General features: G+C 41.0%; 2 protein-coding genes and 1 long non-coding RNA gene across 4 annotated transcripts; 1 reads left to right on the forward strand and 2 right to left on the reverse strand.

Moving 5' to 3' along the window:
* Positions 1 to 18,774: 18,774 nt before the first annotated feature.
* Positions 18,775 to 68,571, reverse strand: jag2b (jagged canonical Notch ligand 2b). 2 transcript variants are annotated; one of them, XM_020639931.3, is made up of 26 exons: positions 67,905 to 68,571; positions 66,827 to 67,147; positions 49,332 to 49,386; positions 42,820 to 43,077; positions 41,511 to 41,571; positions 38,814 to 38,944; positions 37,745 to 37,864; positions 36,202 to 36,315; positions 35,983 to 36,096; positions 34,052 to 34,165; positions 33,567 to 33,616; positions 32,299 to 32,472; positions 28,678 to 28,840; positions 28,420 to 28,581; positions 28,208 to 28,321; positions 27,932 to 28,045; positions 27,643 to 27,756; positions 26,672 to 26,788; positions 25,563 to 25,590; positions 24,921 to 25,006; positions 23,897 to 24,010; positions 23,569 to 23,684; positions 22,789 to 23,046; positions 22,549 to 22,680; positions 22,005 to 22,155; positions 18,775 to 21,871 (listed from the first exon to the last, which is right to left on the reverse strand). In XM_020639931.3, the coding sequence occupies exons 1-26, from the start codon at positions 67,971 to 67,973 to the stop codon at positions 21,336 to 21,338; spliced, it is 3,786 nt and encodes a 1,261-aa protein (XP_020495587.3). In that variant the 5' UTR covers positions 67,974 to 68,571; the 3' UTR covers positions 18,775 to 21,335. The 2 variants fall into 2 exon arrangements, with proteins under 2 accessions (XP_020495587.3, XP_065819894.1); XM_065963822.1 differs by lacking the exon at positions 34,052 to 34,165 and having other exon boundaries at positions 67,905 to 68,565.
* A 17,975-nt stretch (positions 68,572 to 86,546) lies between these two features.
* On the reverse strand, positions 86,547 to 113,244 carry nudt14 (nudix (nucleoside diphosphate linked moiety X)-type motif 14). Its single transcript, XM_020639925.3, has 5 exons — positions 113,081 to 113,244; positions 98,808 to 98,851; positions 91,872 to 91,936; positions 89,794 to 90,100; positions 86,547 to 87,174 (listed from the first exon to the last, which is right to left on the reverse strand). Exons 1-5 carry the CDS (start codon positions 113,159 to 113,161, stop codon positions 86,925 to 86,927), a joined length of 747 nt encoding a protein of 248 aa, XP_020495581.2. The 5' UTR covers positions 113,162 to 113,244; the 3' UTR covers positions 86,547 to 86,924.
* Positions 112,349 to 118,011, forward strand: LOC136182708 (uncharacterized). Its single transcript, XR_010668753.1, has 3 exons — positions 112,349 to 112,952; positions 113,164 to 113,280; positions 116,513 to 118,011. It is a non-coding gene; the product is annotated as an uncharacterized lncRNA (long non-coding RNA).
* Positions 118,012 to 119,746: the final 1,735 nt, after the last annotated feature.

Here is a 119,746-nt window from a genome sequence, read left to right on the forward strand (position 1 = left end):
CCTCCCTCCTGACACACAAACAGTCTGTGTTACATGCGCACACACTCACACTTCCATCAGTACCATGGCTGTACGTTAACATGGCACTCTTTAAATCAGTGCTCTGTCGACACAGCAGTCTCTTCCTCTGTGAGGTGAGAAGCAGGAGCAGCAGGAGTATTACAAACACTTCAAACCCTCATCTGCCTCACGCTGGACAAAGAAGGCCTGTGTGATAGTGAGCAGTAAATCAAAACAAGCTGAGTGAGACATTATGGTTTAAGAGGCTCTTTGCATGGCTTGTTAGCGACTAGAGAATCCCTGAGCGGGCATGCATCTAAACATTTTATTTACTCTGAGTACTCAGTGTGCAAGTCCGCTTTAGACAGATATGCTTAAACCACCCACCCTTTGATCCTCTTCCCTCTCAAGACACATAATTTAAGCATAAAGAGAAACTATAATATCATTTTGTTTGCCGAATCAGCCATTACTGTTGCTGTTAAACAATCTGCATGACCATCATGTTGGCAGATATCATCGCAGCGACTGAACAAAGATTGCCATACTGTCGTCCTCTCTCTCTCCATCTGCGATCTTACAGCGAATACAAACATCAAAACCTGTTACTTTATTTACAGACTTTTACAAATACTGCATTGAATGAAAAAGGAACACACTAATTCTCTCATGAAAACTAGAAACTATGATGCAGACTTTCATCCCAAAGTAATTGTACACAAGATGTCTCCTACTTCACTACACAGTTGATGGACTGATTAACTGAGGTTTTGTGTTTCAGTTACACTTAAAAGTTTAAGTTGCATATTGAGCCGTGTGTGGACTTCAAACTAGCTATGATGTCAAAACTGTTATTATCTGAAACTTTAATCCAATGTGTAATTTCTTTACGCTAAGCATGTACTGTAGCTGTCCTTATAAAGTTTGTACATTGAATGCAGGAATGACGACACTCTGCTCTAACACAACAGAATGGCGGCCTTTCACAAGTCTTCTGCTGCCAAAACCATAGACTGTATAAAACATGGACGTAGCCTCTGTGACATCAAGTGAAGCAGAGTTTTGAAGCGCAAGGATGGCGGTCGCCATATTGGAAATGCTGTCTCGTCCTGATTTCTGGTCAGTCAAGCGCCTAGGCTAAGAGGTGGAGCCGAGGGTCCTGACAAACAGCTTTAATGCATCTGCTTGTCAATCAGATCAGCAACGCCTCTAATTAGCTTAACTCTTAGCCTTAAAATAATCAAGACGAATAAGTAATGATAAAATTAAACCCCCTTACAGTATGAACCCGTAAAGAAATAAGCTCTTTGGACCACTTTGTAAACCTGTTAATTTATGTTGTAAACATGGCCAAACTTGCCTTGTCGGTATTGCAGTTATGGAAATTTTGGGGGTTTCCCAGACAGCCTCAAGTGGATACTTGAAATACTGCAGTTTTTTTTTTTTGCGACAGTGGTTGCCACTTGTCTAAAATATGACTAACACAAGAAAACCTTATAACTCACAGCTGGGGTTGCTTGCCTTAAAAAAAGGTAACATCCTCTCTTTTTAAGAGACATTTCAATATACAGGTCACATAAGCCAGAGTACAAGGGTTTAATTTTCTTCCCAACAAGATCTGTTGACTCTTAAGATAAACATTTTTCCTTAGTGAAAACCTGCACACCTACTTCCTGATTATTTTTACTGGTTTTATTCTAACTTTGGTCTTTTCATCCTCCACAGGTCTTTCCCTTGAAACTGTGATCTATCTTTATCTAGTCTTTCCTTTAGTCCTTTGTGTGTGCCTGTTGTGTTTCATTGGCTTATTGTATTGTTGCTTTAGCAGGCTTAAAATGCCCGAGGCTTTATTAAAGATTACTTTTTCTCTTTGGCCTTGCATGGTTATTTTTCCTTTCAATGCAAGCAACCAGCCAATTATGGTTGAGCAATTTTACCACAGTTACCAACATTTAAAAGTCAAGATAATTATTAAATTTTGAAAAGAATCATATCAAAGGAAACTCCAAGCTCTCTTGATAAGCTCTGATTATTCCTCTGTTGCATTTCCAAATCGTAGATATTATTATATTTTAAAATGTTATTCCAGGCCATTGTGTTTAAAAATAAACCAGCGCCCCCCTGAGAGACAAACCTTGCTTCCTACCCTCCTCTTCTCTTCATTTTCTTCTCAGTGTGTGTGTAGTAGAAATCCTTCCCTCCCTCGTTTGGCTGTAAACTTCCTGACCCTCTTTGCTGCAGCGGTAGTGCTCATCTCTGCATTGACTCCTTCTGAGGAGAAAAATCAATAAGCAAGGGTCAAAACAGCCACTGAAGGAAGGAGCATTGGTAACACTATAAAACCATCAGCACTGGATTTATTGAGGATGCAACCATGGACACAGAGTGGTGTGATTTTTAATTTTTTTTCAGTTTGAAGTACACTTTGACATTCCTTTTTATCAAGTTAACGTGTTAGCTTTAATCTTTATTTAAATGAGTAAAATGTTAAAAAAGGAGGCTGCAAAGGGAGATAAATTTACTTTTTGTTGAAGTTAATTTGGATACACACTCTTACAGATTGACACACACACAGGGAACCTCTGATAGGCCTAATGTGAAGACATCAGCCTCCCCCCCCCCAGTCCCCGTCCACACATGCCTCTCACCTCTCAGCACTCTCAGCCCTCATCATGAATAGTATCTTTGGCTCTGAGCCTGCTGGTGTCCGTGCCACACTCAAGCTCTTTATCAGGTGTCAGACGTGGCTTTGGTGTCACTGAGGCCAAGTCCGTATCCCTCCACACCCAGTTCTTTGAGCTTTTTATACATGGACTGAATAAAACAAACGCATGAACATCAACTGAGCCCAGAGTCGGTGCAAAATGTAGCTTTGTTTTTGTCACCTGTTTATTTTTGTTTCATCATATTTTAATCGTTGAGTATTGTCTTTCATTGGTGCTTTTAACCTCTTCTTTTATGCTGTTGTTAATGCACGCTTATAAAAAGCACGAGGAGTAGGGCTGGGAATCTTTGGTTGTCTCACGATTCGATTTCGATTCTTGGGGTCATGATTCAGTTCAGAATTTTTTTCAATTCAAAATGATTCTGGATTCATAGATCCATGGATTCAAAGACTATGTTTTTTAATTAGTATACTTCAGGATCTACTCAAGTCATCTGTGAGACTGGCTGAATTTCTTGCTGCTCCTTTTTCATTCTACAGAGTTTAAGTGCTAGCCTTAGCAATTAGCAGGAAGTGACTAGCCTAGCCTAGACTAGTGATTAGCCAAAAAAAAACATCGATTTCTGGAAGTTATGAATCTATTTAAAATCTAAGAAAATAAGAATCTAGATTTTAACCAAAATCATATTTTTTCCACCCCTAATGAGGAGAAAAGCTAAGTTGATTGGTTGGCTGGGATTTTTCTCCTAAGATGATTTATGATGAAACTGAACCAATGATTTGATAGAAGGGAAGGATTTTAATCTGTTGGGAAGAACAGTAAGTTTAGAGTATAATCAGAAAGACGTTTAAAAGTCTTGCAGTTATCAGACAAGAGAAACAGAGTTGCCTCAAGTGACTGCGATACATCAGATTTGTTCAGAAAAGTTTCCGTCAGGTATATAGACAGTTTAGAAAGAGGCGGTTTAGCTGAACTGAACCAGATCTTTGTCACTGAACTTCAACAATGTGATTATTTTCAGGCTGTGCTTGTGAGAGCAATGCTAACGTGACTTTAGCCAAGAATGTCTCATTACAAACTGTCAGCACAATTTGGAAAGTCCCAAAGCAAGCCGTGGGAATTTGTAACATGAAAGCTTGTGTCTGAACACCAGGATAAGTGAATGAAGAGTTCCGATGGTATGTTGTCTCCTCAAAGTTGTACTGGCAGTTAGCTGCTGATAACTGGGCAGGAAAGGCAGAGTGTGTGAATGTCATCAAAGAGCTTAGAGCTAATGTTGTGACACGCTAACAGCAGCAAATTCAAGAGGAAGTTAAAGAGCAGGAGTCATGAAAGTGTAATGAAACAAAATCTCTGACATGTTGAACTAAAAATCAACAACTTTACATCATCATACCCTATGTTATATAGCTAAGGATGAAAGAACACAAATACTTCCAAACTGATCCCAGTTTTTCTTTTCAATTTTTACATTTTTCCAATCAAGTCTGTATCTACAAGATTTGAAATGTGAGGCCAAATGAAAGAATATCCTGGCATAACCTCTTAATTCTATAACAAGGGTTTGAGAGCAAAATGCCTCTGCTGAACATTTCAACTACAAAAACCTTTTGACAGTTTTGACATATTAAAAGATTGCTAGGCGAGGTACTAGCAAGTTACAACAGCCGATGAGCAGGCGTTTTTAGATCAGTTTAAAACAAAGATATTTGATGAGACATGATTTACTGGCAGATATTACAGACTATTTCTATTTACATGACCTTCAGTCTAGTTAATTGAAGGCGGATTCAGAATGTTTCATCTCAGCAGCAGTCGCAATCTTGGTCGTTTACAAAAAAGCCTCAATGGTGCTCCTCTGTGCTGCCAAATGATTAGATAAATGGTTATGATTGGCCCTGATAAGGCCTGGTTGGCTGGAAATATGTCTGAATGTGAGGGGGACCAGTTATCTAAGGAAATGGCATTAAAAAAGAAACTCTCAGGTTTGACTGATCCCCAGGACTGAAATACATCAGTTATTCCTGAAAACCACAAATGCTATGGGACACCACATTCTGTAATCATCAATGTTTTCATCTGTTACATTACTGTAAATGATAAAAACATTGAATCAGAAGCAAAGATTAAAAAAAAAGGTTACAGCATTACTGTAAATAAGAGTAGATGATGGATTTTTGACAGATTTTTAAAATTGAACAACTAGCTAAAACAGAAGAGTATCCAGAAGAGCATCTGTGATTAAACTGATAAATCTCAATGCATTAATCATATCTCAGACATATGTGGGTTTCCATAAACAGCCAGGATTTTCCAAATGTCACGGTCAATCATCTCTGCTATCTACAACTTCAAAAGTGTCTCTGCATGGATTCATCATGGGATAGACAATCACAATCACAAATGAAACATACAGTACAGTATGTAGTCACCTGCCTGTGTAAAACAAAGGAGTCCATATTGGCTCAGAGGCATCTTTTGACAAATGTATAAAAACATCAGATATGGTATGGTAGAGTAGAGTATGGTATGGTATGGTATGGTATGGTATGGTATGATATTGCATTGCATTGCATTGCATTGCATTGCATTGCATTGGTATGGTATGGTATAGTATGGTATGGTATGGTATTGCATTGCATTGCATTGCATTGGTATGGTATGGTATTGCATTGCATTGCACATGTATGGTATGGTATGGTATGGTATTGCATTGGTATGGTATGGCATGGCATGGCATGGCATGGCATGGTATCATATCCTATCTTATCCAAACAAGAAATAAAACAATAAATAAATAAAATAGAATTTCAGTAAAGCAAAATAATCTCAACTCTGTTCTTTAACACAGTACCCAAAGAAAAGTACAAAGTAAAGTCCAACCACTGACAATAAGGAATAAGGATGTAAATTGGACCAGATTATTTAAAAAGAATATGAGACATTTCCAGGTATTGTCTGGATTAAAATGGTGTGAAGGTTGAGGTTTGAGATCAGGTTTGTTCCAAAACATTCCTAGATCAAAACCCTCAACCCCAGTTAACACATACACTTCAGTCAGGTTGGGAATCTTGGTCATCCGTTGGAATTTTCTCCCTCTCTCTGATGTTTCTCCAAGCGGGACTATTTATACAGCCACCACTTGTTGTCTGGAAAGTTCGAGCCACTGCTGCTCCGTAGATCCCCTCTGTACACAAGCACATAAACATGGCCAGGCCTCACAACGCTGCCCTCCTTATCGACAGGAACCCAAAGTTCCTCCAGTGGAAATGTCTTTGTTCCCCCTTGGCCGCCACACAATGAGCGCGACTCTCTGGAGTCGGCTGAAGGCACTGCAAGCGAAGGCCTTCACTCATTCCACACATAGCACAGCGACGGCTCTGACCTTGGAAAGAAGCTATTAAAATTGTTCTCTACCAAACAAGCATTTGTACAGTCACCTTGGTACACAAAAACATGTTTTTACGCAACAAACATGGATCAGTGATAGATTCTGGTTTTTAAAAAATAACAAAGGGATTTGGGTTGAAGGACACATTTTCCAAAAGGGACCAGAGGTACAATTTTATTTTCCCAAAGCGTTCATCTATATAGAGCCTGTATCTTTTTGTTGATAATATTGTATCTTAGCAACCATCGACCCTTGAATGTTTGAATCACATCTATCAATCTAGCTTATCTAGTTACCTTCCAAATTTTTTTACTTTCTTTCAATCATATAGCTGTAGACCCATCAGGAATTAGAAAGCCAATATCAGAATCATGCAGGACTGCCAAAATATACAGATCCAATCTCTACAAGATATGAAGCCAAAAGGACACTTAACTGATACCTGTTTTTGTAGGCTGAAATAGATGTTTCAAGAACAAGTTACTGCTTCGACATAATAGTTAGCTCCCTGCCGAACCATCAAATCACATTAATGCAAAATTTGTATCGACCAAGCATTTTGGTTCCTGTTTGTTTCCTGAGTTGTATTGACCAATCCGGTGTGACTGAGCATGGAAGGTATGAAGGAAACAGAAGGAGACTGTCTTGAAAGTACAAGAGGTGCCCAAATACAATCCAGGGACCAATCTGTCCAGACTTTTGGCAGACAGTTTCTTTTAGCAATCTTCGTGACCAAATATCTGGATATGACTGCAGAAGACATTTAAGTCATTACTCAACTCCATCCTCCAAAACCTCAAGTGGTCAGACTGACAAATAATAATCATTAGACAGAAGGAAGGCATGAGATAGAGATCCGTCGTCCACTTTCTTGATTTCAGCTGGCTAAACCAGGGGATCAGAAAAATTGGTCGTTGCCAACAGGAGCTAAACTGTTGAGAGAATGGCTGACAACGTGTCTGTAAATGGCTCCAAACCTGCTTGGGCATTTCTTTACCATGATTTCCGATACCAACATGACCACACTAAGCAAATTGTCTGAAGTATTTTGTACAGTACAGAGTATTTTGAGAAAAATGTTTAAAGAATTTCAACAAATCTATCCATTGACTATATAGTATCTGTGGATTAATTTGTCATTTATCAACTTTATTGTATCATAAATGTATGAAAATATAGTTAATTGTCTTATATACCTATCTTCCTATCTATAATCTTAACTCCCTCCAGCTTCCCCTGCAGCACAGCATTAATAAAACCTTAGTACAGACTTGTATAACCCTCTGCCCGGTACACCATGGCTTTACTGCCCAACACACTCACCAATGTCCTGCATACAGTATCGTTAAGCAGACAGACAAACACACACACGACACCGCCCTGGATGTTCCCTAATGACTCGCCTCACGGCAGCAGTCAGCTGGAGCTCCACAGAGGACAAAATCCTGTTACCGCTGGCTTTTCATGATGCCTTTAACCACATTAAACTCCCCTCTCAAGTCAAGATCCAATTTCCTCATCAAAAAGGTAGCACACAGGAACACTGTGGTAAGGCTGCTTGCCTTTAATGTTGTAAAAACAAGTATGTTTTTCTTCTCTCAGCATCTCCAGTGGCTGATCTTTCTGTGTGGATGGGAACAGGAACTCAGTCAGACACTTGGGGGAGGAAAGGGGGGGAGCAGTGGATGAGGGGATAACTCACTTCACTCTGGTGGATGTTTGTGTAGTCATCACAATAATAAAAAGAGACAAAATGCTATTGAGTAAGAACATTTTGTCCTTGCCTGTCTAATTAGCTTTAAGAGAAGCATTTGAGCTACGGTTAGAAAACGCTGTTAAACTGCAGGGTGCTGTTGCTGTACTCAATAGGCACATTTAGCGCTACATACAAAACACTTAACATAAGGGCCTGAAGGCCTATCCCAGCAGCCCCTGTACTTTCTCTCTAGTATCTCAAACAATATCCAAAAATAAAATTAGCATCTTCCACAACAGCTTTATTTCTTTCAGATTGTCTTCCAGATCACCAGTTTTCACAATTAGAGAAAAATATTTTCCGCAAAAAAATTAATCTTGTCCAAAAACCCTATTACTTGGGTCTGTTCCTTTCCTTAACTTGCAGATGTCCCAATATCAGCCCTCTCTTTGTCTTCCTCCTCATGCTTTCCATCTCAACCCGTCTCTTTGAGGCAGTCTGCTTTCCAGGCTGAAGACACACTAAGGCTGAGCTAACATAGGCTAATGTTGTACACTACTGTATATGATCTAAGGGAGCTCTAGAGAGGAAAGGCACTTTACACATAAATGTCTCATCTGATGGATTTTTCCAACTGTCCTGCATCCTTAAAGAAAGATGAGGGAATTTTTTTTCAAAGTTATACCCTCCTTTAACACATTGGGAATACATACATAAGTGTATGGACACAGTACCTTTACCTACAGAGGCGCAAACTGTGAAGTTTATGAGTCACTTTAAGAAAGGGGCCAACATTTCACCAAATGACTACATGATGACTCTTTATGCATTTGCACAAGTTTAGTGGGCGTAAAAGCTGCGCAATCCTCTTTTGAATCACCTCCTAAATGATTTAGCCTCCACATCGTCCATGTTTAAATTCAAATTGTAAAGTTTATGGATATAAGTTGTAGATTTTGGCCTGCAGAAAAGTATGATTTAAATTAACGAAGCATACAGCGTTGTTAAAAAAATGCATGCACGTGTCAGCCCAGGTTTATTTATTTTATTATTATCAGCATTATTACCTAATGTATAAGTAGCCTAAGTAAATTCTACAAATAATGGTTAAATTTACTCCCACTCATAGATTGCTCATAGACGAAGCCTGAGTGACGTCACCCATATGTAACGGCAGGAAGCCCATCGATAGCGGTCGCCATGCTGATAATGCTGTCTCAACCTAAATTTCAGTCAACCTAACGACAGGCTAAGAGCTGAAGTTGAGCTGGTTATAAGCCTCCTGACAAACAGCTACAACGCGCCCTCCCATCACCCTGGTCAGACCCGCGCCTTATTGTGAATAACGATCCTTCATAAAATCAAAACCGATCAAAACGTTCAACCCCTGTACAGTTGGGGTCCAATGAGCTAATCCAGACCCATTTGTTTTTTTTGTACCAGGCTGTAAATTAATTTCTGATGTAAAAACTTACTTTTTTTGGATGGGTGTGTATGTGGCTTCTGTTGCTTTTACAGCCAGCCTCAATCAAACACTTGACAATCTGCAGGATTTTGCACTTCCACATTGGCTTCATTTTTTCAGCATCAGAGGTTGCCGCTTGCTTCCACTACCTCTCCAAGCACAATATTCATTCAACTCTAATAATAAACCAATTAACCAATAATTTGGTTGCAAAGTAAAGATGGGTCCACACCAGGTAACATCCCCCTACAGTCCCTGCAGCAGAGAAAACCCTTCGGCCTGTCGGCCACATGTTCGTCTGCAGGATAAAAGGCCATCCTAATGAAGTCAGCTGTCACATCGGGCACCCTGCCAAGTGACACAACCATCCTCCCGCTATTCCCAGCTGTGCCTTAATCACTAAATGCCAACGCCGAGTCCTAGCATGACCTCACACAACCTCGATTTACAGACTTTCTTTAGAATCATGATTCCTACTGACACAAGTACTTCAAATCTATTCTTATCAGTTTGTAGAACAGTCTTGTTATTGAGCGTCCATGTTTGAATGGATGAAAGGGATCATTTGCCTTAAAAACTCTTTACTCGTTACTTTCAATAATCCATAAATTTTGGGCATTGTAATTGATTTGATTGAGTTCAGATGGAGTTGACCTCCGATCAGCTATCTAATGTCAAGTCTGCCAAGTGTCAAATAGAGAGAATTGATTGTAGTATTGGATTGGTTTCTCATGCATTGATTTTTGTTGCACATTGGAGTGTCATGTTCACCACTTATCATCAACACAAAAAAGGAGTCACATTTTAACATCAATTGGTCTTCCACAGCCGATAGCTTTGTTCTGGTTTGAGTTCATTTTCGTTTGTAAAATCTATCCCCAGATTTTTTGTTTGATTGAATTTTGTCATATCGTTTGAGCTGCTTTCATTCTATAGTTTACAGTTTGAATTGAAACAAAGTTTGTCTGCTTTTATGTAACATAAGTCTATTTTAACAATTATGATTTGACTTTTCCATAAGTATATAATAAGTCACCTGATGATCAAAACTCAACTGAACTGAGTCATGTACCTAGTTAATTGGATAACAATTAATTGGCCTTGCATAAATTGATGATATTAGCATAACATTTCCTCATTTAATCTTTTGCAATGATATGATTTATGGGCTTATTTCTATTTTTGATTCATCAACTGACTGTATTCCCAATTTATTGCTTCACTGTCAATAAGTTGTCGCAAATTTGTTCAAATGGCTTGTTTAGTCTGATCATCAGTCTCACAACATAGACTGTATAAAATATGGACGTAGTCTCACTTGTCAGTTACATTGATGCAAAACTCTGAATCAATTTAATTGAATCAAAAACTTGTTTCACAAATTTCATCCCCAATGCAGTTATGAAGAATAAAAAGTAAGTATATGGGATCGGATGGAGATTCCTTGGCTTCATGGCAAGCCTCAAGTGGACACTCAAGGAACTGCAGTGTTTTGAACTTCAGCATTGGCTTCATTTTCAACACCAGAGGTTGCCAGTTTTCTGACTTTACTATCAACTACAACGCAGAAAAAGCTTCCATTCCCTTATGTCTAAGAAGCTGTGAACAGCCAATGTGTTGCTGTTAAAAATATATCAAAGCAATACAATGATTATAGCTACTGAGCTCTTGAGAGCTGAGGTAAGAAAAATAAAAAGCCAGGTGAGAACAGATTTACAAACTTCTTTTCATTTTCTCTAAAGTGATTCTTCCGGGGCTAAGTAATTATTAATATGACTTATTGTTTAAGCTCTAGACAGGGTCTCCCCAAATTGCATAAACATGCTACCTAGCGACCTTAGCCATAAGGTATGCTGACACAGATACCTCCTTCATGACATTGAGGAAATGGGTCAAAAGCAAAGACCATCACACATTGGACAGATTTTTCAGAAAGGTTATGTTCAGAAAAAGAACGCTAACATTCATAGCTTCACTGAATCATTTAATTTCCAGTCAATCAGATCGAATGAATGATAATTAAAATAACCTTTTATGCGTAAGCTCTTTTACACAGTGACGCTGTTGAAAGGGAATGTGAGAAGTATTGCCTCGTCAGAGAAAAAGCCCTTGAGCAAGGCATCAAGCTCCTACATGCTGTAGCTGAGCTGATTGTTAATAATGCTGACTGTTTAAACATGAAGAAAAACCTTGCCTTTGATTTTCTTTAATTCTGTGTAATCAAAGTTCTGTGGCAGTAAATGTTTTAGACGTGAATCAGAGCAAAACTGAAGAGTTTCAAAACTTTAATTTGCTCAATCACTTTCACACCAGCAGTATTTCTCAAACACACTGACTCGCTCTTTACTTGACATGGCTCAAGGCTACATATTTCTATGACAAGCCCAAACCAACCAAAGAATGTGTGACATTACAAAACCACTGGTTTATTATTTCCTTTCATATTATGGATCAAATGAGTCAAGGCTGAATGAGTCATGCAGCAAGGTGTGTCAATAAAAACATGAATGCTAAATGAATTCAACAAAATATTTGTGCTTTTACATAAGCACAACCTAATCCACACTTTTGGAAAATCATCTTTATGTAATTTTCTTATAGGCTACTTGTTCTTCCTCAGTAGAGGCAGTTTGCAATGTTATGTAGCCTGTTGGTTAAAAAGTTGAGGTTCAAAGACCTAGTTGAGAAAACAATCTCACCACAAGAATTTGGATTTTTCTGGAGCTCTTTATCACATCACATTAACTTGAGTTTCAACTCAATCTTTAAAACATGATTTAATTATTTTGATCCTCTTCACTTTTATGACCATTTAGGAGATTCCATCGGCTGATGACGATCATGCTATAGGCCTATGGCTAAAAGCTCACATAGGGCCTAAAGCTTGTAAAAAATGCAAACTGAGTTTGCTCAAGTTTTCGCAAGTTTGTATTTCATACCATAATTTGTAGTTAAAGATAGAGTCCGTCACTTTTTCCTAAAAAAAAAAAAAAAAAAAGAAGACAATTACAAAAGTTATGTCGAACAGAGTTTGGGCCAAGTTACAATCATAATTTCCAGATAGGCCAACATCAATTAGGAATAATTCAAATCAAACCTACACATGTACATTTGATTTGCTCCAGCACTTTACATAGTCACAAGCACATCAATTCTCCAAAGCAATTTTACTGCTCAAAATGCTGCCCAGTAGCCTAAACATGTTTAAAACATGTGAATCTACAACATTAATGCTAAACAACTCACCTTTGAATCCAGTGAATAAGTATATATTCAGCCCATAGAAGATGTGTTTTAATCAAGTTATGCAAATGCTATTTCTGTCCACAAACAACAAAATAAGCAGCCAGGAAACAGCACCCTGCTACAAAAACCAGCATGGACCAGCATGATTTCTATGCTGGTCCATGCTGGTTTTTGTAGCAGGGCAGCTGCATTGTTAGCTTACAGAAGTTTCCTCGTTCATTAACCCATTAAAGACAACTAAAGAGAACAAAATGTTCATTTCCAATATGAAAGTTGGTTGAAATGGCATGTACTTACCCTTGGATTGAAGCTGTGAAGCAAGTAGGCCTAAATCCCTGAAGACCTCACAGCAACATGAAACAGAAGGAGTAAATAGCTACTAGCTAGAAAACTTAGCTAGTAAAAAGTGTGGCATAAACACAAATCATTTTCTCAACACAGCTGCCATGGCGCAACATAATTAGACTGTTGCCTGGGTAACTTAACTTTAAACATTACATTTATACACCAGTGCCAAAGGTAGCAGAAGTTGTTTACAACAGCAGCTAGCTAGTAATTATGTAGCATGATGAGTGGGCAGTGTTGTGTGGTTAAATAAAGTAAATTAAAGTAAATCTTAATCTTAATCTTAATCCTAAAGTTGTGACAGCTATATGAAGGTAGCCCATGCTTTCATTTTTCAATACTATCTACCTGTCCAGGGAGGTGGACGACGAATATGTCTGTGACTGATGAATAATGTTGTATTATTTGAGACATTGATAAATTGTTTCTAAAATATCAACCACATATATTTTACTGTTATGACAAAATTGAGCTATTATTTAGAGTTTCTTCTTTGCAGGGAAAGAGTATGAGGGGCCTTGAGATGATAAATCAATCCCCAGTCTCTAGCACACAGTATATTTCAGAGTCCTGAGCTGAACCCCTGTTCTAAAGCTCAGCTATCTGTGCAAGGACACCTTGTTGTTTAGTCTGAAAGGCCTTTTACAAGTCACAGAAGTGAAATAAATATGTAAAAATGGACAAAAGATGGGGTGCTAATGGCCTAGTGGTTAGGTGCATGCAGAGGTTATAATCCTCCAAGCGGGCGGCTCTGGTGTGACTTGTGGCTTCTTTCCAACATCTTATGCCCCACTCTCTCTCTCTCCCTGATCTCCTACTCTATCCACTGTCCTATCTAAATAAAGAAACACACAAAAAGGACAAAATTATGTGCTCAAGACAGCACTTTTAGTCTTTACACAGAATCTTATTTGTACTTTGGATAATGCTCTATTTGGTCATGGACACTGCACACTTTTACCAAAAACGCACAGGTTTACTTCCAGTACTGTTTCTAAGATATTTAATCAGAAACTTGCTGAAAACACAGAGAACATCAGTATACATTTCCTCCAATCTTCACATATTTGGTGGAACATCTTTATCTCCTTGTGACATGTACTCCGAGGCTTTTTTAAGAGCAGCTCCTGAGGTTATTTTACACTCCCTAATGTCACTCAGGTTGTGTGAGGTGCAAATTGACCTTGCATATCACTGTACATGGTGTTATGTTGCACTGCTGTCACTTTAGCGTGTACAAGCAGACATGCATGGGTTATGTTGAGGCACACATAAGAAGGGAAGACTGCATGATGAAATCTTTTTTTAAAAGCACACCACAGAGCACACTATCTTCCAATCTGTCTGTTTATGTTAACAAAGGCTATATGTGTGTGTGAGTTGCATATATTCAGGATTTATAAACCCTTTTTTTTTGGTTCATCCCACCAGCTGCTAAAGGCCAGATTCTCTCCAGAGATTTCCAAATGAGTAATAAGTACACAATCGCACACTTAGTGCTGCAGGAATATGTGTTATAAAATGGACGTATATGCTTGGACAAGAGCTCCCAGCTGAAAGGGAAGCCAATGCAAATTCACAGTTTGTTTTGCCTCCTCTGACCTTTGGCTTTTCTGCCCGGCAAAATCCAACATGTGTGTTTCGAGTGACTTCTATGGCTGTGAAAAGCCTGAGGTATGTCATAAATTTGCATTTGTAGCATTTTCACAACATGTCAGATTGTTTGTGCTCTTTTAGGCATAAACCATAGCTGAAGAAATGTAGTCAACAGCAGTGGTTTTATGGGAATATATAATTTAACTTTTAAAAAAAGAGTAGATTTTTATATGGGGCCCCACAGAGGTTGAATACAAGCAGGATAAACAGTCAAGTTAATCACAGATGTTTTTTATGGATACAAAATGTTCTAGTTGTAGCACCTTAACTGTAAATATTTTGTCTTTGATTTTTCTTTTCTCATGAGAGAAAAGTTGAATAATTTGGTTCTCATTTCAAATTGTATTAATCATAATGGTTACACATGATAGAATCTAATTTTTTTTTACTTTATTTTCATTCCAACTCCAATGTATTAACTGTATCCTTTGACCTTTTTTCATTTAACTTCAGATTTTACACACACACACACACACACACACACTGAGCCTTTATGGGGCCCCACCTCCTGGTGCAGAGCGTAACAGTGTGTGTTACTGCAGAGGCAAATCAGACCTGCAGTGCCCACCATCACACACACACACACACACACACACACACACACACACACACACACACACACACACACACACACACACACACACACAGTCAGTTCACTGTGGTTTGTTTCCCTCAGTGCCAGCTGCAGCCCGCTGTCCACCAGCACGTGCCAGCTTGATGTCCCATAAGGAACATGTTTGGTTTGTGACAGTGTGTGTGTTTGTGCGTATGTGTGTGCGCGACGGAGGGCTTAGCCTAAAATCCCGTCACCCAGCTGCCTCCACTGTCAGATGGTCCCAAAGACCCACATCAACAGATGTACAGAGCAGCGATGGAGCAGGAGCACAAAATACCATCTCACAGCCAGTCCGTCTCCTGCAGCCTGTCTTTCCGTCTGTACCAAAGAAACCTCAAACCCCTCTGCTTTAAGACAGAAATATTAAGCAGTCATGTCCTCTTCATTCATTTTCATCCTCAGCTTGTGAATGCTTTCGGCCATTTTGCTCTCAGTGTAGTACTCTGTGTTTACAAATGCAGCACAACAAGTTGTCCTTGGCTGTTGTGAAGAGCTACTTTTGGAACCTGGTGTCGGTTTACTGATGCAGTCTGGGATCAGAGGAGGTGGGCACCTAATGGTGACAGACATAAAGGAAACTTGGCATCACATCACATATTTGCTTTGTTCTAAGCATTGGCAATAAATAACGTGGTTCATGCTAAATGATTGGGCAGTGAAACAAACATTTTTAGTTGATTGGTAAAATCAGTTAGTGTATCGCTTGCTGCATGTTTTCAAAGCCCATTGATGCAATTTATAATATGAGCCAAAATAAATAAACTATCTTAACTCAACTACAAGACATTAAAATCCAAATTTACCCAATTGTATGTTTTTTTCGATTGTGCTAGGTAACCAGAGCAGCCACTGGAAGCCAATGTTAATGCAAGGGGAATGTAAAGCTCCATATAGCTTTAATATTCACATAAAAATCAGTTTTCTTTTGTAGATTTAAAGAGTTCTTAACACTCTGTGATCACTTCTGAAAGTGTCTTCTTAGAAGGTCATGCATTACCTGAAGTCAATACCAGTTACTGTTACTCTGATAGACCAGTACAATATAAGGCCAAAAACTGACCATGCAGTCATGATGTGAAATCTCATGTCATAACCATTGGCACATATTGCTGCTCTCTCAGCCTCCACCCCTCTGGTTCGAGGCTTTACACCAGATTTTGGAGCCTGGCTGCAGGGATTTGTTCCCATTCTGCTACAAGAGCATTAGTGAGGCTTGTCGCTAACATTGGCTGAGAAGAGCTGCATCACAGGTTGTGTGAAGTCATTCAGTACCTTTTAGTAGCTCAAAGAGTACATGCATGAATCTGATACTGCCTCATATGATGTCACCTAAGTCATTGTTGGTTTTGGCTGGAATTAGGGGGGGTTACATAAAAAAAAGTGAGCTGATTGTATCTCCTTAACCATATTTCAGCTTAAGGCCATCTTGAGATGACAAGATGAATTAACCTGTTATGATTGGATAAGCAGCTTTGTTATGTCGAGATAAAAAAAAAACTTTTCCTGTGATCTTGGTATCACAGGAAAAGGTAAATAAAAGGAGTACCGTTAATAAAAAGTTAGGCCTTCCATATTTTTCTGCGACATGCCAAGCTAAACTTTTGCTGGGGTTGCATTGTGGGAAATGTTGGCAGCAGGTTTTGATAAGAGCAGGAGAATGTGCAGGTAACAAACAGATCCTCATCTCTCTCCATTACTGTCCAACTTGACTTGAAATGTCAAATCAGTGGATCAGGGACCAGCTTACATCATGACAGCTCCAGACAAAAGGTATGAAAATGACCTACATTACCACGAAGCTAAAAGCTAAAAGTAAAGGAATAGTTCTCCATTCTATGAGTTGCAACTTTTATGATTTGTAGGGGCAAGAAAAGAAACTGGTTTCATGCGGACATAAACTAATATAACTTCCACAATATATTCCCAAAGCACAAACTGATACTTGGAGTAGAGGACCAAGCCATACTTCTGATGAAATTAAAGACATCCATACTGTTTATAAAATATCCGTAATCACTATCAGCCCCGCTCTCCTCTCCTGCCTGTAACTCCACTGCTTCCACAAAGCTGTGTAAGTCGATCCGGCCTTTCCGACAAGGGAAGGTACTATTAGCGCCAGCCGGAGGCACCCATGGGAGTGAGGAGGAGAAATGTCCCACCCCACCACCAGCACTCCACCAGGCATCATAACATTACTCATGAAACATTCACATCCTTACGTGGCCAGGAGGATCACGCCAGCCTCCCATTGGCCGAGACTGGATCGGCCCAGAACAGGAGAGAAGGTTCTATTGGAGCGTTGGGGCCGATGTGTGATGGCAGGACGGAGGGGAGGCTGGTGAGGTTATTGGTCGGATCGATCCAGACCATCCTCAGCCCCACACAGACGAGGGCAAGGGCACGGACTGCAGAGTTTCAGAGTTGCTATTCTTTGAAACAGTGAAGAGGATGGAAGTTACATTCAGTTTTCTCGGTGAACTGTCCATGCATTTAAAGTAAGACAGATTTGGTCATATTTTAAAATGGTTGAAATAACTGGAGAAATGTTCTTGTTAGTGTAATTGTAACAAACTACGTTAAATTTGAAAAACTCAGTGGTAGTATCCCAATTTGTTGGATTTAAAAAAAAAAAAAAAAACACATTGTGAACTTATTTCACTGGACCAACTTTGTACTGCAAAATATTTGCATGAACTAAAAACCAATGTTTTTTGAGGATTAGGGTCAGGATCCCGAATCTTATTTATCATCAAAAATCTGTTAAATCAACATGACTGGAGATATTCAGCATGGTCCCCACTCAACATTTTTGGGGACCACACACTCTAAATCAACTGCATTAGGATGTGTGATCCAAACTAGGTGAAACAGTTTAATATGCATTCACTTCCAGTAAGTATTTGACTATCCTTGTGTTACCAAGTTGTTGCTAACGTTCACACCCAGCAGAAACAGGAACATAAGCAGAGGATGTTTTTCTGGCCCTCTGAAGAACGTCACTCCAATACTCACTTATTTGAGCTCGGTTTTTGGTCTCCACCAACAACTGCAGGATACTTATTTCGCTTAGGATGCTTAATGATGCTTAGATGCTTATTTAGTTTTGTGTCTAAGTTGTCACACTGCTACTAACAGTAAGTTTAAAATACATTTAATCCAAAAATTGTGTTACTTTGTTTTTCTTTTTTTTTTAACTTTTTGCAGAATTAAGTAACGGTGCTGCATGGAAACCCTTCAGCAGTCATTTCTGATTTTTGCTGCATAATATAATGGTATAATTCTTACCAGATAAGGAGGTTTTTAATGTTTCATTTAATTTGACTAGAATTTGATTTTCTTTACCTTATTGAAGATTTGAACATAAAATGAATGGACTTGTAAATGATTCCATTTGAGCCAGCAGCTTCCGTTCTTCAAACAAGGATGAATGATGGAAAAGTTTAAACACCTACAGAACAAAGTTAACCAGACAAACTTCTCCTTCTGATTGTGTGATATAAAGTCCACCACGGTGTGATATGTTTCAAAGAAAGTGAAAATGAGCAGATCTGTAGTCAGGGTTTGTGAACTGCTCTGATTCTTAAACACGTTTTTACATATGGATGTCCAGCAGACCAGCCTCCAGTGGTGAGATGATTACTCGGCAGAGCTTTTCCAATGTTGTGTACTGTAAACCAAATATTACAGGCGCGATGAAGATGTGTCAAAACTGCTTTAATAAATAACTGGGATGATTATTTGGAACAATGAAACATCCACTAAAAGAATGGAAACCTTTGCACTTTGTATAAAATGAACTCAATGTCCCTTGTAGAATAAAATGTATACAATATGCATTTCAGCTTTAAACACCTGCAGTGATGCATCTTTAATTCTTTATTTTGCGATGTCCCATTTACAGAAAAATCCGATGGCGATTTGAGACAATGACATGATATGAAAAGGGGTAACTTTGAACTGAGTTGGTAACTTTAAAAAAAAAACAAAAAAAACATCTGCATGGTAGCAAAACATTTGCAAATATTGTTCCCTTCATTAAAGCCTTAAAGCCAAACATGATTTGACCTACCGACATCCACATTCATGACACTCCCAATAGCCATGGTTGTTGTTATTTCTTTTCAAGCCTCCATTGAGTGTTTTATTCCAGAAATCTCCGAGATAGTAAAGTGAGACGAGGAGAGCTCTTTACTCAGGCGAATAAAACACGCCACTCTACACCACACACACTTTTAAAGAGTTACTTTCCTTAATAGTGAAAACAAACCGACAACATAAAAAAGATGACCGTTGATTACACAAAGTATGCATTACATTAAGGCACCTGAAACAAAAGGGCTTTGTGACGGGTTTAGAAATGGTTTCAGAACTACTTAAGGCTATAATGTTGATAGTTTGGCGTCATTTACTGCCAAAAAGGTACGCTTTCATTTGTTATTTTTGAACATAATCCAGAATAAATAACAAAAAGTTTTAATAGAAAGCATGTTTAATTTAACTAAAGAATCCAAAGGTTAGCAACTACCGGTTTAAATATTAAAGAATAAGATGGCTGTTTTTTTTTTTTAAATTATTGGCAGAAAATTAACAGTACATTTACATTATGGCCACGTCCCTATTTGTGATGTCACAGTGGGCATTTTCTTTAGCTATCAGGCAAATCAATACTGTGACATCACTGAAGCGTTTTTTTTATTTCCTGGATTTTTTAATTATTATTATTATTTTATTTTATTTTTTTACAAAGTTTTGACTTCCACTGTCAAAATCACCAGGTTAAAAATACTTCTCTTCAATATGGCGACGCCGTTCTGAAAGACCAAGAAAACGTTTTAGACATTGTTTTCTGTACAGATATTTTACCTTCAAGAGAGGAAATGAAGTGCAAAGGAACTGGGATTTATTTGTGGTGAAAAAACATCCAGGTCAAAGATTTTAGCAGTAAAACTTATTTTGGATTGTATCAAAAAAATAAAACATACAGTAGTGTTGCATAGTGCAGAGTTAGGAAAAAATTAAAATGGAAAAAGCAAAGTTTGTTGATCTGCCCGGGGACAGTTATTTGAAAATCTTTAAGTAAAAAAATTAAGATAAGATAATTAAGAAAGATCATTATTTTGTTTTGAGTAACAAAAATCTAGTGTAAAAAAATATAAATGCATCCTTGCTGACAAACCATTTATAAACCCTTCAAAAATTCCTTCACAGGTGGTACCTCGCTGTGTTATAAAACATGCCTACTTTGACTGGCATAAATAAAAGGAATGGCATTGTAAAAAAAATAAAAATAATATTAATCATAATAATAATAATAATAACAATAATAATAATAATAAAAATGTGTGACTTGTCTTTAAGTTACTTATCTCAAATATACACAGCGACTCCTTTAGTATTTACACATATGTACAGAGCATTCATTTCTGTTTGGAACAAATACCTTGAATGGCGTTGCTGTGAAATTGAACTCTCTAAATGTACACTTATATCCCTTTTGAGATTTGAGAACAAGGAGGTCAAACTGGGCAGCGCGACTTGAAGCCTCGACACGGCTCTTAGAAAGGCACTTGCTACCAACTCAAATACTGCAAAAAATCCTCAAACAGAGCTTTCAGCCAAGACAACTGAGAGACAGGAGAAAACAAAATGGAAGGCCACATAGTAGGCACTGGGGTTTCTGTCCCCTCTCCCCTCCAGGCCAAATGTTTTGGTAAGGCTGGCGCATGACGGCCACAGGTGGAAGAGACAGAGCAAAGGCAGGGTTTCCTCTGTTACTGTGGCTGCAACAGTCCTTTTCTTTCAATACCGTCTCTTTTGTGTGTCGACCCCCCTCACAGACACTGAACAGGAGCCTGCTGATAATTGAACAAAATCATAATCATCTGTAAACCAAAAAAAATCTTTTTACAGGTTGTTCTCTTCTCCGTGGAAAAATTCCATAAACAAAAAAAAAAATCGCAGAAAGCTTCTTTTGCCTCCTGAAAATCTTTTTAATTTCTGCTTTCTCTGTACACATGAAAAAAATGAACAGAAGCAAAAAAAAAAAAGGATGCTCACTGTGCTCTGGCTTCCTAGATTCAAAATCATTTCAGGTGACAGTGATGAAAAAAATATGAAAACAAAGCAAAGAATGGCTTATTAAAACACAAAGCCAGTTTTTCTTCCAAAAGTAGTTCAGAAATTAGAATAGTCGCTGCCTGGCAGCTTCTTTTGCTTCTCTCGCTTCCACATTGGGAGTCCTTTGTTTAAATTTCTTATACACAATGGTCTCTGAGGTCTTTTTGACCTGTCAAGGCTGCACGGACATTTTTCCAGCGGTTGTCTTTGGGACTATAGCCTTGGGTCCGGTGGGGCGCTTTGAGGGATGAACTGGAGCTGTGCAGGGTACAGATCACTCCCTCACTGGACTTCACTGCAGTCTCAGAGTACTTATAAACTTGCTGCTTTCCAGCCTCTGCTCCACTACACTCCTCCTCGAGCTCAAGCTCACCTTCTGTCTCCTCCTCCTCCTCCTCCTCCTCCTCTCCATCATCACACGTCCGACAGGAGGGGCCCATGAGCTTTTTGCGTTCCTGCTCAGCCTCCCTGTTGCTCTCTTTCAGCTGCTGCTGCTGCTCACGTCCCACAATGAGCCGAAGTGGCTCCCACTGGTTGTTCACGTTGTTGTCCGCAGCTGATCTTACATTCCTCTCGCGCTCTTTTCTCCGTTTGCGTGTCCACCAAACACATACAATGATGCAGAAGAGGCAGAGCAAGCAGAAGAGCACACATAGTAGAGGCACCAGGTAATCTGTTGACATCACGAGAAGCATAAAGGATACAGAAATCAGTTTAAGTAGTAAAAGGTCACTAATCAGGAACTGCATGGGGCCCATAACAAAGCCTTGTGGGACACCTTAAGTTAAGAGTTAATTATTACTCACCCACTGAAGGGGACATGATTTGTGTCTCCACTTTGACCTCAATGACCGCTAGCATGATGGTACTGTTGTGCCGCTTGGACAAGGTGCCCACTATGGCGTTGGCTGCCTGCTGGATCAGACTGTGGTCTGGTAGATCCTCTGGCTGGAAAGACTGAAAACCAAACCAAAAATGGAAAAATGATGGAAAAACAGGAATGACCTTCATTCCTACTGCTTCTTAGTAAAAATGAGGTAGTCTGCTATATGCAATATGCAGTACGTTGTTTTCATTAGTGTGTCCCTTTTTGTTTGCATGTGGATTGTTGTTTGCTTTTATTGTTTGTTTTTTATTATTACTATTCTGGAGGCAGCTAAACATGTGCAGCTCTTGGAGATAACCTAAATGGAACAATAAAGGGTATCATATCGTATAGTATCATAGTGTTTGGAAAGGTGTGAGAAACAATGTAAAAGTAGAAAAGGATAAAAGTAAAAAGTAAAAAGATAAGACTAGCAAAAAGTGCAAACTGCTAATTAATAACCGTAGCCTGGATCATCTACTTACTATAGCCACCTCTACGGCGTCCTGATTGGAGTGAGAGAGGTCACAGAGCAGGAGGAGGCTGTGTTTTTTTGCCAAGCTTCTGGTATCAGGAAGATACCTCAGCTCATAACAGATGTTCTCCACTGTTGTGCCCTGTGTTTACACATAAAAACAATGATCAGCAACAATACAAAATACCCGACTTGAGATTGCCTTAATGAAAGCTCCACTTCACCAAGAAAGAACACAGAAGTGACTTACTGTTGGTACTTTGTCTCTGTTGAAAACAAGTGTTAGCCGGCCGCAGCTGTTGTCCAAATGCCCGTTGTTTGGCTGGCACATTGTGGTCGCTTGTTGAAGTGAGCGTCCAGACATGGAACAAACCCCCCACTCATGGCATGGCGGAGAGAAGCAGGTGAGGTAGCTGTGCTCCACACACTGCCTTCCAGCCGGGCAGGTCTGATGTCTTGGATCCTCGCCTGATGATTTGATCCGGCAGGGTCGACGACCACACAGCACCTGGTTTCACAGGGTCACATTATTCACTTTAATTATCGGGTACACTGTATTTTATACATTTAGCCTTTTATGACAATCAGCGAATGTTTGCCATCATCTTCTTTAGGGCTTAAAATGATTATCAGGGGTCCCCAGCTTTTTTTCCAAAGAGCCCCCTCCCCCACCCACTTGGATCTAAGGAGAGCTGAGCTCCCAAAGGACCCACACAAAAGTGATATCTCTGTAAAAAAAATGTACATCAATTTAGCATTGATGTACACAGAGAGTGTGTTATCATGATTTGAGTTCATATGTGCAAATGTCCATGACATTTTCCCCCAAAGCCAAATCTTCATGTTTTGTTTTATACAATCTCTGGTATATGATAGTTTGTCTGAATAATTCAATTTATTTTGTTTAAATTGTCAGATTATTGAGCATATTTCTCTATGGTAGTAGTGACTGGTTATGGGTGACTGTATTTCCTTTTTCAGACTGTTTATTTATAAGTGAGGATCAGCAGATACTTGTTGGAAATGTTACCTTTGTGCACTCCACTTTGCCATTGATGCAATGGCAGCTGTTGCACTCTTCCTCCCAGCGGCTGCTGTGGGGAAACTGCAGCCCGGCATAGTGACAAGCCTTCCCGATACCAATGACTGCAACCAGACAGAGAGAAGAGGACATGTTGAACCTTAGAAACATGAGTTTGTGCAGATTTCCTGTATTTATAGATGACCAATTTAAATCAAAAGTCCTGTATCAACAACACAAAGTATACATTTGACAACATAAACCACATATTGCTTTTATTTAAAGACTTAAAGTAGAGGATAGAGGTAAGGAGGAAAGGGAAAAGAGGTGCATTTACATTCTTGGCATCGAGCTCCTGTTCGACCCAGCGGACAGATGCATCGGAAACCGTTGATCTCGTCCACGCAGGTGGCACCGTAGGCACAGGGTGAACTCTGGCACTCATTGATGTCTGCAAAGGGAAAGAGAGCATCACATTTAAAATTGGACACCAGACTGTGGACCACAACGTTTATTTAAAGTAAAGGCCTGTCACCAGAAAGACACAAATTGTCTTCTGTAATGCTAGCCAGATGCAACATGCCAGCACCAGTTAGTCAAAACATCTCTGGTAATCCATTGATTACTGTGCTGTGTTGTTTTGAAAACTAAATCTATAGTTGGCCTTTTATTTTAGTTGGTAATAGGAAAACAGGTTTGACTGTATATCCTCACAGAAGAGGTTGAAAATCCAACTTTCTTTCCTTTAGAGTTCAGCACTTGTCAAATGAAAATTTCCCAATGTTCTTTTGTTAAAAGACTCCAGCGATAACAAGACTGAACTCTCGCTAAACATTTATTTATCTCATACATGTGTAAACTGGGCATCATTTAAGTAACTTGCACAGTTGTTTTTTTGGAGCAGCTGTGACACATATCGGTTGTACCATTCACTTTAAATCCACGGGAATCTTGACCATTGTCGTCCAGATTCCACATGAACACAATCTGGATGAGAGTTCTCAAACCTAAGCCTGACAGAAAAAGGTGAACGCTATCCGGCTCGAACAAAGGAACGGAGGAGAAGAATTTCGGGGTCACTGGGTAATTTGTCTTCAGTGTGTTTGTGTGACTGTGTGAGTGTGGAGGAGGGACCACCTCTGACCTCTGGGGCATTAAAGGACCAAGAAAAAAGGGGAGAGGGCGGAGACCCGGTCTTACATTGAAAGTGTCCATCTCTGTCTTGTACCCATTTTTCTTCTAGTGATTTTCCTCGCTCCATCCATACATCTTCTTAATGATTCTGTGATTTATCTTATGGCCTTTGTGTGTCTGAAAGCGTGTGTAAGTAAAAAAAAAAGTACTATATATCAAATACTTACTGATTCTGCAGTCAGGTCCGGCAAAACCTGGAGCGCACTCACACCGAAACCAGTTGATTCCGTCCACACAGATCCCGCCGTTGTAACTGAGGAAAGAAAGAAATAAAATAAAAAATGAAATGAGGCAATATAAGAGCCACATCCTCTCCAGCTGCAACAAAACACATCCTTTGTGTGTGTATGTGGTTAAAGAGGGGGAGTCAGCAGTACAAGCCTCCACCTTTCAGATGCTAATAGCAGTGTCCAGTCCCTCCCCTCCCTGCCTCTCATCGTGCCTCTCCTCAAAGCCCAGCTCCCTCCCCCACCCACCAGGTCACATGGGAAGAGTGGACAATAATGCCCCCACTCCGCAATCTCCATCACCTCTCCATCCCCCACCTGAATTTACCATGGGGTAGGTGGGACCCCAAAAAAAAAAAAAAAAAAAAAAAATCCTACATCCCAATCTTCCTCTGTTCTTTTCAATATGTAAGCACCCTCCTGTGAAAGATGCCACTTTGAGGACAGCTTCCACACGGCTCTCAGCAGCCCTTCAAGCCTCACACCAAGGTCTGTGTGAAGTGTCCAGACGAGGGATAACAGAGGGGGGGGAGGAAGGTTTGGGTATGTCACCGAGTGTGTGAGGGAGACACCAGGACTTACCATGGATGAGGGTTGCAGTCGTTTATATCTGTTGAAGAAGAAGGACAAAAGAAGAGATGTTTAGTGTTGAGGTTTCTTTTTTTTTTTTTTGTACTGATGCTAAACATCGGTATCGGCCAATATCTGCTGATTCAGATATAGGTTTGTCAATGGGCAGAGGAAGTCACCTGTTAGATAACTCAGATTGGTTTTCATGGTCAAAAGTGAAAGAAAAATGTTGGCATTGTGGGAGTCTTAGGGCGCACTCACATTAGGCCCATTTGCCCCATACTGTGCCAAAGCACATTGTCTCGTAGCCCCAGGCCCCTTCTGGCCTGCACTCGCATTCCTTCAGGCCCTGAGTTACTTCTTGGACATATATCATCACGTCGTACTACTAGATAGTCAGAGAAGACCTCTGAGTTCTTGTGAGTTTTATCCAGCCGACTTTATATATTTGCGTCTGCAACATTTTTTGAGTAAACACTTGACCTCTGCATCGGACCATCGTGAACCCTTTGATTGAAAAGAGGAATGAAAGGATTTAATGGGCTATACATCATGTCCATGTTCTGCACCATGCTTGTGCTCCAAGCCTCCGTCCTTCAGCTGTCTATAAACCAGGGCCAAGGAAACGTACTAGTCAATCAAAATGGACTTTGGGGGTCAAACATGATTGGGGATGGCACAGTTTGCTTAGTGTGAGTGCTCCCTAAGACATGTTCCAGTGACATTTCAACTACTAACAATAATTTAGATTTTCAAATCTCATTTGAAACGCAGACACAAAACATTACTAATTAAAGAAACATCACTATCAGCCATTGGCTAAATCATTTAAAAAAAAAAAAAAAAAAATTCTTAAGTTTTTGATATTTCATGCCTTTCAAGACATAACATTCATAGAACCTCAGAGCTAGCAGGTCCTTGTACTTTGTTACACTGGTAGTTTGACACTAACTGTAGTGAATGTGTATAAAGATAGTTCAGTTTCAGTTTAACAAAGCCATTATTAAAACACTGTTTTAAAAGGGTACAAAAAGTTACAAATGAAGGGTACAACATGTATCTCATGTCTGGATGTGTAATTCTATTTTTCATATGAAGTCATACTGTATAGAGAAACTAACTTTGGCCGCAGGTGGGACCCTCCCAGCCCTCTTTGCAGATGCAGGTGAAGGTGTCTCCTCCGCCCACACAGGTTCCACTGTTAGAACACGGACTGGAGGCACATGTGCTGTTCTTAGCTGCGGGAGGAGAGAAAAAGTATCAGTCAAGGATTAGAAATACTGTGCAGCATATTTACACAATAAATCAAATATGACAAGGGTTTTTGTTGCAGCACTACATAGAGCTACAACTCTTCTTCCTGAGAGCTGACATTTTCCACTAAAACTCTGCAAAGGCCTTTTATGAATAATCTGTGTGTTGTAGTAATATTGTGACAATGCAAAACTTAAATAACCTTCAATAATTTACAAAACCAAAATAAGCCATTTTCCCAAACAAAACATAAACGCCATCACAACATCGGACTGACCAAATTAATGAAAGCCATTCTTAAGATATTTAATGGATTTTTCTAAATAGACAAAGGCTGCACAATAAATCTGTTTTTTACTAAATGAGCACTTACAATAAAGACATCACAAATCTGTGAATGTATTGTCATTAGTAAAACAATTATTTGATGTAAACAAGCAATGCTTTCTCACATTTAAATAGAGAGCAGGTGTAATGCTTTCACAACGTTTTAATGCCGTCAGATGAAGATCAAGCTATCAGCTACCCGTTTCCAGTTGCGGCTTTTTTTGTTCATTGCACTGCACAATGTTATTCCAATGTTGAACTAAATACCTGCACATTGCATCTCTTATCATGTTATACCCCATGTGGTCTAAATGAAACATCTGTGCTGTGCTTTGGTCAAAATATAACATGAATCAAGCATCAGAGGAGGTTTGTGACCCTGTATAAACCAGCTCTCTCAGAACGCTCCGTTTTGGTGTGTGTGTCTCTTTAAATGCAACGAAAAACAGAATAACATACACACTTCAGGTGACATCATCACAACGTCTTAAAGAGCTGCTCCAGGCCTCACCTGTGTTGCATGTGTTCCCTCCCCAGCCAGGTGGGCAGGCACAGCGGAAGACATCCCCGTGGTCGAAGCAGGTGCCTCCGTTACTGCAGGTGGTCGGATCGCACGGTCTCTCACCTGGACAAGGACGGCACAGAAACACGGGTGTCAAACCCTCACACTTCTTGGTACGAAGCATCAGTAGGACTGGAGGGTCCTAGCTGTCTAAATACACAGACATAGACGTGGAGCTGGGGCCACAGTAAGCTCTGAACATAAACACGCGCGTTGACACAGAGCAGACATAACTCACGGGAATGGCAGGTCTTGCCCTTCCACTTGTCGGCACACTCGCAGTAGAAGTCGTTCACCAGGTCGACGCAGCGTCCGCCGTTCTTACACGGGTTGTGTCTGCACTCATTGACATCTGGGGGAAAAAAAAGGTACATGATTCAGTCTTTTTTTTTTTTTTTTTTCAAACTGTTGTCCATCTAGGTACAGAGACATGAATGTGTACTCTAACCACGACTTTTCTGTTTACAATGTTTCAAAGAGAGACCGACAAGACGAGTAAATATGAGGAGCTCACTGAGGTCGCAGAGCCGACCCTCCCAGCCGTCCGGACAGAAACACTGGAAGGAATTTATCCCGTCGATACACGTCCCGCCGTTTCCACACGGGTTGTTGATGCAGTCGTTAATATCTGGAAAAAAGTTCAGGGGAAAGGTTTAAAATAGTTCACGCTTTGAGCAAAACTTCAAAGAAATAATGAGTCTTCGGGGGGGGGGGGTCTGTACTCACTCTCATGGCAGTACATGCCGCTGAACCCCGGGTCACACGCGCAGGTGAAGTTTCCTGCTGGTTGGCTGATGCAGCGTCCTCGTGGGCCGCAGACATTCGAGGAGATGTGCCGCACTCCTGCCGAGTCGTTGGTTGCTATAGCAACAGTGCAGCTGTCAATCACTGCAAGAGAAAGGGGGGGGGGGGGGGGGGGGAGGTTAAAATTTGTTGCACTTCTTCCCCACAATAGATGAGTAAATACTGTGTCATCGTGGTCACCTTGACACGGCCTGCTCTGGCAGTCCTCTTTGAGCCGCTCGCACGTCTTTCCCTCGTAGCCTTCGGGACAGGCGCAGTAGAAGTCCTGATCCATGCTGTGACACTTGGCATCGTTCTCACAGGGGTTTGGATCACAAGCATCAGAAGGAAACCAGCTGGAGATCTATAAAAAAAAAAAAAAAAAGAGAGAGATTATCACATTTACAACTCAGACAATATCAAGAAAAGAAATCTAAAACACAAAAATGGAAATTCAGCTTAAATCAGGTTTCCCCCATGTAACATATGATAACCTCCTTAGCTCTGCAGGGCGTCTTATAAAGAGTGTTTGGGCGGTTTTTTTTGTCTCTGGATGGCAATTTTACAGTTGTGACTCACTCACACTCCTCCAAGCATCGACCATTGGACAAACATTTAAAGAAAACAACTTCCAGTTTAGCACCAAACAGCAGACAAGTTAAACATCAGCAATTAAGAAATAGCAGTTGAACAAAGTGGAATATTCAACTGCTAAAGAAAGGAAGGAAAAAAAATGCATTTAGGAGCAAAACAGAGCTGAAGATTTACCAGCTCTAAATGAATGAAAAGGTAACATCACATCTTGTGTTTAAACTGTTAAAATGAGTGTCAAATTTTTTCATGATAACTTAATTTGCAGAAAACGTGTCAATGTCATGTTTACAGCACAGATTTGTTGCCCTGAATCATCCAAGTAAAAACTGAGTACTTCACATTTTACGTTTATTTCTCCCAGGTAAGAAGTTGAATCTTCGACAAACCGTCTTTCTGCGACCTCTGAGGAGCTCCTCTGGGTCAGACAGCGGCTAAGTGTCTTGCCAAAAAGAGCTCTTGAAGCAGTGCAGGAAGGTGACAGGAAATCAGGAAACACGAGCTGACCATTGGCTACAGGCCAACTTCAGTAACTTTCAAACACTGCTGAATTTATCAGACATCAATGGTTTCACATTATTGTGATGAGAAAAAACGATTCAAGACGCAAGTGGAGCCACATGGGGAACAGACTTGAGCTCATACCTCCCCATTAACACACTGAAGTGGTGAATTGTGACCCGTTCACACACAACAAAGCAGTGGGAGCAACTTGTGGTTAAATGTCTTGCACAAGGACACATCATGTAGCTGCAGGAGCTCGGGATTGAACCCGCAACATTCCAGTGAAGCAGCAATCGACTCTCCCACTGAGCCACAGCCGCCCCACATGAAAGTCTGTGTAGGTGAACGCCTTAGCTTTGCTCATGCTGCTGCACAGAACACAGTGAAGGTAAGAGGACGAGCCTCAGAATCTTTTCCCTAAGCTCGTCTTGGGAATCCTCACTTCTGCTTTTACATCTTAGTCAATTCAGAGCGAACACTCTGAGACAGAGGTCTGATCTGACAAGAGAGAGAAAGAAGATGATAATGACAACAAATACGGACTAAAGCAGAGCCACAGTGGGGCAAAAAAAAACATCTGTCATTCCACTGTGAAACAGAAAGAACCCTTCTAGAGATCGTAGTGACAACGTTTTCCATTTCTTCATGGAGTACAAAAATCTCTCCGTTTATGTCAACAGTAGGCTACTGTGCGTAAACTTTGAGTTGCACCCGTTTGCCATTTAAGGTGCTGAACCCGGCCGTTCGTTGTCAGAGACGAGTGTGAGTGAAGTCTGCGGGTCACACGGTTTATTTTACCCCGAGTGTCAGGGCCACATACATTTCTTTTCTTTACTATTTGTACGTGTGTGGTCAGAGGAGCGTGTCTGAGGGGAAGAGAGTCCCATAAATCTTGGGGTGCATTAGTCTCACCGTGTGCAGCGCTCACAGAGCAGGAGACGTGTTTCAGTGTGGTAAACAAGTCGGGGAATATATTTGAAGAAGAGGGAACCCACAAGATTCACTCGTGGTCAACTATGAACACATCTGTAGATAAATATCGTTTTTTTTTTTTTAAAGATAGCTGCTCTCAAAGTGTATTACGAGCAGAATTTTCAAGTTTAAACTACGTCTAGAAATGCCACAATTTTAAACATTAAAATGTATGCATGAGCTTCTTCTTATTTTTCGTTTCTTTGAGAGGGGAAGGTCATTCATTCATCAACGTCAATGCAGCTCAGTCCATCCAGCTAACTGTGGATGGTTTTGTTATTTCTGAGACGACCACAACAACGACCCTCTTCCCTACGTCCACATCCACCGTGCCGCTCAGAGGACGAACGGGCCCACGCACCACATAAATCACACCGTGTAAAAACGACTCTACAGTGCTCCTAGTGGTTGCATTCTGCATAGCGTTAATTTTCTGAGAAAGTGCACAACCAACGCTCCAAACCACCGCAGGATACGCGAGGCTGATGTCAGGCGTTCGCGTAGTTAAAAGCAAATATACTCAGCTTTATATTCTCTCAGAGAAAGTTTAGTGACATGCTTGACAGGATTTATTGCAGTAACATTTGATGCATCAAATTAAATACATCATGTGACCAAGCTTAATCCAAAAACAGACCCAAAGAATTACAAAGAATGATGCATGAATTGTAATTCTCGGTCCTGGCTTTCACAATCACTACCTCTCTAACTGTGACTTATGAGAATGGAATAAGTTAGCAGGTATTTTTTTCCACTTGAATTCAATGAATCAGAAACCTTTTCCAAGCTGAATACATCACCACATCTTTGCTCATTCACTCAAAAATGACAAAAAGCCAACCTGCTGTGTCACTAGAGGAGAAGCTGGAGGATGATCCAGGTCACTGCGATCCGTCATATTGAGGTCAAAAAGTTTGATGGTAATCCATCCAATAGCTGTCCTAATATTTCTGTTTTCGGACCAAAAGCTTTGGACCTATTAAAAGCAGTAAATGTGGCATTTCTGCAGGGATTCAAGCTGTCCTTATTTCTTCTAAAAAAAAAAATCATTCAGCGCTCATCACCAATACACACTCTGACTCCACGGACCGGAGAAGGAGACACTAATCATTGAAATATGAAGTCGCGGGCGTTGTAGCTTTGGCACAGCGGGGCAGGAATGTACACCGTGCCATAGCAGGCTTTTAGAGCCGTGTAGTATGCTGGCAGAAATCCAGCGTCACCTCATTCAGAGAGGCTCGTATTTATAGTAGAGATGCTAAAAACAGGACTGGCTCCTGACCAGCAATGTCCTCCATTCAGGACCCAGGAGATGCAGGGGAGTGTCGGCTTCCTCACGGCTAACCTACATCAGCTCCAAACACACACTTCAAATAGAAAAGCCTGCAGCAAGGACACGCATGTGTGGTGTGTGTGTGTTTGTACGCTTATTGATAACAAGAGAAGTTTGCAGTCAAAGCTGAGCTATGGGCTTGTTGGGCGTAGAGCATACTTTATACTTTACAAGATGATAGGAACAAACGGCAATCAGCTTTAAGTGTGTTCACTTGCAGATCTTAAATAAATACTTTGTGTTCAATTTCAAAAACACAAATTGTCAAATAAGAACTCATGTCGTCAGCATATCACCACAGCATACATGTTGTTGTTGGGTTCTTCTTGGAGTCTAATCATGACATGACAACTGACACCACCATCAGAATAACGATCGCCTCAATAATCCAGAGCTGAGATCAGTTCAAACAGCAGACTCACCTCACACTGCTGTCCAGCGAACTCTGGCGGGCACTGGCACACAAAACTGTCCAACACCGCGTGACACTGTCCTCCGTTCTGGCACGGTTTGCTCTCACACTGGTTCCTCTGGATCTCACAGTGGGTGCCCACGAAGCCTGGAGGACACTGGCAGTGGTAGCGCCCCAAGCCCTGCTGGTAGGAAAAAAAATACAAAAGAGACAAATGATGAGTTCAAGGGCAGAGACATGCGGCCTTCAAGGACACCTGCTGGTTTGGTCCAAGTACATGGAAAAACAGATTAAAGTCCCGATTGGATGGCTAACAAAAGGATTCTAGATTTCATATATTTACACTTTTACTGTCAAACCAGCCAATTCATACTCTTTTTATATTGATTGGCATTTGCAGCAGCCAATAGCACTGATGGTGGAGATGCTAACCAACGAGCTAGTTTTTAGAGCCTGCACTTTGCTTAGTAGCTCACAGGAGTTATCGTAATGACACAAAACACAAGCTAAGGAATCGTTTCATTGGATGGGAAATAATCTATAAACGCTGAGTGTTGGACAAGTCATCGAAAGATGTTGTCTAGCATGTGTATGACAATAAATATAAGACATATGTACCGAAGCTCTAATGTGACCTGCATCCATACATTTTATTTCCTCAGTTTTCCTCAGATATCAAGTAATATCAGTTTGTTTTATCGAGACCTGACCTCATGGCACGTCGTGGTCTGGCCTATCACAGTGACCAAACATTTTGTTTTCAAATTCTCCAGAAAATTGTTCCCATTATCAGGAGAAAACAAGATGTGTTATCCCGGGAAAAAATAAGATAAGATTTAGAGAAAAGAAACAGAAACTGGATTTCAATCTTTTACTGGATTAAAATCATGAGGACTGGTTATGGTGGGTCATTGTGACCAGGAGAGTTAAATAAATCTTCAAATGTTAAGTTTAAAGACGTTTGTTGTTTGTCGCTGGTCTGACCTGCACACACTGGGCCGTCAGACGTAATGAGTGAAAAAAACATGTTATTCTAAGATTAGAAAACAAATAGTTGAGGTTAAACTCGATGAGAATGTGGATCGATGAGCGCAAAAAAAACAACAACAAAACTTTGGACTGTCAGTCGACTAACGGCAAAAATCTAACCAATCAGGCTGGACGATGTAAATCCTTAGAGTCGGGGAAGCATGTCTGCTTCAAGCTTCCGTACACACAGTATGTGATAAAAACAAACTTGAACAGTGTTGTCATGGTAACTACAAAGTTAAAACATACCTTGCTACATGTTGCTCCATTCTTGCACTGACCGTGGCAGCCTTTTATGTCTGAAGAGGAAGAAGACGTTAAATAAATCATGAAAACTTTCCATGTAGATGGTAATGTATGATTGTATTCGTCATCAGACGAGCATTCAGGATGTGCTCAGATTAAGATAAAGCTCGGAAAAGAAACTAGTAAAGTGAAGAGAGTGGCAGAAAGAGCTTTTGTAGATGGTAACCTGCATGCATTGGATCCAGATGAAGGAACAGGGCATGCAAGTTCAGTCATGATGAACAGAGTGGGAGCTTCAATTTGCCAACCCCAGAAAGAAACGGGTTACCACATGTGGGGAAAGTGAGTGAAACTACGTCTATGTTCAGTGTCCAGGAAGTGAGAGGAGGCATTTAAAAAAAATAAAAATGAAGCCAGAAGGAGAGGGACACCAGCAGAAGGACAGAGGCTTTTTTTTTTTTTAAAATTTAGAAGGGAGAAATACTGACTGATGTCACAGTTTTGTCCGGACCATCCCAGAAAACAGGCGCAGTAATAACCGCCAATCAAATTTTTGCAAGAGTGAGCGTTCACACAGGGCTTCCCTGCACACTCATTTGCATCTGTAAAGGTAGGATGAAGAAGGAAACCAAGTCCAACATTTAAAAATCAACCAAGAAGAGAACACAGGCAGAAAAGAGACCAGAATCAAACCTTAGAATGCCGAGCCAACACAAACATTCAATAAACTAAAACCATCAAATACATTAAAGGTTGAGACTAGAGCTGTTGAATTATTATAAATTTTAATCGCTGTTAATCGCTGAAGTTCGATAGAGAATCACAATTAATCACATTTTAACATGTTTGAAATTCCATTATTTCGCATTTAAAAATACAAATTGTTTTGTACCCTCTTAAGTTAACAGTAACTCACTTGCTGTTTAAAAAAAAAGGAACGACCTCCTGGTAGATCGAATGTCACAACATTAATTTAACCACTGAGGAAGGAATGTTTAAAAAAAAAAAAACTAAAGTAAAACAGCTGTGAGGAACATTAAAAATGTGAAATTCAAGGTGGATATTAGAAAGTGAAAATGAGACATTCAAAGATGCAGCAGTGTCGATCTATTCTCCATCACTGTGACTACAGGGGGAGACACTGAGGAGGCTTATCCAAGGTGCATCAAAGGGTCTATAGCGTCAGACAGCGGTTCTATTTACATTATTGGCTATTTCTGCCTCGTTCTTTTTAAGGCATGTCTTTCCTCAGGAGACCCCCGGCACCACCACACCGCCCAACACAGACAGTCTCCCGCTGTGAGGTGCATGTGTGAACAACCAGATCAGGAGGATTTCAGGGGCAGTCCTGCTGAAATGTTCTGGCTACATGCGCGTTCAAAACAAAAACAGCTAAATAAATTAAAAAAAACACTGATTTGTCTACAGGGGGCGCCAAAATCAACACAGCCAAAAGATCCACACAGGAGCTTTAAATCCCCATCATGTCACACAACGTGGACATGGATGGAACAACATTCAAAGTAACTGCAAAGTGTCACCACCAAATGCCAAAAAAGGGAAGGGGGGGCGGGGGACGGGGGGCAGTCTGCAGGGAGTCCTGCTGTGTTCACTCACACACACACCTGTCCTTTTCTCTGAAACCTTACACTCCACACACACACACACACACACACACACACACACGTACACAATCGCCAGGTAAGACAGGAGGCCAGTGGCTGCCTGTAAGCTGAGCTCTGAGCTGGCAAGATGAAACTGAACCCCTGGGATCTCTTCTCTACCTTCAGCCGTTCCAACACACACACACAATCGCACGCACACAACAACCCAACTTTGTTTACTGCTCCTAATACATTTCCTGGCTTCATGTTGGTCACGTCCGCTTGTCGGCACGGTAGCAATATGGAAACGAATGCCACAGCCAGCGACAAACAAACAGCCGGATATAGACACACTAGTGGCTCATAAAGCCATTGAGGAGGAAAAAAAAAAAAGGCAGCTGTGCAGCTGCCAGCTCGTCCAGGATATTGACAGCTTGTAGTCTGGCCATGGGGCTCAGGTTGCTCGTTGCAAATTTGAATCCCAAAAATATGATCAACTTTCTACTGAATAGACCGTCTGTGACAAGTCCATCTTTCAAGCTGCACTTTTCCCTGTTTGGTTGTGTACTTGTACGTCTCATCATAATATGAGATGCAGAACATGAATCTGGAAATCATCAGATGAATCCTCAATGGACCCATGAATAAAACTTCCACAAAACTTGAGACCCGTTTCAGTAGTTTGTTATTGACATGAATGCTGGGTTGTTGTTTGTCCACTTATTTGGGCATATCAAAGTTTTCCTCTGTTTTCTAAAACATGTCTTTGAATAAAGTGTTAAAAAAAATAAATGAAATGAAGTTGTGAGTCTCACCTATCTGGCAGGTCTTCCCCTCCCACTCTGGAGGACACACACACTCGAAGCCGTCCTCCAGGTCGACGCAGGTTCCTCCCCGAGCACAGGGACTCGAGGCGCACTCGTCCACGTCTGAGAAAACACACAGACCAACTCTCACACCGCTCATGTCTTTCTTTGTTTATCTGAAGATAAATGATTTGAACATCTCATGTGGACGTGAAGGATGTGACTCACTGTTAGCACAGGTGGGACCCTCCCAGCCCGCTGGACACTGGCACTCGAACCCGGTGGGGACTTCGTGGCATGTACCGCCGTTGGCACACGGGTCGGAAACACAGGCGTGCGTGGCTGGTGGAGGAGGATGTGTTCAAAGACTTAACGGTTTGTTCATACAGAGTACTCCAGCATTACAAAGCTGGTACGTTTTCATATCGATCATGTTTCAAAAATCTTAAAATTCAATGTTTGATTCAACAAACCCCACAACAAGTTCCACAGATATTCAGTTCATAATCATACAGTACAATAAGAAGTGGCCAAGATTTGCATATTAGCAGGGGCACTGTTAGTGGATAGCCTAGCGGTTATGTTGTGCGCCCCATGTACCGAGGCTATAGTCCTTGTCTCAGCAACCAAGGGTTCAAATCCGACATCGGCCCTTTGCTGCACGTCATCTCTCCTCTCTCACCTCCCGACATTTCCTGTCTCTCTTCAGCTGTCTTTAGCTGGTAAGGCCAAATGGCTCAAAATGTCTTGACATTTTTTATGTTTTTTTTTTAATACTAGATTATTCAAAATGTCTAAAAACGTCACACATCCATTTCATAAAACCGGAGCGTGTAAAACAGAGCAATGTGTCCATCAAAAACTTCATGCTGAACTCCCGCAACACTGTCTAACTTGCTAACAAACATTTATTGGCCACGTTTCGGTGCGAGACCTCCATCCTGCAAAAAGTTTTACTTTATTTACGTGACTTTTTTTTTTTGCCCAGGAATACAGAGAAGCGTTCTTATGTTGGGACGCTTTCTGATTCATTTTCATGGTCAAATGTGAAAGAAAATGTCGGCAGTGTGAGAGTCGTACACCGTCTCTGGCAACATGCGGTTTCTAAGACATGATCCAGAGGTAGTTTAAAAGGAGGGACTTCTTACAACAATTTAAAAACAGCAAATGTCACAGCTCAAAGAAAAAACAGACGTCGAGAATAACTAACAAGAAATGAAAAAAACATCAGTATCAGAATCTGCAATCGGCTGAATTCTTATTTTAAAAATCAGCATTGATCCTGATTTCCACGAGCGGTGCATCTCTAGCTGAAGTGTGTGGCCTTGGTTTACATGTTTCAGTGGAAACCTTCCTCCTTACCTGACTACTCTGCTGTCTCTGAACATTTCAAGCCATTCAACCAGATCTGAAAACTGGATCACTTTGAAAATACTGAGGTTTAGGACTGAATGGGGAGGGATGACTGCTTTCAGAGCTGCTGCTTCCATTATGTGGAATAATGTTTCAAAAGATTATTTCAGACTGCGTTTTTCAAGAGCTAGTGTCCCAACTACTGAGGGAAGGAACTTACGACTGTTTTAGGATGTGAAATCACTGAAATGGTTTGCAGGTGTCATTCTTTTTTTTAAACTGTAAATATTTGTTTTGTTTGTATCTGTATTGCTGCAGGGCAGAGACCTCGGTCTCAGTGGGTGGTAAAATAAAGGACAAATACAAAATACTCATCCCTCTACAAATAAACATGAACAAGACAATGATGTACTCTTACCTATCTGACAGTTCTCTCCGGAGTATCCCTGTGGACAGACGCAGGCGTACTCGTCCGGCTCCGTGTTCAGGCAGGTTCCTCCGTTGACACAAGGCTGGTGACGGCCGCAGTAATTCAGATCTGGACGTTTAGAGACGCAAAAAACATTCATTAAGATCAGAGCAATGTGAGAAATCACATTTTCCAAATCAGATCAGAGAAACAGCGAATCATGACTTCACCCATCCTGCCTGCATTCTCTGCATGATCTACAATCATGCAATCTTCAGTTTGCCTCTACAGCCCCCTCTCCATCATGCACCATGAAGCTAAACATGAAGATATTCTGCTTCTTGACTCTATGCAACTGGAATCAGCTAAAACCACTAATATTGATGTATTCATTGCAGAAAACGTTAAGATGATTTAGATTTGCAGTTATGTAAAAAAAAAGACTCCATGTGATGTAGAATTTCTCCAGTCTTCTCCCCAAAATAAAGACTTTTCTTAAGTTTTTGTCCCCAACATTATAACCTCTAATAGACCCGTGTGATCCCGGCACACACACACACACACGTCCTCAGGCCAAAGGCCAGCTCGGCCCACGGGCTGGTTAATAAAAGAGCAGGGATCTGTCTCCACCTGGGATCTTAGGACTCGTTCTCATCCCCTGAAGAGCCCGCGGTGACGAAGAGACGAGGGGAGATCGAGTGTCTCTGCAGCCGCTCAGATCTCACAGGCAGTAAAGCTATCCAAGCTGCTGTTCTCCACTCGCAGAGAGCCGAGGGGGGGGAAAAGAGAACCCCGGACCTCATTTGATGGTTAACGCTTGTTTTAACTGTATATTAAACGATTTAAACAAACACTAAAGTGACAGATGTGCCGCACGTCATCCGATGTTCAAACGTGGTGCGAGTTGCAAAAAAGGCCCTTCTTCAGAAAGTCGTTCCTTTTGCATCTCTGCCTCACTCGTTCCTCGTCAGACTCAGCTGTAGCTTGTGGGGGCGCGCAAGAGATGAGATCAGAGACTCTCGCCAGCGTCATGTGTGGGAGCTGATGAAATGACACAGAAAAAAAAAGAAAACCTTACCTTTATCACACAGCAGACCTCCCCAGTTCCTCTCACAGCTACACTGCCACGGGATGTTGCAGGTCCCGTGGACACAGCCCGGGTACAGCAAACACTCATCACAGAATTGGCCCTTCCAGCCGTAGTTACACCTGTCAAGAGTCAGACACGGACGCCAGAACATGACATGAATTATTACACTCGACTGAAACCCTCTACCTGCTCTCTCAAGAATCCCTCATTTTCACTTTATTGTCTGGCATTCACTGCCCTCTTCCCCTCCAGATTATTCTCTGAAACTAAATTATACATCAATGTTCCAGAGTTAAAAAAAAAAAAACAGATCTGTACAGTAACAGACTGCTGTTTTAGTGTCTTGAACATCTGTTATGAATTGGGCCGGTCTTCTTTCAGATGTGACCTGTCTGCCAGTGGAAACACACCTCACACTGTATCATGCGTCAACCTTCCACACAAGGCCTCCTGCCAACTAATCTTAGCGGGGCGGCGGGGGAGACATTCCAGGGCAGGAAGGGTTAAGAATACTTTGAGCGGCTCCCCGAGACTCGGGGTGAGGGGGGGGACTACGAGGGTGGTGGCACAGTGGTTCTGGAGACGGCTCTGTGTGTGCATACACAGCGAGTGTACGCGATATGGCGCTCGGCTATTCCAAGGCTGCCGGTACCGTCGCGTACCAGCTGTCTTGTCAATTGGCGGCTATTTTTGAGTGTCCTGCAGACGGCACCGCTGTCTCTGTGAGAGACTGAAGCGCGGGGGTGGGGGAGAATGCATTGGGGAATACTTGTCATGTTTCTTTCACTGTATACGATTAGCTCCGGAGGGTCTGACAGCAATGTAGCAATAACACCAAGAGGACTTTGGCGAGAGACTTGATAACTGCTTTTTTTTAAGCTTGTAGGTATTAAAAGATGTATTCAGCAGGTTACTTCTTGGTCGCGCTGACATCGTAATCACTCATCTTCCGCTTACAGGTGCAGGCGGGTAACTCTTTGCAGTTTTAGTAGGAAATCTCGGGGCTTTGAAAAACGCTTCAGAGTGGTGGAAAGTGCCTTTAAGCGAAGTGATTCTTGGGACAGGAAAAGCCTTTAAAGGAATTTGTCAGAACAAGCCTAATGTCTACTAATAAAAAAGCGCCTCAATCAGCAGCTTAACAACAGGCATGCAGCAGCTTTTGTGATTCTTACAAAGCCGGCGGCGGACAGGGGCACGGCCCATAAATCCGTGATGAAATAAAAGGGAATTAAAAAAAAAAAAGGAGAGATGGCAAGGGATTAAACGCCAGGTTTCGTGACCCGAGGCGTCTTTTGATTCATGCCACTGCAGGATGATCTTCTTCTTCTTCTGCTGCTGCTGCTGCTCTTCTATTCATGTCACTCTTCCTGTTGACTGGGGCTTGATGTTTCGATGGAATAAGTTGCTTCATGCTGTTGTCTGTCTGCTGAGGAATGAGGATGCAGCCTACTTCACCCACGCAGATAAAAAAAAAAAAAAAAAAAAAAAAAAAAAAGTGAGGCAGTTTCCTAAAAGTGGTCATCCCCCGTTTTTTTCCTCGGCACCGAGCCAAAAATGTTCTGCCTCACAGCGGGAGGATGCGTCTCTCTATCCATCTGGCAAATGGGAGACTGGGGGGGGGTTAAAAATGACGACAGGAACTTCTTCAACATCCTGTAAATGTGGACCGATGGGGCCAGTCGACGTCACCTTATCTATTTCCACTTGTAATGTACATAACACAGGGAGATATTCATTTCCTTTTCCTTGCCCCCTGCCCTTCAAGGGAGGACTGCAATGCGGATGAGGAGGGGAAATGACCATTCCCAGCACGTTTACGGTGGTCAAATCCACACACCAACGACTCCCCCCCCCCCCCCTCAGCCCGAGCTACACAGATTGTTTGGTATTCTGCAGAGGTTTTTCAGGTGTCTAAAAATACAAGAGAGCAGGCGCGGCGTTGCTCTTTCTTTTTTTCCCTCCTTCAGAGCCGAGGTGGAGATGCCCACGAGGGAAGAGAACAAGGCTGAGATGAAAAACACAACAGGCCACGACAAGTGAGGGACGTCTCCCGCTTGGCAACAAAATTCAATCCCGTCTCACGTCTTTCACACGTTGAACTTGTGGTTCTTCTGCAGAGAGGTTGCTGCCTGAACACATCAGCTTTTGCAGCAGAGACCATCTGATTTATCGAAGAACATCTTTTTTGGTCATACTGATCAACTTTCGACGATGAAGAAAACCCCTCTTTCGTCAACATTACCAACTTTTGTTGTCATGGAGACCACCTTTTTGGGGCAGAAACTCCCTTTTTTGTACCTCAGGCTATCTCTACCTGCAAGACCATTGTGTTCATGATGCGTTTTGTGCATCACCTCAAATTCTGCTAAACCTGCCCATGCACATCCATCCCTTTTAAGTTGCCTTGTCACTGATCTCTTCTTTGCTTTGTAGGTTATAACGGCTCATTTAATTCTGTTAGTTCAAAATTCTGTTCTGTTTCACCTTAGTACAGTGACACAAGTTATTTTCTGATGTTTTGATTCTGATTTTCGAAGGTATCAAACCTAAACAAATCTAATTGCATGTACAACACACGTTGGATCTGAACACAAGGCAGCAGGAAATCTCTATTAGCAGTACAAACCCTGTTAAAAAAAACAAAACCTGAATATGACAGAGACAATATATTCCTGCTCGTCTTACGTGCATTCCCCTGGGACCGCGCAGCCGCCATGTAACAGGTTGCAGCCTTGCTTGCAGATCGCTGAGAAAGAAAAAGAGACAAAGAGAAACCTTATCAGAGGCGATTCCATTGGGAGACGTCGTGTATCATTACATTTCTTATAAAGCGCTTCAAACTGGGCCAGAAAACAGGAGGGGACATAAGAAGGGGAGGTAATGAATCAGAGAGGTGGGAGGAGAAGCAGCTCGTTTGTTTGTAATCTGTCTAACAAGTGCAACAAGACGTGAGAATTCATGGCATGGGGGGGGGGGGGGGTAGGTTTAGAACGGGACGACTTTATAGCCTGCATGCTCTTAAAAACCAGCCAGCCCCTCTCCTCTCCTCTCCCCCCTTCTCGTTTCACCCTTCGTCTTGTAAGGTCAGTTTGGGTGATTTATTGAGGGCCCACCACTCTCTCTGCCACCACCCACAAGCACGACCCCGGCACATTGCTACATGTTAGCATGAGCATTAGCATGTCACACATTCTCACGTTACCTTTAAGTTGTTTAGTGGTTATTCTTAAATCATGTGCACTATTTGTGTCTGGATATGATGCTCATGTATGTGAGTGTGTATACCTGAATGTTCTGTATATATGGATGTGTGCATGTATGTTTCTGTACAGGTTTGTATCAATGTAATGCTGTCCACATTTATTTTGCACTTTGTAACGTGCTAAATAAACATACAGTATATTGTTTTTAATTCTACTGATGCAATTCACAAAGTCAGATTTATAAACCTGCAACAACTCAGGGCAAACCAAAAAAACCCCCAAAAGGCTCAAAAGTTTCAGCTCGACAGTCAAGACCAGTGGTTCTCAACAGATGGGTTGGGACCCAAAAGTGGGTCGTGGATCTGTTTTCAATGGGTCACGAATGTGTGCCTGGAAGTGTCTTTGAAGGGCTTTTAAAACATGTGGGTTTTTTTTCCTGTCTCTTTGTTCTGTTACATGTTTTGTGTTGTTGAGGTCAAAACTGCATTTTTTTCTCAGTGAATTCATCTCATTTGAGAAATATAAGAAATGTGAGTTGCTATTTCTTATCAAGGTTGAGAACAACTTGTCAATGCTTGAACTTGTTTGGATTGCATTTCTATGAATAGCCTGACCGTTGATCAATATAATGTGAAAAAAGAAAGAACATTTTATAAAATACTATTTTTAACATTACACATTGATCTTTTCTTTTTGTACCAACAGTCCAAAGCTTAGTTTTAGCTTAGGATTCTTTTCCTGTTACTATGGATACCAAGTCTAGGACATCTGCGGAGACGTTTGCCGCTCACCTGTCCTGCAGTCTGTGTCCATCCAGCCGTCCAGGCACACCCGGGCCCCTGAAGCCTCACAGCGATAGTGGCCGAAGTAGTCGTCGCGAGGGACACACAGCTTATTGCACTTGCTGCTGTAGTAGTTTACGTCACACCGGACTCTTACTCGATAGATGAGGCGAGCCACCGGCCCGTCGTGCAGGATGGTCTGCCAGGGGTCCCCGGGGTTGATCATACCGGTGTGAGTGCCGCGCTCGATCAGCAGCTCCTGCTCATCTAGGAAATGACAGATGAAGGCCGATTAGTCAAAACAAAAGCTTTAAATATATCGATACATAGAGAATAGTGAAAAAACTTCACAGAGCTTCAGCCAACTGAAGCTCATTTATTGTATGGGCATGACTTTATTGGTACGGTTCATTCTCGCTACACTCATAGCATCGTTTTCAGAAGAATATTTCCAAACAATGAGCTCTTTAAAAAAACAAAAAACTGACTGCTCAGCACCAGAAAGCCAAAGGATGGAGGATGGAGACCCAAACTAATCAGTATACCGAGTTCTCTTAAACTGCTGGATGCCTAAACAAACAAGTTAACCATTTCAAGTTAAAAGGTGATTATATGAACAAAGTGTGTGTCTACAGTGGAGCTGTACTGGTAGTGATGGTAGTAGTGAAAATAACTCAGATAAAGTGGGATTTTGACCAATCTGACCCCCTTGAAAATGTATCTTGTCAATTCTTCTTAGCCGTTTTCAAACATTTGCCAACTCAGCATGTTGCACTGTGCTGAAACCCGAGACGATCCAGATCTTTGCTGCTAACATGGATGTATTGTGGCTGCCACAAGCAACGTCTGTATTAGAGCTGCATGAATGATTTCAGGTCATTTGTTGATGATCGAAAACTGTGACAGTGGTATGTTAGCGGAGATTAAAGTAAGTCTAAATGTGAATAATTAAGTGTTAGAATAAAGAGTGTTTCATCAATGCTCTGGCAGACAGAACCCGTTCAGAGGGGCTGTACGTATTTGGCCATGTTTAAGGCTTTTACCAGGCCGTACACTGCAACTAGCAATCTATCAGATCCACACTGGGTTAGTGGTAGGGTCGTCACCATACCAGATTTTTAAACTTAGATATGATACTAGTAAACATCAAACAATATATACCACACCTGATTCTACACCACAGCAACATAGATATAAGCCCCTAGGTACCCAATATTGGATAAAGTCTTAGAATGAAGTACCAAAACATGTAGGCAAACAACTACACTTTCTAAATTGCACAAAGAACCAGAGTGGCATTTTCTGGTACAGCTTGACAAACTAGCAAGGTGCACGAAGAGTGAAAGGCTTGGAGAGGTCAAAAAGCTCCAGCAACACTTGTAGTATGAAGATCAACTTTATTAAATAGAATTAGACCTCATCAATTCTACAATTCACTTAGCAGACGCTTTTATCCAAAGCGACGTACATCAAAGAGTAAGTACAACACAAGCAAGGATCTAGAAAAAAGGGAACAATGTCAGTAAGAGCAAACGATCAGCTTTGAGTCTGATTGGACACACAGGTGCTGACAGGAAGTGACCAGAGGCAAAGCACAACATTGAGGGCAGTTCTTGAGAGCTCTAATCAGTATAGAAACCATCTTATAAGTCATCGTTATCAAACAAAAACCATCGTCATTACCATCATCATCATCAATAATATGGAGACCATCATCATTAAGTTAGTAGGTATTCATGAAAGAGCTGGGTCTTTAGCTTTTTCTTAAAGGTGCAGAGGGACTCTGCAGATCCAATGGAGTTTGGAAGTTCATTCATCAAGCTGAAAGGCATCGGTTCAGAGTTCAGAGAGTTGATCTTCATACTACAAGCTGCTGGAGCTTTATGACCTCTCAAAATTGCACAAGGACGTCGGCAAGGTTTCGGTACAGGAACACACTCAAGGTATTTGTGCGCTTAAGACAGTGCTCACGCTCGAGCCATCAGAAATTCAATGGACATTGCATGGCTTTAAAACATGTGGTATCAAAAGGTATCAAAGTATACCAAATTTTGTCAACCCACGTATATAACATTGCTCTTGTACTTCTGCTCTGTCAGAATACGTCTTGGAAAATTTCACCAATTTAGGCATCAAATTTAGAAAGGTAGAAAGTCTCCCAACATCTCTTGTTAAAGTCAGCGAAGTGTTACTTGACCTTGGGTTGTCAGTCTCTTTAACCATTCATAAAAGATGAGATAAATCAGAAATCTGGGTTTACTAGCATTCTGACTAAAGACTTTCAAGATGAAAAAGAAATTTATGTTAGAGAACACAGCTCTGCAAGTTAACATTTAGCTTCATGTCTCTTCTCAGAAGCCACTGCATTTGATAAGAGTTTAATATTTACTTATATGGAACATTGACATTGGACAAAAGTCACTCCATAAGAAGAAAAAGCAGTTCATTCATATTCAGCAGACGGACGCTTTGATACCAAACTGTGAGTGTGTGCAAAGTACCGTCAGAATTTTAAGTATGCAATTGATATTCATTGCTTGCAAATTGATCCATTTTCTGGAGATAGCACACATCAGCAGTGCCTCTCGGAGCTCTCTGTATGTGCACCGTCATGTCGAGGAGGTTGCTACCATTTAGCCTCCGGCACGCCAACACTGTCATTAAACAGTGTTCTTCCTCCGTGGGGCTCGCAGCAGCGCCAGCCTCCAGAAAGAAAGCAATCTTTATCACAGTGGGATCGAAGCTGGCAAACAATCTCTGTGGAAATAGGGGGTCTGTGATTTCCTTTGCTCCATGGCTTTGGGCTGTAATGCACTATGGACATGTTGAAGTGAGCAAGCAGGACACACACACACACACACACATCTTCCTCTGCTGGGGACTGACACAATGTCTGACAGAATTAAGCAACAATAACAGAAATAACCCCCGGCCGTTGCCAGATAGAGAACAATGGGCTCCGGGCCCGAGTCGGGGCTCTGCTACATCGGTGTCTAAACAGTGAGCCGGGCCGCCCAGTCCACTCCACTTCCTGCTCGATAAACACAAGGAAAACAGCCGGCCGCCTTTCCTGAGGACACAGGGGGAAGGGACGAGAGGCTCACTGGAGGACGTGACGCTGGAGGAGAGACATCTCACTGACAGACTCACTCACTGGAGGGCTCTTACGTAGGACCAGACAAGAGGCTGCTGCTGCTGAGTCAGGCCAAAGAACAAGATACACTGTCTGACAGGGTTTGCTGTGTCAATTTACAGTATATACACAAGAGTTCCAAGGGCCCCACAAGAGAATAATATCACTCTTTTATTCTTGCTAAGTAACCAAGAATACCATACAACCTGTACTCAGCCAGAGAGATAACCAGGAATGATGGGAAAAATCGAATATGTTACCAAAATGTTTGTCTTTGGGTTTTTTCACTACTGTGCGTTACATTCACCCATTCATACCACATACACACACACTGATGACAGAGGACACTATGTAAAGGGATCTTAAGTAGCAGTGGCTTGGACACCATGTTCTGTCAACTCTGAGTTTCAAAGAAAGGGAATTTATCATAATTTAATTGTTTCTTTGCTCCCAAAGAGAAGTAAAGCCAACCAATGGTGACAATGTCCTCATGTTGTAGAAAGAAATGGGGATTGATGATTAAAGCCATTGTAATGCAACTTCCCTACAAGCCTCAGTTCTGTGAAACCCACACACTCAAACACACACACACACACACACACACACACACACACTGATGATGCAAAGTAATTAAAGGTTCAATACATTTCCAAGGACACTTTGACATATCCAAGGGCTTTGTCCTTTGTAACAGCAAGAGCTGCGATCAAACCGCCAACCCTCCAATTGAAACACGACCAGCTCTACCACTGAGCTACAATCGCCTCCAACCGACTATTGAATTCAATTTACAAAATTAATAGCAGAGGCACGATAACACAGTTCGCATCTAGAAAAGCGCTGCCCGAAAAGTTAAGAAACAACCTGATGCAAACCTTACGTCTGCCTGGAACGTCGATCTAGCAGTTTTTAAAAGTGGTTATGAGAGCAAAGTGTGCGGCCCTACAGAAAAAAACTGTCAAAAGCTTTTAAAAGTCTAAGACCAGACTCAGAAACACATGTATGTTTTTGACAAAGACCTCAATGTTCAAAGCACCAGGATGCGACAGGATCTGAGCATGCAGATTCCTGTTTTGTCTCGAGTTTGACCAGAGGAAGTTGTTGGTTGAGTGTCGTCACTGCTACTGGATAACCACTTAAAAAGTTCAGTGAGCGCTATGGCTGAAGATAATATGGATGAAGAAAAGCGGCAAGTAATAATTATGCACATTTTTTTGTTCCTAATTCCAAGCCCGTCTTCTTTTCTGAGCTAAAAAAAAAAAGCAATGACAATGACAAGTCAGTCGTTATTATGCACAAAGCAAAGATTATCCAAACTGTTATATGCAAGTTTAATTTTTGCAACATCACAACTTTAATCTGTGAATCCATATGCCATTAAACACATCCAAATTTTTTAAACAGGTAAAGCCAAGCAGAAGTAAAAGTAGCATTCAAATGCATGTGTCCAATTTGACCATTTCAATACATCTGGTACTTGAGAATGTCAATACAAATCCTGCGTAGCTTCTGAAACTAGATCCATCTTAAACTAAAAACCTTGTTAACTCATGAGACTGAATGTTTGCTTGACAAGACCAGCAACAAAGTGCATTTGCATTACATTTACAGTATATATTTGACATTCTTTTTGCATCACAAAATTTAAAACTGAAGAACTGATTTCAACATGTTTATGGATCGATGCATCTGTCACATGTAACATTACTCTTGAACACAACTTAATGCATCGTCTGCCCATCTTCTCCAAAAGTCTACACTCTGTGCTTTATTCCCCTCACTGGATCCTCAAAGAGGCTTCACACTACGAGCAGACTCCCCTTGTGATCTCCCACACGAGGCTGAAAGGAGAATTTGTTCCTAACGTTTGGGTTTTCTTGAACACATGACATTGAAGTTCGAGTCAGATGATGTGTGTTACCTTACGGCAGACTCTGCGCCCTTTGAACAAAAAAAGAATCTAACCTGCATGAGTTCCTCTTATCTGGAATGTCATGAAATTCCTTCTACACTACAGGATGTGTTTGGCTGCTTTTAAACAAGTTGGCTGAGACTTTAGTGCTACAACGTGGCAGAAAATCAATTAAGACAGATTCTCCAGCAGCTCTCAGGCCTTCCAACCATCAGAGAGCTCTGATCTAATCACTATAAATGTACACAACGTGCAGAAACAGAGGCTTCACAGGGTATGCAACAGTCTAATCAAAGAGCCGTGATGTCAAAATCTATTTCTTCCCCATTGTCTGCATTCAGAAGTGGAAGTGCGTTTGATGTTATGGACAAAACAGGATGTAATGACCTCATATAAATGAAGAACAAGCTTGGACTGGACAGGCTAAAGTGGACCAGCATATACATGCCTTCATGTACATGTTTGAATGCACAGAGAGGTATTGTATAGACTCGTGAAATATGCCTCCGCCGCCTCCGCAGATCAAAGCTCCGTCCACACTTTCAGACATTACAGACCTGAAAGGGTCCTCTTCCGCCCAGACTGAGCTACTGCTCAGACGGGAAAGAGGGGTTGTACAGGAGTCCAACAGCGGACATAAGCAAGGAAAACAGGAAACAGCTGGTCACAACTGGCCGCCACAGCCAGCATAGCTAAGGAGACCCAAAGCTTATGTTCTATATGAAGCATCTTTACAGGGCAGCATGCTTTCAACCATCTACCTGTACATGTAGTGTGTAAGCAGAGATGTAACCCAGTTCACAGTTCTGACGTAAAAATGATGAAGGAGAGTCTGAGTTAATGTATTGAACTAATGACCTATAGAGTTGTAGCTAACAGCTAAGATCGTTAGCAAATAATGTTTGGGCAAAATGTCAAAAAGAAATGGCAATCAGAACGTGAAATCAAAATAAATATAGTCCCCCCTTCCATTTAACTAAAAAGCCAGCTTATTTTTACATTTCAGAAGCAGCCGTCAGACATTTTTGGATTTCTTAGCAAAAAATGACAACGATTGATAATTGTTCCTCATTTTAATCTTTCTATGGATGTAATCAATTAATCGCCTCATCAATCTGCGTGTCAAAATGAAGCTCTGTCTTATACAAAAGACTGACAATGAAATTACTTATCAGCAAAGGTCCTCTATTTATTTATGCCTTGGCAAACCTTAAACAGTCGTACTGCCAACCAAGGCGTTTGGATTTAGCTCAAATTCTTTGTCCAAGGCTTTAGCCCTCAACGTTGTGGTCCCGGGTCTGATTTCCACCCTCAAACATTTACCGCATGTCATCCCCATTTCAGACTCTATCCACTGTTCTGTCCTTGATATTAAGACACAAAAAGCACCCAAAACTGCCAACTACATCCCAACTTTATGCTACTGCTTTGTCTTCTTAACTGGGGTTAAAAGGTGTGTTAAAATGTAAGACTTACTGTTTTTTGTGCCGTTGTCCCAGTCGAAGGCGTCTACGATCACTGTGTACGTCCGCTGGAGGGAAGAGGGAAACAGAATTAAGTCAAGTTCAGTTTGGAGTAAACACAATCTATTTTATCTGGTCTCTCTCAAATGTGTTTCCTCAAGACAAGGTGCAAGAGTTTGCAGAACGTTTGACACGAGCCCAGTACCATGGGTTCATTTGAATCATTAAGTATGCAGCTTCAGTGACCCCTAATCCATAGATGACACAGGACAAACAGCTGTGTCCTGTGAAAACGCTTTCACTTCGCTTTCCAAGAGCAAACTTCTCCCTCAAAGACTAAGGGGAGCACAACTCCTGAAAATGCCCCAAAATCATAAGGGTGAGCTGCATCTTTCATCCCAACTTTATTCAGAATTCTTCTTGCCAGTTCCTCATAGAATTTCAGAATTCAGGACAATTTACCGCAAATGAGTGAGCAGAGGTGATGACATTTAAAATCAACCTTTGTGCATATAATGAAGCTGCTGCAAACTATTTTCTGATCACCTGCAGGTTCCTTTAACGCGATCAATGTGAATACATACTGGCTGTACAGACAGTTTCTAGACATTTTTAGGAGAGCATCCGTGATAAGAGCTCTACATACCAGCCTTTCCACTTCAAACAATAAGGACATTACAATGCAAAAGAAACTCAATATGTACTGTATTTAATTGACATATTTCACTGAACCAAATGTGAAATAATATATACACCTATGACAAGCCATAAGCAACCAAAGACGGTTAAAGTTTGTTTTTAGTTCACGTTTTCTTCTTTTAAATGTTTTTTTAATAAATTCTAAATCATCGTTCCTAAGAGCAAAAGATGATGTCAACTCTGAGTTACAAAGAAAGGGAACTTAACACAAAGTCATTGTTTCTTTGTTCCCAAAGAGAAGTAAAGGCAACCAATGGTGACAATGTCCTCATATTGTTAAGAAATGGGGATGATGATTAATGCCATTGTAATGCAACTCTCCTACAAGCCTCAGTTCTATGAAGCCCACACACTCAAACACACCAACACACCAACACACCAACACACAAACACACACTCTGATGATGTAAAAATCGATTTCTTTGCTACTGCAGAGTCTCGCACGAAACGTGGCCTGGTTACTGGCAGGTGAGCTTGAGTTACGCTGCCAGTGAAACCCAATGATTCAGAGACGAGGAGAGCCAGATACGGTAAAGTACAACTATGGGAAGAAGCCAAGAGGGGATGTGGAGAGAGAGAGGCAAGAGGACAGCAAACAGCCTGAGCTGTACCAAACTCTCCTCTAAAACATCTACATATCCTGAGGCAAGCTAATGTTGGTGATCTGGCTAGATGGACTGTTGCTTTGGCATGTGTGTGTTATCAGAAATATTAATAGGATTTCGATAACAGCAGCATAACAATTCCATTCAGTCTTAGAGCTACGGGAACTTCTACAGGGGTTTATCTTAAAATTATAGAAAAATCTAAATTATTTGCAATGATAGCAAATATCTGAGCATTTAGCTCAGCTGATATTAGTTAAGGTTAACAAACTCCCACACACACAGATGCAAACTAACCATGCTAACCAGCAGCACTAGAGTAATCTAGCTGGTGTGCTGCAGGGCACACTGCTAGGCAACCAGCTGACCTAAATAGCACACATTACGTCACTACTAGTGACAGTTGTAGTAGCCACAATGTGACTGCTTTGACCTCTACTGTAATGTCATTGACAGCACGTTTACAATGTGGGGGGTCCAAAAAAGAAATGGCATAAGGCAAGTATCTGGAGGGACTTCGGTTGATTCAATGACACGGAAAAGAGAAGTCACAGGGAGGGGGATTGGAAAATGTGTGTGTGTGTGTGTGTGTGTGTGTGTGACAGTCTGTGTTGTTGATCTGGGGGACCAACAAGCTGGTAGGCTGGTTGATGCTGGGCTGTGGGATTAAGTAAGCTTGTCTGGCTGTGGGTGGCGGTGGGAGGAAGGGGAGGGGAGTGTTATTGTGGAAGACCACGGATGACAAGAGAAGGGGATGGAAGATGACGGGACAGGGGTGAGCTAAAGGGCTTGGATCACATTTTGAACATGGGGGGTACAGCTGTTTGAGACTGTAGCTGCTGGTTAGACATCAGAGGCTTGGCTGGGGCTGAACAAGGAAAAAGGGATAGGAAGGGGAAAAAGGAGTGAGTCTAGGGTGTTTCTGGAGAAGGGTAATGCTCGTGCTGCTGTTGCCGGAAGCTTGACCAACCCCGTCCAACCGCAGACGCACAACAGATGCAGACTCGAGGATGGATTATTTGACATGAACGTGGATCATCCCATGACATGTCGCTCGGCTTCTGACCTTTACACCCATTGCCCCTCCCCCCCCCCCCCCCCACCACAAAAGGGTGGGCTATCTGCCCCAGTCTGAGCATGTGGGTGGGTGTATGCATATGCCAATGCATACAAGAGGAACCGTGAGTGGTAGTGAATGCATTAGTTGCAGGAGTTAGTGTTGCTGTGGTTCCTCTTGTATTGTGAGAGTGACAAGTGTTGCAGGAAAACCGTTTAGTAAGTATCATCAGCGAAAGAACAGGTGGCCATATTGTGACCTTCACCTTTTGGGTTCACCTAATATACAGGGGCTTGCTTGCATGCCAGCATGTTGTAAACATTTGGCTAAATAGATCCCTGAGTCAGTCTATGTTGGGGTCAAGCAAAGCCATGGACTAGTCTGGTTTCCCACAGACCATCCCAGTCTGTGATTAGCTGGATTAAGTGACAGCTGCCCAAATGGTTGGAACAAGATAGATGGATGGGCAGGGGGATAAAGGGGAGGAGTGGGGGGAGGGAAGGGGGGATGGCTACTGAACAAAGACCCTTGTCCCAACACCATAATTCAACCCCATCCCAATCAAAACCATTGTCAGTGAAGAGACACAGTCAGCACGAGAACAATTAGTGTCAGCATGTGTTCCACTGAGCCTGGCCAGGACAGTAGCATGGGCAAAGTAAAAAAAAAAAGTTGCCAATGGTTCTTAAATCAGTCATAGCATTGTATCCCACTGTGCTACAATTTAAAGAATATGCTAATTTCATTAATCTGCTCCCCTTTTTTCTCAACTCAAAACATTCATCACCTAAATGTGACAGCGTGAAACACTTCCTCTGAAACTGCGAAGAATCCTCTGTCAGTCAAATCTCCAAAACCCCTTGGCAGCCCTTCCCCTAATGGATTAGAGGATTTACTCTGAGAAATCCTGGTTTTCAAGTCATGAAGGAGGGGCAAGGCGAAACAAAATTGGATGTTTGTGTGTCATGCACTGAGTGAACCTGTGTTTGCTCAGAATGACCTAATAAATCAAGTTGGATCTCAACAACTCACAGAGCAAAATGAACCAAAAGTCATCTACTCATTGAATTCAGGTAGAGTCCTCTGAGTCATTGCAAAAAGCCCATTTTGAGTTAATGCGGAAGATGCCGAGGTATTGTCTGGGGAAAGCCACAGGTGTAGGTTCCCACGCCAGATGAGTCGTGGATGGATGATTGGATGGTGGCCAGTGAAATAAAAAGACACAAGGGACAGAGAGAGGTGGCAGTGGGAAGTGGAAGCTGGGGCAAGTTGGGGTCAGTAAGCATGGGATCTGCACACTTCTTCCTCAAAAGAGGGGTCAGCGCTCTGCATGTGGGGCGATGTGCCTGTTTGCATTCGAAGAATACTAAGAATGTGAGATCCAGGCCTGCTGTGTAATCCCAGGCAAGATCCTGGTCTCCCAACAATTCAGGGGTGTGTCTGCATTGGAGAGGAGGTTTGATTGACTCCTTTCTGTCATTTGGGGAAAGTCCAGACTTTGATTGTTGATTGAGCTTTGAGAGGTATTCTTGATGCAGTAACTATACAATTCACAGATAAGCACCATCCATAAAAACCCTGTCTGCAACCTTGAGCTATTTCTGCTCCCGTGTCATTGAAAGGTGACCTGAAAGTCCACCTCTCTGTTCCCAGCTCTTCCTCGTGGGAGTTCCACTGACATCTCCTGATTTATTGCCTTCTGATGGGACATGAGGTCATCACGATTCATCCCGTGGCCAGTAATCGCTGCATGTAATCTTCATTAATCTGTGATGTCAATCCCAGCTTTTGGTTTTACTAGGGCTGAGTCTACACTATTCCAGCAAGGGCATCGAGCTACACCATTTCTGCTGAATAGCAAGGACAGTTGGAACAACAGCATGTGATGCATCTTCTACCTTCACTGATCTTTGGAATTACCAGAAAAATATGGATGATTAGCAGTGTTACTCCATCACTTTTAAAAGGACATAAAAGGAGAATATCTGTGCATGTATAAGAAATAGAATAATGAAAGACAGGCCAATAAAATGTTAGCATATTTTATTGCGTTAATTTGATAACAGTAACTTGAGGCATATCATTTGGTTTCACTGGCTCCTCTTGAAAGTGAGGCATTTATGCAACATGGTACAGGCTGGATATTCAAAGTCTACACAGCCTGGGGCACAACCTAAGATGTTCAAAATGAAAGATGAACGTTTAAATGTGAGCTACACCATCATCCCATCACTTCCACCTGGAGGGTGGACTCAAATGCAAATCTGTGTCCATCAAGCTACTCAATCTGTTCAGAGGCAAAGATCAAAGACCACCAGTGGCAAAATCCATACAAATGGGGAGATGATGTTGGCAGGCAGGAAAGTACACCCTGCAAGGTTTCAACCCTTTTGACATACAACACCAAACATTTATTTTTCCTGGATTCTTGATACCTTAGCAATGTTGTATAGAATTAAACCTTATTCATATCCAATTCCCCCATTCTGGTATAAAAGCAAGAACCTTATCTGAACAAAAATGTACTACGAGATGAGCAGTTCCATCTGCCAGATCTGGCAGGGGAATTGGAGCATTGTGTTTTTACATTCAACTGTTTCCTCTAGATTACTGTATCATTGGGTTTGAGCTGAAGTTCAACTCACTAACGAAGAAGGCCCATCCAAACATCTAGCACACTGGGTAACACTAAATCTGATTTTCATTAGTTTTGCTGGGAAGTATTTAAATGTTTTCTACCAATCATTTTAGCACTTTCACTTAGGTGCGCTAAAATTACAAGTGTGCTTTTTCTAAACAAACATAGGGACATGCTGCAAATATTGTATGTTTTGAACTAAATCCAATACTATTTTAAGCCGTGTTCCTTACCTCAGTCAATATATACTATGAAAAGAGTTGAAAGTCATTTTTACACCTTCCTTAGAGAGAAAGAAGTCAAACAAGTATCAAAATCTGTTTTGGTGTTTCATTAAAACCTTGCGGGCGTGACAATCACAACTCGATAATGACTTGTGGCCTTACAAAGCAACATTAATTCATACTACTACACCAACATGTGTGGTTGAGAAAGCAGGTTACAGACATAACAACAGTCATATCTCTGCTGGGTGGAGAGGTGGGGGGCTGTGAATCCTGCACACAGGTTGCTTGCCAGAGTGTTGTGCCAAGAGATGTCGCACTGAAGGCAAGGCATTTGGCTGGCTGTTGTACACCGGCTGTGCGCACACACACGGCTCATTGAGCATGCTGCTTCTATGCCAACAGGGTCATTACCCATGCACGTCCAATACAACAAACCCCTCCCCTCCTGGTGCTAATTAACCAGCATGATCCAATACAATGCAACATGTAAAACAAACACCAGCACGCGCAAATTTGCATTGAAATGCTAAATGACTTCACGGTCAAACCACAAATGTGCATGTTCAAACATCAAGTAACTAAAGTGAATTAATACTTAAACTCGGGGCTACATGAGCTTACAAAATGTGGAAGGATATTGATTTGCAGAATTTTCTTGGATGCACGAAAGTCAAGGGCATGTAGACCTGAGAAGGTTTGAAATGTGCAATGCCATTGGACCAAAAATCTCAGTTGTCATATGTGCAGAAACAAGTGAAAAACGCCTTCAGGAGGTTTCAAACAATCAGGTTGAAGCTCAGTTCTCGGGGTGTTAAATTGCCTGCAGAAGTGCAACAACAGCAATAGACATGCCTCAGAAACATTAACGGGCTAATTCCTGATCCAAAGCAACAGGGAGCCTGACAGGAGTGCAATACAGCACCGCCTCCAGCCGAGCCCCATTATCATTTCAAACAGGTTCAACAGTACAGTGACAATTTAACTGCCCATGTAATGACGTGCTTTAATCACCCCCACAAGGAGACTCTAGCACCTGCACACCATTCACTGAACAAGATGCAAGGGGACGCGGTGGGCAGCAGAAACATTCACAGACCCGCAGTACACACGGGTCAAACCTCTAAACCACTTGCTTTGGTCTGAACAAAAAAAATCCTAATTATAATAGATTCTGACTTTTCTTCTGACTTTCAGGGTTCTAAGCAGGAGGCGTCAGAAAAGTTACAACAGGGATAACTGGCCTGTGGCGGCCAATCGTTCATAGCGACTTTGCTTTTTGATCCTTCACTGTCAGCTCTTCCTATGATTGTAAAAGCAGAAATCCCAGAGCATTGGATTGTTCACCCACAAATGGGGAACGTGAGCTGGGATTAGATGGTCGTGATGACAGGTTAGTTTCACCCAACGGATGACGCGTTGCTGCTATAGACTTCTGGGTATGGTGTTGATATGTATCAAACAGAAAACTGAGAATCCTGAACCCAACTCCTAACACAGTTTGATATGCATAATAGTCATTGGATGGGCTGGGAAAATTAAGGAATGAATACCGGCAAAACACCATTTATATAGAATATAGACATCGGTTTAATGTACATGTATTAGGGGTGGGAATTACCAGGTAACTCATGATACTACTCTATTTTTAAATTCATTTTATACACTTCATCGATCCTGAGGGAAATTACATCTCAATTCAATCTGTTATTATGAGACATGCTACCCACACATACAGGCTGAAAAGCACAAACGGGACCTATAGACATGAATTTATGGAGAGATGTCAGAGTGAGGGGGGGCTGCACAGAAACTGGCGCAGACATAGGTACAATCTACAGGTATAGCTCTAGGCACTGCAGAGGCTCTATTAAGAATGCATCAGCATCATTTTGGCCTCAGTTACTGTAGATGAAAGCACACAGACGAGCATCGTGAAGTGTCACTTGTTCAGGCTGCAACATGTTAACAAAGAAGGCAAATCCTCTTCAAGTCACGTCTGTATCTGTTGTTTTCTCTCGTTACCGTTCTCTTTTATTCATCTGTAAAGCTGTGGGATTGACTCCTGCAGAAAGATGTTTTTTTTTTTGCATTGAGCCATCAAGGGTGACAACAATAAGGAGAAACTTCCAACAACAGACCAGAATATTTGTGCTCATCAAACATGTTTACATTAAAGAAACTTTTCAAAATGACTGGATAAAAACTAAACGCAGACATACCAGGAAAATCTATAAATCCATCAATTCTGTTAACTACTTTCTTCCCTTTTCAAAAGGATTTCCCTATAATATTTGTTTTAATTATTTGAACAAAAAGGTGTCGAGGGTTGTCTATGAGAAATATTTCCGTCAAAGCCCATATCTGATTTGAATGACAAACATGACAAAGCCACTTCCTGTGACAGCCTGTTCACAGAGCGGAGGTTTTGCTTAAACTTTGGTTTCCAGTGAGGCACCGACCTGACCAAGAACAATAACACAGTTTACATGAACTCAACCACTTGACTTCTGAACAACTTTGGTGGTACCTTATAAACAGAGACAACAGACACGCCAACATTTCAACACAACTCCATTTAGACACTGAATGTTATGATCATCATCATGTTGTCACATGACCACAACTGTCATTCATCAAGCAGGTAATACTATTTCATCCATGGTTATTTGTACATGAGAAGCCTTAGGAAAACAGTTGATGTGGATATCGTCTTGATCAAGTTTGGACTAGAAGCTGAGCGAGTTAACTTGGACAGGAGGGCAACACTTAAAGAGGGAAACTGGTGACTTTTAAAACATGCAGAGCTATGTCCAAAATGAGGAGAATGTCACTGAAACAGAAGAAACATTCAGCAACCCAAAAATGATGTTATAAAGTCAGCTGTTTATAGATCAAATAAGGTTAAACATTCTTAACATGCTGACACTCAAATAGCTCCAAGCAAGTAACAAGAAACATCCTCAATAGCTGATTCTAAAAATAACAGGATCTTGTTCAACTTCAGGCTGCAAAAACAACGGGGAAGGCACAAGTTAAAATATCATCACCCCCCTACGGCACTGAGAAGAAAACTACCGTTTTATATTCCTGGATGCTGAAAGCAGCACTTGTACACACTGTACCTTGTGTGAAATCAGCAAAAGAGCAAAAAAAAAAAACATCCTAACACTCAAAGAGTTCAGAACACACAGGTTCACACAGGGCAGCTGTCCAGATCACACACTCACACACACACACAGACACACACACTACTACACTGCATCTTTGTTGATGAGCGTGGTGACGTCACACATGTCAGTCAGACATTTAAACTCTGACTACGGGAAACAGAAAGTATGATTTCTGAGAACCAGATTGTGCAGTGTCTGAGGGTGGAAAGGCATTACTGGAATGAAATGAGGGCATGGGGTTAAAGCGATGGTATCGTTCTTCTCACTGCACACATGGGTGAGCAGGGGAAAGACAAGAAGTTTATTTAACAACTTTAGATTCGATTTAAATTTTTCATGTCTGTAGCAAATGGCACAACACACCGTAATGAATACTCTGTACTTAGATACTTAGCAACAAGGGTAGTTAAACAGTGTCCTTAAACTCTCCATAAGGGCAAAGCAATCGACCGCAGATGTCTGAAACTTTTTGAGTAAATACGACAAATTACTTTGTGTAAACATGCAGCGTGCTTTCTTACACAGCATACGCACATTTCAGCAATCTGATTGAGGTCTGGGAGATATTAACTTAACGCTACCTATCAACTACCCTCGGATTATCTTGTGACAATTTTGAGGTAGAAATAAAATATTTATTTATTAGGGACATGTTAAGTCCCGTGTCCACCTAGTGTGCACTGGCTGTGCGTTCTGGAGCGCTTGGATGTAGCACTTGTGTGCTGAGAATATAAGCGCTGCACATGCGTGTTGTCTCTATTACAACAGTCACTTAAAAATGGCCGCTGCATGACAGACACTGTGTTGTTTTTTCCTCTTCACTATAAGCATCAAACAGAGGATGCTTGCCCTCCTGCTTTGTCTGGACACTGAACAAGGAGGACGTTGGTACAGGGCGCGATCCGTAAAAAGTAAAGGGGTAAGAAGCTTGTGACATCAACAGAGCCTTTCTGAAAAGTTGGAAAGATTTTCAACTCGAAGCGTTTGGAGGGGCTGCACTAAAAAGACGCGGAGCACTGCGCTTCTTCTCCGGGCCGCCGCCTGCTGCTGCATTCACTTCCCCCCCCCCCCACACTGGCGCTGGCACTCAGAAAAAAAACGCTAGGTGGGCACAGGGCCTTACAAACAAAAACATGAAAATAAAAGTGGACATATAATCTGAGTTAAAGCTCAGAAACGATTTAATTTTGTTTATTTATTGCACTTAATTTATCTATGTTATTGCGATAGGAAATAATGTCATTGCACATTGCATATATTTCTAATGTCCAGTAGGATTACTCTGCATGTGTGCGTACAGAGAATCCCTGAAAGTTTGTTAAGGGATTAGAAAAAAGGACTTACATCATCATATGCACACGTATGTATATGAAGCTAATTAATGGGACTTAGTATGCAGAGAAAAAAAAACACCTTTCTGCAACACATGCAAAGACAAAAGGGGTTTTGCTGATCAGCTTAACATGCGAGTAAGTGTGATTACAACCTTGAAAACCAAATAACAAACCCTGAGCACCACTTTCACTAAAAGGGAGTGTCAGTGCTGCCTGACCTGCTAATTGCATAATCAATACGGAGCTGAGCTGAATCACAGGTGAGACCGCTGTAAGTGGCTTTCCACCACGCAGCAGCCCTGGGACCAGACAGGGAGGGGTGGGGGAGGGAGCCTCTGAAAGGGAAGATAATTGTTTACTAGAAGCCTATGTAGCCGTCGCCTAGCAACGCTCTGACAAGCTCCACATCAGGTGTGGTTAACCATGGCAGCCTGTGTTAGCCTTTAGCCCTGTGTGTGTGTGTGTGTGTGTGCATCCAAAATAAAGCTTACTGCAGCCGGAGAGGAGAGAGAGGGAGGGGACATTAAGTAAGTACAGTATACATGTATGGACTCAAAGTGTTTGAATGGGTTTCTACTTCTAATATCGCCGTCATACTTCTCAACCTTTTCAAACACGTGTTAGTTTAAGTGGCCGAGCCCTGATGTTTCTCTTTACATTGAATTAAACCGCAAGGATAGGGAAGAAAACAGAAACAGCAATGAAAAGGTATCGAAGCTTCAAACAAACTTTTAAAGGTCTGAATATCTAAAAGGTACTAAAACACAGAAAAAAAACTAGCTTAAAATGAAAATAGCCTTAATGGTGCTTTCTCCGTGGGTGTAGACTAATAATGGCCAAGAAAAAGAATCCCAAACACAGTAAAGACATCGTTAATGAAGCTAGCTTGGAGCTAACTAGGAATGTTTAAGACAAGTTATTTGAAAGTAAATGAAATATAAACTTAAATTTGTTTGTCGAAAGTTGCTACCGTTAGCAGCAATGCTAACACCGCCAACCTTCTGTCAGTAGCCGTTAACCAGTGCTACAGCCTGGCTAATGGCAGGTGGCTGTGTTACAGCTTAGACACATCATTTAACTGGCAACGTGGTCCTGAATTACTTGACTTTAAGCGACTAGTAATTATGGTGCCGCCTGGCGCAGGTGATGATGTTAACTTTAGGTAGCTAATCACGCACATCCCTGGAGCTTACTAATGACACTGCTGGTGACACGAGAGAAAAAGGTCCAGCTAACTGTCTTAGCACAAAACAAGTAATTTACTTAAGAGTTTCATACACATAAAAAAACTATTGCTTCAGATGCACAAACCACCCAACACACACTTCATCCCTCGATACACTTGAGAGGCTGGCTGATGTTTTTACAGGAATATGGGGGGTTTGTACTTTCTACAGATCAATAACAGGTATGGCTTCAAACTTCTATTTACTAGCAGAGAGGGGACTGATGCATATCGAAGTTCAGAGCAGATTCAGTTACAAGCAGGCTTCCTTCAAAAGGACACCCGGCGGATATAGCTGGGGGGGGGGGGGAGGTAGGGAGGAAGAGAAGCACACAAATTTCACCGGCAATTTCATTAGTGATCAAATGGAAGTTAAGACGCATCCCTCTCCCTCCCTCGCTCTCTCGAAGTGCTCACACAGCATGAGCTAACAAAATGCAAACTCATTCAGACGAGCCAGGCGAGGCCTTAACTTGGTCAGCTGACTGCTGAAGTGCATTGATGCTCGCGTTCATTCATAAAAGTACAGTATGGTCCACATGCTTCAGGACCGGTCTGATCATATACATCTAGTCAGTATCAGTTGAAGGAGTAGTTAAAAAATTGTGTGTGGAGATAAAAAACAGTAAATTGTTGAGTTAATGACAGAGATGGAGGCAATCAGCTAAAACTAAACTTATCAGAAAAGTGAACACACAGGTATCATCTGCATAAGAACAAACTACAAGACCATGTTTGATAAAAAATATATTTCAGGTGTGTTGATTTTATAGATTGGTTCATGTCCCATTTGTTAACATGGAGAAGGTGGAGCTTATGATGTGCAGCAAACCAGTAGGGGGAGCTCCAAAATCTGCATGCTGTGCAAAGCATGCTTGGAAACATAGCAAACAGGCTGGCACTGTAACTTTTTAAAGGCTTTTCTTCGTCATTAGGGCTGGGAATCTTTGGGTGTCTCACGATTTGATTCAATTTCAATTCTTGGGGTCATGATTCGATTCAGATTTTGGATTCAAAACGATTCTGGATTCATGGATGCATGGATTCAAAGTCTATTTATGAATCAGTACATACTTCAGGATCTACTCCAGTCATCTATGAGACTGGCTGAATTTCTTGCTGCTCCACTTGGTATTCTACTGAGATTAAGAGCTAGCCTTAGGATTTAGCAAGGAGTGGCTGATTAGCCCCCAAAAAATTTTTGGGACGTTATGAATCGATTTTTTTTCCCCACCTCTATTAATCATGCATTTAAAGAACATAGTGGCACACTGTTAAGTGAATAAAGCTTGTGGAGAACTCGTTCAGTTTAAAAGAATCCTCATTTAGAGACAACAAGTTGCCAGCTGAGGTGGGCAGTGCGACGCTGTCGGTCTGTACTTCCCACCAGTCAATGTCATGGTAGGTGAAAAACTCAACAACCATACTGGTATCCAACAGGACTGTAAACACCACACAGTGAAGACAGACAGTACTGGAAATGTCTCACAGCTGCACAGAAAAAATCTGCTTAATGCTATGGAAATCATCACACAGGAAGACAGTTTTTGAAGGTTTAAACTAACTGCATCTTATTACCGATGGGACTTATAGTACAGGTTTTACGGTACTAGGAAAGAAGGAATCAAAAAGTAAAAAATGCCTAAACAATACACAACAAAGCCCTCACAATAGAAAGCAGAAGCTGGTTGCATTTCCTGTAAATCCAGGCCTGTGGGGAAACACTGAGCGTAGGCTGAGCTCAGAGGTGGCAGCAGAAGCATCAATAGTGAGTCTTCTTTACTGGCACGCTGGCAAGAAAAGCCAGAGCTGGAGAATCACTGGATGACTTCCAAACAATGGATAAGCATCATGCAATCTGAGTTAAATCAGCCATTAGCAACTGCATCACACGGTGGTGAAAAAAGGCTGAGAGGAGAAGTGGGCTATGATGTCTCCGTCTCTGTGTCATCACAAAGGAAGCAGCATTTCCCAGAAATTGCAGGATGATTTTCACTGTTTCAGCCTGACTGCTCCACACTAGGAGATGAAAAGTGCTCTTTGAGAATTCCCTCAAGTGCCTGTTCAGAAAATTAAAGGCATCAAAGAGGTGTTGTCACAGCTCAGGCTTTCAAGGTCAATTTGAAAATTGTTCTGTTCTGCAAGAAATGTATTCAGTGAAACAGCATTAAACCAGCGCGTCTCTGTAACGCTTAAGCAGCAGGTTTACACATTCAGTGACAATAGGAGTCTTCATTTTGGTGATTGCAATAAGAGCTCAAATGATTAATTAAGAGAGCACCATAATCCTTCCTTTTCTATTTAAAAAATGTTAAGGTGATTTGAAAAACCTTAGCTGGTTTTAGCTTCTTACGTGTTAGGCTTTGCTGCTTTTTGTCATTTTGTAAAAAAAAAAAAAAAACGTCTTAGTTTTGAAACTAATTGACAAAAACTTTTCATCATATAGAAGGAGCAGTTCCAACTTGTCTGAATGTCCTGATGTAGACGTGAGCAGCAGTGTTCAGTCTGTTCAGAGACTGTGCAAGCTGAGAATGTTTAAAGTGCCCAACGATATTCTTGATCGGTGAGTTGGATCAGCGCCATCAGACCAATGTCTGATACTTAAATTACATTAATATCGGACCTGATACTGATATTAGATTGGATCAGTCCCATCTCTCCTTCTGATGGACTAAATGAAAAACGCAATTCTTAGATTAATCAATAAATCAAAATACATAGCAGCCCAAAGTGAGATCTTAGGACCCTTCCTCTTCCATCCACTTGCACGGCCAACCTGCCATATGTACCAGAATGATACCAGTTTTCTCAGGAGACAAACACTTGAGATAGAGGACCACAATCTGACATTTTTTGTAGGTTAGATAAGAAAAAAAAGGGGGAACCCATGGATATGTAAGATAAGAATCCCTGCATTTTTAAGTTTCATTTCCCAGATTGTCTCATACGCTGGGTTCAGGATGACAGAGGAGTTCAGCACTCGTTGCTTTCCAAGAGGCTCGAAGCTGGCAGCTCTCCAGACGACACGGCCAACAAGTACACTGCATCTTTGTTTCTTCAGTGAAGAAAAGCGACAACGCCACAGCAAGTGACCCCCGCAGGCTTGTTGTGACATCTGGCACTGGAATAGTGCACGGTTATCAGCCCGGGCCACTTCACAGAAACACAACACACCAGAATTAGCCCTCTTCACCTCGGCCTCGAGGTGTCAGTCAACGAGTCAAAGGAGAGGCTCCCAGTGGTTCATGAAGGGCGTGAGGGGTGTGAAATGTATAAACATGCAGCTTGAACATAAATCCAGTGTTTGCAGCAGATAATCAGTTAGCCTCGGTGCTAACCTTCCCACGTGATAACCTACACAAAAGCCTCCCTCATTAGATATATGGCCTTTACCGTGTGAAGTCACACCTTTGCCATTTTCCCCTGAAGCTTGAGAGGTGGCTGTTAATTCACTATAAGGTGGACCGCCTCCTCTATAAACAGCTGTTAAGAGTCCCTCCGATCATTAAAAACTCAGAGAGGAAACCTGCATCAAACATGTGAAGCCACCAACACAAAAGACTGCAGAAAAAATAAAAAAGCTATACGGAGATCAGTCCTCGCTCACAGATCTGCTCATTACTGAACCTACCAATTATGCAAATCAAGTTTTTTTTCCAATTATAAGAAAATGTTGTCAAAAAAGAAACTCAAGCACTTTTTTTTAAAAACAGGGCTGGATGCAGTTAATGATCTGCTCGTTATTATTCGAGGAGTCAGTTAATCATTTGGTAATTTGAAGACGCTTCACTTGTTTGTTCAAAGACTTAATGGAGGCTTTTTTTTAAAAAGGTGTTTTTCTTTTTTCAAATACCTGCAGACATTCAGTCAATTATCAAAGAAGACAAAGAGGCTGGTTCATTGGATTCTTTTTACCTACTTCTGCTTCCCCTGTCGTCTGATTCTCTGATCTAGAACTGCTCTACCACTTCTTTCAAAACCAGTTGTTTAACTGGTTATTTTATTGTTGGATCATGTGTAAGCTTGTTACGATACCAGAACTTTAAACTACGATAACATACTGGTAAAAAAAAAGAAGAAAAAAAGCAGTGATAGCAATACTGGTTTCAGTACAAGGCAACTTAAAAGAAGTTCCTGGCAGCCAAATTAAAGAAATGTCTTGTTTTTAATTACCGGATATGTCAAGAAAACTGTCTGAACTACACAAAGACTTTAGCAATAGTCGGGTACTCTTAAATCACCAGTGGTTTTCTGCAGTTTAGACATTTCAGTTGAAAAGAAAAAAGACTGAAGATCTGTTGTTTTTTAAAGCTTCCATATGTTTTAATACTACCATTCATTCAAATGATGTAGATTGTATAGTTATGAAACATGTGGTTTGAAAAACTACAGAATAATTGAAAATGTTGACAACCTTTATCCCTGCTCTTAATATGATGAGAAAAATGTGAAAACTACCAATTCCTTACACTAAAAACTTAAACGTTTTCCTGATTTGTCCGTCCAACGGTCCAAAACGCAGAAATATTCAGTTTATTCTCACCAATGTGACCATTAGGCAGCAAATAGTTACAAAGCTGGAGCAAAAACAAACAAATGTCATGAAATGAAATATCCTCTTATTGAAATTGTTGCAGTGTACTTTTTCTGTCCATTAATTTAGCTCTACTTCAAACACTTCATCTTTTATAAAACCATCCAGTTCTTTAGGCCCTCCACAGAAACTTCAGTAGCAACACAATAGAATATTACAATAGATTCACTCACTATAAGAATAAGAGCCAGAGCACACACCCCTCATACTTACATTGCTACAGGAGTGGTGCACGCACACCTTTTTTTTTTCCTTTTACATCATCTATCATTCATCTGTAGTCAGATGAGCATAATTGGCCTGAAGGAGCCACCTGGCACCCACAGCAGGAGAGAGGGAGCTGTGGGGGGAAGTCGAGAGAGGTGTTGACACCATGCAGCAGAACACTCACTGAACCGCTGCCCCGAGGCACCACTCACTTCAGCTGAACACATAATTCCAACTCACAGAGCAATGTCACTCATTCATCATCGTAATAGAGAATTAATTGGAGCATCCATCCAACGAGGATGTTACCCTAAAGAAAGTACACGCCAGTCTCCAAGAGCCCACCAGACTCGTTTGACATTTTAGCAGTCCAAAGCACACAGTAAAGGTTTGTGTGATGAAATTAAGTTTTTAAAATGGTCAAAACTTTGATAGTTTGTTACCACACGTCTTTAAAGATACAAACAACCTCTGTCATTTAATTATGCATAGTATTTAAAAGTACTGAAGCTGTCAAACAATCCAGAACTGCAGTCATATTTGAACCAAAAGTTGTTCAGAGCAGAAGAGAGCACAGTCCAAAAACAATGCAAATACATTGGCAACGTTTCGGTGATGGAATTTTGCCAATTTATTTGCGCAATTTAGACACGGCAATTTCTAATTTCTAAGAACTAGCCCAATACTGGGTGTGGAGGACTTCTTTTTTTAAATTGCCGTGGTATATGAACAGCAGTACAGAGCAAACCAATCCTAAAAGTCATGATAAACCAAATTCCTCTTTATTGATTCTTCTCTAATTCAATGCCGTGTCAATGTGAGCATATAAGAAGTAGCAGAGTTCCTCCAGCAGGGTCTCCATATCAAAGCATTTCCCCCCCCCCCCAGTCTAATTACCCTATCATGGCCTTGGCAGGTGCTAGCTGCCGGACTGGAACAAAGCCAACCCGTCATATATCATGGCAACTTTCAAAGATGACACTGAACCACTGTAGCTGCAATCGGATCCTCGAGAAGCACGCGAGACCGTTTAGTCGTGATGCTTGTGTCAATTCTCATAGAGACAGGACGCTGCTAAGAACCCCTTGTTTAAAAAAATAAATAAATAAATAAAAAAACATTCAGGTTTCCTGCTGCCTTAACCTGCGGGATGTGTTGCAAATTATGACACCAATGTTAACCACAATACGCTCCAGATCAGTTGGACACAATTCAACTATTTTAAACATGTTTTTCTTATTCTGTCAAGCAGTCGCTTCAAGCCAAAAACTTGATAGTTAAAGGACGTCTTCTTCTTTTCCGTCAGGCACGACAGGAACGTGAACCATCTTTTACGTTTTGCACGAGACATCTGATGACTGGGATGTGATGGTGCGCATTTTTCAGCTGTTTTAAAGACCAAACAGTTAATCAACTGAATATTAAGCAGGTCAGTTGATGATGTAAATAGTCTTTTTTTTTGCCTTGTTTTGCAGCCCCTGGTTTTAAAAAGACATGGGGTACTCTTGTGCTGTGAACTTTTTATCCCAACAGTACTACTGAGGTGATGGTGATGGTGATGTATGCAGAAATGGAAGAGTGGCTCCAACCTTTCATCAGTGGTTGTATGACATGCTCCAGAAGGTATTTGGACACACAAATCTAATAAATTAATATATTTTTTAAACAGGGTTCAGTGTCTTTCTCCTCCCAGTGGAGAGGGAATCATCTAATACTCCAGTCGACTTAATTAAGAAAGAAATCACAACTCACCGGCCATGCAAACTGGAAGGGGATCAATATCTTGCCGGCCTCGTCGATTTTATTCGGGTTATTGTTGGCGCCCTTAAAAGAAAACATATTTCCACCGAGAACGTGCGTAGATCCAGAGCCGAAGGTGCAGGCGCCGTTGGTGTTGACCTCCGTCTGGTACTCCTTCAGGCAGATCTTGAAGTAAGTGTCGCACTCGTCTCGAGTGCAGCGCAGGTCCAGGGAGCTCCTGGAGCCGTCGCAGCACTCTCCGTCCGCCAACTCGCCGTTCACATTCTCCACGGAGATCAGCTGGAGCTCGAAATAGCCGGTCGACTGGGACACCTTAGAAACAACATTTTAAAAAAAGACCAAACTTATATTTAGGCCTCGCTGTATTGACAGGGCTGCAGCGTGGTTCTGGTTCTGGGGGGGGGAAGGGGAGGGGAGGGGGGGCTGCTGCTGCTGCTGCTGCTCGGATTCATGCGTAAAAATGGACAAGTGGCCCAAACAAGTGCCTGACTCCTGCGTTCAAATCATCATAGAGCTGAAACACACTGGCTGGATGTAGGAACATATTCATGAATGGAGCACGTGAACAGCCTGCAGTTTACAGGCTGGGCTTCTTCTTTTTTTTTTTTTTTTTTTTTTTTTGTGGAGACAATCAGGTTACTCTCAATTTAACCGCTGCAGCAACCAAATTTGATGCAATGCAACTTCCAACTTCTTGGTTCAGGCCTCATTCTTCCCTCCAAAAAACAAAAAGATGACATTTAAAAAAAACACGTATCCAGCCCTCCAGCAACCCCCCCCCCCCCTGCATTGTAACCAAAATGGAGAGTAGCCTGTATCAATCCCACAGACTTCTATCTTGTCATGGTAACATGATCACATGCTCCACAACTGACGGCTACGTAATTCAATTATCGATTAAAAAAGGTGAACGCGAATATGCAAACACCGGAGAGCAAGAAGAAAAAAAAAAACACACAAGCTGCCCACGCCCACCAACTTTTGATATTTTGTAATTTTCCAAACATTTAAATAATTCTGTAGGAGGAAAAAAATTAATTAATTTGGATTGCAACAAGAGCCGTCCTACCTCCGTCCATAACGTCAACAGCAGGCACACTATTGGGAGGCAATTCCTAATCCTGGTGCGATTCCACATGCCTCCGATTAATTAGAGTGACATAGGAGGGGGGGAGAAGCGATAAGAAAAGACAAACAGCCGCGGACCCGGCGACTAGTTCCTCCTCTCCTGACATGCAAACGTAAAATCTTCACATGCGTGTTTTTCTCCACCGTGTACGTCCGGATTTCACCGAGGCATTACATGCGTGTGTGTGTGCGTGTGTGTGTGTGTCTGTGTGTGTGTAGGAGAGAGAGAGAGCAGGCGGCGGATTGCAGCGCAGTGATGGTCCATGTACAGGAGTGTCCCTCCGTCAAATCTCTCCACACAGCAACTGAGATGTTCCTGAGCCACAGCCTGAGGAGAGGATGTCTGCTTTGATTGGCAGCTCCGCAAACCACTTACAAATTGGCCTGCGGGCAGTCTCTGAGCCAACCGGATTAAGGGGCGGACAATAGTATAATAACCCCCACCAGCCCTCCTCCTCCTCCTCCTCCTCCTCCTGCTGCTGCTGCTGCTGGTGCTCCTTTTTCCTCCTCCCAAAAAAAACTTGTATTTTACACACTGAGCTTCATTTGGGCACACCGCAATCTTGTGAATAAAACGCTTCAATCAAACAATATCATAACGAGCTGGGTTATTATCTTACATTTGTTGTGAAGATAACCAAAAAAAAAAATGTTTTACTATGACACATCTTTTGTATTCAACCCTTGAGTCTCTAACTTATAACAAATGCTTTAAAAAAAAATGTCCACCAGTTCCTCAAATGTCAAAGTGGACTTAACTGCTTGTGACTGACGTGTGATTTGATTATCATAATGCGATTAAAGTTTACATTGAATTAACATTTCTGGTTCTGAGGGGTCTCTTAGTGTGTTTTATTATCAGATTTCAAATCTTAAATGAGTTTACCTTGTGTTTTCATTCTTAATATATTCATTTTAAATCAGGATTAAATTATTTACTTGGGGCTTATTTATGATGCTCCTCTTATGGGATGGATAAATATTAATTCATTTTGACTGCTTGGCTTTAAACATGTTTCAGTTCACATTTCATTTGTGGTATTAACGTCTCCTGAAAGTAGAGCTGCCACCAAAACGAATCACTTTTTTTCAGTAACGAGACTTAACAAGGAGCTCTCCTCATTCCTCACTCCCCACACAATGCAGCAGGTTAGAGCGCCCTCTACTGGCTGCACGTTCATCACCATTCAACCTGATTCTCTGAAACACATGCAGTAAGAGAAAACTAGATGTACAATTTGAGATGTGCTGTAAGTGCTTACATTTTTTTAAGGTACTGAATTATTTTCCAAAATAATATGACTCTGTGGCTTCTCTTCTCAGTCTGCTGTGTTCTTATAAAAGTTAGATGAAGTCAATAAAGCACCATGTTTCTTTAAAAGTAAGTACCTTGCTGCCATGTACCTGACCGTCCTCCTTACATACTGTACATACAAACACTGCTCGTACACACATTTTGGGTTTGGATATTTACATCACCTCATACCTGTATCCATTCAAAGAACAATAGATCATTGTTGGAATATTTAGCCGATTTCTAATTAAAGTTGAACCATTTTCTTCTCCGTTCATACTGCAGTGTTTTTGAAATGTCTTTATTCTGCTCCTTTCGAAAAAGAAACTAGTTTCCTTTCACTCACATATGTCTGAAGAGTCGCTGTGCACACAGTTTTTACAGCCCCCCGGCTGCAGGTCTGACACTTGTCCCAGTGTCTGATGAACTCTCACATAACAAAGCACTGGTTTCTTACCATATGAAAGAAAGAAGCTGCATAAAAATAAAAAAGACAGCTTTGACCTGCTTCCTTCTGCACTTTAATAAAAAATATCAGGATTGTGTAAGGTGTATATATGTATTTGTTCATATAAAAACGCTTTTATTATCGATATAAAACGAACATTTTGAACATTTTGCCACATTAAAGAATGTTTTTTATCATCTTTATAACTAGATTATTTTAGTGAATACATTCAGCTGCATCCTGGTCAGATTACAGTTTGTTTTAAAGCAGATAAAGAAAAATATATGATATTTTAGTACATGTCTTATTATTATAATCCTGGTAAATACACCTATCTGTATGCCTCATGTTGTACTAAAGAGAGTCCATTGAACAGAGCTGAGGCTATATATTGGAAATCTGGGAAGGCTGAGCTACAATGCTGAGCAGTTTACCGTGCAGGGTTTGATCCCCAGTTCCTCCTGTCCACAAGTACCCAGAGCTGCATGCTGAAATCTCCTCTGATAACCTATGGGATGAATGTCTAGTCTATGGGACACTATGACAGGCATTTCACATTAAAATGGTAAAGTATGGAAGCCCTAAGAGTACATGCAACAGATTTATTCACTAACCTTTTCCTGCGATGACAAGTCATTTCCAGATCTTATTTCATCTGCCCGACTTTTTCTTTTATCTCAATTTTCTCAAGATAACAGCCCTGGTTCTCCATGGTAATGATTTCGTTTGAGTTATTTTCTTACAATCTTGACTTATTTATCTCATTATCTCAAGACAACAACAATGCTGGTTTTCCTGTAGCCGGGCCAGAAGGTGACATGCCATGTTACCTTTGCTCACACTAACGAGGTAAGTTACGCCTATTTCTGTGGTTGCTTTGAGCTCTGCAGCTTTGTGGATACAAGATAAATAAGTCAAGATCTCCAGATAACCAGAAACTACTTGTTGCCACATGAAAACTGAGTAAATACAAAGTATGGATGTATGTCCTCTTGGGGTGTCCATACTAGGAATAGGAATGCATTACATTTCACTTATTCTGTATAAAACTGTGATAAAAATGCCCAGGTTTTATTAAAACTGGAGTTTTCTTTCATATCCTTGGGTATGCTTGGATGTAAAGTGACATGCATCATGCTACCATTGAAGTCCTCCAACCCCAATTCTGACTAGAGAGACAAGCCGCCAATCAAAGTCTACGTGACAGCATCCCCCTCACCCCTCCTCCCCCCATGTCTCTGTCTCCTTCTCATCAGGCGACTGCCAGCCCGTCAGATAGGCCTTAAAGGAGGCTGCAGATAGTCTGAGTCACTGCAGCCACTTTGACTGGAACATTTCACACGCTGTCACAAGTACATGTGAGTGCCTTAAGTTGGATCACACCTAGTGAAGGGCCTCAGGTGGTGAAGGGAAAGTGTCTTTATGTTTGAGTGTGTGCAGGTTGTGTGTGTCTAATGTGCTTCACCAGTTTTGGATTTTTAACTGTTGTAGTGGTGACAGAGTCAGTAGTTTGGGTCACCCAACAGTTGTGTCCACACTGATATATTAAAAAAAAAACCCATCTGGGCAGGTCTGAAGTTTTGTACATGTTCATGCTCTCCAGAGGATAAATCCTACAATCTCCGACAACCCCTTGAGTTTTCCCTTGAGTTGACATCAGCAGGTCATATTTGGAAAGAATATGTCTTTATATAAACAGGCAGATTGTCACAAATTACATATAAATTCTCGGTTCCCAAAGAAAGGGTTGACGTCTACTTGTCCAATTGTTGATCCTTTGAATTTTCCGCACCATGAGAATTTGGTTACAGACATTCACTTTCCCCTCAAGATCAACTGCAGCTTCTTCAGTTATCCAATAATATTTTTGATTTATGCTTCATATTTCTTTAAAGGGGTCATATTCTGCCCTTTTTGGGGTTCATATATTTAATCTATGTACCTACTAAAGTATGTTCACAATAGCTAAAGTTTGAAAAAAGTGTCTGTTTTCATGAACTGCTGCTCCATGCGCCGGCTCGCTTCTGACTCTCTCTGTAAGGCTCTGAAGTGCCCACGTTCAGAGTCCCCACGTGTGCCAAGTCTAATCTGATTGGTCGGCCTGTCGGCTCTGCCGTTATTGGTCAGTTGCTCAGCACGGTTCTCGGAAATGTCACGCCCCTTTACCATATTGGGAATGCAGCCACTGGCTCCGTCCGAGGGGAGCATAAACATTAGCACCTTAGCACTACTGTGCTACCGCAGGCTGCAGCATATCGTGGGCGTGCTACAGAAGTTAACGGGTGTGCAACATGAGCTGCTGGGCTTGCCACAACGAGCCAATGGGTTTAGATCAGTGATCTCACACTGACAAGACCTCACACTGGCAAATTTTTATAGAGGGGGGCTAGAACCGAGTGTTACATGCAGCCAATGCTGCAGCTAACAGGAGGACGTAGGAGAAGCCGCGTTTCCGCGGACTTTGAATTTTTGCACAGAGATGTGCCTAAACATGCACAGGACACTTGGAAAACACACTAAAGGGCATATAAAACCAGAAAAAGCAGAATATGACCCCTTTAAAATAACAGCAAAACTAATGGCATTTCCTCCAGCCTTAGTTATGTTTTGATAGGGCTAATACACTAAAAGGGCTCAACGTTAGCATGCTTACACACTAAACAAAGATGTTTCAAGTGATAATTGCCACCTGCAAACACAACCATGTCAGCTTATGTCCTTGTATGTTAGCATGCTGACATTAGCATTTAGCACTCAGTAGGCTACCGCCTCATTGAGATGTTAGTATGGTTGCTTTGTCTGGGATGAAAGCTGTGTGATAACCAACATTTTGTGCTTGAACATATTTTTCAAAGATTTGTAATTAAGAAGTGCTTTACAACAAACCCTGAATACATTAGTCTGTATGTCCATGATTATGTTTTAAAGTACCTGAACATTTTAGCAATGAAAGCGAAAAGGCCAATTGTTAACAAAAGATCTAAACCTGATTTCAGTTTAATGATGATAGCTATAAATAATATCCCATAATTTAGAAATACTGCTCTTAGTTTAAAATAGAGGTAAACAATACCTACACTTACTAAAGGGCCTCGGATGGTGTGTGCCTACCTTGTCTTTCTGTTTGCATACACCAACTACATGTGTGTAAGGCACAGAGAGAGAGAGAGAGAGAAAGAGAGAGAGAGAGGAGGTGTGTGTGTGTGTGTGTGCAGGAGCAGAGGGGATTATGAGTGGGAGCGCTGTGGGGGGTTTGCCAGCCTCCAGGGGGGAGGTGAAGTGGATTTCTTCTCTCATCCATTTTTCATGGCTCTTCTCCTTTCAGATCTCCAGTCTCTGTACATACGGCTGACGGGTCGATTCCCTTTTATCTTTAAGCATCTTTTGGGGACTCAGCGTGTGTCTGGTGGCATGGGGGGGGGGGGGGGGGCGGGTGCTTGACTGTGGCAACATGGGTCAAGGTTGAGACGTGCTGTTTTTCATCAAGCTCTAATGACTATCTCACCACACTGGGTGCTTAGATGGTGCTCATTTTTCTGATGTCTTCAGGGTTTTAATTGTGGTATAGCTTCAACATGCTTCTCTAATGATTAAGAAAACTGAATCCTGAATATTTATTGTATATGATGTGGATCAGTGTGCTTCCTTCTGCTCAGAAGGATCAATGGCTGTGCCGTAACTTCCTCTCAAAGGAATATTATGGAAGCTAATCCACATGGACCATACATACATAAACAGTATTGTTTAATAGCAGCTTATTTCCCTTGTGGATTAATTCAAACACATATGTCTTTTAAAACAGGCACTGAATTATTAATGAGCCCTGTTTTTGACCTCTAGGGTTCATCACCATTGACAGAACTTGTTTCCTGTCCCCGACCCTTCCCATTGACCTACATGAATAATTACAATCATTTTCATAGATTAGAGGAAGTGAATCAGCATAAAAGATTCAACCGAAACATTTGCATGACAACAATCCACTTAGTGACAACTTCTGTGTATTTTTTGTTGTCTTCAGCTTTCCGTATTGTCATAGCAGAAAAACTGATGGCCATCAAACAAAGGATGTCAGGACAGAGATGGGGAATCCAGTTTCAGACTTGACTTGGAGACAAAAATGTGTTTTGAGACGTGCCCCTCAAAAATATAAGACTTGACTCGAATCAGACTGCAAATTTGTGACACATGCAGACTGTTTTTATTCTGTTTATTTGGGATATTAACACTGAAAGATGAATATCATTCCCTCCAACCATGCATGGCCATCCGCATCTTGCGCACAACGGGCTCCACAGATGACACCACAGTGGGCACATCATCTCCAGCTGCTACAGTGCCATTTGAATTTGTAATACATTTAAAAGTAGATTATATCATTATTTGGGACCCAGTGTTATTATAAAATACTGTTGTACTCTTTCCTTACAGTCTGAGTCCTTAGAGTCTTGACTTGAACTTGCTGCTTCCCTTAAAGATAGAGACTTGGACTTACATCTCAAAGACTTGAGATGTAAATCAAGTGACTTGAACTTGAAAAAAGGGACTTGTGACCACACATCATGGTGATCTGTTTTCAGTACTTTTAACAAATTGAGATATTAGACATCAATAGTGGAGAAAAAAGCATACCTTTCCTCACACTTGAATCTGCCTTTCATATCTTTTATCCCTCACTGTTCCTGTGAGAAAAAACGTTTTGTAGCAACAAATGATTTAGTTGTTTATCAGTTGTAGAAAGAATGGGGAAACTACAGTTTGCACTGTACCAAGGCTAGCAAAGGAATGAAGCTTTTCCAGTCGAATGATTTCCAAAAACCATAATGCTGTAAGGCAGTTTTGAAAATGTTGGCGAGTAAGCTTTGGAAATTATTTAAACATGTGTCTGCTGCAAGTTGTAAGCTAGTAGGCATACCGTTACTAAAGCGTTACACTTTGTCAGCAAATAAGAGACATTTCATGCAGAAGCCAAATAATAACATTTTGGAACAAAAACATTTCAATACAAAAGTGAGAAGCTAACGAGCTTTTTTTTCTGCTAGCTGCTTGCTAAACTCAAGGACAAGTAATAGTCTTAAGAACTCGAAAACAGCTTATTATATATACTGACATTGGCTGGCTTAACTCTTAGACAAACTAGAACGCTGGCTTAATCTGTATTGTTTCATATCTTGGTGAACTAATATTCTTGCTCTAGCGAACTTGGTAACCTAGCTAGCTAAAGTTTATAGTGACTTAAGTAAAAACCGTCAGCTTACCTGATGGATGGCAGTTCTCTTGAGAACATTATGTTGGCAAATATGTAGTTTATGAAAGAAATCAAACTACCTGATGGACGTTATACCCAGTTCAACAGTATTTTCAATAAAAGATAGCCTCGCTACACCAGGGCTGACTTAAAATTAACAACCATGGTGTTTTCATTGTAATGGTAGTAATCTGTGACACAGTTGACCTTGATATCCTGTGATGATTGAAACAGGACAGCATGGCTTATTTTGTGTTTTTTATAACAATGTAGGTGAAATAGCTGAAGGGAAAGAGACCACACTGATTTATTAGGACATCAGCTAGCTAATATTGCAGCTAACAATACCATTTGCTAGGAATTTACTCCTTTCATGCTAGCTAGCAAGTGGTTGAACTTTAGCTGACAGTAGCTGGGGAATATTTTTTATTTTACCCTAAAATAAGGCCAGTTGCCCCATTATATATTTTATCATATTGTCTTCCAGATGCTGATTATAAGGCTAACAGTGAAATTGTAATTGAGTTATCAAATGACCTAAATAACCAAACTCATAAAACAGGACTTCAATATGCAGTATCTAAGGATGCAGTTTAGTTTCATTTTGTCAAACCTTTACACCCTTCCCATAAGCAACACTGGGTCAAGAATGTGATAGATTGAATTCTTTTTTAATTGCATATCAGTCATTACAATTGTATCTGCTTATATGGACTTAGCCTACACAAGTTTTGGATTTAAGGTCCTCTTCCTTTTTGAACCGTAAAACCATTTCTGGAAGGCTGTAGTGTTTTTCCCATGGTTGACTGAGCTATCAAGTGTGTGGACAGAGCATTTCCGCTGCGATAAGATGAGACATGCAGTCACCACTGACACCAAAGTGTACCTCTCTCATACCCTTATGTTCTGCTCTGATGATAGTACTGTATGCATTTGTGTTTTCCCATGCCGAGAGCTCAGATTACATACAGTAAATGCCAGTCTGTGTGATATGTTACTGTTCAGAGATGAGGGGTAGTGAAAGACATTTCCAAACTAACTGGAAATGCATAGTTGGGTTTCAATTACATTGGGTAAACAGGGAAACAGTTTACCACAACACACACACGCACATATTTTTGAGAATGATTTACAATGGAAAAACCACAGTTACAATGTTAACCAGTTGGGCAAGTTTGTGACACTTTATACTTTATGTCTTGCTTTTCCTGTTCATGCTTTTGAACTGATTTTGCAGTGACAGTCCTTATTTGACCTTCTGGGTATTTGACACTTGACAGCAAAATGAATGGCTGCTCCTACGGGACAATCTTTCATTTTGTGTGTTTCCTATAATAGCCTGGAAAGTACTCTATTACTATTCTGCTGCTAAAACGCAGCAACATCTCCAACACAAAGGAGGAGGAAAACGCTGGAAGGGTTGCATCCTTAAGTCCTAAACCTAACTTATTGTTTCTTCTGCTTCCTTGACTCTACTATCAACAATCTGTTAGAGTAGAGATCTATCGCAGAGACTCACTTAATCCTGCCTGTCTCACAATATATCACTGATTAAACGACATGATTGCAGAGGATATATGGTGCATTTTCAGTTTTCTTTCCTGTCAGAGTTAACATGGCAGACAAACTTTCCCATTTGACTCCTTCCACATGTTGGGATACCTAACCCTAAACCCTCAAATCCATCCCCGCATGCACAGACCAGGACCTTGTAAATATACATCACTGATAAGGCCCGGCAGATGCTGCACAACGTTGTAAAAAAAGGAGCAGCAAAACCTTTATGGCCAGCTTGATGTTAGGCCTTTTAAACAAAAACAGGTTTCAGATATCCACCTGGAGGACTATTTATCAGTTTGAACCAAAGCTCTCCCTGAAAACATGATGCCATGGTAATCCAAGGTTATGACCTATTGGCTCAAGAGTTAGAGGGCAGAAGAGCATCACAGCTTCTAGCTGTTTCAAGCATTTTTTTTATGAATTGGTAGATAAAAAAAGACTATTTGATTTGATTAGGATATCCCATGGGGTTTTGAATATTTAAGGCAGTGGTTCCCACACTCGGGGTCTTAATCTCTCTAAATGTAGCATCATGAATCTGAATCCAAGACAACGAACACAAAACAATAAAAAAGACCACTTCTGAAACATTTTGATAATTTATGAAAGACTAAACTTTTACTCTTTGTTTAACTTTATATAAGCGACTTATGTTATAGCAATCTCTGACCAAGCCAAGGAGTTACAAAGAGACATGTTCCAGAAATGCTCAAAAACATTAAATATTGCTATGTCCCAATGGACAAAGCCCCCCTACAGCCCCAGTAACTATTGTTTCAAGCTGCCATATTTACGCCCCTGTGACATTTCACCTTCATTCTGAATGTAGCGGAGGCGTACCGTCTTCAGAGGTAGTAACAGAGGCGAGACGGTTTCAGAGGAGCATGTGTGACTGTTGGTCTATGTGGAGCTCCCGCTGTGCCGTGCTTCTGCCACTCTGAAACGTAATGTGAATTCACAGACTGGGACACCAATATTAGGCCATCCCTGAATCAAAATGTACAACAACGTGATGACAGCTAAACTTAGTTACGGCACTTAGTCGGCAGACTAAAGCCTGATTTATACTTCAGCGTTGAATCTTTGCCATAGCATAAATTAAATGTAAATAGACGTCTTGGCCTTGAGTCATTCATCGAGATCCCCTGGCTACACCTGAAGCCCCAAATATATGGCAATGACTTCCAGACACTGTATCATTGTACTTTGATAGCAGATAGCTATTAGATAGATTTATATGACTCTATCCTAGTTAACATGTCGCCATGGTTTGACTCGCCTATCATGGGTAGCCACGCCTTAAAGCACAACCTTTTTAATGGTAGTTTCATTCAAAATTGGGCCATCATTTACTAAAGAACATAATGGTGTACTGACAAAGACTTGAAATTGGCATTGAGACCATTCAGGTATGAAGAAACGATTTACGGTAAAAGACAGTAAAATAACTGAGAGGTGTGGTCATTTTCTCGTCTGTTCCCATACAATCCAACATCCTTCTCTACCAGTAGAGGCCCCCCTTTATGGCCTTAAGAAAGGTTACAATTTTAATGCACTTCTACAATGGCACCACTACTGACAACAACGGCCTGGATCCACTTTTTTGAATAAAAACAAAAAAAAAAGCTAAACATGAACTGTTTTTATAGACAGGCTGAGAAAGTTAAAAACCACACCTTCCCTTATGTGCATCATCTCATCTGCATACAGATGGAGAGTGTGTCACAAAAAGGTGCTGCGGTTCTTGCACATCAGTGTCTCCTCTAACTGCTCTGGTGGATCTTGTCTTTCCTTCAAAGGGCAGGTTTAAGCTGCTCCCACCTGTGAATGGACTGCATTCAGAAAGAGGGGTGGTAATCCATCTGCCGTGGTAACACACACACACACACACATCCAGATGGTCTCTGGAGAGCACAGAGAGAGAGTCCCATGTGTCCAGTTACAACATGAAAGCAACAGGGATGCAATTTAAGTACCCATCCCTCCACCCATCCCCAGCACCCTTTTAAAGATGGATGGGCGGTGACCAGGGGAAGATACTGTACACAGAGAGACACTCTTGCATAAGCCAAGCACCCCCGCTGAATCACCTTAGATAAAATCACTTTCACACTACAACAGCTCTTTTTTTTCTGTTTTTTTTTCTTGCATTTGTTGGAAACTGGCAAGATGAACATCAAGATCAAATCTACAGATTTTATAAAGGATTCTGTGCCTAAATGTGTCGACCCGTTTCCTGATTCACATATAGATTTATCTAATTATGATGTTTGTTCAAGAGAGATGATGAATATCTGCATAAAGGGCTGCTGACAGATTTATGTTAGCATCAGGTAAGTGCTATGGATTTTGAAATAAAACAATGAAATAATAAATAATCGTACTCAGTGAGTAAAAAAACTAAAGGACAAATATTTGACATTTTGGGCATCAAACCCATTTTATTTGAACTTAATGCAGTTTAATCCAACACAGTCAGTGCACATGCAAAGTATCATATTTAAATATATACTGTATGTTTGTACCAAGTGTCATGTTTTAAAAGTTTAATAATCCAACATTTAGGTAATAAATTAACAAAAGTGAAACATTACTGAAAACACTGGCCACAATGAGTATACACTTTGAGTAAAGCATAAAATACATGATAAATTCATCAAACTGCAACGCTCATGTTTCTTCTATTTTTTTTTTCTGAAAATATAAATTTAAAAAAAGAAAAATCATCAGTGTAAGACATCAAAAATGAAAATAAAATGAGATCACAACTGGACACATTTCTTTGTCATTACCATGACAGAAATCATAATACTTATTTTCACTTAAAGGTATTATGTGTAGGATTTTCACTAAATATTACACTAACTAATAGAATAGCGCATGTGCTACACGTTATAGTCACATTGAGCAGCAAATCTAATCACCGCCCCGTTACTTCTGAATATTCAGCTACCGGTCTGTGCATAAAGAAGCAAAATTGACCGACTATACAGATCAAAAGTGCCTTCTCCAGGACGCACAAGCAAATAACCAATATTAAAAATGAAGACTAAGTAGATCACCAAAGGTCATTTTTTGAACCATCACATCCATGGTTTAAGATAAATTCAACAGGAAAAAACACCTTGGTTAATTTAAAGAGAATACTACACATAGCACCTTTAAAAACACGTCTGTGATTCACTGTTGATCAGCTCGTGATCATTGAGAAATACAGGAAGTTAAAATTCTGCACAAACCCTGAACAGAAAAACAAAAAAACAATCACAGTTGAAGAAGCAACTACAGCTTAGCCATGTGTGTGTGTGTGTGTGTGTGTGTGTGTGGGTGGGGGACGTCTATAAAAGTCTGATACTGATGATTTTAGCGCTCCGTCACAGAGAACCACTGAGGTTTGACATTTCTGACACGTTGCTGAGAATTTGATATGTCTGTGTCTCAGAAGCACGCAAACGGACACAAAATATTCTCCTGATGTGCCTGAGTGATGGAGGTAGAAATGTCCAGTGCTGGGCTGATTGTTAATTTCCAGCATAATCAAGAATGAATTTTTTAAAAAACAATTCATTTACCTCAGATACTAGTCTTATATTTAAATAGGATATGGCTTACTGGTGGCGCAGTCTGCAACTTCCTATATGACTGTCAAAAGTGTGTTCACTTTGGGGAATTAAAGGAACAGTGCAACATTTTGGGGTATGCATTCATTCCCTTTTAGTTTTCTTATTTAGATTAGATGATTGATGCCACTCTTATTGCTGTACACAGAATATAAAGATACATCTGGATGTGGTTAGCGTAGCTTAGCACAAAGACTGGAAACAGGGGAAGATGGCTAGCCAGATAAAAAAAGATAAAGAAGATATGCCTGAACGCTTACTCACATCATGTGTGGTCAAACATTTTAAAAACTCCCACGGTGATACCAATCTTCTTCAACGTTAGCCGAAGCTAACAGCCTAGCGCTTCAGTTCAATGACTTGTTAATACATTGGTGCATTTTTATTGTTTAATCTGAGCACAAACCACAGTTCTGGTCAAGACATGGTTTTGTATGAACTTCCACATTTTAAGGTTTCAGTTTTTTGTATGAAATAAACATCTTTGTTAATCACAAAGAAAAAAACAAGTAGTGTTGTAATCAAGAGCGCACTAACCGAAACCAGAGTGCTCCGAGACCCAGACAAGGCCAAGACATTTAGGAACCGAAACCGAGTCGAGACCAAGACCAAGGCAGGGCGAGACCGAGAAGGGTGACGGCTATAACCGGGGGATAAAAAAATAAATAAATTATGAATGAATTTAACAAAACAAAAGTCATTTCTTCTTTTGGAAAGGTGGCATTTTCCTTCTGATCACAGGTCTTGACCGGTCTAGAATTAAAATCTGGAGTCCGTCCAGTTTGAGATTAGACCTAGTAAAAAAAAATTTGATTCTGAGACGAGACCTTCAAAAAGTGGTCTTGAGAACGGTTGTGAGACCGATTTCAAGTAGAACACTAGGCTGAAGGGACATTTTTGTTACCTTAGACAGAGCCAGGCAAGCACCCACCCCCCCCCCCCCCCCCCCCCCTTTTCTTTTTCAGTCTTTATGCTAAGCTAAGGTAGCCAACCGCTATAGTTGTACCCTTAAATTTACAAAATAAACACAAGAGTGGCATCATTTGTTTCCCTAAACTCTCAAAAAGATCAAATGAATGCGTTTTCCCCGTAATGTTGACCTGTGTTCTATAAGTTCTACTTCACTCTACTTTTTTGACTCCACATGCAAAAAAAAAAAAAAAAAAAAGGCCTTACATGAATGTTTATTTCCGCCACACTTGAACGCTTATATAGAGGAGCAGGCTGAACCAGCTGAACCTGAAGTGCTGTCACACTTGTTGTGTTGTTTTTTTGGCAGCTGAAATCTCAACACGGTCCCTCCTACTCGCAGCTTCTTTCTAGGTTTATAAGTGTCGCTCTAATTTTCACTGAGTCAATCCTAAGGGCTACAGTATGCCCACTTTGTTAAATGTATGCACTCAGCTTTCAGATAGCAGCTGGTGTTGAAGACATTTACCTGCTGGCTGATAACACCAACAGTTACAAGCCTATACAAAAAAAAAAGGGGGGGGTTGTTTTCATGACAAATATCCAGAAAAGAAAAGTTATTTTAGCCTGTATGTCCACATTTGACAGGCACATACAGTTAGCAGACTGGCCTTTAAAATGGCTTCGTTTGTCACAATGGATCGTCTACAAGCCAAATCAGAAGAATTTCACATCATTACAGCAAAGTGAGGAGTGTTAGAAATACACAGAGCGATGTTGGTTTCTTTAATCTTTGCTTTAAAAATGTGACATGAGGATAAATATCTGAGTGATGAAGACAATGAAAAACTGTGAGCACCATTGGGAATCTTTCAATCTCGACTCAGACCTGGTTCAACTGAGGACCAAAAGAAAGATCGTCACGAGAGGAGAGCGGTGGAGAAGACAAGGGGGGGGGGGGGGGGGAATGTGGTCGTTTATCTGATATCAATAAGGTGCGAAAAGAATTGACTATTAAAAAAAACTTTAAAAAGTGATGTGTGTCCTTTTTATGATTTACTCTCTCTGCCACATGAAACTAACAAAACGTAGAAATCATCCAGCGGTCATTTCATGGTTTTCCAAAAGTGCAATCGACATTTTCCCCAAAGTGTCCTGCGTCCAACTTGTCAGAGAAGTCATTTGTATGCATTTGAAGATTTACATCTAACTATAAACAGCCGGTTTTATCGTCGAGCATCTGTAATTAATAAAGCTTGGACGCTCCTCTCAGTAAGATTATAAGACCTAATTACATCCTGCAGAACAAGACGTGGTTTGCATGCCAGCTTAACCCCAACTTGTGTTGTTTTAGATATTTTACTGTAGCATTTAAACTAGGATGAAACATTAGTTTTCATTGGATGCTTGTTGTGAGCATGTGTAGGTGTGCGGAGAAAACACTTCCCTTCAAGAAAAAATGAAGAGAAAAAAAGTCATTTAAGTGACTGGAATCAGAGGAAAGACTCGATGCTCATGTGCTAACTAGCTCATATATCGTTTGTTTTGATTTCCAGAACACAGTCACTCACATCCATAGATTGTCCTTGCTTCCACTGGAGGAACAGGTAGCATAAGTGGAGTGTGTTTTGAGGCCTCATATACCATCATGGACTTGACAATTAATCCATGAAGCTAACAATGCTAGCTCGATGATTGGAATTGAATGGAGGAATGGGTAATTCAGCTACTTTCATTCATTTATTCTCTTTTTTATTTCACCTTTATTTTCGGCAGGGTTGTCCCATTGAGATCAGAGATCTCTTTTACAAAAGACACCTGGCCACAGATAGCAGCAACAGACACTTTCAACAACAACAACAGAAACAAAAAAAAAAACAGAAGTCACACTGTAGGTTTAAGAAAACATGAAAACGATCAGCTGAAACATCTGCGCACAGAAAGTCTGGTTACAAGATCTTTCACCGACGATTTGAAAGCATTCAGAGAAACAAAGTGTTGCAATTTTAAATCGGTCTCAGTCTTACTTTTGAAATAAAAAAGGACTCTATCTTAAAGTAAAGTCAAAAGTAAATATTTACCATGTTAACTCACAGTTGTATAAAAAAAAGAGTTTTCAGAGAAACAGTTCCCCCTCACTATATTTGTTCCTCAATTAAACACATACCACTTTTTATTCTAACTACAAAACTCAGGTCCTAACCAATGAAATCCATCTTTTATCCTGCCTAAATTCAGCAGTTTTAACTCATCAAATGATGCTGGGTGTGATTTCATTCAACACTTAAAACTACTTTTACAAAAGGCAGGTGACATTAACAGAGAGCCCCGCCCCTTTTATGCAGGCTGCAGCCAGGTATAACAAATGTGAAGATTTCACTTCCCAAGAAAATCAACAAAATGAAAAATAATTCAAGCTGTTCCAGCAAAGTATACAACCCTAAATGGAGGATTTTTTTTTTTTTTTGACAGAAGGACAAACAAGCTTAGTGACTGGGTGTAAATATGGCTTAAGGGTTGTGCATATATTCCTACAAAGTGTGGTTGGAAATATACCCCAAATATTTGATTCAGTGTGAGAAACCAAACATTTTAAAATTCTCCGTCCTTCTGTTTTGTTTGCACAGAAGAGAACAAAGCAATGCGAGCTCGAGCGGCACCAGATAACCTCATTCTGATGCCTGAACGTGAAACTCAGTCCTCCTCTGAGAGAACTTTGGTGAGATTCAAGAGGGACAAGGACATACGCTGCATGAAGAATAGGAATAAAAGAGCTCAAATCAAAACACAAGGTGTCATGGGGTAACAGCAGAGAAATGTTGACATTTGATTGTCAGCCTTGAGAAACAAAATAAATCCTAGACAAATACATCGAGTACAGCGGTAAATTGATTTGTTTTTGTTTAATATGGCAGATTCATGATTTCATGTTTTGATTTTATACTCTGGAAAACAATTAGAAACATTGCACTTAAAAGTCGTACAAATAAAAACCTACAGCACTTTTTTTCCATTTCGTTAAGTAAGGCCGCCGTGTCCACCTAGCGCAACATTTTTCTGGGCGCAAGCGTCTTTTTTAAAATTGTTTTCTATGAGTAGAGAGACCTTTGGCAGCAGAAAGCGGCCGCTTGGAGAAAAAGCGCAGAGCCCAGCGCCTTTTTTTCTACGAGCGCTTCAACTTTTTGTGCGGCCGCTCCGAGCGCTCGAGTTGAAAATCGTTCCAACTTCTCAGAAAGGGGCTGCTGACGTCACCGGCGCTCTTTTCCAAATCTCAAAGCTCTTTGCTCCGTGTCTGATAAACTGGAAATTAACGATCTCAAATTAAAAGAAAAACATACAGTAAAGTAACAGAGCTGTGTCGGACATACAGTGGCCGTAGTCAACGCACTGTTGTCATAGAGACAGGACGGACGTGCAGCGCTTTTCTTCTCAGCGCACAACCCGCTTCATGCAAGCTCTACCGAGCGCACAGCCGGAAAAAAAACGCTAGGTGGACACAGGGGACTACAATTTTTTTTTTTTTGTCAAAATTCATTCACTTTTTTCTCACGCACGTTTTCCAACTCTGCAGGTGCACCTGAAGTGAGTTGAGCTCTCCTTCAGCGTGCAGTTGTAGTTCTTTTATAATCTTTTTTTTAGTAATGTGTGACTAATGACATGTTCAAGCTGTGCTAAGTTAGCTGTAATTTTCTAAAGCTTCATCATCTTTAGAACTTGCATACTTTTTAAGAAATCTACTACTAGGTAAAGGGGGGGAGGGGGGGGTCTTTCTTTTTTACATATTAACTAACAATGAAGTACCAGCCCTTTTTGAATTTAAAAAACTAACATGTAATAAGAATAGTAAGAACTTTGTTGCCATTAAGCTGCGATAGATTTGATAATATGTACTAACATGCTGGTTGTTTTTCACACCCAGAGGTCCACCCTGGATATGAACCAGCAGTTTGACTATTTGGACCTGAGATTTTGGCAAACTGCTGCTGAGATTCACTTTGTGCGATCAGGTTTGTGTGTTGATGACCTTTCAATATTTGCGACACTGAATCTCCATCATGAATTATGATCGGAGGCAATCTCTTAGATGGTTTCGAGTCCTTTTTAAATACGCTCCTACATCTGTGGGTAAAATGAACTCTCTGGAGGGTTTATGATGTTTCCTTTACTGTATTTCTAGTCTTAAATAATATGTAAGAGAATGTGAAAGAATACCTCCTTCAAAGCACTCCTTTCCATGTCAATGGGATTTCAGGATACACCAACATGTTACCGGGTCAGTTTTCTGATTTCCTCTGACATGACTCACCGCAGCTTTGTGCTTATGAGCGACAACATGGAGAGAAATCAAAATGAAGCCCCTCGGTGTAGCGGTAGGGGTTTGCTTTTCTTGTGTGTTGGAACAATGTATTCCATGATCATTTTTCCACTTTGATTGTGGAATTAAAAAGTTTGATAATCTTGTCCACAGGTGGATTTTCTAAGAGTGTTAAGGGTTGATGCAAAGACTGTATAAAAAGATGGACGACATGACAGCTCCAAAGGCAAAAAGTGAAGCCAAAACATTTGGAGCTCCCCATCCTGACTGTCTGCGCCATAGGTCATAAGCTCCGCCTCCTCCATGTTAACAGATGGGACATGGGTCCAACTATAAAATTTGATAGTTTCTGTCTTTATAGATAGTTCTAGACACGCTGATTTATTCCTCAGAGTTCGATTTTCGGAGAAGTCGAAACCTAACTAACCCTGACACGAGAGTCATTGAACTTCTTCAAATTGACAGAAGAATCTGTTCCACCCCGGACGTTACCGACCTGAGGGATCGCTGCCGTTTCATCGGTAAGTTAAATGTGTTTCTTTTTAGGGTAGGTTCTTTTTTTTGGCTTCAGTTTTGTACAAAAGGAGGAGGAGACACGTCGACCATCAAGAAACACAGTCGAGGGGTAGAGATCAGTGAGTGATTTGTTTCGCCCAGGGGGGTAATATGATAAATATTGCTTAAAGGCTGTAGGTCAGAGAACTAAACTGAGGCTTGAACAAGTGGCGGTTAAAACCCATCTAACACCTCGACTGGTACAAGGCCCCACCGTTGACTAGCATAGTTTTTGCATTACTGGATCATGGCTTAAAGAAATACTCCACTGTTTGGTTTGATTTTCCTTCACTCTATTCTACTCTGTTTCAACACAGGACCAATAAAAAAAAAAAAAGAAGTAGCCATGTTTCATGTGTAATGTCAAAATGCAAACACTTGGTTGGTCATGTAGAAATGTTTGCATTACATCAAATTGAAATATCAGCATGTAAAACGTTTGCTAACAATAATAACCAGTGACGTTTGGCTGGTTAGCATCATGGCTTTAAATAGTTTGCAATGAATCCTGGGTGTTGTAGTGTGGTGAGAACAATTGAACTATAAGAAAGAATTGTAAGGTTGTTTGGCTGATGTTGGGTGATTTATAAGTTGTTGCTTTTTTTGCCTTTAGGAAACATTCAATAGCCTAGACTAAAAGCAGTGGAATATTCCTTTAATCGAGGGCAGGAGGATGAAATCAGTGATATGCAGCCATTTATAACAGATGGCACAGTAACTGAGAAAAATACAAAATAAACAAGAAGAGACAAAAAGTGCCAGTGACAACCAGCAATGGCAAATTGGTTTTGAGGGAAAATCTTAAGACCACATGATACTGAGAAGATAAACAGGACAAAAAGTAAAGTTAGCTGTTGGCAACAAGACAAGGGGCCCACCTTTCATCATGTACCAATGAGCATAAAAAAGGCAACACAGGATGAAGAGCGATAAAGGGGAGAGTGGATTATGTGCTGGGCCGGTGTTTGATTTGATTTGAATAAACCGTATAAAGATAGTTGATTAATACTAATTACACATTGGTAGAGATCTTGTACTTGGGAGACATGTTATTATGGAACCAGATGAAACTAAAAATGACGCCCATGGTTTTGGGTATACGCTCGTCGTACGCAAACGTCATGGCCTCGTGCAGCGGGACTTTGACCACCTCGATAAGCTCTCCCTCCCGAGGCTCACCTCCACCCGCGCTCACACAGTTGTCTTCAGACACCTCGGCGTAAAACATGGTCTGCTTTGAGCCCGTTACACCGACGCCTGACCTGGAGGGGGGAAAGGAGAATGAATTGAGATTGATATCTGCAGTTAAGAACGAAAAAGCTTCACATCCAATACTGTACATTTGAGAAATACATTTATTTCCTTTCATTAAACAAAACACAAACGCTTCTGTGTTTCAACTTCTTATTTCCATGAAGGTCCACTGGTGTAACTACATACTGTATGGTGCCCATCGAGTTGGGGGGGGAAAAGTAAAAAGAAATATTTGAAAGTGGTCCCTATTATTCATATTGGTCCAATATTTTAAAATGTCTTGCCCCCGGTTTGCATCACAGGCTTTTCTCTATAGATGTAACCTCTTTAGATAGATAGATAGATAGATAGATAGATAGATAGATAGATAGATAGATAGATAGATAGATACTTTATTGATCCCGAGGGAAATTTAAAGCATCCAGTAGCAGGTTACAAAGACGTGCATGACATGAAACATTTGTTACAAATTAAACCGCAAAATTGACGCCCCCCTCCCATACATATATATTAACCTGAAAAAAGATTTAAAGAATACCCCGAGATGAATCAAAACTTAAACTGTACAATTAAAAATAGATTTATACAAGAAATGTACATAACCCGTGCAGGGATAAAAATATATGTGTAATTTAAAGCAAGACCCTATAAACAGTTGAGGAAAAAATCTGAAACCTGAGTACAAAAAAAACAACAGTGTTAACCTTTTGAAGTTGTGTTGTTTATGTATGTACAGCAATGTTTAAAATAAAAAGGTTTAAAAAAAACCCAAACTGAGGTAAATCTGTGATATCTGAAACTTTCTTAGACTTGACAGAGCTCCTCCAAACTTACCGAAGACATAAAACTATGACTCAGACTCATCAGTAAACTGAATAATATCACTTTGAATAATTCCTGTTTTGTAGAAATGTTGTTAATGTTCCTCCAAAAAATTAAAATGAAAACATACTGCAGGAATCTACAATGCCTGATGTCTAAATTTAGCCAAGAGGTCCAAATAATAACTTATTTTTATAACACGATCAGAAGAACACAGTGAACACTTCATGTGGACAAAGAAACATTTAAAGCTCTTTCTTTGAGTGCTGCTAAAAGACCAAACGTTGCCTACTGTTAGGAAAAGACTTCCTCACACACCGTGCTTCTGTCAAATACCCCCTCATAGGGGTCATGGGGGTTAAGATGACACCTATGTATTTAATGGAAGCCGCCCACACATAACAATCATCATAGACAACACCAACAGAGGCGGAGGATGTGCTCCAGTCAAATCAAAAGCAGAGTTCTGAGAGTTATCAGTCATTGCTGTGCAGGTGTTGCTGTTTAATGAGGGACTGCGCTCCAGTGTTATTCTAGCAAAGACGGCTGGTTGCTGCAGTGAATTTCTCTGATCTACAGGCCGTCTCCATCTCCAACTTTAGTTACATTTTTTGGATCTTTTAACGAGAGGTAGAAACTCAGGGAAGACAGAGGGGGCGACTCACGACAGACAGATGCTCCAGGCACAACCAATAAGAAAAGGAAATAGAACTAATGTCTTTGGGGTTGTGCCATCTGCTGATGGCCACGCAGAAAAAACTCCTCCATCCTTGGTTCACCAAACTTTCAATACTTTCTGCATGACAACTGGTAATGTCCCTATTGGGCCCCCCCCCCATCGTGCCAAGTCTTTGTTAGACAAAGGAAACACAGTCACTTATAAGACCCAATCGTATCCATTAATCATGGAACTTGACTTCCATGACATCAGCAAAGAGGACACAGAGAGGAGAGGGGTGGTGGGCTCTCATTTCCTGACGATGCTCCATTTTTCTGTTTTCTTTTTTCTCTCTATAGTTCCTATTAGGATTGACTCGCACAAGTTTGCCAGTGACGCTAAATTCAACAGACAATTGGTGAAAAGAATCTTGTTCTTGAGAAAAATCTGTGTTCCAGTGTTTAGCACCAATACACCAAGTCAAATTCCTTGTATGTGTAAATGTACTTGGCAATAAAACCCGATTCTGTTTCTGATGCCTGGTTAATGAGAAATTGTACACATTTAGATAATATTTTCCAACAAGACGTTGGTGCATTGGTAAGCGCAGTCGCAGGATGGTTCCTGCTTGAGTTCCTGCTTGGACAGGGGCTCTTCTGTGTGATGTTTGCCTGAGGATGCGTGGGCTCTCTCCAGGTACTCTGGCTTCCTTACACAGTTCATAGACAAACTCGATAGATTACTTGATGACTCTTAACCGCCCATAGGTGTGAATGTGAGTGTGCCCGGCTGTTTGTCTCTGTATGTCAGCCTTGTGCTTGACTGGGGATTGGTCAATTTCAAAACTCTTGCGTGACAGATGTTTTTTTTTTTTTTTTTAAAGGGATGAATATTTGATGCAAAACTGAATGTTTGATGAGGTGATACTAAACTGGATAACAAGAAATGAATTGTTAAGGGACCACAAATATAAAGGAACTCAAAACAATTTAAAGCATTGCACAAAAAGATGTTTGTGTTGTGAGCTGACATCAATATAAGGTGAAGAAAAACAAAACATGAATGACCTGCATTCATTTTAATTAAAGATCATTTTCATTGACTTGGAGAAACAACGTCATTGCACAGAAGCATGCCGCCAGCTCACCTGTAGGAAGTAATCCTCTTCAGTTTGGAGGCAGGCACATCGTAGCCGCACTCCTCCAGCACCTCCTGACGGGCGATCTCCTCCAGGGACAGGTCAGGTTTGTCCACCAGGCCCGCACAAAGCTCGTAGGTGACCCCCGCTGAGGCCGGGGGCTGCTTAGAGGAGCTCTCCCCCTCTGAGGCTGACTGGCCCTCCTGAGACTCAGAGACCGGGGCTGCAGCTTCAGCTTCAGCTGCACCCTCCTCGTTTTTCTCAGCAGACTGAGGGGGCTGCGTCTTGGACTTTTCCCACTCACACATGTAAACAGCTGTAGGTGGAAAAGAGGACAATGACTGTTATACTGTGAGAGGATTAGAAGATACAAGTCAGTAATGTTAGTCAATTAAAGACACTTTAAAGTCAGCTTGCTGCCTCATAATGCACACAGCACTTTATATCCTTATTGTTATAATGATTAAATCCTCCAGTATTTACTGTAAGAACCTGGAGCCTTGCTTTAAAGTAGCTCTATCATGTCTGTTTTTTATTCTGTTTTTATTCTGTATTTGTGGTGTTTTTAAGAGTGGTATTAATGTGCCACCTTGTTTGATTGTGTTACTTTGTGTTTTAAATGGCTTGTCCACATGAGTCAAGGACACATTTCCTACTTTCCATACAAAAGTAGAACACAAAGTTTTTTCTATTCTATTCGAGAATTTTAGGTATTTTTTAGCACATTTTTTAAATATTTGTGAGGATGATTAACTTGACTGGAAACTCACTAAACTGACTTAAAAAATCCTCTAATACTGTAAGCCCAAAATGTAGGATCTGGACACTTTAACATGAGCTGATGTTTGAACCAAGCAGGAAATGTTTGGGAAAAACATCAAGCATGTTAGAGGGGGCGATGACTTCTATATCCTGCAGCGCTGCATGACCAGCTAATTCACACTCGTTTCCGCTCACCAGTATTTTCTCCTCCACTTTCACTTAGAATATGTCCTGTTACATAGAGCACTGATACAAAGGCATAAACCGTCATCATAGCGTTTGTTGCTTCGTCCTCTTTGATATGTTGTAAACATTGCACAGTCACTTCCACAGTGTCCTTTTTAGGCCTCATGTCCATCTAGCGTTTTTTTCTTAGCTCCAGCGTCTTCTTTACAATTGTTTTCAATGAGTAGAGAGCGTTCGCAGCAGAAAGCGGCCGCCTGGAGAAAAAGCGCAGCGCCCAGCGTCTTTTTTTTAGGAACGCTCTTTCAACTTTTCAGAAAGGCGCTGTTGACGTCACCGGCGCACTTTTCTAAATGTGTGATATTCCCTGTAGTTTTAGACGCCTACAGATCGTGTCTTGTACCCACATCCGCTTTGCTTCGTGTCCGATTGGGTAAAAACGATCTCAAGCAAACCAGGAAGATTTCAGGTGGCAGACTTTAGTGACATTTTCTTGAAATACTAAGCGGGTGCATTTGTGAAAAGGGCTGTAGTTTAATTAGTGATTGACATGTAATTTATACTTTAAGGACACTTAATAAAGAGCACTTCTACAAAGGCCAGAATAAGTCAACAAAGTTAAACTAAATGTGATATTTTCCACATAAGGTAATCACTTCTTCTGTGTGAAAACCACCTCCTTTAGGTCCCCTCTAAACATTTATTGTCTGATACCCATGAGCTGACAAGTTTATGCTACACCCCCGCTTATGAAAAAAAAAAAAAGTGATTGTTTTTTGCAGACAAACTGATTTCCTTGAGATAAAGAACCTTTTTTTTTCCCCAACAGTAATACGAAAGGAAATAAATATATCAATGGCCAGACTTCCTTGCATTTAGCACACAGTGGTGTGGCACAGTCCCTGGCGATTCCTAACAAAGGAGCTTAGGCCGCTTTGTAACGGGGCCTCTTGTCGTCTATTTCAGAGTCTGCATTGTTGCTAGGATCCAGTCGAGTAAACAGTGATTGTAAGGTTCTGCTGTTTCAAGTGAAAGTGCCCGAGGATATACTGTATAACAATCTAGATTTTTTTAAAAAACCAAACAAGGTTCCCCACATCAACATTTTGTTTTATGCTTTTGAATAATGGTGAAGTGCTTACCTGGACGAAACTGCTTGACGAGGACAAAACAGTGTAAGGTGGTGTTGAAGATCAGCACTGATACACTACGAGGAAAAAGAAAGAGAAGAAGAAGAGGTTGAGCTGACAATCACTTTGTCAAACAGTTCATCTTTTTGCTCACATGATCTATCACTAGTGTATTAATCTGCTCCAGCATATGGGAGAAACTGACTCCAGCACGTTTTTTTATTTAAACCACTCGTTATAGAGAAGGAGGGAGTTGAAGTCACAGGTTTTGTCCTCTCTTTGGGATGGTGGGACTCCAATGTTTTCACGTTTATTTTATCCAAAAACCTTTTATCAATCGTGAGGAATAAAAAAATCCCAACAGAGACAAGAAAACAAAATTAAAGGGATAGTTCTGTATTTTTGAAGTGGGCTTGTCAATAGAAAGTATATTAGCCACAGGAGATGTTGGTCAGCTCCGCCCCTCTACAGAGAAAACAGGCACAGAAGCTAGGCTATACATTGCAGCAGACGCCGGGTACCTTTGCTCCACGTTATTTCAATAATTGTCAAAAAAAACAACGTTGGGGTAAAAGCACGCTATATTGAAAAAATTCACAGTGCTTTTCTTTTCCGCTAGCAAGTCTCTTTGTTGTACAGTGGCACTACTTCGGCGCACCACACATACGTGTTCTTCCCCCAGCGGCCCCTGTGCAGTCTATCTTTCTATTGGACAATTTCAGCACATTCCAGGGAATGCAAAATAAAGTGCATGTGATTAAGTTGATTGTGTATGATTGACATTATTTACGCATGTCTGTCAGTGTGAATTTGATATGGACAAATAGTCACCAACTCCCAAAACAGTTGGAACATTGTACAGGTCCAGTTGGATGCAAAATGGTCATTAAAATGAAGCTTTAAAATGTAAATAAAGTTGAAATAAACAAAACAGAAATTAAAGCAGATCCAATGAATTTGGTAAACTCAATGAGTACGTATGCATGGCAAATCACGCAGGTTCAAAGAAACTGCTTACAATCCAGCCAGTGTATGATGCCTGTCAAAACACTCATGCCTGTTGTTTCATGCAAACACCCAGTCAGCATCCTGTATCAACATTAACACCATCCTATCTCCTAGCAACGCTGCAGAATGGCAGAAATATTTGCTCTCACATTTGGCACATCCTGGCTACGATACCTTGAAAACAGATTTTGTTTGGCAGGTGTGACGTGTGCCAAGAGTTTCTTATTAAGGCTCTTCGGCGTTTGCATTCTTGACTTCAAAGTATGGATATGATGACGAAAGGTTCGTTTAAATCAAATTTGAAATGTGTAAATAACTGATTACTTGAATTTCAATGCAGCTAAAAATAGGTCTGAAACTAAAATCCCCGTTAAATGAAATCCAGATTCAACAAAGACTCTGTGGATGGAGATGCAGGGGTCAAGTCTCATTCTTTACCATGATAATTGTATATCAAGAGGAAGTTCACACTGTGTGAGTGTGTATATAAGTGTGACTGCCACTGGAGACTGGAGGCCTGGGCTCAGTGTTGGGAAGGCGGATGTGTCTGAGGCGGCAGGAAGCCCTGCCCTGTCTTTCCCATGGTAAAAAGGGAACCGGTACATTGGTATTACATCGTGTTTCTGGCTGCAGCGCCCGGACTGATACGGATTTAATATCCGCTTACAATACAGATATTTAAAGTGAAAGTCTGATGCTTATTATTAGTAAATTATAGGATGTTAATGGGAATGGTAGATACAATATTACTAGGTGGCCCAGCCCTGACAAAAGCTTCTCACAGTGTTAAAATAAAAAGAGAGAGGTCCATATTGGGAGCCTCATATCTGGACCAAGCCAGTGCTTTCTTTTCACAAAGAAGCCATTTTCAATTGCTACCTACTTGAAGAAGGTAATAGAGTTGGCATTGCACTATTAAAGAAAGAGAAAAACAGAATTTATCAGATGGATAGCCACCAAATTCCTGCATGGAAATCCTTTAAATAATGGTATTTTCCTCCAAAACTCTTGAGCAGGTATATATACCAGACTGCAGGCAATCTAAGTGTGTTACCGATCATTGTAACAGTCCAGAGCTGCAAAGATTAAAGACGCTGGATTAGCACCACTTTAGACACAAGTAAGATAATGTGGTAGAGTTTTTATCCAAAAGTGGGACACACAGGCCCGAGGCATTGGAAGCTGTCCCCTGAGGCTGCTCTGGGTCATGTAGTGCTGTTCCACACCATTGCTGCTGTTCTGCAGCTTCCCGCTGAAAAAGAAATGCTCTAATGGTTTAACGGGGAAACGGGCTAAACGGACACTCAGGACTTTTTCATGCACCGTTAAGCTTTCTCAGCAGGGGTTCTGGCTGGACAGCAGGGGAAAAGTGGGTTATAGCAGACATCTGAGCAGCAGGGGTAAGGTGACTACTGGTGATAATATGTAGAGGATATCATCAGGAAAAACTCGGATATGTACTATAACTCAACATCAGACATAATGGAACTGAAGCAACCTTTCAATACAAGTTGGCCAACCCAATTTTTTGACTACTTAAAAAAATGTTTTTGTGTTTTCATTCTACACAAATACCCAATCAGTGCAATATATTTGATCTAAGGCTGTCAAATGTTTCTATAATTATCTTTTCAATACCCCTGTTTGAAACAATGCCATGCCATTTTTTTTATTATTGATCTACATGTATATTATCAGAAAGTACAAAAGCTCCAGACTTCAGCTGCAGTGGGAAAAAGAGAGAGCTCTGTCTGTCTTGCACAATCACCATGGCAATGTTTCAGTGCCAAAACGTAGCCAACTTATTTGTGCAATTTTGGCCACATGCAGAACTTTGCCAAAAACTTTTGTACTAAAAACAAGAACAATGAAGCAATATTGGGTGCCTCACACTTCTATTTTTGTTGGCATGGTAACAAAACAGGTATTGATATATATTTTATGTAGGTAGGTATCATGTTTTAGCGTAAAATTCTGGTGTTGTGACAACCTCACATTCTTCATGAAAATACAAACCCTGACAAGAAGACATCACCAGAACTTACAAGAGCTGAAATATACAGAATGAATTTGTCTCTCTGCTGCCTGTAGTCTCTCCAACTTCTTACCCTGACTAAGAATACTCGCCATCATTAAAAGCCACTTCCAGTAGTCTACCAGCTCCAGTAGACAAGCCGCCTCATAAACACAGAGGTGTCAAAAAAACAAAGCAACGGGACTAAGGCCATCAAGTCCACATGTGTTTTTTTGTAGATTTCGAGAAAGCTTGTGATCTTATCCCTGTATGGATTTTGGAGGATCTGCATTCTGAGCAGTTATTTTAGCTAAAAGTACTCAGTGACCAATATATTGTATCGTTGCATCCATGGCAGTGATATTGTTCTGTGGGCGTTATCAGGCTCTGACCTGCAGGTTAGGCTGGAGTGCTTGAAGGTCATAAGCTCCCTGGTCACAACATATGACCTTAAACAATTGATTTCCAATAAGTCCCCTCGTACTGAATTCTGTTCATCCAAATGACCGAGGTCAAACATCCTCAATGTGAGGGTAAGATGTGGTCAGATTGATTGGCCCGGGGTGCCGTCTGGGGTTAAGACAGTGCTGTGTCAAATGGTTGTGGTGAAAGGAAAGCTGAGTGTGAAGGTGAAGCTCCAAGTTTGGCATTAGAATCTCTACACTTATGGATAAAAAAGAGAAATTAAAAAAGAGGCAACAGGGCGGAATTTGATTTTAATATTCTACTGTCCCTGTTTGTATGACCAGGTGCAGGCGTCATGCCAAGAAAAGCATGCTGATGCATTGTGGGCACCTTGCCGGAGTGAACGCCGCTCATTGTGATGTCATATGTCACGGCTTGAATACGATACAAATCTTTTTTTTGTCAGGATTGATTAGTGATGAGATTTGATAATACTTTTTAAAAGCTTAGTGTTTTCTTATTTCTTTATAGACTCAACAGAAAAAGTATTTTCTTGAATGACTGACTGAAAAGTGTGTTGGGTTTTAAAAATGTGAAAAAAGGCCAAACTCGGACAAAATCGACTGGATTGAATTGGTCTGCCGGGCCTATGAGATATCAGTTCATGTTAATATTGAGCTAATATCAACGACATCTTCTCTTGTAATTGTGAGCTATAAAAATGCTCTAAAGAAGGCGTTGTGCCAGAAACGTGGAAGCGTTTGTTTATTGTGATGTGAGCCAAATCAACGAGTGAAATCAAGTCTGACATGAATGGTGAAGACTTGTGAGGACGATGTTTTCGTGTTCTTTTGCAGAATGTCCCTGAAATGGATGGCCATTTTTCTCTTCTGCATGAACTTAGTTAATTCTAGTAGAGGAGCTGGTCTTGCTTTTTGTCCTTGTTTGTTGTATTGTACTGAGTTTAAGTGTGTATGACTGCATGTGTGTTGGGCCCCAGGAAGAAACGCCAATGTATACAAATTTTACTAGTGCACCTTAAATGTGACAAGAAGTGCCTTTCTTGGGTAAAAAAATGTTATGCACACTTAGACAAAATCGCAAAACAATCCTGGGTTCATTGAATACACGTTTGGCAGAACTTCCCCCTTGGGCAGATTTTGGCGTTCCCGTGGGCTTCGTTCTTTAAAAAGTACAGGTTTGAGGTTTACTGCCTTTCTCTCAGTGGAACTATTTTTCACAGGGCCCTCTCTTTGGGGGTCAGGAGAGGAGGAAAGGAGGAAACAAATGACCCAAGACTTCCCTAAAGGTATTATGGTACCCTGGGCAAAACAGGAAGAAGGAACTGTGAGGTTTTGACACAAACGTGTGATATTTCTCTTCCAGTGCCCCCTGTGAAGCTCGCACATTTACAGCCATGCAAAGTACAATAACAGAGGGTCACTTCTAAAAAAAAACAAACAAAAGAAAACAAGGTCTATTTTGGTTTTTACCACACTAGATAGTATTTTATCACTTAAAGATACAGAAGAGCTCAGTACACAGAATAACTGAAGAAGAGCCGCTAATGAAGGCTACAAATGTGAGCGAGGAAAAACTAACTCATCTTGTTTTTACCTGGACTCCTTTCATAATACACACAGCTTTAGTTTATTATTCACAGTGCAACAGCTCCCAAAAACAATTAACATTTGCTGAATGTGTTTCCATTCAGCGAGTAAAAAAGGTCAAAATCATGAGATATGAGATTTACAGTAAGTGGGTCACGATCAAGATCCTTAGCAGTCCAATCAGCATATTCATCCTGGCTTGCTGATCCCTGGGTTGTAGATCAGATAAATACTTTAGCAACAAGCTCTTTAGATTGCAAAATGTCTTCTCACACGAAGACGAACATGCATTTCAAAGCTCGTTCTCTGGCAGACGTTCTTAAGTATTGAAATCTTGGTGATGCGAACTAAACTCTTCTCTGTTTCAGATCACTGTTTCTAACCGAGTGTGAGTGAGCCTGTTCTGGAGGAAGAAACGCTTCAACAGTTCAAGCTGTACCGCGTGTGTGTCTTAGTGTGTGTGTGTGTGTGTGTGTGTGTGTGTGTGTGTGTGTGTGTGTCTGTGTGTGTGTGTGTGTGTTTCTGTAAGTGTGTGTGTGTGTGTGTGTGTGTGTGTGTGTGTGTGTGTGTGTTTCTGCATATGTGTGTGTGTGTTTCTGTAAGTGTGTGTGTGTGTCTGTGTGTGTCTGCATGTGTGTGTGTGTTTCTGTAAGTGTGTGTGTGTGTGTGTGTGTGTGTGTGTGTGTGTGTCTGCATGTGTTTTTCTTTAAGTGTGTGTGTGTGTGTGTGTGTGTGTGTTTCTGTAAGTGTGTGTGTGTGCGTGTCTGCATGTGTGTGTGTTTCTGTAAGTGTGTGTGTGTGTGCGTGTGTCTGCATGTGTGTGTGTGTTTCTGTAAGTGTGTGTGTGTGTGTGTGTGTGTTTCTGTAAGTGTGTGTGTGTGCATGTGTGTGTCTGAGAGTGTGTGTGTGTTTGCATGTTTCTTTAAGTGTGTGTGTGCGTGTATGTATTTGTCTGAGAGTGTGTGTGTGTGTTTCTGTAAGTGTGTGTGTTTTTCTGTAAGTGTGTGTGTGTGTGTGTTTCTGTAAGTGTGTGTGTGTTTCTGTAAGTGTGTGTGTGCGTGCATGTATGTGTCTGAGAGTGTGTGTGTGTTTGCATGTTTCTTTAAGTGTGTGTGTGTGTGTGTGTGTGTGTGTGTGTGTGTGTGTTTCTGTAAGTCTGTGTGTGTGTGTTTCTGTAAGTGTGTGTGTGTGTGCGTGTGTCTACATGTGTGTGTGTTTTTCTGTAAGTGTGTGTGTGTGTTTGCATGTTTCTTTAAGTGTGTGTGTGTGTGTGTGTGTGTGTGTGTGTGTGTTTCTGTAAGTGTGTGTGTGTGCGTGTGTCTGCATGTGTGTGTGTGTGTGTGTGTGTTTCTGTAAGTGTGTGTGTGTGTTTGCATGTTTCTTTAAGTGTGTGTGTGCGTGTATGTGTTTGTCTGAGAGTGTGTGTGTGTGTTTCTGTAAGTGTGTGTGTGTTTCTGTAAGTGTGTGCGTGCATGTGTTTGTCTGACAGTGTGTGTGAGCGCAAGTCTGCAAGTGTGTGTGTGTGTGTGTGTGTGTGTGTGTCTTTAAATTTAGGTGTGTGTGTGTGTGTGTCTTTAAATTTAGGTGTGTGTGTGTGTGTGTGTGTGTGTGTGTGTGTGTGTGTGTCTTTAAATTTAGGTGTGTGTGTGTGTGTGTGCATGCGTGCAGGCGGTTGGGTGTGTGTGCGTGCGTCCGAGCGAGGGGCCTTAGCTCTGTGATTTATCACAATTTCACGATTATCGCAAAAGTCTGAATTTATCGCAATAAATAAGAAAAATAAAGACGTATAAGAGGACTAAAGAACTAAACTACAGCCCGCTATCACAATATTGAACAACGTTATCACACACTGCATGTTTCTCATGTCGTGGAGAACTTCCATCAAACATCGGAGTATGAAATGTGTTTTACCTGTCGTGGGTTCTCATGAAGTCCCAGGATTTCTTTGTGCCATTCTGTGAAGGAAGAACACAAAAACAACCCGATGAGTAAACACAAAAAGAGTGACATCGTTTGAACCATGAAAACGCTGCGGTTTGACAACTGAGAGAAACAAATGTTGATACATTAGGTGAGCATTGTTTTTGCATTTAAGGGTCCCACTTCTCAATCCCTTAACAGAACATCACCTCACTTTGAAATTGTTTCATCTCGTCACGGCAGAGAACATAAACGGCTCGTCAACAGATGCCTGCTTGAGCACGTAGCAGTAAAATGAAAAACCCCACCCGACGAAAACATCCACAGGTGGAAAGCCAAAAGCACTTTGACTGCACGAAACATGACAATGCAGAAGTTCATGAACCTCAGCAGAGAATAGGTCAACTATACATCACTTCAGAAGTTATAATGTAGGTGTTCTGTGCACATATAGTGTGTGTGTGTGTGTGTGTGTGGTGTTCCCTGTCAAATATATAACCTCTAATAATGTGTTTGATTGGGAAGCAGGCGAAAACATTTAGCTTCTTTGTAAATGGAAACATAGAAGAACGTCTTAGGAGTTTTTTGTCACGTTAATATTCCGCTTTTTTTTTTTTTTTACCAACTTGTTGTCGGACATCATTGGCTACTTTGGGTGATATTTGAAAGTCTTGAGCAGTGGTTGTACAGGATGTCCAGTCGACGTACTTGTGGAATGAAAACACACATTTGGGCTTCAAAAGCCTGACTGATTTGTTGGGAGAGATTCCTGATGACTAAACCATTAAACATGTCCTGGAGTTGTTTCGACTTTAAGTGATTGAAGCTCTGGTTGTGTTTATATGCCCTGTGGTCAAATCACCACCGTCCTCATCATCGCATCAACAGGCTCTGCAGCTGAACACTCCTTCAGTAACTTTCCAGCAGAGAATTTGCATAAGAAACTGGCGAGGCTGGTGTGTGTGTCTGTGTGTGTTTGTACAGGTGTGTAAAGAGGTTGTTGGAAATATGTTGGCATGCAGCGATTTTTAATGTGTGGACAGTGAGACACACACACACACACACACACACACACACACACACACACACACACACACACACACACACACTGTCTGACTGTAGGCTCAGCACTTTGCGAGTGTAAAGGTACAATGAGGCAACCATCTTGATAGTCTAGTTTGGGGTTATTTCATTCATGGCAGGTGAAGCGAGAAAACTCTTTAAAGGTCAGGATGCCAAACTTTTGTAAGGGAATTTCAAATTATACTAAATTCATTGCTTCATTTCACTTTACTTCACTGATGTAAAATACAAATAAAATGGCTACAGAAATCTTAATTATACGGTAAAAAGGACTTTACAAAGGTCAGTATGTGCTGACCTTTGCTGACTGTGTGTCGCGGTCGTGTAGCTGCAGATCTGACGGGACAAACGGACACACAGCGTGCAGATGAAGAGCAGCATGCATATAAATAAAACACCTTTTTGCACTTTTGTGCAGTGCTGCAGAAAGTTCTTTAAGGGCGTAAAAAATGTGAAATAATCATAAAATAATACATCTTTATTTTTCTTTTACAACTTCATTTACACCCAGCAGTGCTCTCTCTTGAAAGCACGACAAAACACTGTGCAGTTTGACATCATGTCTGTCTGGCTTCTGCAAGAACATAAAAGAACAACTTAGCGGCAGAGGTCAAGTAAAAGCTGTGAGTGATCTGTCCATTTTATGTTTAACAGACTGGTCGAGAACAAGCTGCACAGTGCACCGCTACAGGCCTAAACTATACAGATCACACACCAGCGACTCGATTTCAACTGCCATCAATGAAATGCTTGATCAGTTCTCTTAAGAGCATGACATGGGGAGAGCCGGCAACATAAAAAAAAAAATCCATGGAGAACATGAGAGTGCACAGTTCAGGCTGCTCAGCACATGCAGCTCAGTGAGGGTTCACTGTCACAGCTGAGGGTGGAGTGATGCTTTTGCAAGGAGTTCACAGATGGTTGAGCAGATTGCGATAACAAGTGAGCCCGTTTATATTTATTTAATTTTGTTTTACCAATTTAAGAAAACCTGATGCTGCCTGACACATGACTGATTCTCATCCTCACGGTGAAAATCTGGTTATTCAATCCAGGCACCAGATCAGTACCAGGACTGAAAAAGTTGGATCGCTGCGTCACTACAAACGACTCCTGCTCGAGTAACAATCTGTACAAAGTACAAACCAGCCCAGATGTCTGAACAGAGCTGAGCCATAAACTTATCATGTATTTCTCTCCCCATTACATGCTGTATAAATATGGTAAAGTTGGCCTACATTCGCTATGCCTGAGGAAACATGGCCTTGATTCAAATTTAGGCTACACCTCCTCTCCACCCACGAGTTCTCCCAGATGCAGCGATGACAGCTTTACTAGAACAGTCCTATTGCAGCTCCGATCGATGTGCCTTCTCCTGTGCAGATGTAGTAGTGCAGCTTTAGCAACCACCTAAGAAATGGGTGGAAATTCAATCTCCAATCTAATTGTACTGATAGAGTGAGACATAATAAAAGCACTGTTGTGGCAACAGGACTTGACTTAGGATGTGCCGCTGCGCCAGAGAGGAACTTAAAGCTGCAATAAGAACACTTAAGATTTCTATCTAAAGGGAACTCACTCATTTGACAGTTTCAAAAGTGTTGGGGAGGTTGATTTTTTTCTTTAGATTAAAAGAAATCTGAGAAAAGTAAGCTGAGTGATATAGCAAGATACACATCACAACGTGTTTCTATGTTGACCAATATTAATATTATCCACACTTTGTTAAAGCTGCCATTTTGAAGATAATCCTTTAAATAACAAATTCCTCAAGAACTGGAACAATATTATACAGCTTGTATACACGTAAGTTATTTACTGTATCACATATTTGAAATCTGAATTCCTGTTTATAGTAAAGATAATTAATACCACAAAAAGAATGCCAAATAAAGAAGTTGCAAAGTTAAAATCATTGTTTCTCTGAAACTCTTGAGCGGACACAAGATTTCAGGAGAGCCGGTTTCTACTGGCAACCAAAATATCTGTATCGTTGTTAGAGCCCGACTGATTAATCTGCCAAGCGATAATATCGACCGATATTAGCTTATCCAATGACTATCGGTATCGGCTTCTTTTAATCGATCGCAGAAATGCACTAATATTACTAGATTTATTGACCAGTCAAATAGCATTTCATTTGGGTATCTGTATTTGTATTTCACCAGCAGTTCTCTTTCTGGCTGTCACAAGCAGAGTGCGCTGTATGGATTACAACAAGCATTATCACCCTGCAGAGTGACTAGCGCAATTAATGTGTATATCTAAATCTATCTATCTGTAAAGATCGAACAAAGTTAGAAGAAAGATATCGGCCGATTTATCGTTATCTGATTTTTTTTAATCTCCCCAATATTGATATTGGTATTGGCGCTTAGGTCGTGCCCAATGCACAGAGGCTTAAGTCCTCCAGGTGGGCGGCCCGACCCGAGCAGGCTCGAGTCCGACCTGCGGCCTCTTTCCCACATGTCATTCTCTACTCTCTCTCACTGATTTCTTCTACTACCAGACAAGTCTGTCATCCATTCAATTTACTGATTTATTGGTGTCTAATTAACCAAGATATTTCTATTAATACCTCTATGACAGTGGGACAATAGAATATTGAAGAATAACAACCAAGCCTGTATTCACACCCTCATTCATTCATGAAGACATCCTCTGAATCATACTAAGAGAACAGCTCCCAAAGAGGAGCATTAGTGTAGAATCATCTAAAAATATACATCCAGCTTACAATGTCCCTTAAATCATCTCAACAGTCAAGCGACGGGTGCATGACCTAACAAGTCAGGGCCACAGGGCCTCAATGTGAAGCCAAGCTAGCATAATGCTGTTCATGCATCATTAACTATCATGTTGTGGTGTGAAATGAGAGCAGGGAGCTAAAGTTTGTGCTGGTTTAGTGATGGTGTTGCTGTGGCACAGTTTTAAACTGAGGAAAGATACTCTGTTACGACAATCCTCATTTATCTCTACAAGCACCCGGATGGAATGGAAAACAAATGATTGCATTAATTTAGTCACAACGGATCTGTTCACGTTGAGTACATTGATTTTAATGTTTGTGTTTGTGTGTCAATGTATCAATGCACAATCAAATAAATCTGAAATAGTACCTAAATATTAAGCAGAGTGTATAAATTTGATCAATAATCTTTGGTCAAAGCTAACTGCTAGCTTCAATAAAAGCTTCAATAAAAAATTATGTTTAAGCTTTTCCAAACTGAAAATGTGCTGTTTGTCTTTCTCTTTATTCTCCATAAAAAATATTTCCATTTTAAGTTTAAAAGGTCAATAAATCTCACACTGCAGGCTCACACTGGCGCCATTTATACACTAAGCCATAAAGACCTAAAGACAGAGGCGATAGCACCAGTCATCTTTCTCCGGACGTCAGCCATTAGGAAGGCGTTGACATCATCTGAACCCCTCACGGTGGAGTCATGTCTGGAAAGACGCACTGCTCACGCTGCTGCAGATGATCTACGAGTGTAATTGCTCGCACAAAAACCTGTCATGTCAACAAAAGTGTCTTACACGCCATCATTCCTCCTTGAGGCCAAGCCTTGCCGCGCCCTGCTCGCTGTTCCTCAGACAAAGCAAAACTGATGTGTGTGTGTGATACATCGCTTGTCGTGACTGAGTCGGAGATGCACACAAAACGTATGGTTCAGGGCATTTTTATTGTCGATGAACCTATAACAGCTCAATTGTTGGGTCTTAACAAGGATGTGGATTACATGTATTACAAAGAATCTGTCCTGCCCATGAACCAAATCCAAATTATGAGATACTTGGTCAAACTGATGTCTATAGTTTTTCACATAACACTTATTTTACACTGCATCTGACTTTGCTAAGAATATAAAGATACTAGATCATTTTAGAGCTCTACAATAACATATTGGAAACACAATCATTGGAACATGTTCTTAAAAACAGAAAGCAAAGTCCACATTTTCTCATCCATTTTTTTAACATTAACTTCGTTATTGATTTAAGAAAAAGAATTCTGAATAGAGGCAGACAAATTCTAAACATTTTCAGGCAGAGTGCCTCTGAAATCTTCCTGAATTACTTTTACACAAATGCACCTCAAAGCAGGAGACTATCCCTGTTGGATTGGAGGGTCGGGGGTCTCAAGAGGAAGGACATGACGTAAAAAGAACGACTGAAGCAACAGAGTCTGTCAATTTTATGTCATCTTATTCACCTCATTACTATCATCCACTTCAATTTTCCTAATCTTATTTTGCTGTGTTCTTACATCCTCTCACCCCGACATCATACGCAAAATTTACTATGATGACGGATGGGAAAATTCCTGTTAAAGTTGAAGTGAAAAATGCACCTCATCCCAAATAGGTCAGGACGTTTTCAGGAGTTTTGTGCATATGCAAATAAGGCTCAATCTTGATCCCAATCTTAACATTTTGGGGTTTGAAAAGTAAGAGGCATCATCATCTGCATAAAAGGGTAATCACATGTTGACTATTATGTTTACTAATTCAAAAGCCTGTTGCATCTTGCAAGATCACATCAAAATATCGACACCCTATTGTCTGGAGGACTTTTGTGACCACCAAAAGCTTTAGCTCCAGTATCAATGCAGCAGCGCTTTATGAGTTTCAGAGCTGAAACAACCTTCAGTTCTGAAAAAACAATAACAGGGGATACTTCATGTGTCTGTCACCATAAAAGCTAGCTAAAAAAAACACATCCCTTTCCTCATGGTGAGACTATTACCTGCTGCATTCACACATCGGCTCACCCTAACTTTACACGGTCACATTACTAACAGGTTGGTAGGAAATAGTCTGCTTATGGTCAGGGTGAACAGAATCTGCCGTTTCATGCTTTCATATGAACCCCATTCAGACCATGTCTCACAATTTCCAAGAGTGTATCTCAAGTGTGAAAAATTTAAAGTGATTCCAGGGAGGGAAAACGAGTCACAACAATGCATTTCCAACAGGAAGCTGCAAATTGAGGAAATGTGGTCTTTATTTTGAAAAGCGCCAGGACAAACAATACTATTAATGAGTTATTGTCTAGTTTTTTTTTTTTAAAGTAATCATATAATAATCATGTATGGCAATGCAATTGTTAAAATCCTAAATATGACAGGTTTCTTTTCAGTAACCACATACTGTACAAGGTAAAACTACTTAGCATGAATGTGTCATCACGCACACACAAGCGCACACACAAACTCCCTCTTCAGTGTCCTGTCGCCACTCACAGATGGTGGGGTTCCCCTCATTACTCGGGCCACTTGCTGAGAGAAGGGGGGCGGGGACAGCATGAATGGCCCAGGGGAGACGGAAAATCATGGCCGACATGGATTACGACAGGGAGATTAGCCCACGGGGAGAGAGAGCGAGGGACATAGACAGAAACAGAAAGAGAGAGAGAGAGAGAGAGAGAGGAAAGGCAGCAGGAACAGACTACATAGAACCTTGAAATTAATGTGGTCCCTCTGGCTTTGGGCATCAGAAGTGACAGACTCCTGTGTGAATGGCTATTGTAGTGAGCCATGTATGGTCTTGATCTTTTTGGTGCTTAAAATCTAATAACCATCACACACACATACACACCCACTGTGCTCACTACACATTAAATCCAGCAGCTGCAGTAGAAAGAAAAAAATCAAATACCGTCCTCAAGTACAAAAGCACTACTCGAATCTCAACATGTGCTCTCCAGTTTTTTGTTTTTTTTCAGGTTTCCTTTAGTCTTCAAATCAAAATTATAACGAGTGAACTAATTATGAGCAGAGTTTTTTAAAAAGACAATGATAAAAGAATCTGCACCTGCATGAAGCCACAGACCAGAATTACGGGTCTGCGGCATTAAAACCTGCTCTGTGGTTCCTATAGCCTCGAGTGCCAAACGCAGTGTCAAGGACGAACTCTCTTCAAGAATATACCCATGTGACTGTGCCCTCAAGCTTAGTCCACAGAAAGCATGTGAGTCTCAAATCAAATCAAGTCACTTTACATGTTACTGTACCTTCCGTGCGAACTCACCCTGAGATATCACTACTCTAAGGAAAAGACCACAGCAAATTTCTGTTTTAACTGTGCTTAAATAAATACAGATGGCAAAATGGCAAAAACAAAAAACAATGTAGCATGTAGGGATGTTCCTCGTGGCTAATTTCAAATTAAATTCAGACTAGTCAACTACTCTTAAGTAAAGGAAACCCTCAGACAACAGACAACATGACTAAACACATTTGGTTTGCCATGTGTAGCATGCTAGCACAGCCAACATTCGGTCCTCCTTGCAGGTTGACATCTACGTGTGCTCAATGTAACATATTACTCAGGTTGAGTGATTATTTGCCAGTTTAATGTGGCCTATAAACATCTTAATTTAAATTTTTCTAGATCAAATTACTGCCAAACTGCATTGCTTCTTCTATACATTTACGTTGCTTGTTTACATCCATGTAGTAGAGCATATTGGCAGGAGGAGGAATCTCACTACGGTGCTGTTGAGGACCTGCGTAAAAAAATGTAGAAAAGGCTTGCGTTGGCTTTAGCATGCTTACATTTGCTGATAAGTAATGAACACTAAGTATATGATGAAGATCGCTCCCTTCACTTCATCTCTATGTCACCCAACGCCCGCGATTTAGTCTTTAGTAACTCTGGTTCTTAGGCAGCAGCCAATTTTAAACAAGAGTATGATGGACAAAATCTCCAAACCCATCGCCTATCACCACTCATCATCAGAGTACGATATAGCCTGTGGGGTTGCCGGCCAAATTTTCAGGGCTTCTTGTGTTGCCGGCTGGTGGTGATGGAGGACTTCCTTTTCCTTTCATGTCATTGTCTACAGCTCGATTGGGCCAACAAGTTTCCAATCGCAACAATGGACATGAGAATTGAGTTGGAGTAGAGTGTCGGTGTACAAGCCCTTTTTTTTTTCCAGTACGTGCACATATCAGTTTATAGATTGATCGAAGCTAATTGTGGTCAGATAACCCCTGATAGGTTCCAATTACAGCAAAATGCAATCCGCCTTGTGTGCTCTGCTGTTCTCCTGGATACAGCCAATGAATGGTACTCTGCGATGCTATGTGACGATACTACGCAGACTACAAAATGGTATCAAGAACACTTCCAACACTTCTGCATTCTTGTACCAAATCTGAAGAGATTACGCAGGACAAACATGTTGACACAGTTAACCAGTACCTTTAGTATCAAACTGTGGTCTTGCCCTACATCATTAGTTGTAAAAGAAGCAGACAATCGTCTTTCTATTCATTCATTCAAAATATTAGTGTCGTTTTCCTGCCATCATTCAAGCTCCGGGCCTAAAAACAACTATTCATGCAAGAAAAGGAGTCTTTAGATTATAATGGTTTTGATATTCATTGAAACCCAAGCTGCAGACACCAGGGCTGTAAGCTACACCAGATAAGTAATTCCAGATGAATAATTCAAAATCATCATAATGAATAAATGGGAGGTAATTATCCTGCTCTAAGTAGCAACTCATGATTCAACACAAGCACTCGGCCACAGACATGAGAGGGGTTTCCCGGAGTCAACGAGGGACAGTCACCTGCTTTGTAGAGAGCGAGGTGAGAAAGACGAGACAAAACACCCACAAACACTGTTGATGAAGAGAGCCTCGCACTCATGACATGATCTACTTTTAGAGTGTGTGTCGGTGTGTGTGAATGGGTAAGTGACCAGTGGCTGGGCTGCAGATGTACTGAGGAACATAAAAGGTTTTTTTTTGGGGAGAGATGCTCCCCGAGTGTGACTGAAAAGGCCTTTGTGGGGGGGCGAGCTGCACGGGAGAGACGGTGAGGATGAAAGGGGGGTCGGGGGGGGGGGACACGACGGAGAGAGGCAGTCCACCATCTTCTCTTTTGTTGTCCATCTGCTGTCTTAGCCGTTCCGCCGTTCTCTTGACAAGCTTAACCCCCCTACCCTCCCCTCTCCTCTCTGCTGTCACAGGTGTGAACCCAAACTAAGAAAAGAAAAAAAAACTCCTCACTGAGCTCGCCTTTCCATGAGTGCTTTTTTTTTTTGGCTATCTGATTCAATTGAAAGCAAAACTACAAAAGAGCCCCTTCAATCGTTCATGTACATTAAGAGCCGTTTTTTTTCAAACTTTAAATTTTCCATATGTGCCACCTGTCAGCTGCACTTCAGACTACTTTCTTGTCATTTCATGGGACCCTGGGGGACGAGGGGAAAAATAGAATCCCAAAACTTTTAATCATATTCAACATTGAAATTGATATCTTAATAAATATTTTATAATGCTCATAATGATGCCATGTGTGCGGATATTCTTATTGTCTAAACCCTTAATTGGACGGTTCATTAATTGGACGGTTCATTAATTGGACGGTTCATTAATTGGACGGTTCATTAATTAGACGGTTCATTTTCAACCGTTAGTAAACGGCAAATGTTTAACTTCAAGTTCTAAAGTTTAAGTTTGAGTCAATTTTTAAGGAAAGTTTATAAAAACTGGTGAAAACAATGAAGCATGTTTGTTAATAGAATAATTGTCTCTGCAATGTTCTTTGTGTAAAACAGGATGTCTCGATAAGGCTGCTTGTGGTATCAATTTCTGCAGAAAAACTACAGAATCTGTAGGCCTGGGAAGGGTTTTGGTACCTTGTCTCTTCTGGTTCCTGTTAAGGTGTTTGTAGTCTGAGTATTGTTTGACTAAACATGTATCAACACTAGGGGTGGGAGGGTATCGATGTGGCAATATATTGTGGTCCTGACTTCTGTAATCCGATTATCAATGCAGACAGCAGAATTAAAGGAGAAGAAGACAGGGAGCATGATGGCCTCGGTGTTAGTTCCATGTATAGAGGCTAAAGTTCTCCAAGCAGGCGGCCTGGGTTCTAGTCCTTCCTTTGGCTCCTCTCCCAGATGTCATTCCCCACTCTGTCTGAAAACTTCCTAATCGATCCACTGTCATATCAAATAAAGGTAAAACCCTAAAAATACATCTTTAAAACAGGAAGAAGACAGGGCAGCGGCTTTGTGGTTAGGCTTTTTTCGCCACATGTACGGAAGCTTTCAGCCGGTCGAGTATGAGTTCGACCGGTGGCTCTTTTGCGGTATGTCATTCCACACTCTCTCTCTCTCTCTCTGCCCTTAATTCAGTTTCTATCCACTGTCCTGTCTCTCTAAAAATTAGAAGAAGACAGCGGGATAATGTCAGACAGCGATGAAAAGAAGTTTAGAGATGAGCTAACTACTTTCAAATCCAAGACGTTAGGCAGACAAAGCTATTCCATCACAATGAAGCTGAGACCATAGAAAAAGTTGACAAAGCACTCGAGTTTGCACAGAGTTTCACTAACCTGCAATGGGAGGACTTCACGGTCACACAGTCCTACATGACTAACACTGCACATTTTATTCACCAGAGTGGGAAAAGCACTCGTCATATAGAATGAGTTTTGAGGCTGTAGGGAGGAATGAAAGCTGCCTGAAAAAGATCCACTGTTCGATAGCAGAGAAGTGCAGAATCGGTGATATTACACCACTACTCACATCATTTGCAATGTGAAGAAAGAGGGAAACATGTTTTGATACTCACAACAAAAAAGTAATCTAAAATTACGGGATAAAATATTTCTTTCTGAGCTCATCAACTTATAGGTGTCAAGACAAGCACCCAAGATGTGCAAGTGGTTCTGCACATGAGCAGAATCAATCAAGACCGGTAAAGAACATCACTGACAGACTATTTTTTCAAATCATTGCTTTGGTTAGAAGGAAAACACCCCTTTTTAAAAAAACATATAACTTCAGTTCATTCATAATTTATTTTTATCCCTCGGTTTCGGCCGCAACCTTCCCGGTGTTACTGTCTGAGTGAGTGACATAATGCACACAAAATGATGATTTTTGTCTTGGTCTTGACTCGGTCTCGATCCCTAAATATCTTGGGTCTTGTCTCGGTTTAGGAGCACTCTGGTCTCGGGGATGTCTTCGTCTGGTCTTGACAACAACACTGTAGCACTATTCGATATAACTCCTTTTTGTAGAGAAAACGAGGCAAATATGAAAGTAGCTCTTTCAGGTACAGCCGTATACAGGTTGACATAAAAACAACGTATTTAAAAACACGTTTTTATGTGTTTGAAAAAGTGTACGCATAAAATGTTTACAGGTTAAACAAGGCGGTTATGTCTGTCAAATTCTAAAATTCTTTAAAGTTATGTGTTCTTTTACACTCATATGTTTCCCAGCTCTTTAGTTCTGTAATTTAAATGTAAAGACAAAAACGTGTAAAAAAATGTCAACATAGTTTTTCTCAGATTCTGTGAAACTGACACTAAATTGCAGCAAATAAATAAATGAAATCGGCCTCTTTACCTTCATATGGGCAAATTATGTCCTTCAGCTAATAAGATATCTTGGTGTATCATTATATATTCTCCTGCAATACTGTGTATAAATGATCTGTGATATTATCATTATCACGGGCCAACATGTATCGCATATCTCCCCCCCCCCCCCCAATCAACAGGCTTTAGTGAAGGAGGACAGTCCATGTAGAGGACACAAGGGCAGAAAATAAAGTACAAAATAAAGTAAATAACATCTCTTATCATTGTTTACGGTGTAATTTATGCAGGTGTCTATACACATTCTGTATTTGAAAAGGTCTGAGGTTTACCTTGATACCTCTTTAGCATCACTGTCACTATGCAGATTTCTCACAACAAACTGCACTGGATATTTGGAAGCCTAAAAATAAAAGCATGCTGGACTGCAGCCTATGTTTGGGTGAGAAAGCGTTTCTCACTTTGAAAGAGACCATCAGGAGACGCAGGCATCACACTTTTTTTCAAGCCAACAAATAGTGATGTAGTCGTGCTTCAGGATCCCAATCTCCTGTGACTTCTGTTTTCTAGTAGCAGGTATAATATTGAGCATGCAATGCAAAGCACTGAGGCAGATGTTATACGACATGACAACTTCTGAACTCCTGAAATATAATGAAAAGCTAACGAGATGTCAGTCAAAGACGATCCAATCAGCACACCTAGTTTGCTACAATGACCTGTAAAGGCAGCTATGGGATGGGATGCAAAGGATGGATGGATAGATGGGTGCATGAGTGGATGGAGACTATACCTACACCAACAAGCAGAAAGAACTTGTCGGTGTTGGTGTGCCAAAGTGGGTACAGGCCTATAATTTACAATACACCGTCCAATTGTATGTAAGAGGGAAGATGTCAATTTCAGGCTTGAATATGAAGCTTTAACTATTAAAAAGAGTTTAATTAATGTGCCCATTTCCAAAGACGATAAACAATTGGCTGTTTGTAGATGTATACAAAACAAAGCCCTGTGGATCTACACATATATTTATCTTATCCACTAAACATAAAAGGGAAAAAGGAAACAGTAATATCATGTAACCAATAAAAGTTTTTCTGTCCAGTGTCCAGGTACAATTGCAAACGAGTGACCTTTTTTGACTTATTCCCATGAGGCCAGAAGTTGCTATGCCATTACACCTGGACCCACTATAAACAAAACGAATGCATCTCACAGCAGAAACACTACATCTAACAATGACATTAATGAGTATTAGTATCGAGATGCATCTGTATACTACACCACCTTCGAGAGGGCGATAAATCATGCAAAAATAATTTACCCTTTATTAATCCCGGGAGGGGAAATTCAATTTGACACTCTGTCTAATGAACATGAACACACACAAAGGCCGAAATACTCACACATGCACAAACAGGATCCTATGGACATGCATTAAAGGAGAGGTCTCAGAGTGAGGGGGGCTGCCCACAGCGAGCGCTCCAGAGCAGTTTTTTGGGGTTCAATGCCTTGCTCAGGGGCACCTCGGCAGTGCTCAAGGAAGTGGACTGGCACCTCTCCGGCTACCAGACCAACTTCCGGACTTGGTCCGTGCCAGGACCTGAACCGGGCGACCCGCCGATTCCCAACCCAAGTCCCTACAGACTGAGCTACCGCTTTCCCCCCGTATACAAAGCAGACTCGACAGAGAGCTTCTGTGCTCGGGTTGGTGTGGCCACCTGTAAGTCTTGAAGTCTTAATGGTCGGGTGATAGTCTTATTAAACCCTCGGAGAGCCAATCTCTGTTTTTATTTTATTTTTTATGTGTGTCCTGTATTTCTTCACAGCAAATATCATAACGGTTGTTTTCCTGCATGTTGCAATTGTTCAAGGGAAATGACGTCGATCTCATTAAGCGGAATCTCTCTCTATGTGGGATAATGTAAAAGAATGGACTGAGCTCGAATACAAAAATACCCCAAAAACACAGAAATCAAACCTCGTTCTCACAGAGAAATTGGCAATAATGTAGCGCTGACACATTTAAGCGGACAATTACCAAACTCATTTAAGACATAAGCAGGATTAATGAAGAACAGGCCCACCGAGACATGTTCATGTAAATCACTGCAGCATGTCTGATCTGCATGCACGCGTCCCTGTAGCACTTCATGGTGTAACCTGGAAGTGTGCGGTCAAATAGATAGTTAGAGTAGGTATAACTATATATTCTTCATTTGATTTAAACAGGCAAAGCTAAAAAAAAAAAACAAGCAAATTAGGTCAGTGTAAAAAAGATAAAAAACCTGAACTGTGAAGACCTCTGACACTGCAGCACACACACACACAGACACACACAGACACACACACAGACACACACACACACAGGAGTCACTTTGACAGCTTAAGATCAACAAGTCTCACCTGACCTGAGGGCAGAAACAACATCCCTCCTTGCAGCCGTAACACTGCCGTCTGCACCTCCCTGTACTAAATGTAAAACATGTGCTGACGTTAACGTGATGCTCAACCAAGAAACCCCCTCCACAGCAGGCTACCGTTAGCATGCAAGCTAATAACTCTCTTGTTTATGTGCTTCGGGTTGCAGCTCAGTAAAAGGCGCAGCGTCCCACCGACCATGTATGAAAACGCGGCGGACACAAGTGCTTTGAACATTTAAGTTGAAGTAATTGCAATTCTCGCCGCCACTGTTTGTGTTTAAGGTCAGTTTAGCCTTCATGTTGTGCTAGCATGCTAGCTGCGAAATGAATGGGGGGGGGTTGGGCTAGCCTACAGCATCCTGCAGCCTCCACCATCACCAGGTTTTAATTCGTGCCGTAAGATAACTCACCTGGTTATAGTGCACCCGGAAAGGTTTGAGATAGTCGGACTCTGTGCACGGAACAACTTCAATGTTATTTATCTCTTCCATAGTTGACACTTTGGAGCTGGATTGGAGGCTCACCGATGGATGTCTGTCACCGCACACTCACTGACAGCGGAGGAATGTCTACGGAAGCCGGGAGAGGACATGTAACAGCTGAGAGGACGGTGAGGTTGATACCTGGATGATGCGTGAGGGTAGAAGGAGCAAAAAAAAAAAAAAAACAGGTGTAATATTTTTGTCTGGACACTTATTTGTTGGTTTTAAATGGAATAAAGGCTCAGTTTACAAATCTAAAAACAGTTTTTTTTTTATTTATATAATAATTTTTTTTTTTTATATATATAAATATATATATATATTTAACAAATGTAGGAGAAAAAAATCCTGTAGTTCAGTTGAATTACAAAAAAAACAAAACAGAAATTTGTCATTTTTTTCATCTTGTGTTCCTGGGTTTTTATGATGGTTCTTGTGACGGTCGGGTTATATATGTCTGGTTGTGTATCGTGCACTTTGGGTTCTTTTCTGTTGAATTGTATTTAATTATTTTTGGTATTTTGCATCTGTTATATTCTTACTGTTGTTAATGTTTTTCTGTGTTTGGTTTAGTTTGCTTTGTTCTTGCTGTTTGTCAAAGCACTTTGTAAACCTGTGTTTTTAAAAGGTGCTATATAAATAAAGTTATTATTATTATTATTATTATTATTATTTATATCAGAATTCTTTGGGAAAGGAGTCACTAGTCGCTCCTTGTAGTCCCTCGAGCTCAGCGAAAACTCAGAGGTGACCGTGCCTTCTCAGTGGCCGGCCCCCGTCTGTGGAATCAACTGCCTCCCTCCATCAGACAAATCAACTCCTCAAATCCATTCAAATCAAAACTCACCTCTTTTCCCTGGCATTTAAAACAAGTTGAAACAGACCCCATATATTCAGCTTAGGTATGTATCTGTGTGTATGCATGTGCAGGTATGAGTGCATGTGTTTGTGATATGTATGTATACTACATGTATATATGTATGTGCATATATATATATATGTGTGTGTGTGTGTATTATGTGTATGTATATGTACGTGTATATGTGTTTATATATGTATGTATATGCATATGTATATATTTTTTTATTGTTTTTATTTCTTGCGTTTATGCATCGCCTGTAAAGCACTTTGGTCAGGTGAAGCTGTTTTTAAATGTGCTATCCAAATAAACTTGATTTGATTTGACTTGATTTAGATACAAACTGGCTGCATACACATATTTTGCTTACTTTAATATTTACATTATTGCCTAATTACTTAATTAGCTCAAACCAAATGAGTCTCCACAAATTATTTTTTTAGACAAAAAAAAGTCAATGACAAGTCCACCCTTGTAAAAACAAAATGTTTAATTAGAAATACTCTTTATTAACCGCAAATTTAACTGAAAGACATTACATGTTACAATGTAAATTTCAGGTGGACATTATCCATTATGACGTGCACAGTGGCTAACCTTTAAAGTACTTTTTAGAGAGTAGGAAGATCTTATGTCCCATCAAACAATACCAAACTCGTCAGGTCCAGACTTATGCCCCCTACAGACTGCATGATTTTTGCAATTGTCTACACACTGAGCGACATGGATCTCATAATGTTGGGTATGACGTGCATGTACACTGTGGAGTGAGGTCTCGAGTGAATCATTGGCTAGCAAGACAACATGCATCGTCATTGGTGTTCATTAGCTTCGTCAGTGTGTGTCAACCTGATCCAGCTGAGGTTGGCAATGCGGTCAACATAAAGCGAGCTCTTGCCATAGTGGCGTTCATGTGCATAGAAAACAAAACTGTAACAAGTGGAGGAAAATAAAAAATGTGGTAAGGGAAGAGAGGCCAACTTGGGTTGCCTGTGTTACAAAGAAAGCTTGAGGCGAAGTCATATTATTGTTTGCATACGCTTTCGACAGCTCTGGCGCCTGCGTGGTCACACATTCCAGATATAGCTTCTGTCTGTAAAGTTCAATGAACGGTTGTTCTATACCATCAACAAATCCAAAAACAAATCATATCTACCATTTACTTTTGATAGACATTATGCTTTTATGCTTTGTTTTAAGTGTTGGTGGTAAGGTGACCCTTTGGTGCCCTTGTATTGTCCAGTACAACTTCAAATTAGTTATATCATGATCTAAAGTCAAGCATCCTCACCGTGCTGAGTAATGAATAAGAAATGGGTGTGGAAGCTCTTTCTCACCGACTCTGCCTTGAAGGGTGAGGCTGCATGATGTCACCCCCCTCACATCAATAACAGCCTTATAATGGAAAACAATCTTTGCAGCTCCAATCTCGACGGGGCTGACTTCCTCCACCAAATGAGCCTCAGTCCACCGCCCACTACACAAGGACAGGACGTAACACTCTCCCAGAGCTGATTTACATCTAAATAAATACAGCCCTAGACGAAACAATGCGCTGACCCGATAGAGGAACCGGCGTCTCTCCTCTGAGTAAGTCCAATTTATATTGCCCCGATCGAAGCAAGCTGCAGGGCCCGATAAGACCGAGGCCGCCTGCAGAGTGGAAGCATTGTACGGGGGAGTCACCGCGCTCTGGTTAGCTGCCATATTCCTACAAAACAATGGAACAAAATGGTGAATTAGTGCATCGCCTTTATAAAAAAAGAATATTTGTCTCAATTCAGTTGTATTGGTTTGTGAAGGATGAATTATCAAAGTGAAACTGATTTTGGATCTGTGTCTGCAAGCGCCTGTCCCTTGCAGCCGCTAACCAATCAGGGTTAGCTTGCACATAATTAACCAATCATAGCGCCTCTTTACATACTACCATCATGCAGTTCCTATTTAACTTGTCTGAGGAGCTCTTTCTCTTACATGCTCTCTCACCCTCTCCTCACCTCGGTGACGCTGAGAGCACAGCAGCAGCATTTCTTCGACTGAAATGTTCATGTTGATACTGCCGCCTTCACGATATTGCTTTTAACCACGGCTGGTTTATTTGATCGGGGGTTTTGTGGTCAATCGGATCCAGACCTGCTGCAACAATGTTTTCCCTGATTTTAAATAAAACATGGTAGGCCAGGGTTCCTCTTACAGAGGAGATAACATGATGCAGTTCCCCACATGTTAAGAGATAAGCGGCACTGTGTAGGTGCCACTAAATCAGTTATTTGGGACCCCCAGGTGTCATTGGTGGTCCCAGAGGATCTGATTCAGTTTATTTACACAGAAAATAACAGCATCATAGAATGTATTAATTTGGTCATGGGTTGAATACTTTCTAAAATTCAGGGAAAAAACATCATCCAACACAAAAAGAACTTTAAAAACCCTCAGAGAAAATGACATGCTGTGTTTTTCCTTCTCCATTTTGAACTTTCCTTAAACTGCTTCCTCTTCAGGGCCTCATCCGAGCATCACCTATGAAAAGGCCTCCCAAAATCGTATCAGCCCCTCAGCTGGCTCATGAGGCACCCACAACGTGTTAATCCCATCCTTCCACCAACATGTGGGTGCAGGGTTCCTCGAAGTCACGACCAATTACCGCCTGCAGCCGGCTGATGCAGGCCAGACTCCAAAAGGCTTAACTCAACGTCGAACCTGGAGCCTCCTACCTTACCTTCCTGTCTGCTCTTTCCTCTACATTTTATAATTTACAGTCTCCTACAGTAGTAAATTTTACAAGTCTTACTTTCAATTTCTGCTTGTGTTTTTAATTAAATCATGTGGGTATATAAACAGTCCCTACACCCATCTGTTGGTTTATAGAGCGTACCCTAAAGTATCACAAAGCATGCCTTTAAATAGATAAGAATGACCAATATATTAATTAAATAATGAAGTTGTTACCTGATTGATTTCAGGGGTTGGGGGTATATAATAGGTCTTTGTTATTGGGCTTTTAAAACAATCTTACGGCCACCAAATTGAAGCTCAGTAGCCAACTGAATTATTTCTTGCTGTGGAAACTTTGGACTAAGCCCTATTTTAAAGGGAAAAAACTCCAGTGGTCTATCCATAGCATAGTTTATCAGCCAGGGTCAAGCAGGGATTTGGGTCAGCAGCTCTGGGAATGCACTTAGCCAAGGTGGCTGCAGTAGCTCTGTTAGCGGACTCAAGGTGTGGGTCAAGATGGCCGCTAGCCCCCCGTCCAACAGTCTGGACGTTCAGCCGCCAGTCATCTCATCCAGGAGCCGCTCCTATATCCCTCCATGTGGGCTTGGGTTTCAAAATAGCGCCTTGTGACGGAGTGGCGCTCGATAACACAGCTCAGAGTGTGTTTGAGGTGTGTGAGGAGTTGATGGAGGATTCAGGGTGAACACAGTGAGGCATGAAGGTGACTTGAGCTATCATGTTCCACATAAACAGATCAGGAAGGACTTCAGTGTAACATGGAGTAACAAATAAAGATCATTAAAATGGATAGGGTCAAAGTTTCTATAAATTGATCATTGGAAATTCAGAATTGCAAAATTGGGACTGTGACTTGACACAGACTTAATGCTGCTCTATTTACTGTGAAGTCCGCTGTGGATGAATGGTATAGTAGTGATTATCAAACCTCTTGACAAAACAATAACAACAAAAACACAAAACAACTGGAAGAGCTTACATGGCCAGAAAATGGCATACACAAGCAGCAACTTCCTGTGTTGAAAAATGAAGCCAATGCGGAAGTGGAAGCAAAAATGCAGTTCCCCTTGTGTCCACTCGAGGCTGGCTGAAAAAGACCTGGATGTCCCGTTAGCATGCAGATTAAACAGCTAATTTGAACATCCTGGTTTAAATGTTTTTGGTCTAAATAGCTTGTTGTGACACGCTGTAGGGGTGGTGGCATTATTTTATTATTCATTGGTTTTGATTATATAAAAGTTAAGAGTTGTGCATAATAAGGGGCGTGTCTTATTAAGGCCTCAGCGCCAGCTCTTTCCTGTTCGTCTGAGACAGAATTTCTAACATGGCAAACTCTAACATGAATTGCAGTGATTTAAAAAGTTGCTTCAGAAGCCCATGGGTGACATCACTGAGACTACGTCCATTTGTCTATACAGTGGTGAAGATGCAGAAATCTAAAAGACTTTAATCAACAGTTTGCCTGTAAAGACTCATGACCAGTCCAAACGTATCAGAAAATACATTTCCTTGCTGTACTAGATATTAACATTATCATGACCAAAGACCATGACTAAAAAATGCACCAATCTACTATCACATACATTATGATTATTACAATAATACATCCACTTTTTTTTTGCATGTGGCTGCACTAAGCTGCACTAAAAATGGCTGCTGGTGAGTTTCAGTTGTGCTTCTCTTTCAGACACGGCCTTTAACATGTGACTCTGATCTAAGTTGGACTTTTTTCTCATGAAGGGAAACCCCCTCCTCCATACGCATCCTGCGCTCGTCTTAAGGCTCAATGCCATTGTAATGGAAGACCTCCTCCAGTCAGACCCTCATATTTTTAGGACAGCTATTATTGTTCTGCTCCCTTGTTGCTTGTGTGCCCTAGGATGTGTTCCCCCGAACAAGGTCAGAATTCCTGTTTTGTGATCATTATTCCGCCGAAGAATGGGCATCACACCCACAATACTCTACTTGTTTGTCATGCATGGATACAAATAGACCTGAGATGGAATTCAGTGGAACTATTGTGGAGAAAAATAGTTTGGAGTCAGTGGAACTCAGCTGGAAGTTACACAAAGGCCATTTACTTTTGACGCAGACTATCGGAATTAAAAAAGAAAGATGCATTAATTTAATCCATCTGTGCAGCATTTAAAGGCTCCATTAATCATTATCACTACAATGATGGATGCTTTAAAGTTTTAGCATCGAAGGATCAGGAGTCAGAACCGGCATTTCTTGGGTTAGAAAACGCCACGTTTAAGGGGCTAACTCAAGATCCTAAACTATGATTGGCTGTCTGTCTTGTCAGAGGCAGAAACTTATGGGAAAAAAATCTAATATTTGGGCTGTGTTGCAAAAGGTTGTTTGTAACTTACTTTATACTTTAATGTGACATTTCCTTTTGATTGTACTTTAAATTTTGAATTTAAACACACATCTTTTCTTTGAGAGATTAAACTAAGACAATTCCAATATTGACTCTCTGTTGTGTTACTTTTCAAAGTTGAAACCATCTGTATGATACTATAATGTATTTAAAGTAGATATTAATAGTGGAGACAGAAAGGGTAAATAAATGATGTTCATTGTTGTGTGTGTGTTACTGTGCACACACATCGTGACACCCCTGCATACATACCCTGGATTCGCCCAGCTGGTGTAATTTGGCTCCAGCATAATCCAGCATGTGTGCTAATGTAGATCTTTCATTATGTTGCTAAAGCCCACTTCATTTTCAGAAATACTACGAACGAGCACATGACATCATTGTCTCCTTGACATTGATGGCTTTGATTATAGTTTAAGGAGGGTTATTGACATTCTGTAAAACATTCAGGTAATTCAGTGTAATATGATGTGCTGCATGTGGTTCATTTTATTTGTATTTAACACTGTCCTGCTTTTAGAGTATGAATATTTCTCTCCAGAGGACAGCACGTAGATCAAGCTGATTATTACATTTTTAAGTTATCTTGCATTTCCCTGCTAATAGGATGCATCACGTA

The sequence above is a fragment of the Labrus bergylta genome, chromosome 15 (assembly GCF_963930695.1).
Source record: "Labrus bergylta chromosome 15, fLabBer1.1, whole genome shotgun sequence".
NCBI classification, from domain to species: Eukaryota; Metazoa; Chordata; class Actinopteri; order Labriformes; family Labridae; genus Labrus; species Labrus bergylta.

What these genes read in the sequence shown, in the direction of transcription:
- jag2b (XM_020639931.3), bottom strand. Translation starts at nt 67,973, where the DNA reads ATGTGGAATCGCACCAGGATTAGGAATTGCCTCCCAATAGTGTGCCTG. An exon ending in GACTGCAACCCTCATCCATG is followed by an intron (nt 25,007 to 25,562) that starts GTAAGTCCTGGT and finishes TTCTTTCCTCAG; the next exon opens with TTACAACGGCGGGATCTGTG. An exon ending in ACAGAGACAAAGTACCAACA is followed by an intron (nt 22,681 to 22,788) that starts GTAAGTCACTTC and finishes GTGTAAACACAG; the next exon opens with GGCACAACAGTGGAGAACAT.
- nudt14 (XM_020639925.3), bottom strand. Translation starts at nt 113,161, where the DNA reads ATGGAAGAGATAAATAACATTGAAGTTGTTCCGTGCACAGAGTCCGAC. An exon ending in TCCGGGTGCACTATAACCAG is followed by an intron (nt 98,852 to 113,080) that starts GTGAGTTATCTT and finishes CTTCCTTCACAG; the next exon opens with AATGGCACAAAGAAATCCTG. An exon ending in TTCATGAGAACCCACGACAG is followed by an intron (nt 91,937 to 98,807) that starts GTAAAACACATT and finishes TTTTCCTCGTAG; the next exon opens with TGTATCAGTGCTGATCTTCA.